We start from the raw sequence: 111,165 nt of genomic DNA, 5'->3' as shown, positions 1-111,165 counted from the left end.
CCAAAACTTACAAGAAAAATAATAACCATGAGCGGCAACAACTATCTTCCATATGTCTAGCCCAGCTCATTATGTCCTCCATAGCTGATTTAGTAGATGCAAAAGCTGAAAAATCTTTGACTGGTAACAATTCCATGTTTTTGGAGGTACAATGTATGATAGACTAGAAAATTTTCCATCTATAATGAGCTGATCAGCAACAACTATCTTCCTTGTTACTCTTCTACCTTTCGTGTACCACTTCCAATTCTTGAAATGTCTCTTGACCTCATACATTAGATGGAAAACACTTTGAAAACGGGATTCCGTGTGAAAAATAAAAACGGGAGTGATATGAGTGATGATTTGATCCCTTTCAAGATTTATTTATTGCTTTATGGGGATTTGAGTTTCCTTTCTTTTATCTTTTAGTGGACGTGGCTCCAATAGTCGATGTCCATTTTTTTAATTTCTTTTTACAAAACGTGATCCGTTTTGCTAGATTATCTTGGTGCAAGAATCTCCAAGCATCGGCTTCAAAATCATGTACGTTTAATAGCCACCGGCCCACTTCACCGAGGATCATGTCTCCTCTCCTGAGTGCTGCTGTTTTCCAGCATTTGCACCTGGCTTTTCACTGAACTCAATCAGTTCAAACTCTGTAATTCACAATTAATTATGGAAGAGGTCGTGATTTCAGGTCGAACGGGCCAGCCTGTTAAAGTATAAAAGATAAAAATAACGCCATCTCCAACAGCTTAAGCTTTTGGAGTAATTGGTTATTTTGCATGGTATGAGAGCAAAGGTCCCGGGTTCAAAACTCCTTGTTATTAAAAAATCTATATGTGATGGCCAACCCAAAAAAAGAAGGGCTACATGTGCCAAGTGTAGGCCTAGGCCAACCCTAAAAAAGAGGGGCCACACGTGAGGGGGAGTGTTATTAAAGTATAAAAGATTAAATAACTCCATCTCCAACAGCTTAAGCTTTTGGGGTAATTGGTTGTTTCTCACAGCCATTGCAGACGTAACTAGTTGAGCTAGATTTACTAACAGACGTAACTAGTTGAGCTAGATTTACTAGATTTACATTCTTTCATTTTTTTTGTGTAGTGCTTTGATTTCAACGACTGCCAAATGCATTTTTATTTATTTCATTCTGTTTGTTCTTGATGATACAATGAACTTTTGATTTGATATAGTAGCTCTGTATAAAAAATGCATATAAATCATGTATTGAGCTAAATTGGAGTGCTCAACGTATATTTGAATACCCTTTTACTTTTGTTCACATCGAAAAAGTAGACTCAATAAAATTCAAATAAGTTTGCCTGTCCTGATCTTGGTGGGGCCCAACTAGATAAGCTTGGACTCGTAGATTAATATCTCTGTAGCCATCACCAGCAATGACTTCATTGACTTCATTGCTTACTTCATGGTGATATTTTCACCTATTTATCATCATCTTCTTCTTCCTCTCTGTTACAGGAAAAGTTAGAATATGGAGATCATTGAAGATATTGTTATTGTGGGCGCTGGGATAGCAGGACTTGCCACCGCGTTAGGACTTCACAGGTGAGCAAAAACCACTGATGTGCTTTCTGGATTCACTTCTTGTTGTAAGAAATTATATCAGCTGACAAATTGGTCTGATGATCTGATTGTGATCATCAATTTTGTAGGATGGGATTAAAAAGCTTGGTTTTGGAATCTTCAGACAGCTTGAGGATTACAGGGTTCGCGTTTTTGACATGGACCAATGCCTGGAGGGCATTGGATGCTCTTGGAATTGGCAGTTCCCTCCGGCAAGAACATCTGCCACTTCAAGGGTAACTACTGCTCTTCTAAATTTGTTCTTATATTAGTAGAACATAATTTGGATGTGTCTATGCTGCATGGGTACAGAGTGTGGAAATCTGGATTTGGCTAATTTTAATTATTTTATATGATGACATGATTATATATTGGGAATTTTGGTATGTTAAGTAAATCTGTTCTTATATATTTTTAGTAGAAAAAAAAATGGACGGTATCTGTCGGTTCCATGGGTACGGATGTGAGTGTTGAAATCCAACATTGGTATCGAGTGTCAGATTTGGATGAACAAGATGTCCCCCATCCATACAAGTCCCAACCAGAACAGAAGAAAGTAGAGAAGCGCTAAGTTGGTGCTACAGCCATGTCGTCAAAAACCACGTCCATGTCTCCAACAAGAACTCCGGCCTTAGCTAAACCATCAGCCAGGGAATTGACTGATCTCCACTTGTGGGACAAGGAGGGGCGAATGAGTCGAACACGGCCTCGAATCTTGTTCACAATCCCAGCTAATCTCCACGGACCAGCACGCTGATTTGCCGCTCGTGCGATTATGTTAGCGGAGTCACCTCGACAATTAGGGGACAAAGATTATGAGTGGCATACCACGTCAAACCGAACAGCAAGGCTTTTGTCTCCGCTAACCTCAAAAAATGAATTTGTGGATTCGGCTAGTTTTAATAATTTTACATGATGATATGATTATATATTGGGAATTTGGATAGGTTAAGTAAATATAATGTTTTATTTCCATATTAAAAATTTAGGGAGATGATATTTTCATCCCCTCTGCACTACGCATTTGCCCCCCTTATAACATGAACAATGGGCAACTTTAACGCGTTTTGATGTCAAATAACGTTAAAAGGGGACGAATGCATACTGCGTCGGGGTGAAAATATCATTGCCCAAAATTTATTGATCGATAACTCAAAATATGTGAATTTTTTTTTTTTGAAATGATTCTACTCTCGCCCAAGCACTCTCAACTTAGGAGTTATGATGGGGATCCAATACACTGGTATGATCACATCTAACTCAAAACATATGATAATTGTAATTTTTTTGCAATATTTAGAAAAAATAAGATTAAAGAGATCTAGACGTGTGCAGTGAATCCTAAAATATTGGAAACATGGGTACTTCACCAATTCGGAAGAATCCATGGAACATAGATAATGGTGTGTGTGATTTGAAGACTGACTAAGTTTCTGTGATGTTTGTGAAGGTTGGTGGGTGGCTCTACTGCCACTGGACTTTCTACTGCTCAAATCTCATTTAAAGGCAGTGGAAAATGGTCGAGTATAGATTTCTATTGTGTTTTTTTTTTTCTCTGAGTTATGTTTCTCTGAGATTTGGGGATGATGCAGTGGAGACCATGAAGTTCGGTGTGTGAAAAGAAAACTATTGCTTGAAACCCTTATAAAGGAGCTGCCTCGTGACACCATCAGGTTTGACTCCAAGGTGGTTTCCATTGAGGTAACAGGGAACTTAAAGCTGGTTCATTTAGCTGATGGATCAATTCTCAAAACTAAGGTAATAATGTGTAACGATCTAGTTGGCATCAGTAATAGGAAATTTCAGTATGGTGTTTTTATTTTTTGAAAGATGACCTTTAATTAACAAAGAGGGTTACATCTAAGGGGAATTTCACTATGGTGTTTTCATTATCTCTTAATTAGGGAAATCACAGCTCAATGTTTAACAAATTTCATACATAAGTTACTATGATGGAATTAGCCATTAGCCATTTCCTTGTTCTACACTTTCAGGTCTTGATAGGGTGTGATGGAGTGAACTCTGTGGTTGGCAAATGGCTGGGTCTCCAAAAACCAGCATTTTCGGAGCGTTGGGCAGCAAGGGGACTTGCAGAGTTTCCTAATGGTCATGGTTTCAGGCCTGAGTTCTTACAGTATTTCGGTGATGGCTTTCGGTCTGGTTTCTTACCTTGTGACGAAAACATCATTTATTGGTTCTTCACTTACTCGACTTCTCCCGAAAGTAAACCTTTCCGAACTTGGATTATACTATTCACTCAAATATATGCATATATCAAGTCTTTTTTCACTGGTTTCTGAATTTCTAGAGTTTGTTTTTTATGATAGCCAAAGGCAAGGAAGAAAGTGCATCTGACATGAAGGAGTACGTGTTGAGCAAGCTTCGGAATGTGCCTCAAGAAGTAGTGTGTGTGGTAGAAAAGAGCAAATTGGATGCTGTCATTGCCTCTCCATTGAGACTCAGGTGGCCATGGCACTTGTTGTGGGGAGATATTTGCAAGGGGAATGTCTGTGTAGCTGGCGATGCGCTTCATCCCATGACGCCGGACCTTGGCCAGGGAGCATGCTCGGCCTTAGAAGATGGCGTTGTTCTGGCGAGGTGCCTCGGAGAGGCTCTATTGGAAAAGCCCAAAGGAGGAGCAAAGGAAGAAGAAGAATATGAAAGGATAAAAAAGGGCATGGATAAGTATGCAAGGGAAAGAAGGTGGAGAGGAATTGAACTTATCACAACAGCTTATGTGTTGGGTTGGATACAACAGAGTGATGGGAAAGTGATGAACTACTTGAGGGATAAATGGTTGTCTAAAGGAATGGCAGAGATGCTTTTGAAGAAAGCTGATTTTGATTGTGGGAAACTCTATAGCCCTATATGATTGGGCTGTTTACACAGTTAAATCATCAGTATAATAATCATATGTAGTTTTGTCATATTTGGTCACTTTTGTTCTATACCCGTATGTGCTTAGTGTCTTATTTAATTTTCAAGAGCGGGAAAATAATCTTTGACACTCCAAAGACACTTTCGCTGACCAGTCTCATCACTCAGAATAATATGGCATTGGAGGAAACTCTAGCCAACGAAGGATGTATGTTGATCATCTGAGAATCAATATAAAATGGGAAAGTTCCTTGAAATTTGTGTTTATCTTGGAGAAACTACTACTTGTCAAAATGGCGCCATACAATGAAAAGGACTAAATGCCCTCTTTTTCTTCTCCTTCTTTAATTTTTGTTGTTTTTTCATCTCCACCACCGCCGGCGACCATCCCAACAACTCGAAAGAGGAGTAGCAGCAGGAAAAAAAGGGGGAAGAGGATGAAAGGAGGAAGAGGGGAAGAGGATGAAAGGAGGAAGAGGGGGGAAAAAAGAAGTGATGCTGGAAAAATGGGAAAGAAGAGGAGGAAGGAAAAACAAAGAATTGAAGCCGGGAAAATGGAGAAAAAAAAAAAAAGGAGAGAAAGAAGAACAAGAAGGGAGATTTGGGTTTGATTCGGTGAGATTTGGGTTCGACCTGGATCATTTGGGTCCAACTAGGTTAATTTTAAAATTGACCAAGTCAGACCCAAATCTCACATATAAGAATTGAAGAGCACAAACACACACTATTACTTTTTTATCTTTTTTATTTTTTTATTTTTTTAAAGTTGAATTTTATTAATCCTTAGAATGTGAGGAGGGGACAAGATGTCCCCATCCATAATACATATACTCCAGCCCAATACACTTATTGTTAATGAGTATTAGTATCGAATTAAGACTGCCCATCCCCAATTTCCCCTACATTACCCGGTAAGCAAATTTGCATAGATTCGTGAAACACACCCTGTTTTGCAACACATCCGCCCTTTCATTTGCGGAGCGCCTTCTGTGGACGATTATCGGACGGATCGTTCTCACAATATCCTAAATTTCCAATATATAATTTTGCAGAAGCCATGGCCCTTTTGAATTGCCCAAAGTCCAGGAGATTACATTCGATGAATCGCCCTCAACGATCAGAGGTTTAGAAAAGTGAGGTACGTACCATTGTAAACCAAACAAGAGTGCTCTCACTTCTGCCTCATTTGCGTCGCATTTCCAATGGGACCGGAGTATGACATCAGTAAATCCCCCTTTTCGTCCCTTAATATTCCGCCCACCCAATAGACACCAGTAAGAAGATTTGACCACAATAACAATAAGAAGAGTTAATTGTATTACCTTACGCATTACATTGTCCCCTTGATGCAGACCTTATGCTGTATAAATGAAGCTCTCAGCCTTATGGTATGAGCTCCTTATAGACAAATGAAGTATCAAGCTAGCTTCATGACAGGTCAACATACCAGAATAGAAAGGACATAATAATTAGACAGACCAGCTCTAGCACGCTCGTGTGCGAACACCGGCCAAGAGTGGAGTTGGATTTTCCTGTAAAAGAATTGATAGTATGTATACAGAAATCCAGTTTCTACAAATCCATATTAATTGGGCAATGGAATATCAGGATCTTTAGAATCTAAAGTCCGGGAACGCCAGATGGAATAAGTGAATATATAGCACTTTGGTCTCAGTAGCAGAGCTTCTTAAGAATCCTTGAAAAATTGTTAAAGAAAAATAAACCTTGAAGTAGGGATGCAGAATACCTTCTGAAATAAAGTGTTCGATTACATCGAATCCACCCAAAAATCCGCCCAAAGTTATAATTAACAAACCGATATCTTCTGTAACGGCATCAGCCCCTGCCTTCCATCATCCTCCAATACTCCTAAGACGCAAAACCAAGTCATTTTCACCAGTCTTCTTCAGGTGTTCAACTATCCTATTAACGTAAGGGGCTCTCAGTCGAATTCCTCTCTCAACCATTACATCAATCAGAGTTGCAGCTTCAACCAAATGATCCTGTTCACAAAGCCCGGCTAAAAGAACAGAGTAGACATCCGAATCAACAGCCGACAAACAATCTTTCTCTATTTCATAATACCAACTAAACCCATCAAGAGATCGCCCATCGAGACAAACTTCTTTTACCAAAGTGCTACTCGCCAATCCATCCGGCCTAACCCCACCAGCCAACATCCTCCTCACAAGGTTCTCCGCTTCCCCCACACTTCTCAATCTCAACAATGACACCACCATTGAACTATAACACTGACTACTCGAAAGACTTCCTTCTCCCACAATTCTATCAATCACCTTATGAGCATCCTCTACATATCCTTCTTTACAAAGACCATCGAGAAGAGTACAAACTGTGACTCGATTCGGAACACACCCATGCTTCCCCATTCGATCCAAAACCTCCACCGCCTCTTTTGCTCTCCCCTTCTCGCAAAAGCTCTGAATCAACGTCGTGTAAGTAACAACATTCGGCGCACACTCACAACCACTCCCACCCTCACTCTTTTTCTCCATCTCACTCAACAATTCAATCCCCATCTCCATCCTTTGACCCTTACAAAACCCTTCAAGCAACGCCGAATAAACAACTACATTCCTCAAACACCCCCATTTAGGCATTTCATCGAAAACCCAGCGGGCGTCCTCTAACCGACCCACATTACAAAATCCTTTAATCATGGCAACACAAGTGATCATATCTGGGTATAATCCAATCATCCTCATCTCCCTCATCAACCCCTCTGCAAAACCCATATCGTTTTTCTCCGCGAAAAGTCTGATTAATACATTATAAGAGGCAGTATCTGGCCTACAATTGAATTCCCCCATCCTTTTAAGAAACCCTAATGCCAGCTCAGCGAGCTTTGCTTCTTGACAGAGATTGAATATCACTTTGAATGTTTTGACTGAAACCCATGACATATCTCTTTTGTAATCATCCAAAATGTGGGTTAGGGTTTCTGGGTATTGAGAAATTTTGAGAAATTCAGAGGCTTTACTGTACATTAAACGGCTGTGTCTATAATTGGATTGTTGGCCGGCCCAGATGAAGAACCGGAGGGCGAGAGACCGGTCTAGAGAGGATTTTTGTAAGACTTTTTCGACTGAGGATGCGTCTAAGTTTTTGCTAGTCTCACTGAGAGTTTTCTCGAGATTTTTTTCAGAAGGGTTTTTCTGTAAGAGGTTCCAGTAGCTCTCAGCTGTGGTAGTGAGGTTTTTGGAACGATGGAGATGAAATAGAGATCGAGAGATTGAATGGACGGCCATGATTTTACTTGAAAAAAATGTGAATGTTGATGGAATGTGGAATCGAGGAAGGAGGGTTCTAGTGTGGTTTTTTCAGCAACCAGAGCTTCTAATAATGAGAGAAGCTTTTTTGTTTGGGCATTGATAATGGCAGTACCATTGTTTGATAATTACACTAAACTACCTTGTCTTTTGTTATTTAAACAGCCGCAAACGGCAAAACCTTATTACTACTCCAGCAGCTCTAGGGGGTCAATTTAAAATCTCCACTATAGGATCATCCTAATCCTCCAATATAATGGTACAAATTGAATGGTTAGGATCATCCAAATGGCATAGTGGGTCTCTCCTATGATTAATCTGAACCGTCCACTTTGTAGGCCTTGCTTTCGATCTCTTGACCCATATATAATTATAGGGATCCACGTCTACAAAGGGGATTGGAACAGCTACTAAACCACTAAAAATTAGGCTGCATCGATGTAGTCAGGAATTTGAAGCAGCATCTTATTCCGATTCTGATTCCATTGTAAAGGGAATGGAAAAAACTGAATTAAATATTTAAAAGGTAAGGATTCAATGGACCCGATTACCAGGTACACTGCAGCTGGCTGTCCCATGTAAAGAAAATGCGGGGCATTTATCATTTCCCTTTAAACAAAAGGGAGCTAATATTGGCACTACCATATTTTAATAACTGCACAAACTCATTTGTCCTTTTCTTTTTTACTTGCCTTCTGAGAGCTTTCTGGGAACTGTAATAACACTTGACAGCGTTTAGATGATAATAATAAAAGACAAGATGAGTTATTGCAATTATCAAAACATAGTAGTGCCAATATCAGTAGCCTAAAAAGATTCGTATAAAAATTTCATTCCAGTTGAGGCGGAATTGGAATACCAGTTCATATTGCAATCAAATCGGGCAATGTTATGAAAAAACACTAGCGATGAATGATGATCGAACCGAAAGGTTCCCGGTTAGATCCAGACTAGCCCGGCCACCATTTATGATCGAAATGTAAAGGTCCCAGCTAGATCCAGACCGGTTCAACCACCATTCAAATTGGATCCAAACAGCATTACCATAATGCAGAAATGAAGATAACAGTCAGTTACAAACTAAAGTATGTATTCAACATTGATTAATGACAGACATGATCTTCCATGTTTCAAGCTTAGTGACAAATCACGTTTTGAGTATCCATTCAAGAGTGCAACAGGTAAAAGGATAGAGATGTTGCCAAGAGAAGATAGACAATTGTAAAGGGGAGGTGTGGGTGTTAAAATCCTTGCTCAAAACCACTTCTACATAGCTTTTAAAAGTTGAAACTGGTAGAGCTCAACTACCTCTTCTCCCAATGAGTTTCTCAATGTGTAGGTGGAACAAAATTAAAAAGAAAATGTAAAGAAACTTCATAATTCTCAAATGGGGTTCTGATAATTCTAACCTTACAAGGCTGTGTCATTTTACATGGTCACATTCGACCCAATAGACTTCACAATAGTACTGACTATTTCGGCGAAAGTTGTGGGTGTTATTTTCTTCCCCGGTACATGAAATGGGTTTGAAACTGCGTCTACATATACTGAGTGGAACTTCCTGAAAAATTGTGTATCTGAGTGGAACCTCCTGAAAAACTATGTAATTTCCAACAAGGGAAAAAAAATGAAAATGAGAAATGATAATATGCCAGGCTCATGTCTTTGAGATTTATAGAAAATACAATATTGAGTAAACAAGATAACAAGAAAACATGAGCTAGACTGTGGAATCTTAACATACCCAACATCATAAAGTCCCAGACAATGAGGAAATAATGAAGTTTCATGTATTATGAAACTACTTAAAGCTACCCAACAGCTTAAACTGAGAACATAAACTGAATGTGTCATAAAAATGCAATTGTAAATTTGTAATATTGAATAAACAAGAACCTATTATCACATGTGTGCACACACATGCCGTTGCATGCAAAAGTAAATCTTTTTCACATATAGGGACGCATTTGGACAGAGACATAGGCCAATGCATGTTACATTTAGTGCTTCAGCTGATAAGAAAACCATTCTGATTTTTTTCTTTTCACATAAATCCTAGGGTGGCTGAAACGTTGGGTTACTGTCCATGATCTTGGTTGAGGTACTGTTCTATTTCCAGTTCAAACGTCATAGTGAGGGTTTAATTGAGATAGGTCTCTGCAAGTAAACGGAAAATTATTCTAATCTTCGAGTAAATCTCTCCCACCTTCTCGTTTTTACCCTTCTTTAGTCTTCTCTCCCGGTTTTTCCTCTAGACAATTTTCTCTATCTTTTCTTTTCCGGAATCTCCATCTCCATCTCACTGAAACTCCTAATCTCCGGATCCACTCAGCATGGTTTCCTCGGGTTTAGGCCTGTGGGAGCTCGGGAACGTGTGCGGAAAACTCCCTCGATACTCACGGCCGATAACATAAACCGTCCGGCTGCTTGCAGAACTCCATCTCCTCCTCGTCGGCCGAAATCTTTTTCCCTCCAAAATCAGTGACAGAAAGAGTAATCTAAGGCGATTTGCAGCAAAGAAACAGAGCAATTAAGGCTCTAATCCTAGTGTGAATCAGTTTGGGCAGATTCTGTGTGATACAAACAGTCCAAGTCCAAGTCCAATTCCTTTAGTTACTATTGGAATTAAGGAAATGGCAATTCTCTAGTCTTCTTTGCATTTCAATAGACATACGACTATTTTAATCTAGTTGGGGTGTTAAATCAGATGGGGTAACACCCTTCATTTGAATGTAATTTTTTATTATAACGCCACTGTTATCTTTTTTTTGGTACGCAAACAGAACAATTAAGGCCCTAATCCTAGTGTGGATCGGTTTGGACAGATTCTCCCACTGTTGGCTTTCATGTTTAAAACCCAATCTGTTATTCCATCATCCATTTTTAACATAGACACCTACGCCAAAAGTAAAATACATATATTTAGGGGCCTAATTTTGATACCAAGACCCGAATTTTGCTTAACACACACAACAGAAAAGAGGAATCTCGTCCTGAGAATCCAAAATTCACTTCTTATTTCTCTTTTGCTTCCCAATAGAGATTACATGGATTTCTGGGTCACTCCCATTGCTATTTGATTCTCTAGTTTAGATTTTTTCCATGTTGTGGAAATGTAAAACGAGGAGATGTTGTGAGAGACTCAAGTCTCTGTTTCCTTAAAGAAAATGGATGCTCTGGAAGGGCCTACAGAAACAATTGCTCTAAAGATTTTATAATTTGACACTCATCCTTTTTCATATTGGCACCTAGTCTAAAATTAGGGAGTTTATTATTTTGAGCATCATTTACCCTTTTAAATATCATTAGAATAACTAATAAAATTGAGAAAGAGATGCAACTAATTAACAGTGGAGATGAGTGCTGTTATGGAGAAATATGAGAAAAAGTACAGGGAGCATGTGACATAAGAGAGATAAGAGGGAGAGAGGTAGGGATAAGGGGTGCAACTCGGGTCGGGTTCAACCCGAATTTGGGTCGGGTTGGGGTGTTGGGCAACCCGACCCGAAACCCAATTTCCAATTCCGATATGTGCTTAAAACTTGATTTCAACTGAACACATTTCCCATTGAAGCTAGAAATGTGCTTAAATTTCAACATAAATTTATCCTTCAGTTCAGTTACAAAGAGTTTTTATATGGTGGATGCCTGTGTAATAATGTGAGCAAAAAAAAAAAAAAGTGGAGCCCACAAAAAACATGTGCATGAATTGCAAATCGGGTTGGGTCGGGTTGAGCCCAGCCGGGTTGGAAATCGGGTTGGGTTGGAAAAATGGGTTCCTCGGGTTGGATTGGGTTGGGTTGGCCTCAATCCGACCCAACCCGAGTCGAGTTGCACCCCTAGGTAGGGAGGAAGAAAACAGGAAAGAAGAAAAAGTACACAGGAGAAGACGTCAGAGATATATTGAAGAGAGAATATTGGTATGTGGAGAGATTTTAGGCATAAATTTCTATTAGAAAACTTTTCTCCGTTTTTATTATAATTAACATTAAATATGAAACATTAATAAAAAGGCAACCGGTACTCAGTATTAGGGCTGCAACTCGGGTCGGGTTCTGGAGAACCCAACCCTACCCGAGAAATATCTCGGGTCGGGTCGGGTCGGGTTTTTTTTCGGAAAACCCACGATTCCCAAACCCGGCCCTACCCATGATAAATCTCGGGTCGGGTCGGGTCGGGTCGGGTCGGGTCGGGTTTTTTCACGTTGACGCAATTTTTTAAGGAAAATTCTTGTTTGGCAAGGCAACTCAACTCATAGAAGTAGAAATTACACTCACAGTACACTTGAATCAAACAATGATGTAATTACACTCACATTACACTTGAATCAAACAATGTTGTAATCAAATAATGTTGTAATTACAATCAAACAATGCTGAATCAAACACTTGAATCAACTCAACTCATAGAAGCAGAAATTACACTCACATACAATAACAGTGGGTGCGTGGGTTTTCACTTTTAACTTTTAACTAACAATAGAAAAAAATGTACATACTATAACTTATGTAACTCGGGTCGGGTCGGGCCCCTTCAAACCCGGCTCGACCCGAAACCCATGAAACCTGAACCCAACCCAGGCTATTTTCGGGTCGGGTCAATGCGGGTCGGGTAAAACCCGGCTCGAGTTGCACAGATATCGTTATATCGTTATCCACGCACGTATATCGTTATACACAGATTTGAACTTATGAAGGGAAGTAAGAAATTGTCTGATTTCCCATGAATTTAAGAAGCAAAGCTTTAGTATCTTTCCAACAAAGATGGGTAGCGAAAAACCCCATACAATAACCCTAATCCCTAACCCTTCCCTCTTGTGAGTTCCTGAACCCCACCCTTTTTTCGTAAATACCATTTGTGAAATCCATTCAAAAAATAAAAAAATAACACACACACAAAGATTCCCTTGATTGTGCAAGCCTTTCGACGGTGCTCTCATCGAACTCTTCACTTAACTTCTGCAAACATGGAGGTTCTTCTAACTTCACACCAAGTGACGGCACCTAGGGAGGATTGGGATTTTGAGAGAAATTCCCTAAACATTTTTCACAATTTTTCTTCAAGGGATTGGATTCTTGTTTCAAGTTGTGATTCGAACTTCGCATACCTCGCGTCCAAGGATTGTTATTCTGGAGACGATCGATTCTCACTTCCCGTAGTCATGGAATAAGCCTTTAGATCCTTGACACAGTGTAAGATACATCCACCAAGAAACCACTCTAATACCAACTGGATAGAAGTAGAACCCCGTTCTATCAGAAAAGAAAATAGAGAAGATGATAGAGAAAAGGGAAAGAATAACTTAATTTGAGAAAACTCAGGCCTCCAATGAGTTAATTCGAGGAAACTCGGCCTCCAATATGCTAACTGCACTAAATTTGATTATTCCTTGATGAATAACCACACGGCATCTACATTATATAGAAACTGAAGAAAGTGAAATAGGAAACATAAATCACCAAAATAAGAAAAGAAATTAAGGAAACCTATTAGAATATGGAAATGACATAATTAAAGAAAAAATTCTAAAAAAGGAAAATTGGTTCTAACACTTTACTGTACATTAGCCAGCTATGTCTGTAATTGGATTGCTGGGCAGCCTAGATGAAGAACCGGAAGCGAGAAGGTTTTTTAACCATCGCTAAAAATTAAAATAATCTCTTTTTTTAAATACAGTTTAGTGATGTTTATATCCGTCGTTAATTAGTGACAGTTAACGATGGAAATTAATCAGTTGCTATTTCCTTAAATTTCCGTTACAAAAACCTTTAGCGATGCATTTTGCTTAGAAGGAAGTTTTTCCATCACTAATTATTTATAGGGACAGATTTTTGGTTTTTGGTGACTAATAGTGACGGATGTAGTCAGTCGCCAAGGCCTATATTTCTTGTAATGTTATAATACTAATTATATTTTGTGTTTATTAGTCTGGAGGTCCTAATTAGGAGGTACCTAAAGGAAGGAAAGATGGAAGAGTCTCAATAGCAAGTGAAACAAGACAATTGCCTGCTCCCACCTTTAACTTCTCACTACTGATTCAAAGCGTCTCTCAAAGAGGCCTCTCAGGAGCAGATTTAGTATGCTTCTCTGGTAAACCAACAACCCTAAATCTCATAGCTTCAAATTCTACAAATGGATCTGAATCTAAAATGACAAAAATTACACCTACAGATATGCAGGAGGCCACACTCTTGGGTTCTCTCACTTCTCTTCCTTCCAGAATAGAATCCACAACTTTGACACCTCTCACGACATTGATCCTTCGTTGAATCCTAGTTTTGCAGCGAGCCTGAAGAACGTCTGTCCTACCCACACGCAGGATTAGCCATGGATTCTTCATCCACCACATTTGATAACACATACTACAAGCTACTCACTCAAGGGAAGAGCTTGTTCTCTTCAGACCAAGCTCTGATGTCTACTTCTCAAACCAAAGCTCTAGTCTACAAGTTTGCTAGCTCACAAGAAGCTTTTAGAGAGGCTTTTTCCAAGTCCATGATCAGAATGAGTAGCCTAACAGGGGGGCAAGTGGTGAGAATGGATTGTAGAGTGGTCAATTAAATAAGAGGGCCAATGTGCTTAGACTGCAGTGAACCTCAAGTAAGTGAGGAAATCTGTCAATCTAGTAGTTTTTTTCTCTTGCTCTTTTCTTCTTTCTTTTTTTATGATGTGCAATTCATAAGCAGAAGGTGTGGGTCTCTGTCCTATTGCGTTTGATGAAATGTGCACAACTGTAGAAGCTTATACCATGTTTGATGGGGTGGTTAAAATGTCATGGAGAAGTAATTGGCTTAGCCTGTTTGATACCAATTTGGATTTTCTTTTGAGGAATTATTGCAAGACCTTATGTGTCAACCATCGATCTTAGACCAATGGTTTAGGGGAGAAGGGATTAAGTGTGTGATTACTGGAATTACCCACTGACCAAGTGTTCAATAAAGTTTATAAGGTTAATTAGTGCATCTTATCTTAATTAAACAAAGATATTTCACTGTAGTCCTACGATATTATATCTAGATTAGTAGTTATTTCAGCAACGCTTAGCCCAAGAATCATCAACCAGTTGCCTGCACTTTCTACCCCTGGACCCCTGCTCGTCGCACCCGAGCCCACGAGATGGTGGATACTTTGGAAAAAGGAAGTATTTATAGAGAATTATTAGTTGGAGGAGATGGGTTTCAACTTTAAATTATAGTGCCCTTATATGGGCTCTTCATCAATTCTTTTTTTTTTTTATAATGAGTCAAGTCGCCTCCTTTTTGTACTGCTATTTTGTGGAATAGAATCATTGTTATCATTAAAAAAAAAGACTGAAGGAGAAAGACACAAATTCATTCAAATTTTATCCGGCATCAAAAGAGCTGCTCCCATTATTCCAGACACAATGAAGACCATTAAATCACCCATGTTACACACAGCCACATGTTCAAGCAAAACACACAAAGCATGGAAACATCGTTCATCCATTGCAGTCTCTTAATTAAAAAGAAGATGAAACATCTACCATATGAATCGACATTTTATAAATTAAGAAGCATTTCCATCTTGGGAGCCTTAGCAAGGAAGCATTGCCACCATCTTTTCTTCTTCATTTCTTCCTATGTCTTTCTTAAAACCGGCTCATTTTGAGACAGCCATTATTTGTAAGCTGAAAAAAGAGCATTCAATTTGCAAATGACACAAGTATCAACATTCAAATGTACTGTTCAACAAACCGGGGAATCAACACTTGCCTTAAAGACAACCAGCCGAACTAGTTGATGCTTGACTTGGATTGTGCAAATGGATGCTGAAAATAAAGACTACCCATGGATTAGAAACCAAACATGAAGAAACACATGAGAAAGGAAAGAAGAAAACCATATATTGTTTTACCTCTTGTACTCTTTATGAAGGGGCTGTAGGCGTGACATGACACCTTTCTGTTCCCATTCCATCCCCTGAAACTATTCATTTTCTCCTCCTATCATATCTAGTTTGAGTGCACTTTGAATCCCCAGAGGAAGTCTCTTCAGCCTTAGACAAAGTTTTATGGTGATGCATATCAGTGAAGGCCAATCTAGAAGCACTCCATCTTGGCAGAAACTTGTCAAATTGAGCATATTTTCTATTGATAGATACATTAAGTTAGGGAACCAGCCCTTCTTATCCACCACTTGCTCCTCTCCTTCGGCCATTGCAACTATCTGCTTCATTCCATGACAGTCAATTATTTCGAGTATTTCTAGTTGCTGGAGACCTTGAGCAGCAAGAGTGATTGAGAATAGATCTTTGAAGCCATGGCAAAGTTGAACTCTCAGTTTCCTTAGGTTTTGGAAGATTAGAAGCGAGTCACCGACGATTCCCCTTATGTTGCACATGTGATCGAGGTGACAGCTAAACAACGATAGGTTCTCGGTTCTTTGCATCAACTCTTTAACCCACGTTGAAATGGGCTTTGATGTCGTGATTTGCATGTTTGTTTGATATGTCGAATCAAAATAAGCAGGACTTCCCACAGTTATGCAAAACTCTATTAGATTTATCTCAGTGAGAGAACTGGAAAATTCGTGGGACAGATATTCCACATTCTCTATGTGGTATAAACGAGTTAATTTGCTAAACATGAAAAGCAAGAAAGGAAATTCCCACCCACTAAAGCTATTTATCATGTATAACTCCTGCAAGGCATGTATGTTCTCCAAATATCCGGATACCTTTTGAAGAGATATAGTATTTGACAAATCGAGGATGTTTACCGTACCGAATCCAATCAATCCGGGTGGCAATTCACGAATACCAGATGACCTTAGACTAAGTACTTTGAGATTTGGCAATTTATGACCAAAGATATATCTGTTAAATGAATGCACATGTCTAAACACAAAGTCTGAAGTTTCTGAAGACATACCAGAGATGGTGGAAGTGATGAGATATGGGAGTTGCTCAGATCCAAAACATGAAGGTTCGGCATCCCACTAAAGAAGTTGGCTGGGATTCCTTTCAAATTCCAATTGTTTTGCATTAATAATGTATTGAGTCGTGGGCAATTTGGCTGATTGGGGGGCCAATTAATATCACTGCTCATTAATGAAATCCATTTACATTTTTTCAACCTCTCAGTTCGCGGCAACTGTGTCTTCCCCATACCAGCTTTTACGATAAACCAGCGAGCATCATTCGATGCAATCGAAATACCCACATCTCTAATGACATCATGAATCTTTACCCATCTTCGTTTATCGCCATCCAACAACAAGCAAAAAGCTTTCAGTATTAGAACAAAGTTATTCACCCTATAACTTAGTTCTTCCACAGTGGTAAAATAATCAAGGAAATATCTCCCATTGCATATCTCATCAATAACTTCACACTGATGTTATGGTTTTCTGGAAACATACAACAAAATAAGAAGCACAACTTGATTTCCTCGTCTGACAAACTATTATAACTCAGCATGAGTGATGGGAACACCTTCTGAGGTCCCGGCCCCCTTAGTGCCCTTCCAACAGTTACAATTGCTATGGGCAAGCCCTCACATTCTCTGAAAATCTCCCTCAACAAAGCCCACGATTCTTCTTCAGATAAGAATTCCAATTTAATCACTGCCTGGCACTGCATCGCATGGCATACATTTTCGCCCCGTGCTATTAATATGATTTTAAGACCCTCGTAGTGTCTACAATAGGGAATCCCTAGTTAGTCTAGCTCTACTCTTTCCCACAAATCGTCTAAGATCAAGAGGCATATCTTTTCTTATTTCACTCTCTCTGATATCCTACTTGATCTAATAGAGATGCTCTGTTCTTGGAATACTAAGCCTGATTTTTCTACTATCTCGACTTGGAGTTCTTTTAATTCAACGTGAGACACGGTCACCGTTACAACCTCTTGAAAAAACTTGGAATATTCTCATCACGTAATGCTTTAAAGATCCCCTCAATAGCTGGTCTAATAGATTCAAAAGGTTTAAAATCTCCAATAAATGACAGTTTTATGCTTGGAGGAGGTAAACTGTATGATACAGTAGAAAAGCTTAATCCATCTAAAATGAGTTGATCAGGATGTACATAATGGAATGGGTGGGAAGACGACTATGTGAAAGAAGTATGCAGAGAAGTGAAAGAAAACAAGCTTTTTCAAGATGTTGTAATTGTGACGGTGTCAAGTCGAGATAGTAAAAAAGTTAAGCTTGATATTCCAAGAACAAAGCTTCTCTGTTAAATCAAGTAGGATATCGGAAAGAGTGAAACAATGAAAGACATTCCTCTTGATCTTAGATGATTTGTGGGAAAGAGTAGAGTCAGACCAAGTAGTGATTCCTATGGTGACCAAGAGGGTCTTAAAATCATATTGCAGCAGGGAGCGAATGTATTCGATGCAGTGTCAAGCAGTGATTAAATTGGAAGTCTTATCTGAAGAAGAACCGTGGGCTTTGGTTAGAAAGGAAACAGGGCTTTGTTTCTCTCCCTAACACGGTTCTTCCAATTATTGAAACCCCTCACCGCATCCCTTTGATTTATCAAGTTCAACAATTTTACTGCTTCGGCTTCAATGTTATTGACGTGTGTGAGCCACCGATCCACTTCACCCATGACCATTTCTCCTCTTCTACGTGCTATTGTTACCTGCATTTCCCGAAACCCAATCTTTCAAATCCCTTCTTAAAAATCTCAATTAAATCATTAAAATGAAAAGCAGTCATATCGGAGCTTAAGATGAAGATAACAACGCATCCCTATTTCCACAATAGCTGAACCAGCAGTAGGGCTGCAAACGAGCCGAGCGGAGCTGAACTTTAGAGTGTTCGGGCTCAGCTTGCTTAGTTTGAGCATCGACTCGAGCTCGGCTCGTGTTCATGCCGAGTCCAATACTATGGGCTCGAGCTAGGCTCACCAAAATTCAACCAAACTCGAGCCAAGCTCGGCTCTGCTCGTTTAGTAAACGAACGAGCCCGAGCCGAGCTTTTAATGAGCCGAGCCGAGCCAGGTCGAGCTTGGTTGGGTTCGGGTTCGGCTCGTTTAGTAAACACATTCCAAGAACATGATATCAGTGAAAAAATTCCAAATAAATGGACAGAAAAAACCCATATAGAGAAACGAAGATAGCGTTTGTTGAAAAATGGGACTTCTCTTCCTCAATGTCAGAGAAGAAGAGAAACGAAGGTGGGTTTTTAAAACCCTATCAAAAACCAAAAATCATCAACTCTTTAAAACCCTAAAACCCTTTCAAACCCAATCTTCTGCTTTCTTTAAAAATAGAAAAACATACCTCAAATTCGAGCTACGGTTTTTTTCCTCAGATCGCACCGAGAAGAAGAAGAGTACTGGTTTTTGCTTCCTCAGACTGCGGCGTTAGGGTTTTGCTTTTGGTTTTTCTTTTCTTCTCATATGGATACTGGTCTCGCCGCGAGAAGAAAAAGAGGGTTTTGCTTTTGCGATAAAAAGTAGTCTTGAGTCGCATCTGGCGTTGTTGGTATAAGGGTTTTGGTTTTCAGAGTTCGAGGGCGGGCCCACTTCTAATAACGAATGAGTGTGGTTTTGAAACTATAAGGGCTGGTTACGAGCTAAGGCTTAAAAAGTTCTGGAGCTTCTCCGAGCCGAACTATACAGAGCCGAAGTTCGGCTTGTTTATTTGACGAGCCTAATTTTTTGACTTAGGTTCATCTCGTTTAGTAAACGAACAAGCTCGAGCTGAATTTTTAATGAGCCGAACCCAAACATGTTTGTGATCCGGCTCAGTTCATTTACAGTCCTGGTCCAGCAGCTCTGGTTAAGACAACTTCCATTGTTGTTTATTTCTTCTTCTATCCACCAAATCCAAGTGGGTACACAAATATTGTGGGAAAAATAACAAAATTTCTTCTCAGCTGATTGAGCTATGGAAAGAAAGTAAGGGCCCGTTTGGATACCTCATATTTTGTATTTGGATTTGAAATTGAAATTGAGTTTTGAATACAAAATTAATAGAGCTGCTAGCTCATGTTGAGGGAGACAAAGAGGGAAGGGGATACTTTCTAGTGGAGGAGAGAGGGTGAGGAGCAAAGTGGGTGAAAGAAACTGCCATATCTGTGGATTTTCAATTTCTTATTTTCGCAGGATATTTGAAAATCTGATTTTTTCCACACTCAGTCGCTGAATTGGAAATCCAAGAATTTGATCCGGATCCAACTCACAATGAAAAAAGGGCTGCAAATGTGAGAAATCCAAATCAAAATCTTCACGGCATCCAAACGGGCCCTAAAGCTTCTTTTTTTTATGGGTAAAAAGTAAAGTTCACTTTACCTGATGAAGAAGAAAAGGATGTCCGGTTCAATAGACTTCACCATTGATATTTGATCCAACGGCAGTTTCTGAAAAAGTGAAAGGCCAATGGATCAAATATCAAGGGCGGTGACCCTATTACGTGTTTCTACGCGCACCTACTCTATGTGACTAGGGTTCTACAGTTGACAAGCAACGACCCAAAATTCTCACATGAATAAAGAAGAGAAATGATATCAGCACTCCAATGTTTTGATTTCCACACTCTCCTTGCTTGTCTTTCAGCATTTAATGGGCTTGTGAGAGCTTTTTGGGAACTGTAATAACCTGTTGACAGCCTGTTAAACCCCACCCATGTTTTATAAAATAAAGTGTTAGGTTGATCCAAACCGTCCATTTGATGGGTCACATCGTCAATAGATAGTGTCCAAAAAAATTCATTTCCACAGGATGATCCTAGCCCTCCGATCTAAGAAAAACTACATATTATAGATCGGAGGGTTGCGATCATCCTATGGAAATGATCATAGTCAGCACTGGACCCACACCCGATCAGTACATACACAATGTTCCAGTGTATAAGCGGCGCTATATACACCCAATCATTTCCCACCTTGACGATAATAATAACACGTCCAAATCCCATCAAACCCGCTATACCGACACTTACAATTAGCAAAAGTTGAAAAAATGATAAACCACACGATTTGCTCGACGTGCAATTGAAAATAAGCAAACTTGGAAAACTTGAAAAATAAGCGTTCAACGAAACTCAGATTGAGACCGTTGCCTTTGATGTTTCCTCCCTAACAACCGAATTTCCCTCTATGTTTCACTTGGTGGGTCCCACCAGGAACAAAAACTAACATGGTCAATTTTTTTTCCCTTCTCTAAGCTCTAATTAAGTAATAAGACTATGATTAGAGGCTAGTCCAATCTATAGATGTTTCTACAATGTCGCGAGCCCTAACAGGTCGGAGGGTTCGGAGGGTTAGGATCATCCTATGGAAATGATTTACTGTCTATATATCACAGCAAATAAACGGGTTAGATTATCCTATGAGTGCACCAACTGTACTTTAAAAAAAAAATACTGAATTTCGCTAAAAATTGAACGACCAATTCTTTTGAAACCCCACTCTAGTAATGTGTAATCTTCCCAAATTAATTAACCAGTGCCATTTAGGGTGGACTACAAACTTTGATAGTCCTTCACAGTCCTTCCAAATTATCATATCTTCTTGTTCTTTGCTCTTTTTTTTTCCGTTAAACAGTGGTTTCGATCCCAAATGCTGTGACTTTAAGGTCACGGGTCCTTAAAAACTTTATTATTAGAGGTACTGTTTCTTTCACTCAAAGGTAGAAACCCGTGTCCCTTCACACTTTAATCGGGGTGTCTCTATCAAATTGGAATATATATATTTATTAACTAAATGTGATGATGATCATGGTTTTAAATTTTGACCGAAATCCGAAATTTCGGATACCGGTGGGGACTGAAACCGAAAATTTCCGAAATTCAATTTTTCGCCATTTACCAAATTTCGGACCAAAATTTCGGTCCTGTCAGAAATTTCGGTTTAATGATATTATTTATTAAAAAAAAAGTGTTTAAAAATTTCGGTCCGAAATTTCGGAATTTGGAACCAAATTACCAAATTTTGGTTTTTGGTGGCGTCCGAAACGGTTACCGAAACCGAAATTTTAAACCATGATGATGATGCATTTCATGAAGAACTTGAATCGCTTGCATTTCATGAACTCGAAACTTGTATGAAAATGATTAGTTGATTACAACCCTTTAATCGAATCCTCAAGATTTGATTTGATTGAAATGGATAGTGAACACTAATTTTAAACCGACTGATTCATATTTTTAAGATCCGATTAGGGTCCATAAAGGCGTAATGGAACTGGCAAATGATGCGAAATTAAGGGATTTCCCTTCCCTTATATAACTAATCAAATAGATATCAGAGAGAGTTACTATTCTGTGATTCAGTGCGTAAACATGATTATTCTTCTTTCTCAATTTTCAATCACAAAAATCAGAGGTTGATGCCTTCATACAGAAGCCTTTCCACACCCATTGTCTTTAATGGTTAGAGGAGTCTTTTAGTACAATTGAAGCATGTGTTTTAACCACCATATGACAGGATTATTCTCTTGTTTTGATAAGCAAACCCCTCCCTTAGAATAATTTAGAGACAATATAATCGGGCCCACTCATATTATATATATCTGCATTGATCCAAACCCTTACCTTAGAGGCACCCCTCCCTTGCATGTAAAGTTTACCATTTTTTTCTTAACCATCCATTTTCATGTTATTGAATGGCTAGGATTGTTCAATCAGATTGGCGTTAGCACATTACTGCATATCAACAGTTGTGCCCATTACATGAATAATCCCAATTATGTAGTATCATTTCTTCCATATATTCATTTGGTTATACTCGATTTTGACCCCATTTCTCAACATTTCCACCCCATTTTTGGTCTTTTCCCAAAAATGACTTCATTTTACGAAGTTTCTTTCGATGCAAAACGGGTGTAAAACAAATTTATTGTGCATTTTTCCACTTAAAAAATGAGCGTAAGACAAATTTTACTATCTCGAGTCGATTTTTTTGGAATTCAGGTTGAGTTTTTACCTTAAAATTGGTCAGGTTCGAGCTGATTACAATTCATTTTTAGCAAAAGCTCACCCTTGCCCGACCCAAGCTGCACCCCTAAATTTTACACCCATTTTTTACTTAATAATGGGAGTAAAATTTGTTTTACACCCATTTGACGTTGAAAGAAACAAAGCTAATGTGAATTTCTCTGATTTTAGAGAAAGATGAGCAGAATTACTTAGAGAGGGGGGTGGTGGGGGGTGGTTAAATATCATTTCTCTTTCCAAAAATCTAATGGAGAGTCTGGTCATGCAAAACAAAAATATGGGACATATTATATAGTCAGTCACCTAATATGTATATGCTTCAAGAACACGACTCCATTATAAGATTCTAATCTTTAATACCAATGTTCCATCAAAACCACCATTCCATTTCAGTCTATCACTATTTCCTTCCAATCTGTAACAACTCTCTTTATCTAACTATAAATACTGGGTTAAGCTTATAAGGTTTCTAACACTTTTTAAGAGAAGCAAATAGAAGAAAAGATAGAAAATGGCATCCATGGTTGCACAATTGTGTTCACTTCTTATCATTTTCTCCATTTCTTACCTGGTTGATTCCTTGAGCTTGAATTACTATGATCAGACTTGCCCTAAGGCTGAGTCGACCATCACCAATGTCGTCAAGCAAGCGATGATGGCCGACAAAACGGTCTCTGCAGCACTTCTCAGGATGCATTTCCATGATTGTTTCATTAGGGTACCTCTCTCTCTCTCTCTCTCTCTCTCTCTCTCTCTCTCTCACACACACACACACACACACACAAACATGCGTGCGCACACAAAAACATGTATTAAAAATGATATTTCCACTCCATCTCTCACCCCTTGCATTAGTCTTTTCTCAAAACTAATTGCATTGTCGCCTCCTTTTGTTTGTTTTTTCCTGAAAATAAAGGGATAGTGTCAAGAATTGACCAACAAAAAGTGACAAACAAAAGTAGCCAATGAAAAAGAGAGAGAGAGAGAAACAAAAGTGGGTGGAAACATTGGAAAAGAGGGTGAAATATCATTTCTGGGCATGTATATATAATAACATGTATATGTGCATGTATTTGTGAGTGCACCCTCATGTGTGGTCCAAATTATCTCATTAGATTGATTTTATCTAATTAACCTTTTCTTTTCTTTTTTGAAGGGTTGTGATGCATCTGTGCTGCTGAATTCAGTCGGAAAGAACACTGCGGAGAAAGATGGGCCTCCTAATGTGTCTCTCCACTCGTTCCATGTCATAGACAGCGCGAAAAAAGAAGTCGAAGAATTGTGCCCTGGGGTGGTTTCATGTGCAGATATCCTAGCTCTAGCTGCAAGAGATGCAGTGGCTCTTGTAAGTTGAAGAAAACACCAAACTGAGTCCAATTTGCTTCAAAAATAAGTATGTTTGCACTACAAGGAAAACCCCTTTTAGCGATAGATTTATACTCCCTATAAATCCATCACAAAATATATTAGCACAGTTTCTTTTGGGGAAATGATAAATGCTCCCCTTTTCATTACTTGGGACACCCAGCTACAATGTATCTATGACTGAAAAGGTGCTGATGTACTTCACATTTGAAGGAATGGAGTGACCTAATTGCCACTTACAATCAGCTGGGTGTCCCATGTGATGAAATCAAAGGGGATCATTTATCATTTCCCTTTCTTTTAACCGTTGCCAAAAAAATTAAAATTTAATTTCTTTGTTTATCCGTCTTTAGTTAGTGACAATTTCCATCACGAAAACCTTTAGAGATGCCTTTTGTTGAGACATAAGTTTTTTTGTCGCTAATTACTTATTGCGACGGATTTTGGGTTTTTGGCAACGGATTTAGTATATATGTCGCCAAAACCTATATTTCTTGTAGTGTTGTAATACTGATTATATTTTGTGTTTATTAGTCTGGAGGTCCTAATTGGGAAGTACCTAAAGGAAGGAAAGATGGAAGAACTTCAATGGCAAGTGAAACAAGACAATTGCCAGCTCCCACCTTTGACTTCTCACAACTGATTCAAAGCTTTTCTCAAAGAGGCCTCTCAGGAGAAGATCTAGTAGCTCTCTCTGGTAAACCAACAACCCTAAATCGCATATCTTCAAATTCTACAAATGGGTCTGAACTCTAAATTTATAATCTTTTTAAGAGGAAGTCTAGACCGAAGGGAGCCCTTGCAAAAAAGAGGTGAAAGGGCTCCCCCATTGGCTGCACATCACCATCATGTTTGACTTTTCAGCCGTTATTAATGCATGATGGTGATGTGTAGCCAATTGGAGAGCCCTTTCACCTCTTTTTTGCAAGGGCTCCCTTCAGTCTAGAATTCCTCTCTTTTCAAATGATTAAAAATTACACCTATACAATATTTGAAAAAACCAATTACTCCAAAAGCTTAAGCCGTTGGAGATGGCCTTATTTAATCTTTTATGCTTTAACAATCCATCTCACTTGTGGGACCTCTTTCTAGGGTTGGCCTACACGTGGTACATGTGGCCCCTCTTTTGGGTTGGCCATTATATATGGATTTTTAATATCAAGGAGTTTTGAACTCGGGACCTTTTCACTGATACTATGTGAAACAACCAATTACTCCAAAAGCTTAAGCCAATGGAGAGGGCATTATTTAATCTTTTATACTTTAACACAATATGCAGGAGGCCACACTCTTGGGTTCTCTCACTGCTCTTCCTTCCGGAACAGAATCCACAACTTTGATGCCTCTCATGACATTGATCCTTCATTGAATCCATCTTTTGCGGCAAGCCTAAGGAACGTTTGTCCTGCCCACAACACGGCGAAGAACGCGGGATCTACCATGGATTCTTCATCCGCCGCATTTGATAACACATATTACAAGCTACTCATTCAAGGGAAGAGCTTGTTCTCTTCAGACCAAGCTCTCATGTCTACTGCTCAAACCAAAGCTCTAGTCTACAAGTTTGCTAGTTCACAAGAAGCTTTTAAAGAAGCTTTTGCCATGTCCATGATCAGAATGAGTAGCCTAAATGGGGGGCAAGAGGTGAGATTGGATTGTAGAGTGGTTAACTAGATAAGAGGGCCCATATCTATTTCTTTAGATTGCAGTGAACCTCAAATAAGTGAAGAAATCTGTCAAGCTGGTAGCTTTTTTCTCTTGTTCTTTTCTTCTTTCCTATTTTATGTTGTGCAAGGTATAAGTATAAGGTTTGGGTTTATATACTTTTGAGTTTGATGAGAGTGCACAATTGTATAAGCTTATACCATCTTTGATGGGGTAATTAAAATGTCATTTATGTTTTAAAAAAATTGGAGAAGTAATTGGCTTGGCTTGTTTGATACCAATTTAGATTTCTTTTGATGAATTATAGTAAGACCTCATGTGGCAAGTAATTGGTTTAGCTTGCTTGATACCAAATTAGGTTTTCTTTGAGGAATTATTGTAAGACCTTATGTGGCAACCATCGAGCTTAGACCAATGGTTTAGGCAGGTGAAGGGATTGAGCGTGAGATCATTGGAATTACCCACTGACCAAGTGTTCAATTAAGTTTATAAGGTTAATTAGTGCATGTTATCTTAATTAAACAAAGATATTTTAGTGTAGTCCTATGTTAATTACATCAAGATTAGTAATTATTTAAATTAATTACACTGATTAGAGTTCTGTTATAGTAGAACTCTAGAAGGTATTTTTCTAAAAATAAAGCCGTTGGGGTCTTTATTGCCTTATAATAAACCGAGTTCTTTATCAGAAAGGTATTTAAATTAGTTACATTGCATAAAGTTCTGTTACGAGTAGAACTCTAGGAGGTATTTTTATATAAATAAATGGGTTCGTATTTATGGCCTTGTAAGAGGTTGAGATCTTTCTAGAGAGGTATTTAAATTAGTTACACTGGTTAGAGTTCTGTTACAAGTAGAACTTTAGAAGGTATTTTTCTATAAATAAAGGGGTTGATCTTTTTTGCCTATCTTTCTTAGAGAGGTAGTAGAAGATCCACCTAAATCAATCATCCTAGTTGAACTAAGTTTTAAATATTCTTTTTTGTATTCTAGTAAAATTTTTTGAAATGGATTGTATTCCAATAATTTTTTTTTGAAATGGAATATATTCCGGTTGGTATCAAGCCAACCATGCAAATCTAGGATGATAAAAAAAAACCCAATTTTAAAACCTTGTTGTTGTTGTTGTTGTTGTTTTTTTTTTTTTTTTTTTTTGGGGGGGGGGGGGGGGGGGGGTGGGTGAAATATCATTTCTCTTTCCAAAAATCTAATGTAGAGTCTGGTCATGCAAAACAAAAATATGGGACATATTATATAGTCAGTCACCTAATATGCATATGCTTCAAGAACACGACTCCATTATAAGATTCTATTCTTTTATACCAAATTTTCCATCAAAACCACCATTTCATTTCAGTCTATAACAACTCAAAACCACTATTTCCTTCCAATCTATAACAACTCTCTCTATCTAACTATAAATACCTGTTTAAGCTTATAAGGTTTCGAACACTTTTTAAGAGAAGCAAATAGAAGGAAAGATAGACAATGGCATCCATGGTTGCACAATTGTGTTCACTTCTCATCATTTTCTCCATTTCTTCCCTGGTTGATTCCTTGAGCTTGAATTACTATGATCAGACTTGCCCTGAGGCCGAGTCGACCATCACCAATGTCGTCAAGCAAGCGATGATGGCCGACAAAACGGTCTCTGCAGCACTTCTCAGGATGCATTTCCATGATTGTTTCATTAGGGTCTCTCTCTCTCTCTCTCCAAAAACATGTACCACCCCATTTCGCACCCATTGCGTTAGTCTTTTCTCAAAACTAATTGCATTGTCGCCTCCTTTTGTTTGTTTTTTCCTGAAAATAAAGGTATAGCGTCAAGAATTGACCAACAAAAACAGAAGTAGCCATTCAAAAAGAGAGAGAGACAAACAAAAGTGGGTGGAAACATTGGAAAAGAGAGTGAAATATCATCTCTGCGCTTGTATATATAACATGTATATGTACATGTATTTTTGTGTGCACCCTCATGTGTGGTCCAAACTATCTCATTAGATTGATTTTATCTAATTAAAATTTTTTTTGAAGGGTTGTGATGCATCTGTGCTGCTTAATTCAGTCCGAAAGAACACTGCGGAGAAAGATGGGCCTCCTAATGTATCTCTACACTCATTCTATGTCATAGACAGTGCGAAAAAGGAAGTCGAAAAATTGTGCCCTGGGGTGGTTTCATGTGCAGATATTCTAGCTCTAGCAGCAAGAGATGCAGTGGCTCTGGTGAGTTGAGGAAAAGACCAAATTGAGTCCAAATTGCTTCAAAAATTAGTATGTTTGCTTTACAAGGAAAACCCCTTTTAGCTATAGATTTATAGACACCCCCATAAATCCATCACAAAATATATTAGCAACAGTTTCTTTTAACCGTCGCTAAAAAATTAAAAATTAATTTCTTTTTTATATCTGTCTTTATTTAGTGACAATTTCCGTCGTGAAAACCGTAGTCTGTTTGGTTGCCGGGTTTTTTCTAATTCTTGGGACTTTTGAGGGATTTCCTCAGGAAACCCACGTTTGGTTGGTGGGCCCAAAATAATCCCAGGAACCAAAATAACTCCGCACAAAACCTCAGGAAGGAAAAAAAAATCTCCCAGGAACTAAAATAATCCCAGGAACCAAAAATAAGCTTGAGAAGAATTTTGTTCTTCCCAACAGTTCAAGCAACCAAACAAAGCGACTTTGTATTTTACCGGGATACTTCTAGGACTTCTTTTTTTTCCACCAATCTCCTTGGATTTTTTTTCTCCCACATAAATCCCAGGAAAAAAAAAAACCCAGATAAAAGTTTTTCTGTCGGTAATTACTTATAGTGACGGATTTTGGGTTTTTGGAAATGGATTTAGTATATAAGTCGCCAAAACCTATATTTCTTGTAGTGTTGTAATACTGATTAATTATATTTTTGTTTATTAGTCTGGAGGTCCTAATTGGGACGTACCTAAAGGAAGGAAAGATGGAAGAACTTCATTGGCAAGTGAAACAAGACAATTGCCAGCGCCCACCTTTAACTTCTCACAACTGATTCAAAGCTTTTCTCAAAGAGGCCTCTCAGGAGAAGATCTAGTAGCTCTCTCTGGTAAACCAACAACCCTAAATCTCATGTCTTTAAATTCTACAAATGGGTTTGAACTCTAAATTTGTAGTCTTTTCCAGTGATAAAAAATTACACCTATCCAATATGTGAAAAAACCAATTACTCCAAAAGCTTAAGCAGTTGGAGACGGCCTTATTTAATCTTTTGTGCTTTAACAATCCATTTCACTTGTAGGACCTCTTTTTAGGGTTGGCCTACACGTGGCACACATGGCCCCTCTTTTGGGTTGGCCATTATATATGGAATTTTAATATCAAGGAGTTTTGAACTCAGGACCTTTGCACTGATACGATGTGAAACAACCAATTACTCCAAAAGCTTAAGCTGTTGGAGAGGGCATTATTTAATTTTGTATACTTTTAACGCAATATGCAGGAGGCCACACTCTTGGGTTCTCTCATTGCTCTTCCTTCCAGAACAGAATCCACAACTTTGACGCCTCTCATGACATTGATCCTTCATTGAATCCAACTTTTGCGGCGAGCCTAAGGAACATTTGTCCTGCCCACAACACGGTGAAGAACGCGGGATCTACCATGGATTGTTCATCCGCCACATTTGATAACACATACTACAAGCTACTCATTCAAGGGAAGAGCTTGTTCTCTTCAGACCAAGCTCTGATGTCTACTTCTCAAACCAAAGCTCTAGTCTACAAGTTTGCTAGTTCACAAGAAGCTTTTAAAGAATCTTTTGCCAAGTCCATGATCAGAATGAGTAGCCTAAATGGGGGGCAAGAGGTGAGATTGGATTGTAGAGTGGTTAATTAGATAAGAGGGCCCATGTCTTTAGATTGCAGTGAACCTCAAATAAGTGAGGAAATCTGTCAAGCTGGTAGCTCTTTTCTCTTGTTCTTCTCTTCTTTCCTATTTTATTGTGTGCAAGGAATAAGTAGAAGGTTTGGGTTTATGTCCTTTTGAGTTTGATGAGAGTGCACAATTGTATAAGCTTATACAATCTTTGATGGGGTAATTAAAATGCCATTCATGTTTTAAAAAATTGGAGAAGTAATTGGCTTCGCTTGTTTGATACTAATTTGGATTTCTTTTGATGAATTATAGTAAGACCTCATGTGGCAAGTAATTGGGTTAGCTTGTTTGGTACCAATTTAGGTTTTCTTTGAGGAATTATTGTAAGACCTTATGTGGCAACCATCGATCTTAGACCAATGGTTTAGGCGGGAGGAGGGATTGAGCGTGAGATCATTGGAATTACCCACAGACCAAGTGTTCAATTAAGTTTATAAGGTTAATGAGTGCATGTTATCTTAATTAAACAAAGATATTTTAGTGTAGTCCTATGTTAATTACATCAAGATTAGTAATTATTTAAATTAATTACACTGATTAGAGTTCTGTTATGAGTAGAACTCTAGAAGGTATTTCTCTATAGTGGTTGACTGGTTGGGGTCTTTATTGCCTTATAATAGACCGAGTTCTTTATCAGAGAGGTATTTAAATTAGTTACATTGCATAGACTTCTGTTACTAGTAAAACTCTAGGAGGTATTTTTATATAAATAAATGGGTTCGTATTTATGGCCTTGTAATAGGTTGAGATCTTTCTAGAGAGGTATTTAAATTAGTTACACTGGTTAGAGTTTTGTTACAAGTATAACTCTAGAAGGTATTTTTCTATAAATAAAGGGGTTGATCTTTTTTGCCTATCTTTCTTAGAGAGGTAGTAGAAGCTCCACCTAAATCAATCATCCTAGTTGAACTGAGTTTTAAATATTCTTTTTTGTATTCTAGTAAATTTTTTTAAAATGGATTGTAAATTTTTTTTGAAATGGAATATATTCCAGTTGGTATCAAGCCAACCATGCAAATCTAGGATGATAAAAAAAAACCCTATTAAAGAAAAAACCCAATTTTAAAACCTTGTTGTTGTTGTTTGTGAGAAGCTTAGGTTTTAATTTGATTTCGCCAAAATTCTTGCTTAGAGAGAAACCTAAATCCATAATTCTGTGTTGCCGATTCAGCGCCATTCGATTTCCGTGTCTTCTATGCTTTTTCGATTCAGAATGAAGGAAGAACAAGGAGGAAACGAAGAAGAGAGCGGCCGCACAAGGTTAGATAGAATTAAAAATTAAGACATCTGTAAAAAAAGTGGGGGTGATACCAAGTGAGGAGAAGATGAGGGAGCACTGCTTAAGATGGTTTGGACATATCCAACGTAGGCCTTTGGATGCTCTAGTAAGAAGAAGTGACTTGTGCCAAGTTGATAGAGTAAAAAGAGGTAGGAGCATACCGAAAACAATTTAGGTAGAAAAGTGAGGAAAGACTTGAGGTCTAGGAACACAACATATAACATGACCTTCGATATGAGAGAATGGAAGAAAATGATCCATGCAGACGAACCCAAACTAGTGTCAGGATTAGACTTAGTAAATTTGAGCCCGACAAATCCTTTCACCTTCTTCATGAAGGGTTTTTTAAAGGATTCATTAGCCGAACTAGTTTGGGACAAAGGCTTAGTTGAGTTAGGAGCGGTGGGGTCGCATTTATGGAAGATCAATACCATTGATCTTGATGTACGTTTGCCCGATGACCAGAACCACGTGCTCTCCTACATGACCCACCAAATCAACGGCCACGATCACACTTACAGTACAATGGGACCCACGATTAATCATTACGATTAGGGCATTCAATATTTCAATGTCCTCTCTCTCTCTCTCTCTCTCTCCTCTAAAATCGCTTAAAAATTTCAAAGCTCAAACCTCCTCTTTCCATGGATGATACCAGCTTGCAAACAGAAACCCTCAAAACCCCAAAAAACAATACCCCTCCTATTACCCCCTCTTTCGCCCCCCAAATCGAGGAAGAAGAAGAAAAAGAAGAGCTTCGTAGACTTTTACTTCCCGATTTTACCCTTCTCCCCCTCATTCCCCCTTCTTCCATAGACTCAAACTTTGTTAGCTACTTCATAACAGGTATAACGAAAGACCCAAACCCCTGTTTGGATTGCAAGGAAAAAAAAATTATAGAAATTTTTTTCTTTGTACAATTTAGAGGGAAATGTTATGATAACATTTAAATTGAACGCCCATCTACATAGAAATTGAATAGGATTGGTTTAAGTTATATTTTTGTTCTGTAGAAAAAAAAGTTGGAACTTTGGAAATATTTTCCCTTTCCAAACTTTTCCAGAAAAATCCTGCAATCCAAACAGGATCGAAGTTCTTTTCTTTTTATTTTCTCTACTGAAAATTTTCTCTCTTTTTATATTTGGCGAATACACAGATTTTCTCAAGCCAGGGCACGACCAGTACATTTACCGCCACGCCAACGGGTAAAAGTGGAAAAAAGAAAAATTTAGTCTTTCTTTGATTTTGTCTTCATGTTTAGAAATTCAATTTCTGGGTAACTTTCAATTTTTTTTTATTTCATTTTTATGTTTTTTTTATTTTTTTGGTTTGTGATTTAAGGTTATGTGTGATTGGGAAATTTTAATCTTTCTTTGATTTTGTCTTCCTGTTCAGAAATTCAATTTATGGGTAACTTTCAAAAAAAAAAATTTATTTCATTTCAATTTTTATGTTTTTTTTTTTTTTTTTGGTCTGTGATTTAAGGTTATGTGTGATTGGAAAAAATTAATCTTTCTTTGATTTTGTCTTCCTGATTAGAAATTCAATTTCTGGGTAACTTTCAAATTTGTTTAGTTTTTTATTTCATTTCATTTTTTATATTTTCTTGTTTTTGGGTCTGTGATTTAAGGTTATGTGTAATTGGATTGGCACCTACGCATGTCGCCTTGACGGAGAAAGGAGGAGTTACCGCTGTTGATTTTAATGTCGGAAAGTCTGATCGGAGCGAGATCAAGGTCACTGGAAAGCGAAAACGGGTAATGTACTTGAATTTTAAACTGATGTTATGTTTTTTAATATCATTTCTTCATGTTGTTGTGAACTAGAAGAACAAGAGGTATTAGGGTTTATGGGGGATTTAGGGATTAGAGTTAGAATTGAAGTTTTATGAAATAATTGCCCATCCTCAATGTTTTTCTGTGTTTTGGTCATGAGTGTGGTGATTGGTGTAATGTTTAAAAGGTATAAAATGGTAGTTTCCCTCTAATTAGGAAATGGAGTTCTGCTCTCATTTCAGAAAATCTAGGCCTGTGTTTTAATATTGTGGCAGATGTGTTGTTCTATAAGAAGCTTGCTTCTGAAGCATTTGGAGCACCATACTGTATTAGATTTTTTTTTTTTTTAAAATAACTGTATTAGATTATTCACGGAAATAACACAAGAAGCATGAGAAAAAGACATGGGGATTTCATACAAAATTCTGATGGAGATTGATGTTTGAGTGGCAAATGCTACCAACTCAAGCTTCTTTCTAATTGCCTTCTCGCTCTGTAGAACCGTATTAGATTAAACAAGGAAGTAACACATGAAGCATGAGAGAAAGGTGTGGGTGATTCATAAAAAAATGCTGATGGAGATTGGGTTGAGAAATGTTTGAGTAGAAAAGGCTACCAACTCAAGCTTTCGAATTGGCTTCTTGCCCAGAAGATTCTGTTCCTATCCAAGGAAAAGCACTTGGCAGAAAATAAGAACCTTTTTTTGGGTTTTATATGCTGATCGACATAATCTTAGCGAAACATATAAAAAATTTCAGGTAAGACTACAAGAGAAACATATGAAAATTTTGAGGAAATCTTTAAAACCTCTAAAAAAGAAAACCTAAAATTAGAGTTGGCTTAGAGAAAATTAATCCTAGAAGTTGATGTGGTTGGAAATTCATTGAATCTAGGAATACTAAAGAACTAGTCCAAGTTATGGGCTGCAAAGAACTACTGCAAGTTATAATCCAGTTACACTTAGAATTCAATGCTGATTCTCAACCTTAACATCCCTATAAAATTGACAGCATGTATGCCGGCGATGCTTGGACAAGGTGAGTTGGAGACGCTGAGGAGCTTGTATCAAATTTCAAGCCTTAGAGGGAAGTTTGTGGAGTTTAAGAGAGAGAAGCTTATGATTACGCATTGGCGGCCAAAGCTGCTCAACCCTGCTAAGACTAGTATGTCGTAGAGGATGCACCCCCATCTCCCAAAGAGAATGGCCAACTACACGCAATTCAAAGCAATGGACTAATTGTTGCTTGGAACTGTATCCACGATAATTCTTGACCCTGCATTGCTGATGCAATATAGGAGTTATAAGGAATCTGGCTCTTACAATGACTTGAGATAGAAGTCTTATGTCCTTTGCCCCCAAGTCAATATGGCATCAATAATAGTGTGATCCATTGAATGATGGTTGATGTAAAGCTTCCATTATCTCAAGCTCTAGTTGAAGATGCACTGAGCAACAAATGTAAATAGGTATCCAAGCAAGAAAGTTAAGATTATGAAAAACAGAAATCTATCTTGCTGTTTTATCTTATGCTACATGCTGACAGTTGTGCTATTAGTTTCCCATAGTCATCAAATTTGTTTCGTTCAGGGTTTCGTTTTGGTAAGTGGAACTGGATGTTTCGGTGTTTCAGAACCGTTTCTGTGTTTCGTTTGGGAAAAATACTGCAATCAAAGAATTTTTTAATAGGCAAAATTTTTTTTAAAAAAAAAGAAAAAAAAAAGAAATTTGTTAGAAAATCTAAAAACCCATTACATCAACCAAATTTAACAAAAAAACATATTTTATTACTTAAAACATTAAATTTATTGGAATACATTAGTAAAAGTAAAAAAAATTAAATTAAGGGAAATGATATCAGCGCCAAGGTGTTTCGATAAACAAGTGCTCCACTTGTTTGTCGTGTAGTATTTAAAGGGTTTAAAAAGCTTTTTGAGAACCGTAATATCCTCTGAAATCTATTTAAATACTACACGACAAACAAGTGGAGCGCTTGTTTATCGAAACACCTTGGCGCAGATATCATTTCCCTAAATTAATCGTACAAAATGCAAAGAATATTGCAAATTGCATCCCATCACTCAAACATAACTCATCCCCTTCTAAGGGCTGTCATAAGCCGGATTATCATACTCAGTCGAGTGTTCATCACCACCAACATCTCTAGGAACATCATTCGAGATCAACGTTGTGAAGAAAGAGCTCCTCCACTTCCAGGTCTCTCTTTGGATGTTGAAAATATCCTTAGAAGTCTTTAGATGTTGAAAATACCCGTTGAGATGAGTAGAGATGCGTAGAAGGAATTGAGTAGAATTGAGATGAATGGAACTTACAAAAAATTGAGAGAGAAAGATAGTGTGTAGAAGTAGTAAAGAAGATGAGGGCTTAGATGGGTTTATATAGGTTTTGGATACCATCCTCCCTTCAAACGGCTACAAAACGGTAAAAATGACATAAATAAGGGTAAATAGTCAAAAGGCAAAAGTTAGCTTTTTGGATGGTAATTCTGTAATTTAAAATTAGTGTTTCTGTCGGAACGAACCCAAATTCTGGACGAAATAGAACAAGGGGCTTTTTTTTGTTTTCCAGACCAAAACGAAGGGCACGTTTGGCTGCGAGGAATTGTTTTTCATGATAAATTGGGAGTCTCCAAGTGGAGATGAGCATGAAGTCGGCTAAAAATCCGGAAACAAAATCCTGGAACTAGTGGCGAAGGTGCTAAAAGACCGGAAAAGGTTGATCCGGTTTTGAGTAGATTTTTTAGTTGGTGAGGAGAAGTAGCTAAAAATTGGGAAACTAAAAACTCTACTCAAAACCGGATCAACCTTTTCCGGTTTTTTAGCACCTTCTCCACTAGTTCCAGGATTTTGATTCAGGATTTTTTGCGGACATCATCCTCATCTCTACTCAAAACCGTATCAACCTTTTTCCGGTTTTTTAGCGCCTTCTCCACTAGTTCCGGGATTTTGATTCCGGATTTTTAGCGGACTTCACCCTCATCTCCACTTGGGGACACCCAATTTATCATGAAAAACAATTCCTAGCAGCCAAAAGTGCCTGAAATGTATCGTCTATTCTGACCGGAACGAAACGATATTGACAACTAAGGGATATCCCAATTTATGAATGAGTCTCTAACAAGTCTAACTCCATTCACATTTTTCATTGGTATCCACTTACAGTAAACAACCAAGGGTGTGAAGGAACTATCAAATCTTATGCCAGTTAGGATACAAAAAACAGATGATGAAAGGATACAAAAAACAAATGATGAAGTTTAGAAAGAAACAAAATGCATTGCTATGTTTTAACTTCATGGAATAGAAAGGATAAAAAAAGTTATTGAAGGAATATTCTCTTGACTTGAGGATATTTTCTTTATATCATTGAAGGATCTCTTATCCTGAAAAAAGAAGAAAGGGGGTGGTTTTTTCTAAGAAATAACCTGGTCAATTTGTTCTCTGCATTTCCTAGTAGTTTGATTCTTTCTGTAATGCTTTTTGTTCTTCTTAATTAAATTTTTTTTAAGAATAAACATAAGGTTTTAGGGCCTGTAGTTTGAGAAAGAGACAGCCCTTCCAAAATAAATTGTGGACCACCAATTAAAAAAACTCTTCAAACGAACGTGTGATAACCGTATTAACTCAAAACTGAACCTTCTAATAATGTGGACGTGTTAGCCTTATGTAAAGGTATTGCCGTATCAGGATCCTGTCCAATCTTTCCTCTTAAACAATTTGGTAGAAAAGCGACCATTAAAAGGTTCATCAAGCATTCTTCTCCTTACATTGGTGTCTCCTATATCATACACTCGCAGTGAAGGAAACTGCCTGCCAAAGAGATTGGCAAGCTATGGGGCCCATTCTTTTTTTTTTTAGTTAATAAAAAAAAAATTGATTGAATGGTAGTAGATTTTGTTTTTAATTTGTAATACTCCTGTAGTTACTCAAAAATATACTTACGGTTTCCATTAACATTTTTCTAGAAATATTCTTAAATTAAATATCCATCATGCATTGTCTTTTTTACTTTAAACATGGATTTTATTGAATAAGTAAAGAATAACTTTTAAGCCACAGTCAAGTTATAGCAAAATGTATGTTTTTTTTTAAATTTTTTCTATGGTGTGGGCCCTGCTGCAGAAAAGGCTAATGCCTTGTAGTTGAGTTTAGCATTTGTAAAACTTGATTAACCTCAGATTTGCTCCAATGCAGAACGCGCAACACTTGGAACCTAACTCTGCTTTATGTAAAGTGTGTGTGAATGACAATTTCTACATTGTGAGGTCTGATTTTTCCTGCTTGTTCTTTAATTACTCATGATTTATGAGTTTCATTTTAGTTCGTTAAGTACTCGCACCTTTCAAGTTTCATAGTGAAGTTTGTGGTGACTTTGGCAGGTGCTGCGTAAAGGGTTCGCTATTGGAAGTGAATGATAGGCTAATTAAGCAACCTGGATTGCTTAATACCTCGGTGAGTACAGAAAATTTCCCTGCATCAAAATATTATAATACATATTGGTTGATTTAGTCATATAGATATTTTGTCTGAATCCATTCGTTAAGCACCAAGGAATAGGGATAGTCATCCTGGCATTTGTATTCTGAAGCTCGTGATGGTTTTTCAAAGTTCAATTGAGAAGTGGTATCTGTAAAGTCCATTTCACGAAACGTAGCGCAGGTTTTCCTTAAAAGAATTAGACTTCCTTGGATGATTTTTGGCAGCATTAGATTTTATGCAAGACTTGCATTTCTTTTGTCTTTTTTTTATGGGTAAGACTTGCGTTTCTTATAACCTTATTAGGAGTGGAACTGCTTTTATCCAATTTATTCCATGAATTGTGCTCTGAATGGTTTGTGAATTATGAAATTGTTGAGCAACTTGGTTTCCGTCCATATCCACATTTGTTTTACTTCTATATACTTGAGAGTGCATTAGGTATATTAATATTTTAATTCGTTTATCAGGTGAGTTGGTTTTTTTTGTACTTGGATCAACGAGTAGTTCGGTCAAGCTTTTCTATAATAATTTATACAAGACACAGTTTAAGGCACCTGGCATTAGGATCTATCATTTGTGCTTGGGCTCCTTGTTATATGGAATGGTGAGATGAGTTGATCTACAGTTATCTTATAATTTTTAGTGTTCTCTTCAGATAATGTATATACTCAATAAGAAATTAAATTGAGTGAAACTTCACATGTGGTCATCATATATTAAGTATGTTTTGGAACCTAGACTACAAATTGCGTAATCACAAACTTAAGGATGATCCTAAAAGGCTAAAACTTGTCCTTCAATACTAAATGGGAGCTTAAACATGTTGGATTCATTGTCTTGCCATGAGGCTTGATTACCAACATGGTATTATAGGCACTGGGGCAAAAACTCATATCATACATTAGGTTCACATCTTTAAATATTTTAGCGGACCTCGTTTGTGAACTGCAGCTTCTAAACAGATAATTTGTGAATGGGACACATGTTGGATGAGCCTTTGATTTGATAAGCATAAATTCATGGGGCCTGAGTAGACACCAGGGAATGGACTCATGAGGCTGTTGTTTAAAGTTCCCCTTCAGGTGATAATCGTAGCGATAGCTGTGAGCTCAGAAAAGAAGTGTTATTGTTTCGGAAGCAAATATGTCGAAGAAAAATGAATGGAAATATATGAAGCGTGAGTGAGAATGTAAAGATGCACATATTTGCCCCTTCAACTTTTGATTCCAATTCAGCCTAGCCAAGAAGGAAAAATTGAAAAGACTGGAGTTTGTATTTAGTAGGGCAAACCTTTTCATATAAAATACTTCTGTTTTCTATTTTGTCAATGGCTAGTTATGCTCTCCTTAAGTTTGACCCCACCAAACTTGCAGTCCAATTTGTTATTTGTAAAACTCAAATGATGGGACATCTTGATGCATTTCAACCTGCTCCATATAAGTTTATTGACAAAACCACTATTTAACGAAAATATTTCAGAATGAAAATCCGTCAGATGAGTCCCTTTACTGATCGAAGCTTCAAATGAAACCACGGCTACAGTGCTCCTGGAAGGTTTAAGGATCTTTTGTAAGAAAATTTCTGGAAATATCGTGGTTGAATGATGTCACTGTATGGACATTAGAGAGGAATCCATCGCCATGGAGATTGGATGTATCATGAATAAAGTATTATATTTGGCTACTGTCAAGAGGTGCCTTTGTCATATTTTGGCTAAGCCTAATGAGGTAGTAGAGACTTGTGAGAGGAGTATTTAGACCCCCATTTTGTGAGCAAATGTTGCCCTCTTGTAATTCTATTTTTTTTCATTTATTAATATATTTGTTATTTATCGAAGGATCATCTACTCATTGGTTGTTTAAATCCACTTTGTCTCCTAGCTCTTGTAGTTGACAGATATACTGAGAATGGTGTCTATTCGGACTGCAATGGTTGATGTCTTTGTAGCACCCCGGAGGTAGATTGATGCAACCATAGTTACCATAAACTTCCTAGTTGGATGGGAAGCTTGCTTCCCAGGAAACTCGCTTGGAAAACTAACTTCTTGTCGCTTTCCAAATTTAGGGGAAGCACCTTTCTTAGACGCTTCCTATGCATTTCCTCTCAATTAAGAACAGTTTTCCTATTTAGGTGACTACTTCTTACTAAAATAATATTTTCTCATTTTGAAATGCTTAAGGAGTATATTTAAGAAAGGAGAGTGCATTTAAAACGTGAAAACTCATCTTAATCATGTGGATCTTTTTAAAACTTTTTTATTTTTTTGAATGACAGCAGAAAACTTAATTAAATAAAACGGGATAAACCTGTTACCGAGATGGTCACAGTACATAAATACAACAGAGATAATCCAGAAAAAGAGAGATGAAGATAACGAAACAATCCCGCCTTCCACGGGAGGCCAAAGAAAATAAAGGGGCGAAGCAGATCAAGGCGGGAGATAATCGTAGATCTTGTTACCATGAGAGAGAGAGAGAGAGAGAGAGAGAGAGAGAGAGAGAGAGAGAGAGAGAGAGAGAGAGAGGGAGAGAATCAGAGATCTCTAGCCCGACTTTGGCCTCCCCTGGCCTGGCAAGGCAGTCGACATGACTATTTGCAGACCTTCTTATATGAAAAACACTTTTGACATTAAATATATTCCTTAAACTTGTAATTATAATGTTGTGAATTCATCTTTTCTGCTTGTAATTCTTACCTATATTAACCCTCCCTCCCTAACCTACTACCATCCTACTCTTTCTATGTATTTCTTGTTCTCTTCCAACGAGGTTTATTAAATGCTTCATGTGTACTTTCAAATTTCAATGACATTCCCCACACATTTTCTCTTTACATTCTATAGAGCTTCTCTTTTCCTGCATTTTATCTCTGCTAGCAACTATGAATGCAACGATTTTTCAAAACCCCAAGACTTTCAAAACAAGGTAAAACAGGGTAGTTCTGTTGTTTACTGAACATCTGACCAAATTAAAAGCAGTTCCTTATAAAGTTGTTGCACTGAGAAACCCCATTTTAAATGAGAATAAAGTACCATAGGAATTGGAAAGTCTATGCAAGTGCTTGAAATATTTATCCCACCTCTGGTGAATTACGTCCCTGCTAATAGCTCTGATGATATTTGACTAGTGTTTTGTTCAGCACAAGACCATGTAATTCTTATTAATTTACGCAAAGATGGTCTCTTTCGAAAAAAATAATTATGAATACTGTATAGTCTTTTGCTTATTTCAGTGAGCTTTTTGCTTTACATATTCCTTTGTTTATATGCACCTCAGGCAGATAGAGAAGGATATATTGCAATCATGATGCCAAAACCGGCAGATTGGCTCAAGATCAAGAATACATTATTGAACCAGGAAGACTACAAGAAGTTAAGAGGTCTCTGTTAATTTATCTCGAGGTATTTCTTTTATGTATTCATTTTTTCAAATGAAACAAAAAATAATGAGGCATCAAGTAGTTGAAACTATAGCAAATTCAACCCATTGCAGGACTCCATGCATTCAACAAATCTATTGTGCTGAATTTATTTTAATTTGTCATTGTTTTCTTCTTCTTTTTTTTCCTTTTTTTTGAATGGTTCTTTCCTTTTTTCTCCCATAAATAGTTTTCAAATATTAAGAAACATAAAGGCTATGTTTCTTTTAACGTAAAATGGGCCGCGAAACAAAGTTTACGCCTATTTTTAATTGGAAAAATGAGCATGAATTTTGTTTTATGCCCATTTTACTTTGAAAGAGATGGAGCCTCAATGTAAAATGGGCGTAAAATAAAATTTAAACTCATTTTTAAGCGGAAAAAATAGGCGTGAAAGATGTTTTACGTCCATTTTATGTCAAAAGAAAAAGCGTATAATCAATTGATTTGAATCTAATCTATGGATTAGTCGAGTAAAATTCCGAGTGCTTACGCCTTCAATTATCCAAACTGTTCATTTTATGGTCCCAAAATCTCCCCAATAAGATGATCTTGACCGTCCAATTTTCAGAGATTGACCATTGCTAGTAACTTTCCATCGTGCACAAACTTTGTACAGAACTGAAAGTATAAATGTTTCTTTAGATAAAGAGTCTTGGGGAAGTGATACAATAAGACGCCAATTCATGAGACGACCCTTGATTGATGCAGTTCAATAAAGCCCTCAGCATGATGTTAGCTATATTAAATTTTGGGACATGATAAATTTGCCCCCATATTTACTTTGCCCACCCCCTTCAAGTAATTTTTCGCTGGGCAAAATAAATAAATAAATAAATAAAATAAAATTTTTGCAGGAGACAACAGCTAGCTCAGTTGGATTAAATTAATAAGACAAACTCTGCTGTTGGCAACTGCAAAAGTGAGCTGCGGGATGCCTTTCCGTAAATTTGTCCGGCAAATTCCCTAAGGCTCTGTTCACTTGTTTTCCCAAGAAACCAAAAGCAAAGGTTTTCCGGGAATCTGACGTGGCATTAGGAAAAGAAATCCAAGGAAACTGTGTAGGAAAAGGTTTCTCACACCTGTTCACATGCGCAAGAAGTAGCCAGGAACTGTGCAGGAAAAGGTTTCCCGAGAAACTGCTTGCCCGTTTTCCAGTGTAAGCAAATCCGACCAAAATAGTGGGATTTGGTTTCCCACACTTGTGAGAAAAGAGACATTTCCACATCATTTTTGGCAATTTCCATGTCATTATTTGACATTTTCCACCTAGGCTTGCTACTTTCTCTGGAAAGCAAGTAAACACCAGAATTCTGTCTTGTCAAGGAAAAAAGAGGTTGTTTTCCAGGGATTTGCTTACCCAGGAATGCAAGTGAATAGAGCCTAAGGCCTTTTTTGGATTCCAAGAAAAATATTTCTCTTTCCTAGGAATTTTTTTGTTTCCACAATTTAGAGGCAAATGATAAATTTTAGGTAAATTAAATGTATTTGTAAAATAAAACTTGCACCGCGGTGGTTCAAATTACGTTTTGTTTTATATGTAATCAAGCAATGGAAAATCATGAAAAATTGGAAAAGTTTTCTTTTCCAACTTCTTCCAAACAATTCCTGCAATCCAAACGGGGCTGGGCCGTTTGGATACGCAGATTTTAGAATCCAAGTTTTAGCTTGAAAATAGTGTAAATGAGGGTTCATGATCAAGCTGTAGTGTGCTGTTCGGACAATGTTTCTTGGATTTGAAGTAAGAAATCCAGGTTTTAGAAATCTCTCCCTATCCTGAGATTTCTAAAACCCAGAAACGGGACAATCTCCTACTCTCTGGCTCGACGGAAAGAAGGGCGTGAAATCTAAAAACGAAAGACGGTCTCCTTCTCTCGTCTTCCATCCAGGATTTTGAGGTAATCTAGGATTCTAAAATACTCGTATCTAAAACAGCCCCTAAAAAAAGTTCTTATAGAACCACTACAACTAGGGTGTCAACGGATCCACCAAATCGGATCCCCCTATGAGTTAGTTATGATTGTGAAACAACCAATTACTCCGAAGCTTAGGCTGTTAGCGTTGGTGTTATTTAATTATTTATACTTTAACACTCCCCTTCACATGCGACGCCTCTTATTTTTTAGATGGCCATGTCTTCTTTTAGGGTGGCCGAACACGTGAATTTTTAATATCAAGGAGTTAGATTTGATATTGGCACTACCATCTTTTAAAAAAAAAAAAATTTGCACTAACTCATCTTGTCTTTTCTTTTTTAATTGTGCCAAAAATTATTATTACAGTTCCCAAAAGACAATCAGAAGCAAATTAAAAAAGAAATGACAAGCTGAGCTTGTGCAATTATTAAAACACAGTAGTGCCAATGTCAGTAGCTCGGATTTATTGTCACCCTTATCATGGTGCATCTAGAAGATCGCTATACTCACAACAAGTAGGATTGGTAGTAACATTTATAATGTTAAATAAGAACTGTTTTGCCAGTGTACTTAAACTGTTTCTATGATTAATCCTATTTTAAAAAGATGATTAAAGTAAGCAAGTTTGAGCATATTCAGCCGCCCAATTTCATTATTCCTTCTGTCTTTCAATGATTAAGGGCCCACGCTTCGTTGGTTTTGTATTTAATTATACTAATAAATAATAGGTGTTAGGAATGGTGAATAATCTATATTAATTAATGTATATACGCTGCTGATATCCGGCCGACCATATTTTGATAATGGGACAAACTCACCTTGTATTGCACTTTTTAATTGGCTGTTGAAAGCTTTTTGGGAATTGTAATAGCCTTTGAAAGCAGGTGAAACTATAAAATAAGGTGATTTTCTCCCATTATCAGAACATGTTATTGCCACGCCAATTAAAAAGTGTGTGGCCATTTTTAGTGGAGCCACTTAGGTCGGGCTCAACCCAAACTTGACAGGTCCAATCTGATTTTAGCTTGGCTCAAGTTGGCCTTTCCTCGGGTTGGATTCGGTTAGGGTTGGAAAAGGCCAACCTAATTTAATTTCGGATTGTCTAGGGTTGAGGCCTTGGGTGGCAATCCGACCCGACTTGAATATGACCCTGTCCCCCACAATTTAATCGTGATTTTATTTTAGTTTGGGTCGACCCTGTTCCCATAGTTTTATCGGCATTTTATTGCAACCTGATTCGACCATCGACCCAATATCCATTTTTTGCATGTTTTCCAGTTTTACCCAAACCCAGCCCGACACAATTTGGAAAATAGGGTTAGACGCGTAGTGTTGAGAGGGTTAGAGGGGTGGGGTTAGGGCTAACCCTCCTCAATCCAACACTACTTACCACTAAACTTCTAAGTAAGTTTCATGTAAAGGACCAATTACCAATGGGGGACAAACATTAGGCAAAATTATGAACAGGACCCATGCTTTTCAAAAATTATCAACGGGGGACAAAAGAGGTCTTGTCAGTAAAAGCTGGACGAAAATACCCTTTGAAATTTACAACACGTTTTGACCTTGTTTTCTCCTTCTTCCCTCTTCTTTTACTTCTCCATTATCACCTTTTTTATTTTTTAACCTACCAGTCATCTTCCTCCTTGTTTAGCCACCATTGTTGCTGGCAAATCTTGAAAACTTGAATGTTGAGTTCTTATCATCTATCTCTTTGTATTTAGGTTTTGTTTTTCTTTCTTTTTTTGTTTAGGGTTTTGCACTATTTTTCATTCCTCTATTTCTGATTTATCTTGTTAGGGTTTAAGCGATATGTTTTTTAGGGTGAGTTCTAGAGATAATGCATGGATGGCTTCACTCACACTTTTTGGAAGACAAGTGGTTGTATAAGAAAAAGTTGATGTAATACGTGAATGGATGGCTACACATTTTTTTATTTACTTAAAAAAAAAAAAATTTGTAATACACAAATTGATATGTAATACATGAAGCACATTTAATGAAAACAGCATACATTTCTTTGTTATTTCTATCATGAGCAGAATTATAATGCCATTCGAAGAGTTGTTATAGGCAGGGGGTTTTGTAGCAGAAGGGGTTTATCAACTCTCTAGAAGAGGGTTAGTAACTCTCAAAAGTAGGGTTACCAATTTTCGAATGGGCTTATCAAGTGCTTGAAAATTGGCCGAGGGTACTGGAGTTTTGGAAAAGGGTTTTCAAGTTTCTAGGATTTGGGTTATCTAGTATAAAAAATGAGGTCACCAATTTCCGAATGGGGTGATCAAGTCCCTAAAAATTGGCCAAGGGTATTAGAGTTTTGGAAGAGGGTTTTCAAGTCTCTGGGATTGGGGTTATCTAGTATAAAAATGCGGTTAACAAATTCTGAATGGGCTTATCAAGTCCTTGAAAATTGGCCAAGGGTACTGGAGTTTTAGAAGGGGGTTTTCAAGTCTCTAGGAATGGGGTTATCAAGTATCAAAATGGGGTTACCAATTTTCGAATGGGCTTATCAAGTTCCTGAAAATTGGCCGTGGGTACTAGAGTTTTGGAAGGGAGTTTTCAAGTATTTGAGATTGGGGTTATCTAGTATCAAAATGGGGTTACCAATTTACGAATGGGCTTATCAAGTCCCTTAAAATTGCCCAAGGGTACTGGAGTTTTGGAAGGAGGTTTTCAAGTCTCTGGGGTTGGGGTTATCCAGTATCAAAATGGGGTTACCAAATTCTGAATGGGCTTATCAAGTCTCTTATGAACACGTTTTTACTTCCTGTTTTTTTTCACTCGTTCATTTTCACGTTTTTTTCTTTCTACCGTACGATTCATCTTCCTCATCCTCCATTGAAAGGGAGAAGGAGAAATGCAAAACTGTAAAACAAATGAAAAACAAAACCTAGATATTGAAAGATAGATGTGAATGAACTCATGTTTCAAATTTTCGAGTTTTCCACCTCCAATGGTGGCTAAATGATGAAGAAGATGACTGGTGACGTAAAAGAAAAACAAAGTTGAAAATGAAAAAGTAAGAAAAAAGAGGGAAGAAGAGAGAAGAGGGAAAAGTGGAAAAGCAAAACGTGTTGCTTAAGAAAAGGGCATTTTCGTCTAGCTTTTGATGACAAGACCTCTTTTGTCCCTCGTTGATCATTTATGAAAAGCTTGTTAATCGATCTTAAGGTAAATCCAATGCTTTTCTCCTCCTTTTGTACCTTCTGAAAAACATCAAGGGGTATATATCTTACGGTACTGAGACCTGTCACTCGATGTCATCAGATAGCAACAAAGAGCAAAATAATAACGTCTCTCTTATCTGTTAATTACTTTTGAAAAAATGGCAATGGGTCGCTTTCTGTGGCCGCATTTTATTTGAACGGATCAGATAGACTTCAAATCGTCACACTCAACTATAGCCACAGGATGAATTTCATGGAAAAAATACGACCGTTGCGGTATTGCTTCACCCATTGGCCCACCCAACGGTAACAAAAGAGGAATCCCAAAACATCTAGACGTTAGATTATACCTACACGTTTCGGGGAATAACGGTCTTTGGGACCCATCACAAATATGACAGCTGGCACCAATAGAATGTCGAAATGTGTCGTTCTCCCAACCATATAAATAACCCGACATATTTGAGAAAGCTTCCTACTTTTTGAACGGGACTAGTACTGAAATTACAAGAATATCCTGAGCAGATAAGAAGAGAATCAACCGAATAGAAGGGCATTGCCGACTTTTCATCTGAATGATTTGTCGCGAGGCGACAGAGGCGTAAGTGTGTAGTGTCTGCGTTTTACAGAGCACGAGAGAGATATCGGTAGTGGGAGCTGATTATTATTTATTAATACCCCATGCGATTTGATAAGGACACCTCATCTTTTGTCTCTTTACTAGAACATAGTTCAAATTAAATGGTGTGATGAAAAAGGGCGCATTTATCATTTCCCTTTTTATATGGTGTGTGGGACCAATGTAGCCGTTGAGGAAGGTGGATGCCAGAGAGATGTTTAGTCAGTCACATGGTTTCGCTGTAAAATGGGCCCCACCCCCACCCCTTCTAATCCATAAATCCCACCATTCTCTTCTCATTTCTCCACTCTACACCTCTTTAGCAGTGCAAAAACACAGAGAGAGAAAATATGTCTAAGGAAGTGAGTGAAGAAGCCCTTCATGGAAAAGACTATATTGACCCACCTCCAGCTCCATTATTCGACATGGGAGAGCTGAAGCTTTGGTCATTTTACAGAGCTCTAATTGCCGAATTCATCGCGACTTTACTCTTTCTCTACGTCACAATCGCCACAGTAATCGGCCACAAGAAGCAAGCTGACGTATGTGGTGGCGTAGGCCTCCTAGGAATCGCCTGGGCTTTTGGTGGAATGATTTTCATTCTCGTTTACTGCACTGCCGGAATCTCAGGTTTGAAAAATTAAAAATAAAGAGTCTCTTCCATTTTGCCCATATTTTCCATTTCTACCCTTCTAATTTGTTCCCCATTTGGACCCTTTTGCCAGGTGGACATATCAACCCAGCGGTGACTTTTGGTCTGTTCCTAGCACGGAAGGTTTCCTTGCTCCGAGCAGTTTCCTACATGGTTTTCCAGTGTTTGGGAGCCATATGTGGTGTGGGTTTGGTGAAAGCTTTCATGAAGCATCCTTACAACTCTCTAGGCGGTGGGGCCAACGAAGTTGCACCCGGATATTCAAAGGGAACGGCTATTGGTGCTGAAATTATTGGGACTTTTGTTCTCGTTTACACTGTTTTCTCTGCTACTGATCCAAAGAGAAGTGCTCGTGATTCTCATGTTCCAGTAAGTAATACAACTCTCTTTATGTGAAACAAGATAAGCTTTTAGAGTTAAGAGTTATTAGAGTTGGTGTTATTTAATCATTTATACTTCAACATTTTCTAGTCTCCGATCTTTGATTCTCTTAATAATGGCGGGGTCTTGTTTATTTTTTGGTGCAGGTTTTGGCTCCTTTGCCTATTGGGTTTGCTGTTTTCATGGTGCATTTGGCTACCATTCCCATTACTGGAACTGGTATCAACCCTGCTAGGAGTTTTGGAGCTGCTGTTATTTACAACCAAGACAAAGCCTGGGATGATCAGGTATATACATGCTTCATGAATGCCAAGAAACAGAAACCCAGATTGTTTTCTCTTCATATTGTTTTATTATTTGGTTTAGTTGGCTGTAATTTGTATTTTGAAAGATTACCCACTTAGTTTTCTTTTGTATAGGCTATAGTTTTCTCATTGTTCTTTGTTTTTGAGGCTTTACTAGTTCTTTTTTAATGTGGGTTTTGTTTGTGCAGTGGATATTCTGGGTTGGACCCTTTGTTGGAGCTCTAGCTGCAGCTGCATACCATCAATATATTCTGAGAGCTGCAGCTATTAAAGCCTTGGGATCCTTCCGAAGCAACCCTAATAACTGAGGAATCAGTTATGCCTTTGCATTTGATTTGTTTTTTCTATTGTGTAGAGATCTCTATCCGTGCATTTGTTGGTCTGATTTATGGGACTTAGTGGGGGGGGGGGGTGGGGGGAGGTTTTACTTTTTCAGTTTTTTTTTGTGTCATTTGGACCATTCACGGGCTGTTTCATCCTCTCTCTTATGAAATGAATTCTTTCCTGGGGACATTATCTCATCCACCTGTTTCTTTATGCCATTTTATCTCTCTCTTCTACTCTTCTTCAATCTTACTGTTCTCCGCACGACCCTGTTTTGATAATGGGACTACCTGACGTTATTTTATATATTTTGACCAGCTGTCAAAGGCTTATATTATGCTTACAAAAAGCTCTCGGTATCCAAAGCGTAGAACAAAGAGTGAGTCACATTCTATAATGTAGTTGGGAATTTGCTAGGGACCATCGCTGAAGGCATTTTGCGGATCTGCTGTGTTGCATGAGAGCATCCACATAGGCTCAGTACTTTTGTTTTATTCATTTATTTCATCCTATGTGGGGCTGCTCTCTCATGCAACAATCCGGTCTATGAGATGGTCCCTAGATCCCTTTTATTACTTGGGAAACTCAAGGGAAATTTACGGAGGGGACCACCAACCCACATATCATATATTCATATTTGCCCCCTTTTATTACTTGGGACACCCGCTCTGTTTCACGGGAAATTTATGGAGGGGACCACCAACCCACATATCATATTTGCCCCCTTTTATTACTTGGGACACCCGCTCTATCTCACGGGAAATTTATGGAGGGGACCACCCCACCCCAAAAACACTCCAAGATTTTGTCCTCATAAATCTGCCATCCCCAAGAGTAATTTTTGTCAGCATTTCTTCCGTTGAAGCTACTGTTTTCTAGCTTTTCCGCATTCAATCTATAGTGTATTATGTTTTGGGTTTGTTTGTATTTGCTCAAAAAAGCATAAGCTTTTGGAGTTGGCTTGTTTCACATGGTAGCCGGGTTCAAAACATTGATGTTAATAAATCCACACTTGGCACGTGTAGTCCAGCACGTGTAGGCCAACCCTAAAAAAGAGGGGCCACCACACCTGAGGGGGGGGGGAGTGTTAAAGTATGAAAGATTAAACAACTCGTCTCCAGCAGCTTTTAAGCTTTTGGGGTAATTGGTTGTTTCACATTTGCTAGTCATTTTAGGGGTTTTTGGGTCTTCCTTCCTCTATAGAAAGAGGATCTGGGAATTTTAAGGGCAATCCATGTGGGTTTTTTCAGAATAAGCGAGAGCCCATTTTGCTCAATGTCCCTCAGTGTCCCCCCTCCCCAACAGAGTACTGGACTGAAAATTGCACTAATTTTGAGACCAATAATTGGTTGGGGATTCCACAACCGGTTGTCATAGTCTAAACATACGGGCCCTTAGTCGGAGACCTTGAAATTTTCTCCATCCTTCTTCTTCTCCCCCTTCTTAATCTCCCTTCCGCCTTCTTTATAGAGAGAGAGAGAGAGAGAGAGAGATTACCTGAGCCTCAGGTTGAGGATGGTCAACCCTAACCCAACCTGCCTCCAAATCAGATCGTGTTGAGTCGGGCTAGGTTCAGATTGAGTTCGGTTAGAGTCGGGTTCATCTACTGCGAAATGGAAAAATACAAGAAAGAAAAACATAATCCTGAGAAAATAATGATAAAAATAGAGGACGAAGGTCGGATTCGGGTCGGATCGGGTTGGCTTTTCCCAACCCTAACCCAACCCGAGAAAATGCCAACTCAACCCGAGCCAAAATCGGGTTGAACCCGTCAGGTTCGTGTCGAGAGCCCGGTCCAAGTTGCATCCCCTAGGAGAGATGGGTTGCGGCTCTCATGTGGGCATTTTCATGATTTTGAAAATCTACCTTAGTCCGTGAAGAAGACGTACGAGGTAATAATGAAAGGGACGCCAAAATATCATCCCCGTGGTAGAGCATTAAGTATGCTGTACGCATGTATGTTTGCAATCAATGTGGATGCTAAATTACGAAAGAAATCATTGGTGGGGCCCAGCCGACTAAGGCAATCGAACGGGTTGGATCATCTTACGAGTGTGGGCCCCAGATATCTAATGTACAAAAATTTAAGGGTTATCATTGTTTGGTGCATTTATATGCATCATGGTCCCAGCCTAAATTACATTGGTGCCTGAAAAATAAAAGGTTAGGACCAGGGAGGTGTTTGCCACCTAGTATTACTTGGGACAGCCCCCTCTAGTGTTACACTATTGGGGCTGTACCAAGTATAAAAAGAGGGCGAATATTATAATAAGATATATGAGGTGTAGTATAAGATCCAAACAGCTTGTTTTGGATTGCAGAAATTTCTGGAAAGGTTTGGAAAGGAAAAATATTTCTAAAAGTTGCTACTTTTTTTATATGCAAACAACAAAGATAGCTTAGACCAAGGTTTAAAATTTCGGTTTCGGTAACTGTTTCGGACCCCACCAAAAACTGAAATTTCGGTCTGAAATTTGGTAATTTGGTTCCAAATTCCGAAATTTCTGACCGAAATTTCGAAATTTTGAATCACTTTTTTTTTAATAAATAATGTCATTAAACGAAAATTTCGGACTGAAATTACCGAAATTTGGTAACGGGCGAAAAATGGAATTTCGGAAAATTCCGGTTTCGGTCCCCACCGGTATTCGAAATTTCGGATTTCGGTCGAAATTTTAAACCATGGTTTAGACAGACCCAGTTCAAGTTTTATTTAGAGGGACTTTCAATTTATGATACTATCCCTCTAAATTAACCATAATCATATCATTTCCCTCATTGGAAAGAATAAATTCCCCAAGATTTTTTTTTTTTTTCAAACCAGGCCTAAAATTCATCTCTCTCCAATCTTGAACAGGAATTCCTACCACCCCTTCTTAGAGAAATGGCCACAACCCTTATTTTATATACTGAATTATCTTTGGGGGTGTTTGGATCTAGGGAAAACAATTATGGGAAATAATATTTTTCATAAAAAAAACATTCCATGGATAAAAAATCTAAGGTTTGAGATTTTCCTTGAAAGCAAGGAAATTTTTTTTGTTTGGAAAAAAATATGTAAAGTATAGGGATTTTTGAATGGAAAAAGCAACTTTCTTTTCTTCTTCTATTTTTTTTTTTTTTTTGGCATTATCGTTTCCTTAAATATCAAGTCTCTGAATTTAGGCAGTATTTTAGGAAGGGCAGTGATATCCCCCGCCCCCCTCTGATGGATAATCTCCCACCCTCCCCTTTTTTTTTAACATGAAGGAGATGCATTCCCCTAACAGAACCCAGAACCCTTCTACTTCCTTTGTTTGTAGTCATACTACCCCTTATCCCATAAATCCCAGGGGTGTTTGGATCTTAAGAAAAGAAAATTTGTAAAATAATATTTTCCATGGAAAAAAAATATTTTGTTGGAAAATTCCAAAGTATAGTAGCTTTGCAGGTTTAATTGAAAGCATGGAAAAAAAAATTATTTTGGAAAAAAATCGTGGAAAATCGGTTTACCAACTGATGGAAATTTCATATCATATGGGATAGAAATTTTGGAAAAAGATATCTGAGACCATTGTTCGAGGAAAATAGAAATCCTAAGCTATGATTTTTTGCACCGCAACCTTGGGGTTGAGATATTTGTCCACCACTAGGCCTAGATGTACCCAGTGGGCAGCCTTCTGATGGTTCATCAGATGAATGGTCATGATCGCTGAGCACATATGCCAGGTGTGCACAACGTCAAAGATGATACAGAAGAAAATAGAACTCCGCCATCAAAGAAAAACAGAAGCCGCAAAGGTTCAAAAGTTGAGAAAGAGCCAATGAGCAAGGAAGTTTAGCCAGAGGATGAAAGACCACTTGGATCACATGGGTCTTAAATTCACATGAGTATGGGGACTGACTCTAGAGATCACGTGTATTCTCTCATCTCTTACTTGTTTTGAGTTTGATTTTAAGCGTATCATGTCCTTGGGTGTTACTGTTCTGCCATCTTCCTTAGATATTGTTCTAAGGATTGGGGAGTGGTCTTGTTTCTTTTATTCTATCATCGTTCTTTAATTAATATATTGGTTAGGTCCTAACCCAGCATCGATACGAGATCTTCATTCATCAGAGTGGGATAATCTTGATAGTGATCCCTTGACCCAATTCATTAACTCCCCCCCGTATGGGCTACTAAATATAGATCATTTGCACAGAACTTTTTCGACTTCAGGCTCTGGAACATTCAATTCGAATAGATCTACCAACACATGTTATGGCAATTAGAGTTCCAAGTTAGGGCCCAAAGTAGATAGTCCCTGTCCACTAAAGTGATGGCCCACCTGTCACGTATTTTGTATTAGTAAAAACAAATGAGATGCTGTCGTGGAAATTTTTTACCCCTAGAGTAGAAAATGGCCAAAATACCCCTATCATGTATAAAATTACAAAAAAAAAATCTGATCTCATAGAAAATGGCCCAACTACCCTCATATCATATATAAAATTACAAAAATAATCTTATCTCATAGAAAAGGGCCAAAACACTCGTTATCTCGTAGAAAATAATCAAAAACTCATGGAATGATCAAGATACCCGTCTCTATTAGAAAATGGGCAGACACCACTATTTCATAAAAATAAACAAAGTATTATTGTCTCATAGAAAATGGCTAAAATAACTATCTCATAGAAAATGACCAAATGCCTTATTTAATAATGGATCAATTACCAATGGGGGACAAACATTAGGTGGACTTATCAACAGGACCATGCTTTTCAGAAATTTTTAACGAGGGACAAAAGAGGTCTTGTTATTAAAAGCTGGACAAAAATGCCCTTTTCTTAAGCAACACGTTTTGCTTTTCCACTTTTCCCTCTTCTCTCTTCTTTACCTCTTTTTTTTTTTTTTTTACTTTTTCATTTTCAACTTTGTTTTTTTTTCACCTTACCAGTCATCTTCTTCATCATTTAGCCACCATTGGAGGCGGGAAAACTCGAAAATTTGAAACGTGAGTTCATTCCCATCTCTCTCTCAATATCTAGGTTTTGTTTTTCATTTGTTTTAGGGTTTTGCATTTCTCCTTCTCCCTTTCAATGGAGGATGAGGAAGATGAATCGTACGGTAGAAAGAAAAAACATGAAAATGAACGAGTGAAAAAAAACAGGAAGTAAAAATGTATTCATAAGGGACTTGATAAGCCCATTCGGAATTTGGTAACCCCATTTTGATACTGGATAACCCCAACCCAGAGACTTGAAAACCCCATTCCAAAACTCCAGTACCCTTGGGCAATTTTAAGGACTTGATAAGCCCATTCGTAAATTGGTAACCCAATTTTGATACTAGATAACCCCAATCCCAAATACTTGAAAACCCCCTTCCAAAACTCTAGTACCCTCGGCCAATTTTCAGGGACTTGATAAGCCCATTCGGAAATTGGTAACCCCATTTTGATTCTTGATAACTCCAATCCTAGAGACTTGAAAACCCCATTCCAAAACTCTAGTACCATCGGCCAATTTTCAAGGACTTGATAAGCCCATTTAGAAATTGGTAACCTCATTTTTTATACTAGATAACCCCAATCCCAGAGACTTGAAAACCCCCTTCCAAAACTCTAGTACCCTTGGCCAATTTTTAGGGACTTGATCACCCCATTCGAAAAATTGGTGACCCCATTTTTTTATACTAGATAACCCCAATCCTAGAAACTTGAAAACCCTCTTCCAAAACTCCAGTACCTTCGGCCAATTTTCAAGCACTTGATAAGCCCATTCGAAAATTGGTAATCATACTTTTGAGAGTTACTATCCCCCTTCCAGAGAGTTGATAAACCCCTTCTGCTATAAAACCCCATGCCTATAGCAACTCTTCTAATGGCATTATAATTCTGCTCATGATAGAAATAACAAAAGAAATGGATATTGTTTTCATTAAATGTGCTTCATGTATTACATCCCAATTTGTGTATTACAAAATACAAAATTTAAGTAAATAAAAAAATGTGTAGCCATCCATTCATGTATTACATCAACTTTTTCTTATACAACCACTTGTCTTCCAAAAAAGTGAATGAAGCCATCCATGCATTATCTCCAGAACTCACCCTAAAAAACAAATTGCTTAAACCCTAAACAAGATAAATCAGAAACAAAGGAATGAAAAATAGTGCAAAACCCTAAAAAAAAAACAAAACTTAAATACAAAGAGATAGATGGTAAGAACTTAACAATCAAGTTTTCAAGATTTGCCAGCAACAATGGTGGCTGAACAAGGAGAAAGATGACTAGTAGGGTAAAAAATAAAAAAAATGATAATGGAAAAGTAAAAGAAGAGGGAAGAAGGAGAAAATAAGGTCAAAACGTGTTGTAAATGCCAAAAGGTATTTTCGTCCAGCTTTTACTGACAAGACCTCTTTTGTCCCCCGTTGATAATTTTGGAAAAGCATGGGTCCTGTTGATAATTTTGCCTAATGTTTGTCCCCCATTAGTAATTGGTCCTTTAATAATAGAAAATGACCAAGATCCTTGAACCTCATGACAAGATGTATTTTGGTCATTGTATATGAGAAAGGGTTACTTTGGTCTTTTTAACAAGAAGATGCTAAACTCACAGGTGCCTTGCAGAAACTGGTCAGAACTTGATTTTGCTTCGAACCCATGTTATTTGCTTCTAACTTTGATTTTAGAATCCCTCTTTTAAGAAATGAGGTCTATTGGTTATAACTTATATCTATGAAATATGGGTATTATGGTCATTTTATGAAATATGGGTATTATGGTCATTGTAGACTCAAGCTAAAGAACTTGACTCACCTATTTTAAAGGGACTTTGATTATTTGGATGAACAACTAGGGTTCACAACCTTCTGAAGGTTACCCAAAACTACCCCTGCACTAAGTCCAGTCATTTCAAGAGGTCCAGTCATTTCCTCAGTTGCCATTGTAAGCTGTAAGCAGCAGCATATCGAGGGTAGTTTAGTCATTTCAAAAAGGCTAGAAAAGGAAAGAAAAAAGGAGAGAAAAACAAGAAGAGCTTGGAATCCAAAGTGTCCTGCCAGCAAACGAGAACGAAACCTGCAAGGAGAAGGAAAAGAGCGAAAAATAAGGAAACGAGAGAGAGAGAGAGAGAGGGAGAGGGGGTGTCATTACCAATATATATATATATACACAAACACATAGAGATTGCGATCAGATCTTTAGATCGTCTTTCAAGAAACACGCATTACTAACAAAAAAAAAAAAAACCTAGAATTCTCCTTCTCCTCCTCCAATTCAAACCCTAATTTTTTTCATGGCTATGGCTACTGATTCGCCTTCAAACAATCTCTCCTCTCCTTGGTGGTCACCTTCAATTCCCAATCTAGACCCTCCTCCGTTCCAAGATTCCGATCTATCTCCGGCCAATCTGCCGGGGAACACCGAAACCCTAACTGAGAATTCTGACGGGAAGGAGAAGAAGCCTGCTTGGAAAAAGCCTTCCAATGTTTCTTCTATTGGATCGATCATGGATTCGGACTCTTGGCCTGCTCTATCTGAGTCCGCTAGGGTTTCGCCTAAATCGTCCTCTGATTCTTTGAAAACTCTCTCCGAAGGATCGGTCCCCGCCTCACAGGTAAAAAAAGTCTCTTCCTGTTTCTCTTTTTCTTCCCTTGCTTTGTTCGTCTCTGTTTTTTGAATTTTCTAGGGTTTTTTTTTTGGGAATTAATTGAATTTTCTAGGGTTATAACTTATATACGTATATATGTGCATGCTTTTGTTTCTTGATTTTTCTAGGGTTTTTTTTTTTTTTGAATGGATGAATTTTCTAGGGTAATATACGGGTCTACGTGCATGCTTTTGTTTCTTGAATTTTCTAGGGTTTTTTTTTCTTGAATGGATGAATTTCCTAGGGTTCTAAACCTGTATATGTGCATGCTTTTGTTTCTTGAATTTTCTAGGGTTTTTTTTTTTTTGAATGGATGAATTTTCTAGGGTTATATACGTGTATATGTGCATGCTTTTGTTTCTTGAGTTTTCTCTGTTCTTTTTTTTTTTTGAATGGCTGAAATTTCTAGGGTATATATGTATGTGTGCATGCTTTTGTTTCCATTGCGGCCTGTGATTGCATCTTCTCCACTCGCACATAAAATTCTCTCCCTGTTACATGCCTAATTGGGCGTGACAAAAATAAATAAAGAAAAAGATAGAAGAGAGTGAGAGAGGTTGATTCGAGGCAACTGCAGCTCCAAACATTCCAATTTGAGAGGAACCATAACTCTACTCTCCTAAAAGAGAAGTTTCTGTTTTACTTGCAAATTCTCTCTATTTTCATTAAAATACAAACACAAATGATTCCCACATCACTACCCTATTAACCCATTTACATGACACATAAGCAATAACTGACTCCCACAACCTTAAAACACGTTCCCACAACTACGTAATAACTACATTACAACTACCAGATAAACACTATAACTATATGCATATATCTTTCCTTCCTCGTTAGAAACGACCTTGTCCTCAAGGTCGAATTATTGAATAAAATACTTTAATCTGCCGGGGTCCCAAATCGTATTGGCATGATTTTGTTGAGCAACACAATTAATGTTTGACGTCCATCTTCAAAAATAACTGTCGTGATCTTTTGAACTCCAATTTCAAAATATGTTGTGATCAAACTCGAAAAGAAATACAATTTTTCATTTTTGTCGGCATCAATTCTCATACTTTTCTCTACACGAACATCATCTTTTTGAAGTTTCACCTTTTTATCTTCTTTGCACACTTTCTCCATCGCTATGCCAATTTTGTCCAAGCCTTCCGCAAATCGCCGGTCTTCTTCCATCAATTTCAAAACAAGTGTGTGGATCTTTTGAATATTGGCATGCGCGGAATCCATAATCTCTCTAGTTGTAGCCATAGCGCAGGATCGACCGGTCTGATACCACTTGTTACATGCCTAATTGGCCGTAAAAAAAATAAACAAAAGAAAAGATAGAAGAAGAAAGGGAGAAAGGTTGATTCGAGGCAACCAAACTTCCTAACAGTCAATTCGAGAGGAACCATAACTCTACTCTCATAAGTTTATGTTTTAGTTGCAAATTCTCTCCATTTCCATTAAGATACAACTCGTTAAATATAAACATAACCACACCACTACCCTATTAACCCACTTACATGACACAAGCAATAACTGACACCCACAAACTTAAAACAAATTCCGTCAACTACATAATAACTACATTACAACTACCACATAAACACCATAATTATATGCATATCTCTCTCTTCTTTTTCTTTGTTCTGTTACTTAAATTTTCTAGGGTTATATATATGTATATGTTCATGCTTTTGTTTTCATAGGGGCCTGTGATTGCATCTTCTCCACTTGCATGTAAACTTCTCTTCCTGTTTCTCTTCTTTTTCTTTATTCTGTTTCTTAAATTTTCTAGGTTTTTTTGAATGGCTGAATTTTCTAGGGTTATATATATATATATATATAGAGGAAAATGATTGTGAGCTTGAAGTTCATATAGCTTATATGAGCTTGAGGGCCCAAACACATGGGTCCTACATTTTTTGTGGTGATCCAAACCATTCATTTGCAAGGCTCCATCATAGATAGGGTGTGTACCAAAAATCAGCTCCATTGGATCATCCTATCCCATCCAAAAGCGGAGGGCAAAAATGGGCAGATTTGTGGCAAACGGTGTCTGTCCATTCTGCCCTCCACTTTTGGCTGGGTTAGGATGATCCTATGGAGCCGATTTTTTGTACACACCCTATCTATGTAAGGGCCTTTCAAATGAATGCTTTGGATCATCCTAACAATGTGGGCCCACATGTGTTTGGGCCCTCAACCTCATATAAGCTATATGAGCTTCAAGCTCACAATCATTTTCCTCATATATATATAATATATGTATGTATATAATATATGTATGTATGAATGTATGTATGTGTTCATGCTTTTGTTTTCATAGGGGCCTGTGATTGCATCTTCTCCACGGAAGTCTATTAATAACAACAACATCATCATCAATAACAATAATGGAAACCCTAATTCAACTCCGAATCACACATACCCCACTCGCCAGAAACCCATGAAGCATGGTGGTGGGCCTGTCCATGGCAATTTTGCTCCTGCGCTATTGGCAGAAATGCCTCACAATTCTTCTGATAATACGGGAGTAGTGGTGGCCCCAACTTCTTCTCCGAAAGATAGTCCTCACAAGAGCAATAATTCGGGGACTGGATCGAAGGGGTTGTTTGTGTCGCAAGGCTACGTTGGAAATGATCATCCACGCAATCCGTACAAGAGAGGAAATGGAGGGCCTCATCCGCGTGGAGATCGCCCTTACCATAACAATTTTGGTTACAGGCGAGATCATGAACGCACAAATTCCGAGTGGAATTCTTATCGAAATTTTAGCAATAGAGATCTACACTTGCAGCCACATAGAGTTGTTTCAAGGCCTTTTATCAGACCACCACCACCTCCTTCCGTTCCATTTATTAGTCCTCAACCTGTTCGGCCGTTCGGGAATCCAATGGGTTTCCCTGGTAAGCTGCTTTGCCTCATGAAATTTAAGGGTTTCATTTTTTTTGTTTCATCCTGACAATTTCATTCTGTTTCAGAAATGTCTTCTCCGGTATATTATGTGTCGGCTCCACCACCTGAGTCCTTTGGAGGGGTACAATTTTTTACTCAAGTAGCCCCCCCAACAATGTTCTTCCCTGCACCAGATCCTCAGTTGCATACTAAGTTAGTAAAACAGATAGAATATTATTTCAGGTATGGCAACTTGGCTGGCTTGCTTATGGTAGATGCGTGAACCTTTTCAACGCTATTCTGAGTGTCTTCTTTTATTTGTTGCTAACTTTGCATCTTTTCCTCCCCCATTTTTTTGTTTGTTGCAGTTCTGAAAATTTATGTAAGGACATATTCTTGCGGCAGAACATGGACGAACAGGGCTGGGTTCCTATCTCTTTAATTGCAGGCTTTAAGAAAGTGAGTTGCTTGGGATTACAATTTTAGTTTCCTTTTGATTAGCATCATTATTCATGGGCACTATGCAAGCAATGGTTCGTATTACTTATAATCTCTTATTACTAATGCATGCTTCTGAATATCGTTAGGCTTCTATGATTTGTCACTAATCCAGGATGTTTAATAGATTGACATTGTTTTTTATTTTTCGAATGGTACATAGATTGCAATCGTAATAGACATTAAATATGCAATCTCATTATTCTCACTCATTTTTTATATAAATCTTGAATGGTTAGAGCTATAAGGAAGGCCGGGTCTTATCTGCATATTCCTGAGAAATCAGCATGAATGCCTTTGTGTCTAAGTTGTAATTATGGTAGATTAAACACTTCAAATGGCATGACAATAAAATTTAAATCTTGAGTGGAGTTGCAATGTCATTTTTCTTTTCTCTTTTGGTTCTTAATCTTCCATTTCTCAGTTGACATATCCTTGATTGCATAGAAGAAAAGTGCTTGTGATCACATATGTCTATTATGAGTTAATACTGTTGATCCAAGCTCAGATGCTAGTGATTACTCAATCTTTTCAAAGGTAGCAGAATTTTAACATAATCTTTGTCTCCACCATTTACTAATATTTATATAATCAATCATAGTTTTGGACAAAGATGCGAGCTCTCATATCTGAGTCTCCATAACCATTTGCCCAATAAAGCTTGATTCATGGCCTTAAGATTGCAAAATCTAAGACCCCCATTGGATTCAGGGCGACACACGTCCTCCTATCTGACCAAGTGGTACCTTCTTTTTTCAAGTGAACTGCCTAGAGGAAGTTTCTTTGAAGCCTTTTAATTCGGTGTATCACCGCCATTGGGCATCTGAACAATGAGAGATAGTAAATAGGCCCTTGAGAGCTGTACTTTTTGTTATTCTTTTTTCTTTTCTTTATCTCTTCATTTCTTTGTATTGCCTTTTTAGTTCTATTGACCATCTCGGTCTCTTCTTCGCTTTAATGAATCGATTAGCTATTCTATATATACATATATGTATATATATATATATATATATACACACACACACACATAGAGAGAGAGAGAGAGAGAGAGAGAGAGAGAGAGAGATGCAAGGGCCGGAGAAGGGCCCTTGAATAGATTCACGTCATTTTTAAAGTCGGTTGAGAAACCAAATTCGCTTGCACGTAATGACGTGGATCTATTCAAGGGCCGTTCTTTAGCCCTTGCATAAAGAGGGCCCTTGCATCTATCTTTCCTCTCACACACACACACACACACATAACTCAAAAAATATATGTGATTTATGAAAAAATACTCTATTACCCCCTACGACTTAAAAAGACTTAAATAACACTCTAAAAACTAACTAAAACTCTTTTGACATCAACTATAGGCCCCATCTTCTTAACTCTTTAATTCTTCAGAGCATCTTGGATGCTCTCCCATTGTACGCTCTTGCTTGGAAAGAACTCGACTCCATTGAGTGGAGAAATCTGACCCATCTTCCACATAGCTTCGAACGATGGTTCATCTGTTCTTTAGAGATGCTGCAATGTCATCTTTTAAGTCTCTACAATAAATAGTTGGATCAGGGACTAGCTTTCTTATTATAGCATTGCTTAAATTACTATTTGTAAAAACAATTGCTTAATTAATGCTGGGTACAGCAATCACTGATTTTCCATATCAACTCCAACTAGAAGTCACTTATTTCATCTTCATTCTTTTAGTGATTGTTTCGGAAATGTATGAGAACAAAGTACTCTGACCCGTCCATGAAGAAGGATCAACAATTAATAGTTTTATCCTTAGTCAACTCCAACTAGAAGACACTTCCTTTCATCCTCTTCTTTTAAATGAATGTTTCTAAAATTTATCAGGAAAATATTTGCACCAGCTTGTCCCTGAAGAAACATCTAAAGCTTCCCATTGCTGTTGAGAGATGTCTTCACTCTTCACAATTGATGTGCACAGTTCATTACAGGTAGACAAGGTTTCCACAACCACTAGCTAATAAAAGTGAGATTTAGAGCTTTGATGTCCTCTTCAGTAGACCATTTTCTTAGAACCTGAGCTAGGTTAAGAGCTTTGATATCCCACTTCTTTTCTACGGAAGGAAAACTCTTTTAGTCATCTTTCTGCTCGCGCACACACCCCAACGACCCAGTTTACCGGCCTTATACTGCTTTGTTACTTTAAAGGAAGTAATCCATCCTAACAACCCAAATGATCTGCAATATCCATTTCCTTAATGTTTTTAAGAATGTAACGGAGCAGACCTGGATTGTTGACAATAGTTGCATTGAACACAATACTGTCAGACTAATGGTTTTTGCCTTTTTGACCTAGGGAATGGGTCTTTGTTGTCTAATGGACTTTGGTTTACTAAGGTCCTCATGTCTGAAACTTTGTGCTTATGTTGAACTCGGATGCCATGTACACGTTAAGTTACATAGGGCATGACATGTTGCATGGTGAAGCAATGTTTTCTGATTCATTTTGCTGCCTATTCCATGTTGGAATGGTCAGACAGTCCTACCTGGGCCATCCATCTTGGTTGGATTAGAATTATTATGTATGTTTAGGAAGAAATGTCATTCTTTTTCTTCTTTGTAGCAAGTTACCTTGCTGAGTGTGCTTTTTTATTTATATAGATACATTTACTACAAGTTTTATCCTCTATAAACAAATATTTTTTTGATAACAATATATTTTCTTGGGTTTTCAAGGGCCCCTGTCTCTGACTATTTGTGCTTATGTCAGATAAATGTACATTTCCAAGTTACATAGGGCTTGACATATTGCTTGAGGAGGCCACTCTTTCGGGTTGTCTTACTGTCCTATTCTATCTGGCAGGCAGGATTGGAATGGTTTGCATGTAGTAGTTGTATTGCTTTTATTGTTGGTTAGTCTTGGGTTCAGCCACATGAAGCCCTAGGGTATGTTGATCTCATAAAGTTAGGTATGCAGAGTGTGGACTAAGGAAGCAACATTGGGACTACTCCTTCAGGTCATTGGTGTATCATGTATGATTGGGTCCATTTGTTGGTTTTATTTCATATTTTTGCTGGGCTTTGTTGTTTTTCTTTTGGCACCGGTGGGTGGGGTCCTCCTTTCCCTGAAAAACTGCAATTGTGTGGGTTGTAGGATCTGGCGGCACTTTCTGATGATCCCTTGTTTAGTGCTTGTCCACCCTTTGTAGCTTGACTGGGAGCTCTCAATCTTATCCGTAAGCCAGTGGCTTAAGTAGAGATTTCTATAGGGGATTCAATGTGTTTAGGGTCTCTGGCCAGTGCTTCTTGTTATTGGACTTTTAGGTGTTCGTTGGATCATGAAATTTTCCACACCTAGGGATTTGCTGGCGGTTTGAAAGTGGACTCTTCCAATTTGTCATCATAATCTTTATAAAAGTAGCTTGAATAACCTAGGGTCTGCAAGAGAAATATTTTATCTCTTAGCCCCCTTCTCTTTTTAATAAAAATTATCTCTTAGGCCTTACCCATGTAAAAAAAAAATTTAGGGTCGGCAAACTTTGGGTTAATGTTTTGTGACACAGTAGCCATGGGTTGGTTGGTCTTAGGCACCTTCTATGATTGCCCTTGATAGGTTTAATTATTAATGGAGATTCTAATAGAAGACATCCCTGGAATATGCTATAATCTTATTTGATGTTATCAAAGATATCTCATTACAGCTTAACGCTATTCAGTCTTTTGACATCAATCTGAAGCATACTAAATCAGAATAAGCTTTACTAACCTCCATATTGGTATTTCCTTGTGGAATTACTGTATTCTTGAAAATAGCTTCAGAAGTCTTCTCGTCCTTTATAATCTCCCCATCACTGCAATTATGAAAAAGGAGAAATCCAGTTTCTAATTTCCAAATTTGGTGGCTAAAATTACTGTTGTTTGACATGGAATGCATGTGCGTGTTATATGTGTGGACTCATTACTATTTGTCCATTTAAAATTCTCACATTGTCTTTTAACTATGCAATGAATTTTTTTCTTCTCACTTCAGTGGGGCAAACTGGCGTTACAAATCATGTATAATTGTTGTAGAGATCGAATGCCCTGACTCTCATGTAATTGTTTTGTAGTGCACTTGCGCAACACATGGCTAGATTTTTATTGTTTTATGTTCCATTTCATGTCAACTAATTTACATCTATATGTTTCTGTACTTTTAAAGATTATGGGTGTTCCATTGCATATAAAATTGCTCGACGGCATCGTGCCGAGTCGATTAGGATTTTCTTCGAATGCGTTTTGACCCACATCTGCATTTTGAAACATCATCCACTTTTTATTGAATACAAAATTGATTGTTCATTTTGCTGCATTTTTCTTTTTAAGTATTTATTCATTCAAAGGAGAAATCGTCTGGTATTTGCTGCAGGTGAAGCTTTTAACAAACAACATCCAGTTTATATTGGACACAATACGAACATCAACTTTTGTAGAAGTGCAGGTATACTTCTGTTTTTCCTTGAGTTGATTCTAGTCTAAGGTGCAGCTATTTTTGAGTTTTAAATATTTTTTAATGGTATTTTTAACTTTTAAATGTTATACACTTGTGTCCTTCGGCAACTTTTCAGGGTGACAAAATAAGGAAGTGCAATGATTGGAAGAATTGGCTGCTGCCACCACCTTATCGGTCTGCTACCACCTCTGGTTCACCATCCCCAGCAACATCAAAGTATGATATGCTGGTGACTCGTATCCAGAATGTTGGAATAGATGATGGACCAAGTAACCAGAAAAGTATGAGGGGTCCTGTAGATGCTCATATTGAAGGGGGGGTCCTAAGTAGATCATCATCAGGGGTGTCACTTAGTCATTCTGTGATGCCAGCTGAACTTAGTAATGGGGAGGTAATAGGCAAGGTCTCTGTTCCAACCGGTAATGATGGATCCATGTCTGCGAGAAGTTTAGGCAAGAGTGATTCAGGCTAAGCGGCCATTCCCAAAAAAAAAAAAAAAAAAGTGATTCGGACTAAGCGATGTTTTCACGATATTGCAGAAGGGGTAGGGGTTTTGGGTAGTGAAGGAGTAGATGCTAATATGGAGAGAAGGGGGCACGAAAGGTTTTTGGGGTTTTGTAAAAATTGGTCTTATGCCTATTTGAGAATAGCAGAATCAGTGGGTGAGCTTCTGAGGCTAGAAGAGCAAAACAAAGCAAAACCAAAACAAAAGGAAAAAAATATAAAAATGAAAAAATAGAAGACAAAAGAGACCAAAAGGAAAGCCTAGTTTTTATGAGCTACTTTGAGGTTGTTTGGTTTTGTATAGTTGGGTTTTGGTGTGGATGGATGGTGCTTGCTTACGATTGTTTTCTCATGGCATGATATGGGTCTTTTGGGTAGGGGGTTGGGGGGGCAAATTTGGAGTTGATTTCCCTAGTCATCCATCAGCTTTGTTGGGTCACATTACCTCAAATTTTGCGGAGGATTTGAAGTGTTTGAAGAGTTAGAGACGAGAAAAGGGTTGGAATCTGCTGGATGCTACTCTGAATTCCCTGAGCCTCTGCTTTTCCATTCTCTTATGTGACATATATTATTATGTTACATCTATATACCTTTTCTTCAAGACTCATTGGAGATTATCTCTGCATAAAATGCCCTGATAGAAAGGGGTCAACATTTTCTATAAGTATTTGTTAGATTAGGGCAGGGGATTTAATAATATAAACCATAAACATGCTGTGGATTTATCTGATTTCTTTGAACTAGTTTGTTGGATTCTGATAGCTGCTTCTGGTTATGTATTACCATTAGCAGAACTTTAATTAGTTTCTATTGCATTTGTCGTGTTAAGATTTTTCGCAGGACCATCGAAGCAATTGGTTTGGAGGGTGAGTGAGTGTAGGGGTCCCCCCCCCACCCTTCTTGCCATCAGCCAACATCTTAGTGTCATTATTTGTTTGGTTGGATCTACTGTCAACTCGACAATTGAATGCTGCATTACTTACCTTTTTATTTCATTGTTCTACTAATGGTTTTGAAAAACACGATCTTACTCTTTCTGTCATTCATTTTTGCTTCCCCTGCCAAAATGTTCAACACAATTCAACAAGAACAGGAGCCCCAAAGGTGTATAACACTCCTATTGCTGGCCTTAGGTGGACTGTGCTTCCAATTAACACACTGGTTTGTTGTTTGGGTCGGAATTCTTGATATCATTTGTTTCTTCAACTTTGTTTTTTTAGATTCAGAAATATCTTCTATTCTAACATGTCTGTAGGGGCTTTTGTGGGGAAGGTTTTGGGGAATAGAAACATGGTAGGAAGATATCTGCACTGGCTCTTTTCTGCTCCATAATTCCAACTTTTCATTTGCAAGTAGTCTGTTTTCCCTATTCGTGTTTATCCTTCTTCACGGGCTAATGCTGCTGATTTTCTCTGTATTGTTCCAATATCTGGGTTGTCTCCGAAGACACATCTTTGCAAATGGTCCCAACAAATGGACACATCTTTGCTAACCTTCTCTCTCTATCATTCCAATCCCAACAAAATGGATATGCTAATCTTCTCTCCAGCAGTTCCAATTTATGCGCTTTCTTTGCAAATGGTACCAACAAATGGACATGCTAATCTTCTCAGTATTGTTCCAACGGTCTCCAAGGAGACATTTTACCCAACGGTCCTAATCTTCTCTGTATCGTCCCAGTTTTATTCGAATGTCTGTAAAGAGACTTCAACATGGTCCATTGAGTGTTCATGAGCTTAGATATGCGTAGATATAGGTCTCACTGTGTTCAGGGCCTCAAGTATGGTTTCCATTGGGTTAAACACCATAGATAGGTCGTAAAATAGACGGCTCAAGACAGGTCAGACCCGTTCGGCCCAATGGGAAAGCTTAAAGGGCTGTTTGGATACGTGGATTTTAGAATCAAGGTTTTAGTTTCAAAGTAGTGTAAAAGAAGGTCATGACCAAGCTGCTGGTATGCTGTCTTGGCAGCTTTCCCGCATCCTGTGATTTCTAAAACCTGGAAACATGGGATGATTGCCAGCTCTCTTGCTGTCGGAATTAAGGTCTAGAAATCAGAAAACGACAGCTGCTCTCTTTCTTCTCTTGTCTCGAGGAAATCCAGGATTCTAAAATACGCTTATCCAAACGGCCCCTAAAATCCTGTTCTTTTGCTTGCCATATACTAAAATTTCTCAAATGTTTATTTTGGATTTTCAGAATTGATTCTGACTGCAAAGCCGATTCTTGGCAAACTGGGCCTTTGGTACTCAATTGTAGAATCGCTTTTGGACCCAAATTGTCACTCTTGATTCCAACAAAAATGCACGTATTGCTGGTAGCCAGAATCCCTTTGCGTCTAAAATCAACTCCACCTTTCCAACCAAATGCCCCATTTTTTACTGAGAGAGAAAATCTTCTGTTTCAAGAATGACCATATCATTTTCCTCTAAATTCTAGAGACAAGACAAACATTTTTCCTCCAATCCAAACACGGAGGTATATGATACTTCCACTTCTTTTTGTTTGTCTTCATTTTCCAGGAAAAGACGAAGGGGTTGGGGTGTCTTTTTTTTCCTGAAAAGACAACCAAAAGGCAATGTTAAATGCTAATAAAGTGGTTGGACAGATATTTTCCATAGGTCGGTCGGGTTGAGTTGGTCTTTCCTCGAGCTGGGTTAGGTTAGGGGTTAGAAAAAGAAAAAGCCACCCTGATTTAATTTCTAGTAGGTTAGGGTTAGAGTGGACTGACGTAGGGGAGAGGCAACTACAGTGACCAGTTGAGAAGGGCTTAGCACTTGCAAGAGAAAGCTAACTTAATAACTAGCAATTAATCTCAAATGTCCATCTAAAATAACTTAAGTAAAAGTTTAAAATTTAACTAAAATAATCCTAAAATAGAAATCCTGTAACAAACAATAAGGCCTTGTTCTGCGCTTTGTAGTCAATGTCAAACCACTCATTATTAGTAGTTTTTTCCTGCATCATGGACCCTCCTCAACCTAAGACCCAGTTTAGGTCAGGTTAAGGTTGAGGTTAGGGTTGCAACTCGGGCCCGGTGGGCCTGGTTTTCGATAACCCTACCCGAGAAATTATTTCAGATTGGGTTGGGTCGAGTCTTCAGGGGAAAACTCGAGATTCAAAAACCTGACCTTACCCGATATAGTTTTTCAGGTTGGGTCGGGTTTCTAATGTTTACCTTGTTATAGTGATTTATTTCAAAGACTGCAGAAAACAACAAAACTTGACACCAAAAATTTCCAAATTTAAGTTAGTAAGTGCATAAATATACGTCCAATCTCCTTTTTACATCACAAACTTGATCACCTTAGAGAAAACAACTATACATATATACTTAAAAATAATTTTGCAAGTTACTTGAGAAAATCCAGCACACCTACAAGAGTCAGGTCAGGTCTCGGGTTTTTTTCCTTTAAACCCGACCCGACCCAATCCAAGACGTGTGATCTCTAAACCAGACATGTGTTATTTTCAATTTAGGTCAATGTGGGCAGGGTAAAGCCCAACCCAAGTTGCAACCTTAGTGTAGGCAATACCATAGTATTAGAGCTCGTCAGGAAGTACTTGGTACTACGATCATTGGAGGAACAATATCTAACCTAAGGATGCTCCATAATCTTTTCGATTACTTGTCGAGAACTACGATCTTTGGATCTAGAACTGAATCATGTCCTTGTAGTGCAAGAAGCAATGTGGGAATCAAGGGGTTCAATAAAAGAGAAAAGGTGGGAAGTGAAAAGTTTTAATAAAGAATAAAGATTTAAATGTGTGGAAAGCATCATTGAAAGTTAACTTGAAGCACACAAGAAGCTTTATTGGAAGCCAACAGGAATGAAAAAAAAGAAGACAAGGGTTGCAATAGTTTAGGAAGGGTTTAATATAAGTAAGGATTTCCTTTTGAAACTTAAGATGAGTTTTCAAGTTTTAAATGCACCTTTTAAATAAGATCCTCCAGCATTATCAAAAGGAAAAAACTGGGAAGCATACTATTAATTAGAAGTGGAAATAGGGCTGCAAACGAGCAGAGCCGAGCCAAACTTTGGGGTTGGCTCGTGTTGGTGACAAACTTAATACTATAGGCTTGAGCTCGCCTCGCCAAAATTCAACCAAGTTCGAGCCTGGCTCGGCTCGGCTCGTTTAGTAAACGAATGAGAGCCGGAGCCGAGCCAGGATCTCAAGTTCGGTTTGTTTAGTAAACACAATACCAGAATATGATATCAAACAAATACCATTAAGTAATGGGGAATAATCTGTTCGTAAGCTTGAGCTCGTAAAAGCTTATATGAGCTAGAGTGCCCAAACACATGGGTAAAGTGATACGGCTTATATGAGCTTGAGCTTTTAATGAGCCGAACCCAAACATGTTTATGATCCAGCTCGGTTCGTTTGCAGCCTGGAAATGTAGGAAGCGTATGAGAAGGTGCTTCCCCTAAATTTGGGAAGTGAGAAGAACTTAGCTTGGGAAGCAAAACGAGCTTCCCATTCAAGTAGCAAGTTTACGGCAACTATTTGCAATACTATTTGCCCTCAACCTGACCCGGCCCAGCCCGAGTTGCACCCCTAACAAGGAACTCACGAGAGTCCCCTCAATACGTCGCTATTGGTGGTGGCCCCATTGAACAAAGTCATCGACAATCTTCCGATAAGTGGGGATGAAACTGCCCACAGAATCAGAGTCGATTATAAAGCAACCAAATTCTATGGTGAGGGAAGAAAAGAAGAACAGAATAAAATGGTACAATAATGAAAAAGAAGAAAAGAGGAGATAAGGAGGATGAAGACAAAGATGGCAACGTCCCATCTTTACACTGTAAATCTTTCAAGGTAACAAATGGTGTTCAGTTCTTTCTTCCCTCCATTTGGAAAAAGCTTTGAGTGATAACAGAAAACAAGAGAAGAGATAAAAAGCCAAAAAATATCCCACCCAATTGGGAAAAAAAGCCTTACAAAGCTTCACCTCTTCAATTCAAACACTATTTTAATACAACGACCAACACCCAAGACAGAGAGATTATCTTTACTTAATAAAACCTAAATACCAGTCTTTTTCCCCCTCTTAGGCCTGTACAAGATAGAGAAAGAGATAGAAGCCCAAACAAAAGATCTGTGCTCAAATTCTTCTCAAAATGGGGCTGTTGATGTTCTACAGAGTGTTTTCTTTGTGGCAATATGAGAATGCGCTGCTAAACAAAACTGCCACATAAAATCCAAAACAAAACCATTAGCTAAATAGTATAAAAATCAGAGGGAAATTGGGTCTTTTTCATTTGTTCTTACCTCCTGCTGCTGTTTTAGCTTGGCATTTTCCTCCAGCAAATTGGCTTTTTCAATCTCTAGCTCGTTTGTATAAGCCTGTAGAACAAAAACCCATTAAGGAAAACCGTAAATGAAGGAGAAAAACAAGAACCCACTTCATTTATTTACTGATAGAGGGATACTCTGCTAAAGAAACGGAGGAAAACAGAGCAAAAGGCAAGACAAAATCTAGCTCTTTTGTATAAGCCTATAGAACAAAAGCCCATTTAAGAAAAACCATAAATAAGGAGAAAAACAAGAACCCATTTCATTTATTTAGTGAAAGAGGGATACTTTGATATAGAAACAGAGCAAAACAGAGCAAAAGGAAGAGAAACTCTACCTCGTTTGTATGAGCCTATAGAACAAAAACACATCAAGGAAAACCATAAAAGAAAAAGGAGAAAAAAAGACCCATTTCATTTATTTAGTGATAAGAGGGCAATCTGTTATAGAAACAGACCAAAACAGAAAAGAAGGAAGAGAAACAAAAGCTCATTTCATTTATTAAGTGATAGAAGGATAATCTGTTATAGAAGCAGAGCAAAATGAAGAACAACTCTATCTAGGTTGTATAAGCCTAGAGAACAAAAACCCATTGAGTAAAACCATAAATGAAGTAAAAAAACAAGAACCCATTTCATTTATTTAGTGATGGAGGGATAATCTGTTATAGAAACAGAGCAAAACAGAGTAAAACAGAGCAAAAGGAAGAGAAATCCATGCTTGCTTCCTTGCTCTCGATCGTGCGGCGGATTCCCTGTTCTTGATCATGCGCTTATGTCGTCGATCGGTGTTGCTATTCTCCAAATCAGGCAACCGCTTCTTCCTTAAAGACGATGACGAAGATCCAATGGCGTCAAACGGAGAACCCAAGAGAGTAGAGATGGTGTCATTGCCCGCGAAGCATTGTGGGTGCCTCCTTGATGGGAGAGTATGAGAATTGGCATTATGTTGGAAGCTCATGGGTTCAAGATATTGAAATTCAGGGCTAGAATTCAAGCTCAAGGCAGTGGCGGTAGGCGGTGGTGTTGCCACTGGTGTTGAAGAAAATAGACTAATGTCAAGGTCTGGTGGATCGATGGCGCTAGCTGGTGGTTCTTTGAAGGGTCTTGCAAGGAATTCTTGGAGGATTGTTCTTCTAAAACTGTTTTTTGGGCTATGATCTATGTTGGGTTTGTCTTGGAGGCTATTGAGATTAATGTCTTTCCACACTTCTTCCATGGTTTTTTTTGGAAGGATTGAATAAGAGGGAGAATGAGAGGGGGATGAGGAGGAAGAGGACTTGGAAGAGAAAGGTGAGACTCTAAAGTTGTTTTCTTCAAGTGATGACCACATGGTTGGGGCAAGAAAGGTGGTAGAAAGGAAGGGTTTTGAATGATCTAGAGTGGAGTATTATGATTTATGACACTTATAAGTGTGTTGAAGAACATGATTTTGATTCTAACATGTATGGCCTTTGAAGAGAGTGAAGAGAGAAATTAGGGTTTTGAAAGGGTTTATGATAGGTTTGGTGAAGGGAAGACCTGTTTTGTCCAATTGAGTATGTCTTTCTTTTTTGTAGAAACGTACATTGACACGTGCTTACTCATTTAAAGTATCCAACGCACACTGAAAAAGATCTCCCCCTCTGCCTATCTCATCTCTCAACAAGAGCCCTTGGGGAGCCAGTTTAAGCTCTCTCTCTCTCTCTCTCACCTCCTAAATTATCTTTTTAAGGGAAATGATATCAGCACAACCATGTTTTTATAATTGCAATGATCCATGTTTTTATAATTGCAATGACCCAACTTGTCGTTTGTTATTTAAAGAGCTGAAAGGGTTATTACAAGGGCTGCAACAGGATCGGGTTGGATTGGGTTTTTCAAAACTGTAGCCCAACCCTGGATCCCATTATCTTGGCCCAGACCCTGAGTCAGGGCCGAAAAACCTCAACCCATTGCCCGCCCTACAGGGCTCAGCGCGGCCCTGGCCCTGATTGACCCTAGTGCAAATAACTGTTAAAAGTGCCAAAAATAAAGCAACCACATATCATATGGAACAAATAACAGAGAAAGGGATCAAAATAAGACAATATGAATTCAATAACATGACGGATAGCAGAGATAGTTAATAATAATCTGAAGAAACATCAATCCAAGATGATAGAAAACATTAGCAAATGAAAAATGCATAGATGGTTCAATTCTATAATAGAAAACTTAAGGTCGGGCTGACCCGAGGTATTAACCCTGAACCTGACCCGACCCGACCCTGAGTCAGGGCCTAAAAAATGAACCTGACCCGCCCTCAGGGTTCGGAAATCCAACCTAGACCCTGTTCGGGCTTAGGCCGGGTCAGGGGCCAAACTTGCACCCCTAGTTATTACAGTTCCTAAAGTTCTTGCAGACCAGTTAAAAGACAAAGACAAGCCCTTATGTGCAATTATTAATTATTAAACAATGGTTCTGCGGATATCATTTCCCTTTTTCTTATTTCGAAATAGGTTTCGTTTGCTCCCTCTCCCAAACCTTTTCGTAAAGGCTAATGATATTGGCAGTACCATGTTTTAATAATTGCTCCAGCTCAACTTGTCTTTTCTATTTAAATGGGCTTATCAGAGCTTTTTTGGGTCCTATAATAACTTTTGACAGAAGTTTAAACAATAAAATACAAAAAGCTTTAGTGCAACTATCAAAACATTGTAGTGCAAATATTAGAAGCCGTCACAAATCATCCCTTTTAGGCTACTGACATTGGCACTACCATGATTTGATACCTACACTAACTCAACTTGTCTTTTCTTCTTTAATTGGCTTCTTAGACCTTTCTTGCAATTGTAATAAACCTTTGACAGCCGGTTAAGTTATAAAAAGGCAAGGTGAGTTAGTGCGATCATCAAACTATGGTGGTCTGAATATCAGTTGCTTTTTTTTTTTTTTTTGAAAAACTTATTCAGATAGGTTTCATTTTTTCCCTTTTCCCTTTTTATTTTATTTTATTTTTTTGCTTCGGTCTTTCATCGTTCATTTGAGAGCAGGAGAGAGACCCAGCTGGGGAATCAAAATTGCCTCCTGAAAGAGAGAAAGAGTAGATAGATTTGACTGATTCATAAAGAGAGAGAATGGTGTAATACTCTGTAGTGTTGTCTTCACTATATGCCGGCCACTAGTGCATTATGCTGCAACTATTCAGAGATTCTCCTAATCTATTCTTCACTCCCACCGAAGTCCGATATCCAAACACTTTCCTCCAAGCTATTTCCACACTGGGTATTTCAAGTCCTAATTGTTTCACATCACTACACATTGGCCAAAGACGTATATCTCTCTCTCCTCCACTATTATTCAGAAAAAAACCTAGTACAAAGACATGGACTTTTCTCTTTTTGGTTTTCCCACGCACTTTCAAGAAAAAAACAAAAATCAGAGATTTTAGTGAACAGCTCTCAAGACTTGTCTATAGCTGCCAGCTGCTGGATAGTAATTGAACGGTACCAAAAAGAGGCCTAACCTATTGTTTTCTTCTCTCTCTTTCTTTTAGAAGGCAAATATATGGTTTGATGCTTTGTAATAAATGGGAAGGGAGGGAAAAAAATAGGAATAATCACTTACTAAGAATGATGTTTTTCTATTAAAAGCTTGATGGGATCCAATACATTACATATTACATGCCATGGTACTACTAGTAGTAGAACTGCCTATATTTCTTATATACTGTATTTGAAAAGTTCATACCACCCTCCAAATTCATGTAAACAGTTGCTTTCTTCTTTTGGATTTTGGCATAGAAAGCAAAAACCTCCCCACCCATATGGTAATTTTCAGAATTAGACTTGCTTGGAAATGTTAAATGAAGCTGTTATAATGACACTTCATAAAGGAACAAAGAGAGAGACCCTCCAAATCCATGTAAACAGTTGCTTTCTTTTGTGGGTTTTGGCAAAGAAAGCTAAAAACCCTCCCCACCAATCTGGAAATTTTCAGAATTAGACTTGTTTGGAAATGTTAAATGAAAGTGTTATAATGACACTTCATAAAGAAACAAAGAGAGAGACCCTCCAAATCCATGTAAACCGTTGCTTTCTGTTATGGGTTTGGCAAAGAAGCTAAGCCCCCTCCCCACCCATATGGGAATTTTCAGATATAGACAGTATAGACTTGTTTGGAAATGATAATTGAATATTTGAATGTGCGATGATGACCGATCTTGTATTGGTGACAGTAAAAGATCAAAGAGACAGAAACAAAATGCCCTCCTTTTTGCTTCTCACCTTTTTTATAGGGCCCTTTTCTTCCCTCGGTCACCCCTTGAAATGTAAAAATAGTAGTCATAAACACACTAGAGGGGTGGCTCAGGGAAGAAAAGGGTGGACATATATCACTTCCCTAACATGGCAGCTACTGCTGCATGTTAGTGTGAGGCCATGCAATGCCCACTTGGGCTATGAGTGGGAAAGTTACAAGACAAATAAGTGTGTACTTTGTGGACCTTTGGATCTAATCCGCTGTACCATTTTCTTGAGGTACATTCTGTCCGTTCTGCACATTTGGCTGTTCTCCTAGCAGGAGAATGGGAATGAGTTTTTCACCCCATTTTTCGAAGCTGGGCGAATTTGAATCGCTCGATTCTCATTCATCCAAGCCGCGTTTGGATTACCAGAATTAGGAATCGAAATCGGTATCCAATTCTCCCCCCCCCCCCCCCCCCCCCCCCCCGGGCGCGCGCGCTTTATTCCGTTTCATTTTTACCCTTGTTACTATAAGTGAGATTAGAACATATCTAGTACCTCACGAGTCATTATTCTCAACTACTCTACTTCAAATCGAGTCAAAGCTTCTACAATGCTCTTCTCCCACCTAATCACAGATTGAAACATTTATTATCTCTAAACAGAAGGGGTGGCCCCGAGAAGAAAAGGGGGTGAATATGTCACTCATCATCCAGAATTATTTACTGTGATTTTGATCTCTATTCTAGCCTATGCCTGGAAAAACCTGAGCAACGAAAATTATGTTAGTGATCCCATTAATTGGTGATGTTTGTCTTTTATAGATAATTTTAAGCTTGCCCAGTCGCTCAAAAGCAAGACATTTGGTTGATTGTAAGCCTATGGACCATCTGAGAGGGACGCATTTATCTCATTATAACATGAAATGATGTCTAGGGAGGGGGAGACTGAAGACTCATATACCTTATTTGGTTTTTTCTATACACCATGTCATAGTCTAATCTTTGACATGGAAAAGGGGAATGGTATGTTCGCCTCCCCCTTTTCCCTACTTTTAGAGTAAAAAAAGAGTAGTCATTGAATACATTAGGGGGAGGCCCGGGGAAGAAAAGGGGGTGAATATATCTGTTGAGAGTCATCACCGACTCTCTACATATTGTGCAGGAGGGGACAGGCGCGGCACGGTGCGGGCCCACTTGGGCTAGAAAGAATCGAATGTGGTTAGTAGAGTTAGAATCCTAGGCTAGTTAGGAGTTTTGTTTAAGTTGGATGACGTATATAGGAATTATGCTTGTAGGAGGGTAGTTTTGGAATTTTTGAGAAAAGCAAGGAGGAAGTGAACGTGTGAGTAGAGAGATTCCTTCAAGATATTTCTAAAAATAATGTTAAAAATATTACCTAGATTTTGGATGTAATTTCATACAGTAACATTTATGTAATTTTACAAGATTTTCGCCAGAATTTCATATCAAAATTGAAACATTTAGGTTTCTTTGATGGCCGAAACCGAAATTTAAAACCTTCTTAATCACGACCATTTTACATTGCGAGGGTGGTCTAAGGAAGAAAAAGGGGTGTACATATCATTTCCCTGTGCATAAAAGGTATGCTCCACATAAGTGAGTCCACCTCACATAGGTATTGATATTTTTACACAATGGAAATACTTCTTTTGTCTATTAGATATTAACAGAACAATCTTCTTCTCTTGAATCTCATTCCTCTATCTCTAGTTCGTTTCATTCTAACATATCTCATTCATCATATAGGAACCCAATTGAAGCATTGGAGATCCAAATCCTGAAATTTGTAATTATAATCCTAATCTCTATTCTAGACTGAGCTCTAAAAACCTGAACAGGATTGAAGTCCCAAAAATTCATGACAAATTTTTATTTTAACAGTGCCATCAATGGCATCAAGAGAACAATCTTCTCCTCTTGAATCTCATTCTTCATCCCTCCATCTAGTTGGTTTCATTCTAACATATCTAATTCATCATATAAAAGCCCAACTGAAGCATGAGAGATCAGATCCAAAATTTTTAATTATAATCCTAATCCTAATCCTAATCTTTATTCTGAAACTAAGCTTTAAAATATCTGAACAAGACTAAGGCCCACAAGCTTCAATATAAAAATTGATTTTAATGGTCCCATCAACTGTGATGTTTTTATTTTCTAAACACTCACCAATTCCCCGACATTGATGCATTTATTCATGATAACATTGAAATGATGTCCTTTGAGTGGGGGCAGATGCAGACACACACACATCTTATCTGTTGTTTTCTGAATACCATGTCAGAGTGTAATGTAAGTGCTTGGGAAATGGTCTAATCTTTGACATAGAATGATCTATTTTGTGGGCCCACTAGTGGCATATCAATTTACATAAAGGGTGGGCTCCACACAAAAGTTACACCACAATGCATCTAGATCAATACTACATATAATGGGAAAACTTGGGTTAACCCTGAGGTCATTTAAAAACTTATAAATGTAAAGTTTCATGGATGGTCTCAAGGTTATCAAAACCTTCTATAAGTAAAATTTCCACTAACTATTAAATATGTTATAAATGCAAATATTCTTTTAGCCTCTAAATATCTTATACATGTAAATTTTTTCTACTGATATTTAAACTCATGGATTTGCTAGCCCCATCGCAGAAGGCATTTCGCGGATGGTTTGTTGCATCTGACAGCATCCATAGAGGCTCACTTTTCAGCATATTTTGTCTTCATTTACGAGGTGGCTGCCGTCAGATGCAACAAACAATCCACAAAATGCCTTTTCCGATAGACGCTAGCAAATCCCTTAAACTTATAGAAGTAAATTAAAGAGTTTTCATATGGTGTCTGTGTGTTGTTGTGCATAATCAGAGAGCTACACTTGATATTTGATCCAATGATAGCCGAGTTTTTTAGAAGCTGCCGTTGGAACAAATATCAAGGCTCATATAATGAGTAAACATCATATAATTTCATGTAAATTAATTACCTAAGATTCTAAGCTCTGACACTGTTTCTACTAGAGCTGCAACTTGGGTCGGGCGGGTCGGGTTTTGGAGAACCCAACCCTACCCGAGAAATATCTCGGGTCGGGTTTTTTTTCGGAAAATCCACGATTCCCAAACCCGGCCCTACCCATGATAAATCTCGGGTCGGTTCGGGTCGGGTCGGGTTTTTTCACGTTGACGAAAATTTTTAAGAAAAATTCTTGTTTGGCAAGGCAACTCAACTCATAGAAGCAGAAATTACACTCACATTACACTTGAATCAAACAATGATGTAATTACACTCACATCACACTTGAATCAAACAATGTGTAGACACCCCATTTTGACCATGCTCTGCACTTCCATGTTTTAGGCTTAATTTTTTTTTTTAACTAGTGTTTTGAGGTCCCTAATTTCACCCTGGGCTAGCTTAGGGTCTTGCCAAGGTCCCTGTTAAATTTCGTCGCGATCCGAGCCCGTTTGCCTAGCGAACGAGCTAAGACGATGTCGTGGTGCAAGTTCAGAAGGGTGGCGATTTAGCCAGAAAAGGGGTGCTCTGGAGCCTAAAAAAGCCAGTTCAAATTTGCCATAATGGGTTGTCCAGGGAGATACGGGGGTATGCGGATTAGTGTGTAACAAAATCAGTTAGGGGGAATCTTAGGAAGCTTCCTGGAAGCTTCCTAGGTGGTTAGTCTTCTTTTGATCCCAGCCATTGAATTTAAGAGGAAATTTGAAGGGTGAAGATCAAATGAAGATAAGATATTTTTCATAAAAATTTTCCCTTTTCTTTTAACTTGCCCCCCCCCCCCTACTAGGATAAAAAATTATTGTAAATGTACTTGCAAGTGGCTGTCCGGGGGAGAAAAGGGGGTCGAATATAACTCTCTTTTGTTTTATAAACCCAAATTGATTAGGGTTTGGGGGAGAGGAGATGTCTGCAGCCGCATAAGAGAGGGAGAGCTTCCAAGCTCCGGCCAACCCACCGGAATCCGGCCGAGCCACAACCTACATCTTCAGCCATCACCACCACCCCCACCCCCCTTCATCTTCTCCGGTTGGTCTGCCGGAAATCCACCCAAGCCACCATCTCCCATAGCCGCCGGCCACCACCACCATCACTCCTCCACCGTCCGGCCAGCCATCTGCAACTCCCACCGGCCGGCCATCACCACCAAACCCATTCTCCACCTCCATCTCCCCACCTTCTTCCCCCATTTCATAAAAAAAAAAAAAAGAGAGGGAAAAACAGAGAAAGAGAGGGAGACTTGCAGAGAAAGAGAGGGAGATTGCAGAGAGGGGAGGAGAAGAAGACCACCGGCCACCACCACCAATCCCTTACCTTCTTCCACCTTTCACCGGAGCTCCACCACCCTCAACCTTTTTTTTTTCTACCACCATCCGAATCGCCATCTTCACCTCCCACTCCGGCCGGTATCCGGCAAGCCAAACCCATCCCCGCCGGTGAGTCTGCCACCTTCCTTCTCCATCTTCTTCTTCTTCTTCCCCACCTCCGACCACCATCCCCATCTCCGGCCACCACCATCTACCACCAACACCACCACCATCACCTCCATTTTTCAGAAACCCCTAATCCAAACCCATCTCAGCCATCATCCATCAAACCCTCGAAACCCCTCTTCATCGTCTTCCAAACCCACTTCGGAATCCGACCACCGTACCACCATTGTCATCCTTTACCTCAAGCTTCACCATCACATCAGCTTGCCACCAACCCATTTAACCTCACAGATTCTTGAAACCCTCTTAGCTGCCTTTACTAACTCTAAGAACCATAGATCCAATGACCACCATGGCCATTTCTCCACCTCTGACCAACGTCCGGCCACCACCTTCAACCTACGACCACATCCCTTTGTATCTTTGAAACCCAAACCCATCTCAAAGCACCATTAAAACCCATCTGCACCCTATTCCATAACCAGTTCTTCATATCTCTGCAAACCCATTTCAATAACCCAACACCGCAGACCACAATCATCACCCTTCTTCCATTACAACCCTTCGTCTTCACCTCCATAGACACACCAGACCCCTTCATTAAATCAAACCCATTCCATTTTCCACCCAAAACCATCAGCTAACAATACACCCCCTGCTTTTCCCATCTCTGGCAATTATCTCTGATCGCCCTCCATCGCTCCATCACTCCCACAATCAGCTCCTTGGCCGTCAATTTCGCTCCAAGAACCATCAATTTCTGTAAATTCTGTAGTCCAGCGAAATTTTCTGGCTATGCGCTATAGATCCGACTCCCTTTTTCATACCCGGCACATATCAGCTGCTAACATTTCCAGCAAATTCTTGAGAATGGAAGGATAAGACAATTGACAGAAGAAGGTGTTCAACTTATTCTCCCTCATTTCACGTATGTTTACTCTTTGATCCACCTTTAAGTTTCATTTTGATGAGTGCTGTGTGATTTTTTAATGTGTTTTGAATGGGGTTTTAATGCTTTTGAGTCACTCCGTACTGGTTTGTTCATGAAGTGCTTCTTGGTTATCACTTCTTTCCCTCATTCGTTTTGCTCATTAGAAAATGCTTATGATAAAAAAATCTTGAGTTGAAAGCATAAGTCATATAGACCGATTTTTATGAGGATCTTTGCTGAGATTTTCTTTTATTGAACAATAAAAGTTGAATTCTAGCTTTTCTATTGCCTGGAGGATTCGATTTGATTTCTTTTGAAAGAGTATTTAAATTGTTTAAGATTGTGGGTATTAGGCTTATGAATTTTAAAATGAGAATTGGATGGGTTTTGATTTGGGAATGTCAGGTAATATTCCTAATTCTCTTCTCTACTGCCGAATCATGTGTAACTATTTACTTCGTTTACTGGTAGTATATCATTCTTTCATGGGTTTAATGTCAATTTGCTTATTGGATTTGATTTGAATTTCAATTTCTGTGGTGAATGGGGGGTGGAGGGATGTGGGCTTAATTAATGTAGGAAATCAGATTATTACTCTACTCCATGTCATGAGTAGGAGTATCATCTGATTTCATAGGAGACCCACGTCGAGGGTTCAGCTGATTTGTGTTGTGGTTCTGAAGTTTTATTCTTTGAAATTATAATACATTGATTCATGGTTGCTTATCTTGTTTTCTGCTGTGGTGGCATTGCTTCTGGCTTTAAATTTAATTTGACTTTTGAGTGCAAGATGGCAATCTTATTTTCTGTGATGAGCGGATGGTGGAGGGATGTATGTTTAACTGATGTAGGAAATCAGGTTGTTACTCTACTCCATGTCATGGGTATGAGTACTATCTGATTTCACAGGAGACCCCATGTCGAGGGTTTGTTTGTGTGTATCACTTGATGTTTATTTCTTTACCCTGTGTTGTGGGTATTACTGGAAGGATTTGTTTTCAATTATTTCTGGAGCATTTGTAGATTCCTGGAGTTTGACATTTTCATATATTTCCTGAACCTGGCTTTAGTTGAGTTAACCCTTGGTTTCTATATTTCGATTTGAAAATAGCATGTGTTAAGTAGATGATGTTTCCGGCATGACTGGCTTTGGTATCTGATCCCTTTGGATTGGTTCTAATACCTGATCATTGCGAGGATGTCATTTTCTTGAGACATTCACCTGTATTCGTAGCTGAATGTGTTTTGGGTCTTCATTTCGGAGGGCTATGATGAGGCTACTTGGAGCCCCTCTTTTTTTTCTTTTTATCTTTACCCCTGTGGGTTTTGGTATCGATATTCAGGTTTATTTGGGATTTCTTGAGCAAACCCTTTCTCATCTTGTTTGTCCATTAGAGGTCAAGTTTTTCGCAAGTGTTTGGCATTTCTATCGATTTTTGTGAATTTTTCCTCTTGGATTCGGGGCGATGAAGGCGATAGCCCAAGCCCATCTTTAGGGGACTCGCTCAATCCAAGTAGCGCTCCCCTCTTTTGTTTAGTAGGCCTACCCAACCTTTTGGATTTCTTTTAACCATTTTTTTTAAAGAACCCTTCTCTGGGCAATGATAAGGTTACTTGGAGCCCGTCTTTATGTTTTGTGGCTCACCGCTTCGCACTTGGATCTGCACAAGTTGATGTCCCCTGTATGCACTGAAATTTTTACTAATTGGGATTATCATAATCTTTTGATATTTCTAATACTCTTCTTATCTTAAGCATTGAGTTAGGTTGTGAAGACAATAATGAATGGACTGTTCAGGTGAGATTATCTTGAAGCTTATCATATTTGTTTAATTTTATTTAAATGAATTGTTTTAGGAAAGAAGGAGATCAGATGACTACTCTAGTCGATATTATCGACATGAGTACTGTCTGATTTCAAGGCGGGATTAGAAATATTATCTTGTGTATTATGATATCAGATGATTACTTTAGCATCATCTGATTTCATCCCCATATTGGGGTGTTGTTTGTGGTTGGGCATAGAAGTGTTTGATATTGTTTTTGCTTTATTAGGCTATCCAGCGGCTGGTCTGGACTAATTTATGTTGTTTATCATTTTATGATTGCTATTAGGTTGTGTATTTTTTAATTGAAAATTCTTCTTTGCTTAACACTTGATTTATTTTTATAATAATTGAATGGAAATCTGAGTTTACTTGATAACTTTTTTTCTTCACTTTGATTAGAGACTAACTCAGTCTTGTTAGAGCTTTGCTTGCTTGGGATCTTGGATCGTTTTCTCTGTTCTTGGGGCGCTTCTCTACGTATTGTGGTTCGTCTCTTTGAGACGCTAGTTGCTTGTTCGGGGTTTCCCCTTTTGATTTAGTGCTTTGCCCTAGTTTGTGGTTGTTCTTGCGTGTTCCCTTTAAGATTGAAAATATTTAAAGATTCAGAGCATTGGAAAAGCTTTAAAATCCAAAAACATTAGAAATTTGAAAACTCAAAAATATTAGAAATTTAAAACATCAAAAACATTTGAAAAACCGCAAAAAAATATAAAGTGTTGAGTGTTTCTTTTAGAAGCGTAGTTTGAGAGTTCGTTTCGAACTACGTTGGCTTGATCCTCTTCCACGAGGTACGTAGTGCAGCTTGAGATTCTTATCTCAAGTCCAGCCAAACTTTGCAAACAAATCATTTAACCATTTTTCTTCAAAACCTTGTTTTCAACAAGATCTTCCTCTAGAGTTAGGAGTTTGTCCTAGATAGAGAGTTTTAGAATTAGGAGTTTGTCTTTTATTTGTTGTGTGCTTGTTTGTGTTGTTTTAGAGTTAGGAGTTTGTCTTTTGTTGTGTGCTTGTTGTGTGTTTGTGTTAGAGTTAGGAGTTTGTCCTAGCTAGGAGCGCCTCCGTCCGGTCAGTTGGCGATTCACATCGCCGACTGATGACTAGGTCTAAGATGCGTTAGTCCACCCTTGGTTTTCCTTAGGAAATACAGCCTAGTTACACATAGGTTGTAGGAACCACCTGCATTAGCTTAGGGCTAACCTGCATTTAGTTAGGGCATATAGGGTGTTCTAAAATCTACAATTCACTGGAATTTAAATAATCGTTCAAGAAGCTTTAATAATTAGTCCGGTCTTTTAGATCGAGTCTAAGATAGAGGTCTAGGTGTCTTAGGCATCCTAGCTTAGAATAGGCGCGAAGAACTACGTTGCCTTGATTCTCGTGGAGGCGGGGATACGTAGGCTTCTTTGGATGAACATCAGACCATCCAAGGACTCGGGCTAAATCGTTTAGAGTCTTAGGATTTGTTGTGTTATATTGTATATTTTGTTGTGTTTTCTTACTTTCTTGTGCAGACCTATACCTTTAGTTGTAGCATGCATGTGTTCGTCCACCAGAACTTAGACACCTGTTAGGCATGTTACTCATAACCTAGTTGTCATTAGGTGACACATCTTCTATCTTACTTTATGTGTGTTTATTATTTCATCCCCGAGTCATGCATGATTAGGTAGACGTTCACTCGGGGATATTTGTTCCCATTTCACATGATTTTTACCCAAACTTCTTCGAAGTTAATGAAAAATGGCATAAGAGACCAAGTGTTCGCACTCGGGCGAATTGGGGGCGCTCTTCAGACCTTCTCCATTCGTCATCAGGCACGGACCTTCTGTATCTCTGGTTATCCATTGCAAACAGAGCATTTGTTTTGGTTCCATGGCATGTCCATGGATGGCGACTCTGAGTTTATTTCAGGTATGTCTTGGTTTCGAGCCTTGGCTCCGGATCGAGACATATCTCTTTCTTTTTATATCGCCACTCGTGCTATGCTGTGAGGGTGGCAGCAGTTTCGAGAGTTCCTTGGCAGAGCTCTCCTTCACATTGTGGAGATCTTAGAGGATTGCAGGAGGGATCTCGCGTCCCTCGGTACTGTCCTCGGATCGGGGTCCACAGGCTGGCGACTCTGCTGGGGAAATCTTGAAACATTGCCTAACTCTATAAAAATGCCATTTTTGCTAACTTTGGAGGAATTTGGGTTAAAATCATCTTAAATGGGAACCTTTTCGCTTAGAATCCAGGGGCACCAGATAGGTGCGTAATTAAAACAAGAGATTCACACACTGCACATCAAATGTTATCATATTGTTTATTCTTTACTTATTTCATTGTTTTTCATTATTATTGGCTCCACGGGATAGATTGAATGTGTGCCCGACTGGGATGTTATTACACCCTGATGGTACTGTTGAATCTATTTCCAAGCTATGCGCCAGCGCTGCAGCCGTAAACACTCGGTGCACTTGTGTTTACAGCAGCCGATGAGCAATGAAGCATACTATGTATAACACTCGGTGCACTTGAGTTATACATATTAAGTATGTTTCATACGTATAGTACCCGATAGATTGAGTCCGGAGCCCTACTTTGTTTTATATATATTATGTATATACTTACCGACTTAGTGAAACCCAACTAGGAAGTACCTATGTTTATATAAGTATATTGCATTCATATAAGGGTCGAACATGTGTTGCTCACACATGTGGAGCCTAGAGTTAGGAGCCTTGTCCCCTTTGTAGACTAGGTAGTTCATTTTATATGGCTACAACACGGTCCTAGTACACTCATCAGTCTGTCTTGAGTCGAGACTTTCTCGACTCCGTTAGATTAGATTAGGGTTGGTGCCCCTGGTTAGGGTGTATATATATATATATATGTATATGTATGTGTGTATAGTGTATTATTCTTAGATTAGGGCTTATCCTTTCGAATAAGGTTTCTTTATCTATTTCAGTCATACCATTCTTTCAGATCCGGTCGATGACTCTTGCTCTTGTTTGGTCATCATCTAGATCGCGGTCTACCCTGTCATCTTTATCATATGATTATTCCTATATCTCGGATTCATATCCGTTTTTGTCGGCTGAGATCGGGGCATGCTTTCTACAGAGATTTTCTGATCTATTATCGCCGATTAGAGTTTGTTCACTATTTCTTTCTTGGATCAGGCTGATGATTCTTGTTCACCACCTTTTATAGCCTGTGTTCATTTCTTGATTCTTTGTTATCCATTCTTCTTGCTAGCTGTTAGACCAGGGCCTGTCTATCAATGAAGTTTTCTGGTTTATCCATTAGCCACATTGTTTCATTCCCCAGCCTTCGGACCTGGTCAGTAATTTTCCTCTATCATTATTCTGACTATGGTCTGCCTTTTGTCTCTCGAGTGTATAGTTGTGTCGTTCCTTTGGACATGACTTATTTGCTGAGTCGATTTATAGTCATCTTCTTGTACCTACACCATTTGTTGAGTTGATTGTCTAGATTAGGACTCATTTTCAGTGGGTATTCCTGGTCTAATTCATCCTATCTACATTCTCTTGATTTGGTTGGTGGCATTTCCCTTGCCATTGTTGAAACCATAATCTGTCATATCTCTTGTTTGTATATGATTCTGTCGGTTGATTAGATTAGGACCCATTTATAGTGGGGGATTCCTGGTTTAATCAATTGTATTTGCACTCTTTCAGATTCACCTGATGGGTGGCCTGTACTTGTCACTCTCATGGCCACAGTCTACTTGCTGCCCTTTTGATTGTATATCCATTCTTTGTTGTGTTTTAGATCTGGTCGATGGCTTGTCCGATGTCTCTATAGCCATGATATATCTTTGGTCACAAATCCAACCCATGACCAAGCGTCGTCATTAGTGGTCAGCCCTTCGTGCGATTATATCTCCATGGTGACCATATTCTGCTTGCTGATTGTGTGCTTATCTTGCCATCATTATTTGAGTGCAAGTATCCTTGCTGAGAGTCCTACATTACTGAGTTTCTATTCATTTACCCTTATGTTGAGTTGTGGGGATCACCCTATATAGCCGTCATGCTACCGAATTTTGTATAAACACCTTGAGCGTGATCGCTATCTTTTCAGAGTTATCGATAAGCCATGAGTTTACTCTACCACAATCCTTTTAGGGCCGTCATGCTGCCGGATTTTACTCAACTCATTTTCAGTATGATCGCTATCCTTTAGGATTATTGATAAGTCATGTGCTTACCCTACCATGATCCTTCTTACAGTTCTGCTGTTAGTTTTATTCAAGGGAGAGATGTGTTTTTATTATCTCTTGTTTCAACTTGTGTATAACATTTTCATAAGATTGCCTCATACTAAAGTCAGTGTCTGTCAATTCCATGACATGAGTCTGACCTAATTCACCTTACCCGTTGACAGCATCAGTTTTCCCTCACCCTGCTCAGACAAAATGGCCATATCTGAAGATTTCCTAAAGAAAATGCAAGAATCGGTAATGAACCTATCTAGGGAGTTCTCTAATGTGAAGGAGGATTTCAACCAGCTGAAAAACCTAGGTAATGAGAACTCTTTGACCTTTGAGGACTCTGTAGTCCAAAATCCTCCTCCTCTGATCTCTGTTCCTATACCAGCCGCAGTAGCGTGTCTTGATGATTTTAAAGGTAAGCAACATGTTGAAAAGAAGTGTCTTCTAACCCCTACTTCAGAAGAAAAGGCGAAAGAACTTGTTAAAGAGACTGAGAAGTTAACCTTTGATCAACAGAATGTGAAGAACCCAAAGAATGATAACAAACCTGTTGTTTATTCCAAGAAGATCGGCGGTATTGAGTCATCTCATCAAGCATCTCAAATTGTCATGCATAAGTCTGATGAAGTAGAAGAGAAATTAGTAAAGAAACCTAAGAAGATATTCACTCAATTGCCGAGACCTCCAGCAGTCATTCTCCGAAAACTTGTTAAGGATGGGCAGTTGAAACTTATGGCTCCAAAGCCACCACCTAAGGTTCTTCCAAGGTTCTACAACAAGGATGAATACTGTGAATATCATCAAGGCCCTGGTCACATCACTAATTGTTGTCGCTCTCTCAGATTTGCAATCCAAGACCTCATAGATAGAGATCGTCCCATTTGGCCCGGGTTTAATGCTACACAGCATCCTTTGCCAAGACATGTTGCAATTTCTTCAGCTGGTACTAAAGCTAACTCGATGGTTGAGCCTTTTGAGGATCCCATTATCACCGCTCATCCCACCTTTGAGTTAGGGAGTTCTTCAGTTACAAATTTGGGAATGTCAGAGTTTGAGATGTCAGGAGGTGGTTATATGCCAGAAAGAATATCACCACTGCCAGTTATTGAAGATCAGCTTAACCCGGATCGACAAGATTTGCGCCAGGGTTGAACCCCCAGTCATTAATATCATGGAGGAAGGAGTACTACTCATAAATTTCCAGTGCCGGTTCACCATTATTGAAGAAGTGTCCTGTGTTGTTAGGTTTGTCTTTCGTTGAGTGTACACCAACTTTTCTCTCGTAAAGATGGTAAGTCATATTGTGTTGATGTCAAAAAAAAAAAAAAAAAAAAAAAAGAAAAAAAAAGGGGGGAAGTGTATGTCATGTCTGTCAGTCTTCTCGTCGAGTTAGTTTTTTTGTTTCCTGTCAAATCAAATGTAAAGCCCGTAGAGGCGTGTCTATGAGTCATTAATGCAATCGAAAGTTTTCAATTCAATAAAGTTGTTATTTTTGTATCTCGGATATCTTTTTGATTCGCTCTTAGATTTAATGTTTAAATAACTAAAGACCCCCTTCTCGGATGAGAATGCAGACGAAATTCACCTCGAGATCTGAAAGATGGTCAAACGAGAGGAAGAGCGTCGAGCATAGCCACTTGAAGAAGAACTCGAAGCCATTGATAGTGGTATCGAAATCCAAAACTCGAGAAAGATGGAGTGGCAAAACTTTATCTCCCGAGGAGCGCAAAGAATTGATAAACCTGTTTAGGGGGGTTTAAGGTAGTTTTGCTTGATCCTATAAGGATAAACCAGGGGAATGCCCTGTCGTTGCTCAAAGCAAGATTTCATTGGCTTTAGACATCCAGTTGAAAAGTGAAGATTTTAAAGAGCGAAACATCAGACATCCTGTGGAGCTGATTAAATATTGAGAGAAGACTTTCTGGCAAGGAAGTTGTATGATGAATTTGAGCCTTAAAAAAAAAAAAAAAAAAAAAAAAGAAGAAAGAGACAAGGAGTTGTGGAACCTTGAGCATAAATTTAAGATCTTCGAGATGAGAGTGGAGCGCAGTGGTTGAAGTTTTGCCTGACATGCCTTTAGACTCCTAGAAAAAATTTTAAGTCTTTGAATCTTAAGCAAAAGAGCTTGTACGCCAAGTATACCAGGAAATCATCCTTGATAGTCTGAGCTTTTATAGCCAAAATCCTAATGTTTTAAAAATCTTTTTGTAAACCCTTTGGGCCTAAAGTAAAATGAAACCATTTCTTTTCAAACACATTATAAACCCGGGGCATTTATGCACCCGAACTACGTCGGACCTGATCCCCATCTCTTCAGGGGTACGTAGGCAACTTGATTAATTCAAGTTCGGTCAAACCTTGGGATAAAAATCCTTTTTAAAATTTTGAAGCTAAATGCTAAACCATTCTTTGAAAAACCCCAAAGCGAACTACGCGGATCTGATCGTCCATTTTTGGGGTACGTAGGTAGTCTGGCTAGACCAGATTCGGTCCAAATCGTTTGAACTTTAAATATCCCACCCTTTTGATCCCAAGCCTTCCTAGAAAGTCCTTCTAGTGCAAGCGAAAGTTGAGACAAGTGGTCTTTTAGACTGAAAACTTGTAAAGCAAAAGTTGTGACTTCTTTTGAAGAGAGAAATCAAGAAGATGAAGAAGCATTCTTCAAACAGGACAGGATCCCGGAATCCGAGAAGTGTCAGTGAGACTTGCTTTGATATCCTTTTTAAACTAGGGGCATTAAAAGAGAGCAATCCGAATGGGGTAATAACCATGATGGAAATCCCGATGGAGGAAATTAGAGCCTTTTGACTTGGTTTTCGAGAGTACTCTAAGAGTGGCTTAGCTTACCATAATAAAATAACACATTTTATCTAAGGGTAAATCAAAAGTGAGTCAAGTCTCTTGAGTAATTTGAGTCTGCGTTGATTGAGTCATTGGAAGTCTTTTTCTTATTTTTTATCATTTTTTTCTCTCAATGTCCGAAGTGTTTGGCACTGGAAGAGCGAGAGTATACCTTTTTTTAAATGTGAAGAAAATTCAGGATAGGTCATGGTTTAGAAATCAAGGAAAGGGCAAGAGACATTTTGTTCATACTTGCCGTATACATCGAACCTCAAATAGTGGTCAATGAAAGGAGAAGTCTTTGAGCTTAGCCATTTTCCCATCTTTATTCCCAGGAAAGAACCCATGCAAATCCAAAATTTCTTTATCTATCCTTGCTCTACTTTCCTTGAGACTCTTGTCATGGAAGTACAATATACTAGGGGCATCTTTTATGACTTGCGTCATAAAAGATATCAAGCATACAAAGGCAATCAGTGCCAGTATTTACAACAAGTTGAAGTAAGAGAGATGCGAGCACGTCTCGAGCCAAATCTCCGAGCTCTTCAAATGAGCCCTCTTTCTTAAAAGAGTCAATTTCTAAAGAAAATCAATTTCCCCAGCGGAATCTAGAATTTGCTCCCACAACCGTCAAACCTCAGCAGAATGCTTTTCACTTGTTAAAGAAGGGTAAACACCTGAAAGCCCCGTCAAGTACTTAAGTCTGATCCTCAGCAAGGAACTCATACTCCCATTTTTCTTGGCAAGAGAAAGCTAATTTCAGAAAAATCTAAAAATCCAAAAATCAATTCTCCATTCAATAAATTAGTCCCCTATATTCATTCAAGGCTCTTCGTGGTTTACCATTCAAGTATACCATGGACCCTTGCTTCTTGAGTGGTTCTTCGTGATCTGCCTTTCGAGTTATATCACGGACCCACTATCCTTATTCATTCAAGGCTCTTCGTGGTCTACCATTTAGGAAATACCATGGACCCTTGCTTCCCGAGTGGCTCTTCGTGATTTGCCTTTCAAGTGGTATCATGGACCCACTATCCTTATTCATTCTTGGCTATTCATGGTTTACCATTTAGGTACACCATGAACCCTTGCTCCCTGAGTGGCTCTTCGTGATGTATCCTCTCAGATATATCATGGACCCACTATTCATAGTCATTCCATTTATATCTTTTACATGTCATTATTTCTTACTTTCTTGGCTCTTCACGGAGTATTGCCGTGGACCCTTGATTCCTTTTTGCTGAGCGCTTCGTGGCTTATTGTTACGGACCTCTGATTCAATGCTTGGCTCTTCATGGCTTATTACCATGGACCCTTGATTCCTGCTTTCTTGGCTCTTCACGGAGTATTGCCGTGGACCCTTGATTCTTTTCTGCTGAGCGCTTCGTGGCTTATTGTTACGGACCTCTGATTCAATGCTTGGCTCTTCATGGCTTATTACCATGAACCCTTGATTCTTGCTTTCTTGGCTCTTCACGGCTTATCACCGTGGACCCTTGATCCTTGCTTTCTTGGCTCTTCATGGCTTATTACCATGGACCCTTGATTCCTTCTTTCTTGGCTCTTCACAGTTTATCACCGTGGACCCTCGTTCTTTGCGTGGCTCTTCACGGTTTATCACCGTGGACCCTTGATTCCTGCTTTCAAGGCTCTTCGTGGCTTATCGCCATGGACCCTTAATCAAAATTTTCATTCAGCTGTTGTTCTTTCTTGTCTAGTTTGGTAAAAAGTTGGACCGCGACTCTATCTGGTTATTTTTGTTGTTCGTAATGAAAGCCTAAGTCATGTTTTACATGATTCGTTGTTCTGCAGTATACCGCTGCCCGCGTGTGGATTTAGGTAACCGCCGCTCCGCGTGTGGATTTAGGTATGCCTGCGTTTGTTTCTTTGGTATGTTACTATGTTTTGTTTGGTGAGAGTTTCTCTCACCAATATATTTTGATTGCCGAGTTATGTGTCCCGCGTTTTACCAAATTACTCATAAGTCATGTTGAATGTTGAAACTTCAAAACCAAAATCCATTTTACCCTTGTGAATATCATTTGAGTCAAAACCCAAAACAAAAATTTGTTTTACTTTGTTCTCGGGCCGGCCAAAATGTGCTGTCTGTTCAGCTTTGCCATTCGTGTGGCAAGCACACTCTGCCAAAGAGGGGCATCTGTAGACACCCCATTTTGACCATGCCGTGCACTTCCATGTTTTAGGCTTAATTTTTTTTTAACTAGTGTTCTGAGGTCCCTAATTTCACCCTGGGCTAGCTTAGGGTCTTGCCAAGGTCCCTGTTAAATTTCGTCGCGATCCGAGCCCGTTTGCCTAGCGAACGAGCTAAGACGATGTCGTGGTGCAAGTTCAGAAGGGTGGCGATTTAGCCAGAAAAGGGGTGCTCTGGAGCCTAAAAAAGCCAGTTCAAATTTGCTATAATGGGTTGTCCAGGGAGATACGGGGGTATGCGGATTAGTGTGTAACAAAATCAGTTAGGGGGAATCTTAGAAAGCTTCCTGGAAGCTTCCTAGGTGGTTAGTCTTCTTTTGATCCCAGCCATTGAATTTAAGAGGAAATTTGAAGGGTGAAGATCAAATGAAGATAAGATATTTTTCATAAAAATTTTCCCTTTTCTTTTAACTTGCCCCCCCTACTAGGATAAAAAATTATTGTAAATGTACTTGCAAGTGGCTGTCCGGGGGAGAAAAGGGGGTCGAATATAACTCCCTTTTGTTTTATAAACCCAAATTGATTAGGGTTTGGGGGAGAGGAGATGTCTGCAGCCGCATAAGAGAGGGAGAGCTTCCAAGCTCCGGCCAACCCACCGGAATCCGGCCGAGCCACAACCTACATCTTCAGCCATCACCACCACCCCCACCCCCCTTCATCTTCTCCGGTTGGTCTGCCGGAAATCCACCCAAGCCACCATCTCCCATAGCCGCCGGCCACCACCACCATCACTCCTCCACCGTCCGGCCAGCCATCTGCAACTCCCACCGGCCGGCCATCACCACCAAACCCATTCTCCACCTCCATCTCCCCACCTTCTTCCCCCATTTCATAAAAAAAAAAAAAAAAGAGAGGGAAAAACAGAGAAAGAGAGGGAGACTTGCAGAGAAAGAGAGGGAGATTGCAGAGAGGGGAGGAGAAGAAGACCACCGGCCACCACCACCAATCCCTTACCTTCTTCCACCTTTCACCGGAGCTCCACCACCCTCAACCGTTTTTTTTTTCTACCACCATCCGAATCGCCATCTTCACCTCCCACTCCGACCGGTATCCGGCAAGCCAAACCCATCCCCGCCGGTGAGTCTGCCACCTTCCTTCTCCATCTTCTTCTTCTTCTTCCCCACCTCCGACCACCATCCCCATCTCCGGCCACCACCATCTACCACCAACACCACCACCATCACCTCCATTTTTCAGAAACCCCTAATCCAAACCCATCTCAGCCATCATCCATCAAACCCTCGAAACCCCTCTTCATCGTCTTCCAAACCCACTTCGGAATCCGACCACCGTGCCACCATTGTCATCCTTTACCTCAAGCTTCACCATCACATCAGCTTGCCACCAACCCATTTAACCTCACAGATTCTTGAAACCCTCTTAGCTGCCTTTACTAACTCTAAGAACCATAGATCCAATGACCACCATGGCCATTTCTCCACCTCTGACCAACGTCCGGCCACCACCTTCAACCTACGACCACATCCCTTTGTATCTTTGAAACCCAAACCCATCTCAAAGCACCATTAAAACCCATCTGCACCCTATTCCATAACCAGTTCTTCATATCTCTGCAAACCCATTTCAATAACCCAACACCGCAGACCACAATCATCACCCTTCTTCCATTACAACCCTTCGTCTTCACCTCCATAGACACACCAGACCCCTTCATTAAATCAAACCCATTCCATTTTCCACCCAAAACCATCAGCTAACAATACACCCCCTGCTTTTCCCATCTCTGGCAATTATCTCTGATCGCCCTCCATCGCTCCATCACTCCCACAATCAGCTCCTTGGCCGTCAATTTCGCTCCAAGAACCATCAATTTCTGTAAATTCTGTAGTCCAGCGAAATTTTCTGGCTATGCGCTATAGATCCGACTCCCTTTTTCATACCCGGCACATATCAGCTGCTAACATTTCCAGCAAATTCTTGAGAATGGAAGGATAAGACAATTGACAGAAGAAGGTGTTCAACTTATTCTCCCTCATTTCACGTATGTTTACTCTTTGATCCACCTTTAAGTTTCATTTTGATGAGTGCTGTGTGATTTTTTAATGTGTTTTGAATGGGGTTTTAATGCTTTTGAGTCACTCCGTACTGGTTTGTTCATGAAGTGCTTCTTGGTTATCACTTCTTTCCCTCATTCGTTTTGCTCATTAGAAAATGCTTATGATAAAAAAATCTTGAGTTGAAAGCATAAGTCATATAGACCGATTTTTATGAGGATCTTTGCTGAGATTTTCTTTTATTGAACAATAAAAGTTGAATTCTAGCTTTTCTATTGCCTGGAGGATTCGATTTGATTTCTTTTGAAAGAGTATTTAAATTGTTTAAGATTGTGGGTATTAGGCTTATGAATTTTAAAATGAGAATTGGATGGGTTTTGATTTGGGAATGTCAGGTAATATTCCTAATTCTCTTCTCTACTGCCGAATCATGTGTAACTATTTACTTCGTTTACTGGTAGTATATCATTCTTTCATGGGTTTAATGTCAATTTGCTTATTGGATTTGATTTGAATTTCAATTTCTGTGGTGAATGGGGGGTGGAGGGATGTGGGCTTAATTAATGTAGGAAATCAGATTATTACTCTACTCCATGTCATGAGTAGGAGTATCATCTGATTTCATAGGAGACCCACGTCGAGGGTTCAGCTGATTTGTGTTGTGGTTCTGAAGTTTTATTCTTTGAAATTATAATACATTGATTCATGGTTGCTTATCTTGTTTTCTGCTGTGGTGGCATTGCTTCTGGCTTTAAATTTAATTTGACTTTTGAGTGCAAGATGGCAATCTTATTTTCTGTGATGAGCGGATGGTGGAGGGATGTATGTTTAACTGATGTAGGAAATCAGGTTGTTACTCTACTCCATGTCATGGGTATGAGTACTATCTGATTTCACAGGAGACCCCATGTCGAGGGTTTGTTTGTGTGTATCACTTGATGTTTATTTCTTTACCCTGTGTTGTGGGTATTACTGGAAGGATTTGTTTTCAATTATTTCTGGAGCATTTGTAGATTCCTGGAGTTTGACATTTTCATATATTTCCTGAACCTGGCTTTAGTTGAGTTAACCCTTGGTTTCTATATTTCGATTTGAAAATAGCATGTGTTAAGTAGATGATGTTTCCGGCATGACTGGCTTTGGTATCTGATCCCTTTGGATTGGTTCTAATACCTGATCATTGCGAGGATGTCATTTTCTTGAGACATTCACCTGTATTCGTAGCTGAATGTGTTTTGGGTCTTCATTTCGGAGGGCTATGATGAGGCTACTTGGAGCCCCTCTTTTTTTTCTTTTTATCTTTACCCCTGTGGGTTTTGGTATCGATATTCAGGTTTATTTGGGATTTCTTGAGCAAACCCTTTCTCATCTTGTTTGTCCATTAGAGGTCAAGTTTTTCGCAAGTGTTTGGCATTTCTATCGATTTTTGTGAATTTTTCCTCTTGGATTCGGGGCGATGAAGGCGATAGCCCAAGCCCATCTTTAGGGGACTCGCTCAATCCAAGTAGCGCTCCCCTCTTTTGTTTAGTAGGCCTACCCAACCTTTTGGATTTCTTTTAACCATTTTTTTTAAAGAACCCTTCTCTGGGCAATGATAAGGTTACTTGGAGCCCGTCTTTATGTTTTGTGGCTCACCGCTTCGCACTTGGATCTGCACAAGTTGATGTCCCCTGTATGCACTGAAATTTTTACTAATTGGGATTATCATAATCTTTTGATATTTCTAATACTCTTCTTATCTTAAGCATTGAGTTAGGTTGTGAAGACAATAATGAATGGACTGTTCAGGTGAGATTATCTTGAAGCTTATCATATTTGTTTAATTTTATTTAAATGAATTGTTTTAGGAAAGAAGGAGATCAGATGACTACTCTAGTCGATATTATCGACATGAGTACTGTCTGATTTCAAGGCGGGATTAGAAATATTATCTTGTGTATTATGATATCAGATGATTACTTTAGCATCATCTGATTTCATCCCCATATTGGGGTGTTGTTTGTGGTTGGGCATAGAAGTGTTTGATATTGTTTTTGCTTTATTAGGCTATCCAGCGGCTGGTCTGGACTAATTTATGTTGTTTATCATTTTATGATTGCTATTAGGTTGTGTATTTTTTAATTGAAAATTCTTCTTTGCTTAACACTTGATTTATTTTTATAATAATTGAATGGAAATCTGAGTTTACTTGATAACTTTTTTTCTTCACTTTGATTAGAGACTAACTCAGTCTTGTTAGAGCTTTGCTTGCTTGGGATCTTGGATCGTTTTCTCTGTTCTTGGGGCGCTTCTCTACGTATTGTGGTTCGTCTCTTTGAGACGCTAGTTGCTTGTTCGGGGTTTCCCCTTTTGATTTAGTGCTTTGCCCTAGTTTGTGGTTGTTCTTGCGTGTTCCCTTTAAGATTGAAAATATTTAAAGATTCAGAGCATTGGAAAAGCTTTAAAATCCAAAAACATTAGAAATTTGAAAACTCAAAAATATTAGAAATTTAAAACATCAAAAACATTTGAAAAACCGCAAAAAAATATAAAGTGTTGAGTGTTTCTTTTAGAAGCGTAGTTTGAGAGTTCGTTTCGAACTACGTTGGCTTGATCCTCTTCCACGAGGTACGTAGTGCAGCTTGAGATTCTTATCTCAAGTCCAGCCAAACTTTGCAAACAAATCATTTAACCATTTTTCTTCAAAACCTTGTTTTCAACAAGATCTTCCTCTAGAGTTAGGAGTTTGTCCTAGATAGAGAGTTTTAGAGTTAGGAGTTTGTCTTTTATTTGTTGTGTGCTTGTTTGTGTTGTTTTAGAGTTAGGAGTTTGTCTTTTGTTGTGTGCTTGTTGTGTGTTTGTGTTAGAGTTAGGAGTTTGTCCTAGCTAGGAGCGCCTCCGTCCGGTCAGTTGGCGATTCACATCGCCGACTGATGACTAGGTCTAAGATACGTTAGTCCACCCTTGGTTTTCCTTAGGAAATACAGCCTAGTTACACATAGGTTGTAGGAACCACCTGCATTAGCTTAGGGCTAACCTGCATTTAGTTATGGCATATAGGGTGTTCTAAAATCTACAATTCACTGGAATTTAAATAATCGTTCAAGAAGCTTTAATAATTAGTCCGGTCTTTTAGATCGAGTCTAAGATAGAGGTCTAGGTGTCTTAGGCATCCTAGCTTAGAATAGGCGCGAAGAACTACGTTGCCTTGATTCTCGTGGAGGCGGGGATACGTAGGCTTCTTTGGATGAACATCAGACCATCCAAGGACTCGGGCTAAATCGTTTAGAGTCTTAGGATTTGTTGTGTTATATTGTATATTTTGTTGTGTTTTCTTACTTTCTTGTGCAGACCTATACCTTTAGTTGTAGCATGCATGTGTTCGTCCACCAGAACTTAGACACCTGTTAGGCATGTCACTCATAACCTAGTTGTCATTAGGTGACACATCTTCTATCTTACTTTATGTGTGTTTATTATTTCATTCCCGAGTCATGCATGATTAGGTAGACGTTCACTCGGGGATATTTGTTCCCATTTCACATGATTTTTACCCAAACTTCTTCGAAGTTAATGAAAAATGGCATAAGAGACCAAGTGTTCGCACTCGGGCGAATTGGGGGCGCTCTTCAGACCTTCTCCATTCGTCATCAGGCACGGACCTTCTGTATTTCTGGTTATCCATTGCAAACAGAGCATTTGTTTTGGTTCCATGGCATGTCCATGGATGGCGACTCTGAGTTTATTTCAGGTATGTCTTGGTTTCGAGCCTTGGCTCCGGATCGAGACATATCTCTTTCTTTTTATATCGCCACTCGTGCTATGCTGTGAGGGTGGCAGCAGTTTCGAGAGTTCCTTGGCAGAGCTCTCCTTCACATTGTGGAGATCTTAGAGGATTGCAGGAGGGATCTCGCGTCCCTCGGCACTGTCCTCGGATCGGGGTCCACACAATGCTGTAATCAAACAATGTTGTAATTACAATCAAACAATGCTGAATCAAACACTTGAATCAACTCAACTCATAGAAGCAGAAATTACACTCACATACAGTAACAGTGGGTGCATGGGTTTTCACTTTTAACTTTGGGATAATTACATTTACACCCCCTCTAGTTTCTGACACATCCACTTCTACCCCTATAGTTTAAAACGTGACAAACACACCCCTGTAGTTTCAATTTGTTTAAAGTTTTGCCCCCTCAGCTGAAGGTTCGTCCATAGATTGAAGGGTTAGGATGATCCGATGGAGGTGATCTATGTCAGGACCCATCATATGAACGCTTTGGATCATCCAAATAATGTGGGCCCCTACCCGAATCCAAACACTACCAAAAAATCATCCAAATAATGTGGGCCCACATTGTTTGGATGATCCAAAGCGTTCATTTGATGGGTCCTGACATAGATAGGGTGTGCCCATAAAATCACCTCCATCGGATCATCCTAACCCTTCAATCTATGGACGAACTTTCAGCTGAGGGGGCCTACCTTAAACAAATTGAAACTACAAGGGTGTATTTGTGACGTTTTAAACTATAGGGGTGGAAGTGGATGTGTCAGAAACTAGAGGGGGTGTAAATGTAATTATCCCTTTAACTTTTAACTAACAATAGAAAAAAATGTACATACTATAACTTATGTACGGGTCGGGTCGGGCCCCTTTAAACCCGGCTCGACCCGAGATTCATGCGGGCTTCTGAATGCTGAACCCGGCTCGACCCGAAACGGCGAAACCCATGAAACCTGAACCCGACCCAAGCTATTTTCGGGTCGGGTCGATGCGGGTCGGGTAAAACCCGGCTCGAGTTGCAGCCCTAGTTTCTACCTCATAAAAATTTTGTTATAAAAACAGATTTTTCACACGAATAATAGTCAGGCCTAGTGCTTAGGGGTGTCAAGGAATCCACTTTGGATCAGATCCACATATGTCCTATGTCTTGGTGACATTCCATTTGAATTGCTTTTCATATCCTACTTTCTGAGGCTGGGTCATTATCCATTTGAAGAATTGCACTAAATGATATCGGCACAACTATGTTTTAATAATTGCACTAAATTAGATTGTCCTTTCTTTCTTAATTGGCCTGTAAAAGCTTTTTGGGAACTGTAATAATCTTTTACAGCTCTTTAAATAATGAAATGAGAAAATGGGTTAACACAATTATTAAAACATCGTTCTGCTCATATCATTTCCCAAAAGAAATTCAATTTGTTGTTTTGAGCAGGGTTTTTGTAATGTTGCAAAAATACCCCTCATGAGTAGACATAAATGACCAAAAATATGAAGGATATTTTCATCCATTGGTGCCCTCCACTAGGATCTAGTGCCCTCCATTGGATATTGTGACTACCTCTGGTTCAAGATTCAAAATATTTTCAGACCTTAGGTTATGGATCCAATGGACAAAGTTCAGATCCAGTTGATATGGATCCCTCTGACCCGTGTGGGTCCATGCCGGGTTCATTGACACCCCTAGTAGAGGCAAAAATACTGCCAAAAGTCCCTCAAATTCCAGGCAAAACCTGATTCACCATACCCCAACACCATTTTCTCCTTGCAACCATTTTACTATTGGATGATTGCTGATTTAATTGTTCTCATGTAGTCAGTGGGCTGGTCTGTGGTTTTAGCCATTGGACTAAGAAAGAAAGCTAGATCCTCTTTAATGGCCCCTTCAATGTTCTACTCTTTTTTGGTTCTAGGTGGGTGTTTGGCCTCATTTGACATGCAATAATACCTATTTCCCCCATTGAAGAATTTGTGAAGTGCATGTAGACACTTTGCTCCCACCTCTTAAGCAGTTAGTCCAATTTTTTTTATTTTTTTTTTTTTTTTTTTTTTTTTATGAGTGAGTTAGTTAGTCCAATTTAATGTAGACAGAATAGGAAATGGCTTAAATGGGGAAGGCAGCCTTGTGCTTGATGAGGAGTCTGAAAATCTGAAACCTAAGTACATATCTCATTTAAGTGTTAGTAAATGATGGAAAGTGGTGGGTTAGTTCTGATTTCTCCACCCCATGTACTAGATATTTAGATGTGACAGATTAGAAGCTGAAACCCTGTTGTGGCATTCATGACTGGGCTTCAAACAAGTCAACAAAGGGTGGATAGAGTTCTGCACTCAATGCTCTGGGTGGATCTCATTTGAAGGTCTCTCCAAATAAAAAATTGAATAAAGTTGGCTCAAATTATCTTTTTTCTGTGTAAAAAACTAGGAAATTTTAGAAATATTTTTCCTTTCCAAACTTTTCTAGAAAATTCTTGCAATCCAAACAGGGCCTCCTTAGGCATCACCCTCGAGCTGTGATCATTCCTCATCCCATCATGCTAATGAACTGCCAACAACGAGAAACATAAACAAATTAATCTTCTATCATTACAATTTTCGAAGGACACCCACCTCCTTCTAAGCAAAATGACAATGTAACTCAAAGTGCTTAGTTACAATAATGCCATTGTTTAGCTCAAAACTACACTTTTTGTCATCACAATATGTTCATTTGTGCATCTGACTTAGGTTGATTCACATCTTTCCAGAGAGAACTTGAGTGATTAAAGCCCACCTGTAGTGGAAACCATTATACTATTTTCAGGTTAGAACTCGGATGGAACTGAATGCAATCAAAACTCATTGGCTGTAAATATATTGAACTATTCCTGATCTCCATACTGCATGCTCTCGGCACAGAAATTAGAAATCCCTCTCCTAATATGACAGGCCGAGTGTGCTTTGGGAGCTTCTTAAGAATGGAGATAAGAGTCATCTTTTCAAAGTTCAAATGAAGAAAGACATTTTCACTGGGTCACAAAGATAAAGCATTATTCCTGCCAAAACAAATACAAATCTTCTAGTCTTCATTCTCACGAGTCACAATTCAAGCAAACCCTCTTCATTATTGCTCCAATACTATCTATCTGGTAAAACCTTTTGATTCCTTTTCAGGGAACTCAACCAAGGTTTTAAATTTCAGTTTCGGAATGCGTTTTGGCCCTCACCGAAACCAAAATTTCAAAATATCGGACAAAATCTATCGAAATAAAATAAAGTAATTTTTACCCCGTACAAAATTTCGGCGAAATTATCAGGATAATATTAAATAAAGAATTAAAACAAGATTTTTTGGAGATTTCCCTAAATTTCGGCTCAGTTGAAATTTTGTAACAATTCGACTTCACCCAACCAAAACCTGAAATTTCGGATTTCGGTCAAAATTTAAAAACTTGAACTCAACCAGAGTCCCATGAGGGATCTTGCCTACTACTTCGATGGTTTTAAATTTCGTCCGAAATCCAAAATTATTTCGGGTCCGAAATCCAAAATTATTTCAGATTTCGGTCAAGACCGAAACCAAAACATTCCGAAACTGAAATTGGCGCAACGTACCAAACGGACGAAATTTCGGGAATTTTGTCAATTTCGGCGAAATTTGAAAAAAAAAAAAAATGTACTGTCCAGATTCTAGAGGTGCAACTCGGGTCAAATTTTGGGAAATTGGGTTGAGCTTTTACCATAAAATTAGGTCGGGTTTTGTTTATTCCAATTCATTTTTTAGCAAAAGCACAACCCGACCCGATTGCACCCATAACAGATTCGGATACAAGTTATGCTCTACACCAAAGAACCTTGCGCTGGAAGATGACCATAAACTTCTATAGATTGATGTCTCTGGATTAGAAAAATGGCTATGATGAATCCTTCTTACTTGTGGCTAAGCAATGATGGAGCAAGTTTGGGTTTCAAGATGCTAAGAAAGATCTCGCGAACAAAGGCAAGATTAGCCCTAACCACAGTGTTAAATCCATTGCAAACCTAAGAGAAAAAAGAAAGAGAAGACTATCAAGGTCCACTTTCCTTCTGCCCACCAAAAAATTTTGTTCTAGAATGTGAAGGCATGTGAACTAGAGAATGGCTAGGGGTGTAAACGGATTGAATTCGGAGTGGATATGGCTATATCCGAATTCGATTACAATATCCACTATCCGAATTCGGATTCGGATTCGACGGATATTTAATATTTATTACCGAATTCGTATCCGCCGGATATTGTTCAAATTCGGATATTATCCGTATCCGTTTATCCGGTAAATTCGAACATTTTATTGCAGCACTTTATATTTTTTCTCCTTCTTACTCGAATGAATTTTTCAAACCCTAAAACTAGACATCTACATTCTCTTCACAAAATTAACTCTCAAACCCTAAAATATATGAGATCCTCTTCTTCCTTTTAAAACAAAGGCAGAGAGAGAGAGAGAGGGAGGCGGTGGGGATGGATGATAGTGTTGGTAGTGGTCTTTGGGTTTTTCCTTTTTTTTTGTATATGATGAAATGGGTTTGGGCTATTTTTGTTTTGTTTGGTTTGGGCTAAAAATTCACTTTTCTTTTAGAAACAAAATATAGTGTGTCATTACTAAAAATAAATATTAATGATATTATTAATAATAAATAAAAAGGATTTACTTCTTGGATTCGGAAGTTAAACGGATTCGGAAAATATCTGCTTGAAACGGATTCGGATAATATTCACTTTAAACGGATTCAGATGCGGACGGTAATCGAATTTTCGAAGAATTTCCGAATATCCATTTACGCCCCTAATGGTTCCATGATCTTGAAGGCAGACCAACAATTAAAAAGCGTTCTAATCATATACTGAGTATTCTTTTCACTATCACAACAGTAGCTTCTGCAGACATGAGTTAATATATATAATTCATACCATAAGATCCAAGTAAATTGAAAGAAAGAGCAACAAACTAAGATATGAGCAAATTCAAATGAGGGATAGCTTATCTTATTGGAAATCAAGTTATACTATTGTTTGCAAGTTCATATTAAGAAATGCCCCTTTACAGAAGACAAAGGGAACAAATATCTGCAGGCTAACACAAAGTCAAAAAGTTTCTTTTCATGCAATTTTCAAGCCCTGCAATCCTAACTTCCACTTGCCATTTCTTGAGCTCCTATAGTAATGATGTCAAAAGAACTGATAATGCAAAACGTGAGATTGTGCTTAATAGCTGAGGCCTTTCCCTTCTTACCAAAGGTCTTGAAAAACACAACAAGATGGAAAGGAGTACATATTAGCACTAACTAACCATTTCAAAGTGTTCAGAAGAAAACAAATTCATTTCTACACCTGGTACAATAATGGGAACAGAGAATAACTTAAGAGATCACGTTATACCTTAAGAAAGGCTTAATAATGTTCAAATTACCCATTTTAACAGAGTCGTTGAAAAAAGTTAAAAATAGAAAGAGGCAAAAGAAACTGAACAAAATGCACTCTCCAGAATCTGAAGTCTGTCAGCAGGAGCATTATCTAAGCAACTGTGAAAATAACATTTAAGGATTTACCTAAAAAAATCCCTAATCTGTAAAATATATAACAATTAATAATTGAGAACCATGATAATTTTTCTAATAAAGTACCCAACTACTATGTAAACATACATTCGACAACTTTCTGTTTTAAAAAATACTATTTGAAACTCTAAAACATTGTTATTTCCCAAAACTTTTGCTTAATAGTTAAGGGTTTTTAAACTCTAAAAAAAAGCTATGATTTGTGGACACATAAACGAGTATCGCGTGTCGACACGGACACGGAGTGTCAGACACGGCAAACGCCCAAACTTTAGAAACGGGGACACGGCTAAAATAGAAAGTACATGTAATCATGATTTGTGGATATGGATTCGTGTGTCCAGTTTCGACATGAATACGAGTTGTCTAAATGAGGTAAACACAATATTCAATAGAAAAATAGAATGTCACAACACAGCTCAAAAACATGCCCACACACCCACATTAAATCTAACACTTCCAGCAATACCCTAACCGATTGGGTTTATATAAATGGAAATACCATATTCTACCCCCTCTTGGTCCCATGGACAGCCCCCTTAAGTGCATTTACCACTGTTCTTTTCACAGCCAAGGGGTGGCTCGGGTGAGAAAAATAGAAATGACATATTCAACCCCCTTTTATTCCATGGGCAAACCCCCATCTATGCCATTTGGTACTCTTCTATACATAGGAAGGTAGTCCATGGCAAGAGCAAAGGGGGGAAAAATTGCAACAAATATCTTTTTGAAAATTGATCTCAACCCTCCAAATCCTCTTTAGGTTCAATGGTGAGGATTGAGGGCTTTTTAACCACCTAAGAAGCTTCCAAGGAAGCTTCCTAAGATTCCTTCCCAATTAATCCTAGCTCTAAACCTCCACTAATCTAGATTAGGCTCTAATCATTACTTGAAAAGGAAGAAATGAATCTTCCTTATTTACGAAACTGCCCTGCTCCCGGATAATGCACCCCCCGATTATGGTACACATTAATCTGCACGCCTGCATATCTTCCTGGACAGCCCTCTGTAGTAAACTTGAACTAGCTTTCCAGGTTCAAGCGCACCCCCTTTTTCTAGCTAAATCGCCACCCTTATTCCTACACTACAAACCTCATTCGTTTACTAGGCAAACCGCGATAGATTCAGATGAAATTTTATGGGAACCTAAATGAGACTTTAACCTATTCTAGGAACAAATTGAGGACGCTAAAACACTAATTTAATAGGGTTTCTATCCTAACCGAGCTTATTAGGGGTCGATCAAAATGAGGTGTCTACAAGAAGTAGAATAAGTGAGAGAGAAAAAGAGAGTCTCTTAGGGAGCTCCCATGTAACATTTTACATATATATAAGTGTGCCCGCGTGCAAGAGGATTACATGTACAAAGTCCAAAATACCCTTCCAACACCCTAAACATAGTTCTCATAATTATTCAAAGCCCTAAACCTAGGCTTCACGCCATTTGAAACCCTAAACCCAATTTCCTACTATTTGTAACCTTAAACATAGCTTTCCTCTCCATACGAAACCCTAACCTCATCCTTTCTCCTTTCCCAATCTAGGATTTTTTTCCCTACTTAAGGCACATACAACCCGTGGGGTGACTTATGATTGATGTGCTTTGAGGTGTTCCGTAAATCTAATCTTCTTTTTTGTTTAAATGGCACAAATTATGCTGCCATAAATATATATCCAACACTTCTACCCAATCTAAATTCTAAACATTCTCGTTCATTAACACCATAAAATTCCAATAAATCTCTAATCCCCATAGTGCATTGATTATGATCCACAGTCTTGGATCTTCCCATCATAATCCACTATTCCGATAAGCCATTGGAACCAAGGCTCTAATACCGAATTGATGTGAATCCGGAATCCGCGGATTACATTTTTAAAAAGAGAAATAAAGTGAGTAGAAGGAAAGAAAGGGAACAAAGTGAGAGGATTGATGCTCCCTTAAAGAGGGAAGAGAAAAGAGAGATAAAGAAAATTAGCAATGGCTGGCAACCAATCTTGGGAGCATAAACTAAATTTTATTCAATTAAGATAATAGCTAAGGCTACAGACCTTTATAATTTATAGATACTTCAAACCACACGAAATTAATGATTATGGGAGAACTAGGATTCCTAAACCTTACACAAATCAAGTTATAAACCCCAATTTCTACCCTTACTAGGACTCCTAACAACTTAGGACCCTTTCTTCACGGACTTTCCATCTTAAAACAGAATTCTTAATAAAGGAATCCAATTTTCTACCGATAGTGACAACATAAGTATCAATGGCTTAGTCAACTCTGAATGGCTTAAGGACTCTCATTATATGGACTCTATCTAATCATACTATAAATAACTGCAACTCCTGAAATGCAACATGGAAACTAACTCACTTCAAATCCCACAAATACAATGATTCCCTTATGTTACAATGTGGGCTCTTGCGGTCACTTAACAATTTAAGTGATTGATTACAAATGACTGAAAGGCCACTATCACTTAAGATTTCCATAATAAATATGTAGGCCCTATTTTAAGCACTTACAACTTAAAGAAACAAAGTGATATCAGTGGGAAAAATTTGTGGTATCCCTTTTATAATGTAAGGGACTTATATCGCGTGATAGCAAAAGAAACGGTCAAGACTGATTGTAGACGTAATGATAGCAAATGTAGCTCAACTTTTGTGTCTTGGAGAATGTCAAGAAAACTTCAGCATTAGATAGATCCAAGACGTAGAATATGCCGTCATTTGCTAAATGAAACATAATTGTATTATTAGTCTTAGACTTCAAAGTAGCTTCCAAGTAGAAACCCAAAATGACTTCATACTTGAGGCTTTCTTCAGCATTTTTCAATGGTGGCCTTTATGTATTGTACAGGATGAATGCATAACAAGTGACAAGGATGATACCATAACATGTTTTTGCTTGTGTTAATCAATCAAAAGAGGAAATGGCTTGGGCATGCTTTGACTACCATCATTACTTGAGATACTGTGAGTTGCTTCATTTCCAAACATTCTTGTGGATGAATATAGCATTTCTTAGCGTTGAATCACATCATCAACTTTAAATGTTTGAAGGCATTAAAAAAGTTGGATGCTCCATGCGGGAAAGTTTTAATTGCTCAATACAACTAGAATACATTTCTGGTGCACCCATGGAGAGTATATTGTTCTAAATATTTCAAAATTTATTTTGTCTGAGATTAAACATGAGTGTGAAAGATGTCAACACATAAAGACTCAATTGTCGGAATACCAATCCAACATTTCAGAGCATATTGGAAGCACAATCGGAAGCTCTCTGTCAATTGCTCACATCCCAAGAGAACATTTCAGACCACATAGCCTATCAGCATCTCCCTTATCCCTATAGCCATTTTGCACAATAGAACTTAGGAACAATATATAGTTAGCCTAACCGATTTTGAGTAAGTATTTGGTTGCTCAATCTTCCATAAACTACTCCGTAGAACAAACCAAAAGTATGGGTCCATTAAATGGTGAGAATCAAGAAATCATGACAAATACTAAACACCAACAACGTTTTTTTTTTATCACACCAACGGTTGGGGCATCCTTCAAGTGTAGAACTCCCAAGTGCAACCATTCACAAAAAAAAAGGAAAAGAAAAAGAAAGAAAACACTCCCAAGTGCACAAGAGATTGTGTTAACTGACTTGATACAATAAACTAGAAGGTCTAGGCTCATTTACATAGATACGAGTCTTAAATCACTTTTTAGAAGGAAGCACCGTGGGATTAGCCATGTAAACTTCGAAAAAAAATACTATAAAAGTTAATTGACATGAAAAGTGGACTTCTTTTTTTTTTTTTTTTTGAAAGATAACGGATATTTCACTCAAAATCCAGAGAATTACAAGATATAGGGTACAAGCTGTCCCACAGTGCGGATCTTATAAAGCTAGGATAAAATGACCAAAAAGATGAGACTCCTTAATAACCCGGCAGTAGGGACTCATTAATAACGACACGATTCTCAAGGAGGAGGACACCTTCCTTCGCTAGTGCATCTGCCATTGAGTTTGCCGACCACCTTCTGTGCTCAAGCAGGGGTCGAATAGAGCGAACCAGGTCACGTATCTCATCGAGAGTAGAAGCAATTCTTCAGGGGCCGGAGCTCCGACTAGCAGCCCATGCAATCGCATTAGCGGAGTCTCCTTCTGATCCATCCGTCCTCAGTAGTCTAATTGTGGAGGATGACTCGCAGAATGTGATAATATGGATGGATGGATGGATGGATGGATAGGAGTCATCCCTTTCCCTGGAGATTTGTGCATACAATTTATTAGATACAGGATAGAGGGGCGGGCTTTCGGGTGATTTTCCATCATATAGCAGCCAATGTGGATGCTGATCATTTAGCAAAGACATGAGTTGGGAGGGCTGTTATGGAAGTTTTTTATTTTCTTCCACCATGAGGTCTTGTGTTTTTTGGTGGTGTGTTCTATATCTCTTAGTGGTTTTTCTTTGTCTTCTTTGTATCCACCCTGTTTTGGCCTTCTTGATCGTTGGGTTTTCTATTCGTCAATAATATTTACTATTTGCCATTCAAAAAAAATTTACTTGTCATTAACTACAGGAAGAGTATTTTAGGAAGACATGCAAAATCACATCATCAAAAAAAAAAGTACAAAGAAAACATACAGAATTGCAATACAATAACATGATATATGCCTGAAGTAATCTAGAACATCACTAATGAGAAAAAGGAACTTGCAAAATTACAAAAAATAGCATAAAAAAATTAGCAATTATCTAAGCTAGCTTCTCTACCTTCCTTAACATTCAACATTATTAAGAGTTTATTGCATGTAAGGGCAATCTTGTCTTTCCATGTTATTAAGGCTAGCATATGTATATATGCTATAATGCTAACCTCTCAAAACCTCAATTGATTTTTTCTCTCTTTCTTCCTCAATCATACAACAATTAACAAACATGAGTTACCTTCTGAACAATTATTAGCCAGGAGATGAGTCTGAAGTATTATCAGATGTAGATGTATCATGGGTATCCACCAATTTTCCATCCTTTGGCACCAAACAAGGTATTCCATCAACTATCTAAGTAAAACAAAAGAACAAAACATAAATTAGAGAGGGAGAGATGTTTTGGGAAATTGGGTAGGAGGGCTTACGGGATAAGAGACGCCAAGGGTATCACTAATGAGAGAATTGGAATCTTGAGAAAGCCTGTAAAAGACAAAATGAAGCCGAAACCAGTGATTTTTAAGAGGACAAAGGAATGATTTTGTGGGGGAAAAAAGAAGAAGGGATAAGAGATACCTTAAGGGTTGCTTGGAAAGAGGGCAAACGAGGAGCTCTGAGAATGCCTTCAAAAGGGCTCTGCTTCCTCTCACCATTTGTCTGATTGGGATTGGGCTCCAAATCTCTGTTTTACAGTGTATATAATCTAAAGTTTTTATATGGTGTAAGCTCGTATGCAGTTGTGGACCCCGATCCCGAGGACGGTGAGCGAGATGGGTTTGGGCAATGGTTGTGAGGTTGAAGATGGGTTTGGCTGAAAATGAAATGGGCTTGGTTCGGTGGCTTAGATTAGGAGGTGGCTGAGGATTTGGAGTTGCAGAGAAAAGGTAGATTGGAGAAGGCGACGGAGGTGGTGGGGATGGGTTTCAGAAGAAGGTGAGCTGAGGCTGAGTTCTTCTCCCTCTCCTCCTCTCTATTTTTGGCTTTCTCAGCCTCTACTCTCTCCCCCACGAAAAAAAAGAATACTCTAGCAGCTCTCTCTCGTTTTGGTTTTATAATTAGGGCTCTTCCCTAGGCTAATCACATCCCTTCATTTGGCATCTTTCTTTTCATGGTTGTTCTCAACCATTGATCTCATCTCGTTATCACAAAAGACCTAGAATATTCTAGCTCATCTAGACTCTACACCTCACCTCTCTTATCCAATGGTCCAAGCTCTTTGCTTGCAAAGAAAGTCATGTCAACTTTACAAAAGTACCCCAAGGATAAGGTGTATAACCCTCTTGCCATTAAGCTCTACTTGCTTTTTCTTTTTATCAATGGGTACCCTTGTTTTGCTAATTCACCTCATTTCTAACGATAACAAAAAAAAAAATACATATGCCCCTTCTTTCTTCCTCGGACAGCCCTCCTTAACATATTTTCTGCGCTACAGCGGGTGGTCTAAGCAAGAAAGGGGAAATGGCAAATGATTTTCCCTTAGTTATTCTTCCAAGGACATGATATTGACACATCTATATTTTGATAATTACACCCTCACGGCTTGTCTTTTCTCACTTGTGGAGTACTTTGGAAAGATGTAAAAACCATTTAATACTTCTTTAAATCCCAAAACAAGCTGGGTTAGTGAAAATATCAAAATACGACTATACCGATATGCATTGGATCCCGAGGTTCAAATAGGGGGATGCCGCTACAAAAACTCAGGGGTATTTTGCAATTTTTTGTAAATTCCGGGAAAAATAAAAGGGAAAGTCGGGGTAATTGAACGGAGGATATCAATGGGGCTTCAGGATCACTCAAGTTTTAAGGATATTAAAAAAAAATGATTTTCAAGCGGGCGCTTTTGGATTTTTCAGGTTCTTTTGCATTGAAGGCTCGGTTCTTTGGACATTTAGGGACTCAACGTTCGAGACGCTTCGGGAATTATTCAATTTCAAGATTTTATTCGAATTTGGGGGAAATTGGGGGTTAGGTCAAAATGGGATGTCTACAGTAGTCTAGTATTTTTCAATTAGTATTGTACGGCTTACACTGTAGGATGATCCAAACCGTCCATTTGATGGGCCACAACTTAAACAGGTTGGGTCCCAAAAATTATTTTCATAGGATAATCCCAACCGTATGATCTTCCATGATATGCAGTTCCTTTATAGATCAGAGGGCTAGGATAATTCTATGCAAATATTTTTGGGAGACAACCTATTAACATTGTGGCCCATCAAATGGATGGTTTGGATCATCCTATTGTGTGAGCTGTAAGTACTTATTGAAAAAAAAATATTGGACTATACGAGCTTACGCAATATACAATCTCGTATAATCTAAGACCATTGGGGACAAGGCCCTTTCTTCCATGTCCCTGTATTGTATACACAGATTATACAGTGTATACACGCCTTGTAATACAACCCATCTCCAGATTATATTTGTTGAGGCCCTTAATCTATATATCTATGATCTATCTATCAAGATTTTATACAATGTGTGGCCGATTAAACCCATATTTTTCAAAAGTATGGTCGGCCCACTCCATAGGATGATCCAAACTGTCCACAATGTAAATAGGTTGTGTCCAAAAATCATTTCCATAGAATGATCTTAACTCTCCTATCTATGGGACTGCACATTGTGGAAACTTCTATCCATCGGAGGGTTAGGATCATACTATGAAAATGAGTTTTGGGGCCCAACCTATTTACGTTGTGGCCCAAGAAATGGACGGCTTGGATCATCCTGTGGTGTCAGCCTTACAGTACTTTTTTGAAAAACATAGGACTAATGGCTTACACCATATAAAATCTCCCTATCTATGTACCTACGTATAATTTAGGGTCTGATAAATTCCTCTCTACAAGTCCCTGTTTGCCCCCGATTTGCTAGGGAAACGGACATCAATCGATGGAGCCACGTCCACTAAAAGACAAAGGAAAGAGTTTAAATCCCCATAAACGCAATAAATACACCGTTAAAAAGGTCAATTCAACAGTCATGTCTTTTCCGTTTTTATTTTCCAAATGGAATCCCGTTTTCAGAGTGTTTTCCTTAACCTTTGTACACAACGGGTTTCTCTCTATAGACAAACATGGTGAGTGCCCAACAACTAAATTGTTTAGATCCTTGAACAAGGTAGGCCTATCTATATTTTCTAATAAAATTCATGCACATGTGTGTAAACAACATATAAAATGTGTTTTTAAACAAATCACCTAGGCTCTTCTTGTTCGAAGATCCAAACCGTTCATTTGTTGGACCTCGACGTAAATACGCCATGCCCATAAAATCATATCCATAGAGTGATCTTAACCCTATGATTCATAGACAGACAACACCATATATAAAACACTAGATCAGAGAGAGCACCATATGAAGTGTATTTATTACTTTTACAAAAGTTGATGTCAACATTCTTAATCCTTACTCTTGTAATCCACTTCAAAGTGTAGGCACTCTTAGCTGCACCGAGAGGTTAAACGGTGAAAATTGTAAGATCCCCATCAGAAAAGGAGAGAAAGTTCCTGGGCTATCTATATATGTAGACTCTCATTCTCCCTGGGTAGATGTGTTTTTAGCATCTCGAAGGAGAGTGGGTCGGGCACGATTAGTGCTGCTGGAAAACAAAACCGAGGAGGGTAGAAAACCTAGAATCGTACAATACTAGCATAGGCATGACAGAATGGTATTAGAACCGTACCTCCCACATTATGGTGTGCCAAGGAGGACGCTAGGCCCTAAGGGTGGTGGATTGTAAGATCCCACATTGGAAAGGGAAGAAAGTTCCTTGGCTATATATGTGAACTCTCCTTCCCTCTGTGCAGAAGTGTTTTTAGCATCTTCAACGGGTGTGGGCCCTGCTGAGTGGGTCGGGCATGGTATTAGTGCTACTGGAAAACAAAACCAAAGAGGGTAGAAGACCTAGAACCAATATTTATACAGTGGGCTCCGAGAGTAACAGAATATGCCGGAGCAACAACTATATATTTTGTGTCCAAGAAGTGCAAGAAAAAGCATAACCTCATCAACGAGCGTGAAGCATTTGTATGAAGCTGTAGTAAAATGGGTTAGAGCTTTCAACAGTAGGGATTTTCTGTCTGTTTACCTCATCGTCAAGCCAATGAGTGAAGTATAAATGATTAAATAACAGTATAACACCAACCCTAAAAGCTTAAGCTTTTTGGGTAATTGGTTGTTTTACATGGTATCATAGCCACTGCTTTACAGAAAGTCTTGGGTTTACTAAACCCAACAACTCCTTGATATTAAAAATCCACGTGTACGATTAACTCAAAGTACTGCATACACCGATCTAGATGGGCATTCACCATATAAAATCTCATCAAAAGAGGGTCCACGGGTGTCATGTATAGCACCCGTGGACCCTCTTTTGAGGGGCCGTACATGAGGGGGGAGTGTTGAAGTGCAAATGATTAAATAGCACACGCATTGACAAATAGTACACAAGAATGGAAACGGCCGTTGGAGAGTCATCAAGGATCAAAGCTTAAAAGGCAAGCAGTTCTAAACTTTTTAGGTTTTAGTTTCAATGAATTGACATCGATATGTACATATAAGTCTTTTATGCAAGGTGGTCCTATTAAATTAAAAAGGGTCTTTATTATCTGTTCTAACAAATGCTCTTTGCTCATAGTTTTCTTGGTTTGAAATGCCTTATGAAAGCGCAATGATCCTCTTTTGTGTACTTGAACTTGGCCTGAGGAGAAAAGAGAGGGAGTACGAAAAAATGCAACCTCAACTTGCCCATAGAAAACATCATTTTTTATGGATTACCATCATATTTATCCTACGGTTCTTTAAATATCATGGATTTTATTGGTGTATTTTTCCCTATATATAGGTTTTGATTCCTGCGCTGCTGGGGAAACAAAGATCACCAAAGATGCATTAATGGACACCGGGTACAAGATGATAATCTGACGATGGGCCAAAATCGTATGATTAAGATGGGTAACAATCCGCATTTAATGGGCAAAAGTGTATTGATTGAACGAATTCGGATTGTGCAATGGCCACCTGGGATTGCGAGAGATCAGGTTACCTAGTTGTTGCCATAGTCACAAATATTTGTCTCGGGAATAAGGTTTTAATTTTCGACCGAAACCGAAATTGCGTGAAGTCGAAACGTTACAAAATTTCGACCGAAATTTTGAAATTTCAATCGAAATTTTGAAATTTCAATCGAAATTTCTTTTTCCCTGAAATTTAAGGAATATCACG

General features: G+C 38.6%; 10 protein-coding genes across 30 annotated transcripts; 6 read left to right on the top strand and 4 right to left on the bottom strand.

The window, feature by feature from the left end:
- Positions 1-1,395: 1,395 nt before the first annotated feature.
- LOC143864195 (monooxygenase 2-like) lies at positions 1,396-4,785 on the top strand. Its single transcript, XM_077375078.1, has 6 exons — positions 1,396-1,551; positions 1,659-1,805; positions 3,020-3,088; positions 3,162-3,327; positions 3,564-3,792; positions 3,897-4,785. Exons 1-6 carry the CDS (start codon positions 1,478-1,480, stop codon positions 4,439-4,441), a joined length of 1,230 nt encoding a protein of 409 aa, XP_077231193.1. The 5' UTR covers positions 1,396-1,477; the 3' UTR covers positions 4,442-4,785.
- Positions 4,786-5,739: 954 nt separating this feature from the next.
- Positions 5,740-7,791, bottom strand: LOC143864191 (pentatricopeptide repeat-containing protein At5g47360-like). Its single transcript, XM_077375075.1, has one exon. The coding sequence runs from the start codon at positions 7,713-7,715 to the stop codon at positions 6,300-6,302; it is 1,416 nt and encodes a 471-aa protein (XP_077231190.1). The 5' UTR covers positions 7,716-7,791; the 3' UTR covers positions 5,740-6,299.
- Positions 7,792-9,011: 1,220 nt separating this feature from the next.
- Positions 9,012-19,192, bottom strand: LOC143864197 (putative disease resistance protein At1g61300). Of its 3 annotated transcripts, none has more exons than XM_077375083.1 (4): positions 18,987-19,192; positions 15,612-18,343; positions 15,470-15,525; positions 9,012-9,335 (listed from the first exon to the last, which is right to left on the bottom strand). In XM_077375083.1, the coding sequence occupies exon 2, from the start codon at positions 16,622-16,624 to the stop codon at positions 15,683-15,685; it is 942 nt and encodes a 313-aa protein (XP_077231198.1). In that variant the 5' UTR covers positions 16,625-18,343; positions 18,987-19,192; the 3' UTR covers positions 9,012-9,335; positions 15,470-15,525; positions 15,612-15,682. The 3 variants fall into 3 exon arrangements, with proteins under 3 accessions (XP_077231198.1, XP_077231197.1, XP_077231196.1); XM_077375082.1 differs by lacking the exon at positions 9,012-9,335 and adding an exon at positions 15,048-15,384; XM_077375081.1 differs by lacking the exon at positions 9,012-9,335 and having other exon boundaries at positions 15,048-15,525; positions 18,987-19,191.
- Positions 19,193-23,130: 3,938 nt separating this feature from the next.
- Positions 23,131-25,954, top strand: LOC143864287 (peroxidase 64-like). Its single transcript, XM_077375202.1, has 4 exons — positions 23,131-23,361; positions 23,800-23,988; positions 24,543-24,705; positions 25,288-25,954. Exons 1-4 carry the CDS (start codon positions 23,155-23,157, stop codon positions 25,680-25,682), a joined length of 954 nt encoding a protein of 317 aa, XP_077231317.1. The 5' UTR covers positions 23,131-23,154; the 3' UTR covers positions 25,683-25,954.
- A 1,198-nt stretch (positions 25,955-27,152) lies between these two features.
- Positions 27,153-29,543, top strand: LOC143864353 (peroxidase 64-like). Its single transcript, XM_077375278.1, has 4 exons — positions 27,153-27,368; positions 27,708-27,896; positions 28,587-28,749; positions 29,143-29,543. Exons 1-4 carry the CDS (start codon positions 27,162-27,164, stop codon positions 29,535-29,537), a joined length of 954 nt encoding a protein of 317 aa, XP_077231393.1. The 5' UTR covers positions 27,153-27,161; the 3' UTR covers positions 29,538-29,543.
- Positions 29,544-31,442: 1,899 nt separating this feature from the next.
- LOC143864354 (Single hybrid motif superfamily protein) lies at positions 31,443-40,669 on the top strand. Its single transcript, XM_077375279.1, has 6 exons — positions 31,443-31,701; positions 32,012-32,060; positions 32,486-32,612; positions 36,843-36,913; positions 37,028-37,100; positions 40,403-40,669. Exons 1-6 carry the CDS (start codon positions 31,500-31,502, stop codon positions 40,514-40,516), a joined length of 636 nt encoding a protein of 211 aa, XP_077231394.1. The 5' UTR covers positions 31,443-31,499; the 3' UTR covers positions 40,517-40,669.
- A 5,874-nt stretch (positions 40,670-46,543) lies between these two features.
- Positions 46,544-47,990, top strand: LOC143864231 (putative aquaporin PIP2-8). Its single transcript, XM_077375127.1, has 4 exons — positions 46,544-46,876; positions 46,972-47,267; positions 47,426-47,566; positions 47,773-47,990. Exons 1-4 carry the CDS (start codon positions 46,597-46,599, stop codon positions 47,890-47,892), a joined length of 837 nt encoding a protein of 278 aa, XP_077231242.1. The 5' UTR covers positions 46,544-46,596; the 3' UTR covers positions 47,893-47,990.
- A 6,874-nt stretch (positions 47,991-54,864) lies between these two features.
- On the top strand, positions 54,865-64,673 carry LOC143864220 (la-related protein 1C-like). Its single transcript, XM_077375112.1, has 6 exons — positions 54,865-55,490; positions 57,844-58,423; positions 58,499-58,655; positions 58,781-58,871; positions 63,271-63,342; positions 63,470-64,673. Exons 1-6 carry the CDS (start codon positions 55,170-55,172, stop codon positions 63,824-63,826), a joined length of 1,578 nt encoding a protein of 525 aa, XP_077231227.1. The 5' UTR covers positions 54,865-55,169; the 3' UTR covers positions 63,827-64,673.
- Positions 64,674-68,700: 4,027 nt separating this feature from the next.
- LOC143864301 (bZIP transcription factor 27-like) lies at positions 68,701-70,660 on the bottom strand. Its single transcript, XM_077375216.1, has 3 exons — positions 69,880-70,660; positions 69,136-69,210; positions 68,701-69,051 (listed from the first exon to the last, which is right to left on the bottom strand). The coding sequence occupies exons 1-3, from the start codon at positions 70,489-70,491 to the stop codon at positions 68,980-68,982; spliced, it is 759 nt and encodes a 252-aa protein (XP_077231331.1). The 5' UTR covers positions 70,492-70,660; the 3' UTR covers positions 68,701-68,979.
- Positions 70,661-97,154: 26,494 nt separating this feature from the next.
- Positions 97,155-106,938, bottom strand: LOC143864152 (Trm112p-like protein). Of its 19 annotated transcripts, none has more exons than XR_013241106.1 (5): positions 106,510-106,938; positions 106,362-106,416; positions 106,172-106,283; positions 99,470-99,656; positions 98,183-98,409 (listed from the first exon to the last, which is right to left on the bottom strand). XR_013241106.1 is itself a non-coding variant. In XM_077375014.1 (4 exons), the coding sequence occupies exons 1-4, from the start codon at positions 106,584-106,586 to the stop codon at positions 98,174-98,176; spliced, it is 252 nt and encodes an 83-aa protein (XP_077231129.1). In that variant the 5' UTR covers positions 106,587-106,938; the 3' UTR covers positions 97,155-98,173. The 19 variants fall into 19 exon arrangements, 12 of the variants coding, with proteins under 12 accessions (XP_077231129.1, XP_077231134.1, XP_077231132.1 ...); XR_013241105.1 differs by lacking the exon at positions 98,183-98,409 and adding an exon at positions 98,418-98,671; XM_077375014.1 differs by lacking the exons at positions 98,183-98,409; positions 99,470-99,656 and adding an exon at positions 97,155-98,181.
- Positions 106,939-111,165: the final 4,227 nt, after the last annotated feature.

This window comes from Tasmannia lanceolata, unplaced genomic scaffold (genome assembly GCF_043159265.1).
Source record: "Tasmannia lanceolata isolate RefF3 unplaced genomic scaffold, GAP_Taslan_0.1 ptg000048l, whole genome shotgun sequence".
NCBI lineage: Eukaryota > Viridiplantae > Streptophyta > Magnoliopsida > Canellales > Winteraceae > Tasmannia > Tasmannia lanceolata.
This window is presented reverse-complemented; position numbering and strand designations above follow the sequence as displayed.

Coding starts and splice junctions, on each gene's coding strand:
- LOC143864287 (XM_077375202.1), top strand. CDS start 23,155: ATGGCATCCATGGTTGCACAATTGTGTTCACTTCTTATCATTTTCTCC. Junction 23,989..24,542: donor CAAGAGATGCAGTGGCTCTT/GTAAGTTGAAGA, acceptor TGTGTTTATTAG/TCTGGAGGTCCTAATTGGGA. Junction 24,706..25,287: donor AGATCTAGTAGCTCTCTCTG/GTAAACCAACAA, acceptor CACAATATGCAG/GAGGCCACACTCTTGGGTTC.
- LOC143864191 (XM_077375075.1), bottom strand. CDS start 7,715: ATGGCCGTCCATTCAATCTCTCGATCTCTATTTCATCTCCATCGTTCC.
- LOC143864354 (XM_077375279.1), top strand. CDS start 31,500: ATGGATGATACCAGCTTGCAAACAGAAACCCTCAAAACCCCAAAAAAC. Junction 31,702..32,011: donor TGTTAGCTACTTCATAACAG/GTATAACGAAAG, acceptor GCGAATACACAG/ATTTTCTCAAGCCAGGGCAC. Junction 36,914..37,027: donor GACAATTTCTACATTGTGAG/GTCTGATTTTTC, acceptor TGACTTTGGCAG/GTGCTGCGTAAAGGGTTCGC.
- LOC143864220 (XM_077375112.1), top strand. CDS start 55,170: ATGGCTATGGCTACTGATTCGCCTTCAAACAATCTCTCCTCTCCTTGG. Junction 58,872..63,270: donor TAATTGCAGGCTTTAAGAAA/GTGAGTTGCTTG, acceptor TATTTGCTGCAG/GTGAAGCTTTTAACAAACAA. Junction 63,343..63,469: donor CAACTTTTGTAGAAGTGCAG/GTATACTTCTGT, acceptor GCAACTTTTCAG/GGTGACAAAATAAGGAAGTG.
- LOC143864301 (XM_077375216.1), bottom strand. CDS start 70,491: ATGTGGTCATCACTTGAAGAAAACAACTTTAGAGTCTCACCTTTCTCT. Junction 69,211..69,879: donor GATCGAGAGCAAGGAAGCAA/GCATGGATTTCT, acceptor TTTGTTCTACAG/GCTTATACAAACGAGCTAGA. Junction 69,052..69,135: donor AGCTAAAACAGCAGCAGGAG/GTAAGAACAAAT, acceptor TTTATGTGGCAG/TTTTGTTTAGCAGCGCATTC.
- LOC143864231 (XM_077375127.1), top strand. CDS start 46,597: ATGTCTAAGGAAGTGAGTGAAGAAGCCCTTCATGGAAAAGACTATATT. Junction 46,877..46,971: donor CTGCACTGCCGGAATCTCAG/GTTTGAAAAATT, acceptor CCCTTTTGCCAG/GTGGACATATCAACCCAGCG. Junction 47,567..47,772: donor ACAAAGCCTGGGATGATCAG/GTATATACATGC, acceptor TTGTTTGTGCAG/TGGATATTCTGGGTTGGACC.
- LOC143864353 (XM_077375278.1), top strand. CDS start 27,162: ATGGCATCCATGGTTGCACAATTGTGTTCACTTCTCATCATTTTCTCC. Junction 27,369..27,707: donor TCCATGATTGTTTCATTAGG/GTCTCTCTCTCT, acceptor TTTTTTTTGAAG/GGTTGTGATGCATCTGTGCT. Junction 27,897..28,586: donor CAAGAGATGCAGTGGCTCTG/GTGAGTTGAGGA, acceptor TTTGTTTATTAG/TCTGGAGGTCCTAATTGGGA.
- LOC143864197 (XM_077375083.1), bottom strand. CDS start 16,624: ATGTCTTCAGAAACTTCAGACTTTGTGTTTAGACATGTGCATTCATTT.
- LOC143864152 (XM_077375009.1), bottom strand. CDS start 106,586: ATGGTGAGAGGAAGCAGAGCCCTTTTGAAGGCATTCTCAGAGCTCCTC. Junction 106,417..106,509: donor CTTTCCAAGCAACCCTTAAG/GTATCTCTTATC, acceptor TGTCTTTTACAG/GCTTTCTCAAGATTCCAATT. Junction 106,284..106,361: donor CCCTTGGCGTCTCTTATCCC/GTAAGCCCTCCT, acceptor TTACTTAGATAG/TTGATGGAATACCTTGTTTG.
- LOC143864195 (XM_077375078.1), top strand. CDS start 1,478: ATGGAGATCATTGAAGATATTGTTATTGTGGGCGCTGGGATAGCAGGA. Junction 1,552..1,658: donor ACCGCGTTAGGACTTCACAG/GTGAGCAAAAAC, acceptor TCAATTTTGTAG/GATGGGATTAAAAAGCTTGG. Junction 3,328..3,563: donor GATCAATTCTCAAAACTAAG/GTAATAATGTGT, acceptor CTACACTTTCAG/GTCTTGATAGGGTGTGATGG.